The sequence below is a fragment of the Corvus cornix genome, chromosome 2 (genome assembly GCF_000738735.6).
Source record: "Corvus cornix cornix isolate S_Up_H32 chromosome 2, ASM73873v5, whole genome shotgun sequence".
Classification (NCBI taxonomy): Eukaryota; Metazoa; Chordata; class Aves; order Passeriformes; family Corvidae; genus Corvus; species Corvus cornix.
In genome coordinates this window covers 94,340,238-94,484,416 of record NC_046333.1, presented here as the reverse complement: position 1 = coordinate 94,484,416, position 144,179 = coordinate 94,340,238, and the positions used below count along the sequence as shown (strand labels likewise).

General features: G+C 39.4%; 1 long non-coding RNA gene across 1 annotated transcript; it reads right to left on the bottom strand.

Moving 5' to 3' along the window:
• Positions 1 to 69,386: 69,386 nt before the first annotated feature.
• On the bottom strand, positions 69,387 to 140,730 carry LOC109143848. Its single transcript, XR_005604490.1, has 3 exons — positions 140,566 to 140,730; positions 140,156 to 140,220; positions 69,387 to 69,455 (listed from the first exon to the last, which is right to left on the bottom strand). It is a non-coding gene; the product is annotated as an uncharacterized LOC109143848 (long non-coding RNA).
• Between the last annotated feature and the right edge of the window lie 3,449 nt (positions 140,731 to 144,179).

The window sequence follows — 144,179 nt, the reverse complement described above, 5'->3', positions numbered from 1 at the left end:
CCCCACTCACTCTTTTGCTGTGCAGTTCTACTTGCATAGTTAAAGTCAGTATGTGTAAATTGTTTCTGAAGAGCAGTCTTAGAAGCAGCCATAAACATTGAGATACTCCCAGTCTCTGAGCCCCTTCTGAGTCTCCCCTCAGGCAGCCATCACAATTAGGGCAAGCTGATATTTATTACAGTTTTCTGAGTATGCACCTAATGACCTGACAGGGTTTTCACATAAACCTGGAAATGGTCTAGACTCACTCAAAACGCAGCCCAATGAATTTATGCCTAAACTGGGGAATAACTGACAAGTTATCAGTCGTGTTGTAACACCACATCAGGAAGAGCTAGGCACAAAATATTCCCGAAAATATAAACCGGAAGTAAGCCTGAAGAATGGCCCAAACAGTCAGAGGGGTCCAGGATCTAAGGTTACACAGCACTGTGTACAAGCCCAACAACAGAAAAGCTGCATAAATTAATCTTGGTTGGACAGAACCAATAAATACAGAATCATGCTGAACCCTGTAGGAACCTACATCATTCTTTCTGCTGGCCTCTGCTCTGGGCAGGCTTCGGGAACTGTCTGAAGTTGTGATCACAGGACTAGTCCAAGAACCTCTGGTTTCATGGACATTCAAACCACATGAGTGTTTCTGGTCTTTATTATGAGAATCAGCATATTCTCTTTTTTTTATTAGTCTTTCTGAAAGCTCCTTTGTTTCATTTTTCCCCCCGCCATATACTGAGTATTTCTCTGACTCAGAGCACCTCTGCATCATAGCCTTGTTACTCATCAGTAGAGGCCTGTACCTCAAACTAAGTAAAATAAGCTGTGTGTCCCCCTCTATCTTGAAATGCTGATGTGACTTACAGATGCTGGAAATCCATCTTCAGGAGTCACACCGCATTTTCTGGTAATGAGCTGTAGGGTCTATGCACTGGGCTGCCTCTCACTGCTTGCTAAGGTGCTAACATTAAAGAATGCAGTTTGCCCTATAAAAATCACACAGCTGTAAATAGAAGACCTTTCCTATTGAGTTATCTTCATAAAAGAAGTTGCTGTAGCAAGCTTTTCCAAGAATTTGCAGTCCCACAGGCTGTAGTTAAAGTGGGATAATGATTTACAGTGTAGTGAAGTAACCTCCTAAAGTTGAACTTTTGGGATTGCACAAGGGACTGTTCATCCACATTCCAGGTTTGATTGCTCAGAGTTTATCTTAATTATAAGGGGTTCAATTAGAGTGACGTGAGAAGGACTGAGAGAGCGAGAGTGAGCAATTCTAGAGCTCTACGCGGAATGACTGACAGTGACATAATGCCATCATCTAACTAACATGTTGCAGCACAGAGTTTAAGCAAGCCCCATTCTTCAGGCAGATATGAAAGGTTTGCTTGGTTCTACTGTCTCTTTCAGGTAGCACAATGGGTAAAGGGGCAGAGGGACACTCTGCAGACACACACCTTTATTGTTGCTTGAGTAACTACAGCTATTTAAGCAACGAGCCTCCACCAAGTAGAGTGACATTACACAATAAAAGCCTGTGGTGCACTGAGAGAGGATTAGAAAAATAAAAACTCCCTTAACTATCCATCTCAAACAAGGATAAAACACATCATGCCATGTTTTCTCAAATGGGTTCAAAAAAAGCTCTAATCCCCCAAAAATGGTCTAATGATGACATGGTCCCATCCGGCCTCTCCATTCATTTACTGTCTCAATAGCTGTTTATTTTCAGATGTAAAAATATATGATTCACCCGACATTACAGACACAAAGCCCAGTTACCAAAGAGCCTACTAGCACCCTGGACATGGAACAGTGAAGTCACAGAGCAGTGGGTAGGGAACAGGAGGAAAAGGCACAGATGCAACAGTGAGATCATTCAGTTACTCACCACGGACACACATTCATGACAACAGAGGATGTTTTACAAAACATAACTGAGTGAAGCAGAAAAGCTGTTCCACGTGCTGTGATGATCTTTAAACACATTTTAAACCTTTCCTTAGTGATTTGAGCACACACCATTTATACCTCACCAACAGCATCACCTGAGCAGTGTGCACCAGCTGGCCTTCACCAGTGCCCCCAAAGTGTGTGGGACCGACTGGGAGCAGCTGGTGCCATCCTCATTATTTCCATGGCAGCTGAGGATTCTCCTGCGCTCCAAGAATCCTCAGCTGCTGCTTTTATCCTCCATACCTTTTTTTTTTTTTTGCAAGAGGGTATATATTTCCTTTGAAGAAGCAATGGGGGCTCATAAATTAGACTGACTTCTCTCTGCGACTGTTTCTCCTCCATTTTTATGCATTCATTTATTCTTGTCATATCTTTCAGTAGCAACTCATAAGAGCAGCGCTGCTGACTAGAGATGCAATTGTTCATCTACGTAAGAGGAAACCTTCCCTTCTTGCTGCTGTTCTGAAGAGAATATCACAGTGGATTCTCCATGGCCATAAATGCAGGCCAGAGCCACATTCCCAGACAGGGAATCTTGATGGGACTTTATCCTTTTGTCTTAAAACAAATATGTGCAGAAGAACATGACTACAGTGAAGAGGGGAATATAGCTTGGGACAGAGATTATCTCTTCTTCTCATACTAGCAAATAAAGCATTCAAAGCACCAAAACATGAAAAACTGTCCATAACTTTGTGGGGGAGGCTATACAATTGATTCAAGTCCCTCCAGCTAACAAAACTCAGAGGCTCACAGAGAAATTTTCTAATAAGCATCTGAAATTAAAGCTCCACTGCTGACAGCAAAATTACAATTTACAGTTTAAAGACGCATTCAATTACAGTTACCCAGAGACAAAGAAGACAAGAAAAATAAAATAAATCTGGAAAGAAAAGGAAGGACTTCAAATTTGCATCAAATCTTAATCCAATAATCTTCCTTTAATTACCCATAGCAGACTTTCTCCTAAAGTGATCAGTTTTGCCTCAGATCTCCAAATCTTTTGGCCCAAAGCCAAATGTATAAGTGCTTTATCACTTGAGACTCAGAGAGCATACGTGTCCACAGGCCCAGTGAGAACATTTATAGCTGGTATGCTTGGCTGCCATTGTGGATTTGGTTTAATCCACTGAGAGTCTTTTTACATCTCTGACTCTGTTTCATGCTTTGAACCAGTGGTAAGATTTTACTGGATTACTCCATCTCTCAGGACAGAAAGAGTATTGTTCTTTAGCCAACTTCTGAAAGTTTGCATTTTAGCCTGTCTGCATTTTTCTTCTGTTTGTGTACTCTTTGTCTGATACTGGAAAATTTGCCAGTGCAATAAAGGTAAAGGAGCAACATGCATGCCTACTTTGGGCTTTCTTACTTAAGTTTCTTAAGTTTTTTATGTCCTAGCTCTCTAATATATTTGTAACAGTTAAAAATGTAGCAGAAGAAAAGCGCTCTTAGAGGTAGTCCCTTCTTATTCTTCTGTTGTGTGGTATTAAATCAACCTGATCATATGAGAGAGCTATGCAGACTTTCCCTTTAGGGGGAGAACTTGAAAGCAGTAGCACTTCTTGGTGCCAGGAATCCTTTCAAGACAAGCTCAAGCAGCAGTCTCTTGTAAAAGCATCACTCACAAAGGTGCCAGAAACCTACTTTTATTGGATCAAGTCACACACATCTGAATGACAATTCCAACAATTTTAGTCCTGTCCTGTCTCTCTGTGTTGACACCAGCAGTTAACATTATAGGCTGCTTTCTCCTCTGATGATGGTAAATCAAAGAATTAAAAAAACTGCTGTCATCAAAAATGCAACCAGTAAACAAAACACAAAGTTAAGAATGCTCCCAGCTGTAGGATGGACTGGAGCAGAGAGACATCATTTAATAACCACTGTATTAGCATGATCAAACCCAGTTCTAACATAGACCCATTCCTATTAGAACCACCACTGGCAACAGGCAATTAATTGTGGTTGGGTAAAAAATTGGTTAGACTGGTTAGATTGGAAGAAAATCATTTGTGCTCTCTACTCTGCTACCAGTGTCTACTGCATTGCTTTTGTTCAAGAGTTTGCTTTGCAAAAAGGGGAGGGATAACACCTATTTAACACAGCTCAATGGGACAAGTCTGATTTGCACGTGTATATCTTTTTTTCTTAATATATGCTTTTCCTTTCATATAATCAATAAAGCCGTTAGTACAGACAGAAATCAGAATCAGTATTTGTGAAATACGAAGATCCCAAGTTCAGAAGATGTTATACAGAAAAATTACAGACTGTATTTACACTATGTGGATATTGTTGACAACAATCAATCATTTAATCATTCACTTTTCAAAATATTTATAAACTAACTGCACAGTTCTTAACGTTTTCAATCTACAAATCACAGAACAAGCACTAACAAAGCTACTTTGTTTCAAAAGGATCGCATCAGGTTAGCTCAGAGCAAAAATTGTCCTTTCCTAACTAGGTTCCCTCTAGAAAAGGAGATCTTCATCCTTACTTCAGCAAATATGTTGATCAAAAAAGGAGTCACTGATTGCAAACTGGCTCTTACTGCTAAATTTCCTCTCACTAACAAAGGACTTCCTAGCAGTGATCTGTGATGAAGCAGCATACACTCTATTTAAGTAAAAGCAACCCCAAGTCTTTTGATTGAACTGGCTTTTGCCTGCTGTTTTTTCTCTCCTTTGACCATCATTGTGCATCCAATATTTTCCACATCCAAAACTGAAGCACATCAACTACTGCACCCCCTGCCTATGTTGTTTCATAAAGTTTTCCAGGTATCTCCCTTCTTTTCACTTCCCTTTTCCAGTGCATCTGTGCACTACCAAATGCATTTGGCATTCAACTCCAGATATTATTGCATTTTCAAGGTTATTATTATATTTTGGGTAAGGCATATGTTCATACCCAGTGTACTGAACGTCATACCAGTACTTAAGAAGCAGCATGAGTTGGTCAGACCATGGATGAGATGCAGGAAACAGTCTGAAGAGATTAATCATCACAGAAGATATTTGAGGTGCAATTCTAGTACAAATCAGTGGTAACAACTTTCTTATTCACCAGATGCACACCAAAATAAGATCAACAGAGATGAAATCAGAATTGGATTGTGGTAATAAGCAAGCAAGTTATAGCAGAGTCTCTTAAACCTAGTGTTATTTGTCTACCAGGGTAGAGCAGATGTACTTTCTCAGTATCCTGACTTGAGGGATGTTTCTAAGAAAGGACAGGGTTATATTGTGAACACCGTAAAAAGAACTATAGTGTAAAGCACTGTAGCATGCAGAGGGTAGTACTAGAACATACTGTTATGGTTGGCTGTACCTGTAAAATTCATGAAATTATTGGCTTCTTTCAGCTGCAGTACAGTACTCTTACAGTAATTTGTCACTCTGTTTTCAGCGGGGATAATGGACCATGCCTTTTTCTAGGAGCACATTATTTGGCCACTGGCAGCTCTTTATATTTGCCATGAGATCCCCAGTAGCTACATGTTCACCCTCACTGTTCCTCTGTGGGACACTGCAAGCAATAATAGATCTGTGGGGTTAACATTTCTTTACCAGAAGCTAATGGCATCTGTGATAATTGGTGTTAATTGGCCTGGCTACATCCAATGTGTCTGTACTGTTCCTTTCAGCATGCTATTCCTCCACTTCTGCCTGCACAAAACAGCATGACAGCACCACAGCCAAAATCATCTAGAAAAATACCACAGTCATTGCTCCTCCCTATCTCACCTGACACTGCTTAATATTGCCATTTTTATATGGCCAGTATCTAGAAGCCCAGTAATAACCTTTTCTACGGCTGGAGATAAATGCCATGTAAAAATGAATGAAAAGGAAGATTGGGGAAAAAGCCCCTTCTGACCTGAGGGCTGATATTTTTCAGCTTTAAAGTCCTCTTCTACCTACACCATAACATCAGTGATGAAACTACTCTTTTCCATCTTATTTGGAAACCCTAACATGTTACTGGCATTATTTTCTGTGAAAAGGGGTTAAAGTAATTAGAATTAGGAAGGAAATTGTTTTCCTGTCTAGTGACATGTTGTGAGATTTTCAAATTTTTCTCTGTTCTGCAGTGCAGCAAATCCAAAACATTTCTCACTACTTGGGAGAAAAGGTAGGGTGATTTTTGCTCCAAAATTATTCAGAAGCTTAGCATGCTTCTAACATACAGTAACACAGACAGCAGGGACCTAACCTCTTCCTCTCATACACAGCCCCCGTTAAAGATGTATTTTCCACATGACAAAGTCTTTCACTCTCTTTTCCATCTGGGTTTTCACCACATGTGTGGTCATCCTGATGTTAAAAATGAGACAACTCTCCTCCCCCCAACCACCAAAAGGCGTTTTTCATAAAGTGTTTTAGATTTGTTAACCATCATTTTTATAACAATTCTTCTGCGAAGCATGATGCAATGCAGTGCTCCAGAGCCAGAAAGCACAGGGTTGCTCTGGAAAAGGTATCTGATTTCAAGGTCAAGTTCTTCTCTCCCAAGGTAAGTATCATTTACACACTCTCCAGAACCAGCGGAGCTAAGCACATGTTTCACAAGGACAGGGGCAAGGTTTTTTTTAAAGCAATAATGAGGCACGTGCCAAAATGGAAATAACACCTTTCTTTTAACTGCTTGATGTCTAACACAAAAAAAACTCAAATCAAAATGAAGCCAAACAAGGGTCATCATGTTTAAGCTTAGAAGGCGGAAGAACTTTCCCCATTTAAGTTTTCCAAACACTGAAGTATGCCACTGCTTTTAGATACACAGTGTCTTTCAACCTGCCCAGAGTTACTCAGATGTTTGAAGAGGAATATGCCAAGAGATAAAAGCGCCAAAGCACTTTCCTGAAGTAGGATTTTACCAGTTCAGGAAAGGGAGAAGGTTCATACCCATCAAGTAGTGAAGTTGGCAGGCTTGGTGCCATATATGGCCACAGAAGAGACACAGGCTCCCGTAGAGCTCCCAAATTCCTCTTCTGTACTGGAGGCATCTCTCTTTCCATGACTTACCCTGGGAGTTGTGGGAAAGTGGTGCCTAGTCTTGACACCTGGATTCCTCATCTAGGTTGTGTTGCACATAATCATCTTTGTCTTGTTTTACAAATACCATTTATCTGTTACTCCTTTTAATTCCAGTAAAACAGAATACACTCATGTTTTGTACCTAGTTAGGTAACTCTGCTCACATTTCTGAGAATAGTACTTGTTAACTGTTGCAGCAAAACATTAAAGAACAGAAAAAATGAATGAAAATTTTGTCTGTCTGCAAACTTTAGGATATCCAGCTTTATGTACAGAAGTTTGCATGTTCTAAAAATCATCTTTTAAGCTTAACAAAAGACAAAGTCTTCACCTGCTGAACTTGACAAATACCTTCCCATTGCCAGCAACACGCTTTTGCTATAAAAATGGCTGCTCAACACAGCCTAATCACCAGATGCACTCTCCCATCCCTTACATTGACAAGAACACATGGAAAAGAACTCCCCTTAAGGTAGTAAAATGCCAAGAAAAGCAGAAGTAACTATTTAAGATACCATGTTCACAGATATTTCTTGTATTTAGATCTTCTCATTTATCTATATTCAAGTTAAAATTTTCAAAACTTTCACTTCAAGCCCTAGATACTGGCAAAGAGGTCATTGTCTGGAGGTAAACCCATGCATTTATCTATGTCTGAGCTCCAATATTAGAGTTCAGCAAAATCCTGAGGGAATAAAGTGGTAAAATTTCTGTAAAACTTTCTGGACCAGCTTTGGAGTCACAAAGCCTGAAGGAGAGTTGTAAAGGAGCAAAGGGATAGGCTGCTTTGTGTGAAGCGTGTAAGGGTGCCTTGATAAGATACAGCCATGATGCTGCCAAACACCATTCTTTGTAGGCTGTACACTGTGAATGAGCAGTATATTTCCTCCCTTTTTCTCATTATAAATTCTATACACAAGCAAAGTTGCTCTATTTAGGCATGTTAAACTGTGTTTGCAATAAAAAAAACTGAGGCAAAGGGCACCAAATCACATAATCATATTTGCCCTGCAATGTCTGTAGTGAAGCGATACACCAAATAACCAGGAATGAGTCTTTCGGGTACCAGCTGCTGAGTAGCCATAGCAGGGAACTATGCCTAGGCATATTTTCCTGCAATTGGGCTGCACCAATAAACTGCACAAATGGCAGCAAGCTGCCAGTCAGCACTTCATTTTGTTCCACTTGCTCTCTGAATTTCTTGGTGTTCTGCTAACAGAACTATGCCATAAAATCTTGCATGTCTTATAAGTGGTCAGAGGAAAACCTTTATGCTTTGGCTTTATTTAAAATCCTTGAGTCATCCTGTGACTACATAAGAACATGGCCAAGTTGTCCTTTTAATTATTAAGTGAAAGGACAATAATGTATTTTTCAGGGTTCATAGCATTTCCACAGCAGTATTCTGCAACACTTCAGTTTCTCTACAGGCAACTTACCTTAGCATGGATATATACAAAATTTGCCTCATTCTTAAAGATGTTTCCTGTGACCTTCTCCTGCATGTGGCATGTCTCGTACCCTCCCCCCACCTAAGAGCACTACTGGTGGCCCTGCTATAAGCTGTGCAGATGTTTCTACCCCATTATTGCAGCTTTATAGTTGCAAGAGCCTTCCTCGAACAGATGTTCTTTCTGTGTGCATATACCATACTTCCCACTGCAAACACTTTTACAACATAAACAGCAGATTGTCTTGCTTCTGTCGTTCAGATCAAGAGAGAGTAAATGCCTCATTCTAATGATGTGAGTTTTCTTCCCAGAGTGCTTAATGTCTTCCATTCTCACTGGCCCTGCTCACTTCAGGTGTTTCATTTATGTTTCTTGGGCTCTTCATCACTATCTTTACTCTAAAGGGTCTCCCTAAAAATATCCTCTTCCTGAATCTCTTTTACTGCTTTCATTCTCCTTTAATCCATTTTGCAGTGTACCCTTCCTTTTGTAGAAGCTACTCTGCCTTCTTCAGCTGTGCTCAATGAGGAGCTAATTTTAAAGGAGAGTACATTTTCTGGAGTAAGAATTAATACAAATCGGTGAATATAATTCCCACAAGTTGTAGAATAGGAGACAATAATTCAACAATGAAAGAAAGTTTGTATTGGCTAGGTATTGCAAAACCAAGATTTGAACACACCAATCCCTCTGATGTTTAATTGAAAGCCCGACTTGTAAGCAGAGTAATTTGTACAGAGTCCTGTAAAATTATGAAAACTAAATTATGAAAATTAAGATCTTTGGCCTCTTTCACAGTGATTACGATTGCTTTCAGAGGACATCTTTGTTCATGACTATTTCTGATTCCTGTGTTTTTAGCTTCTCCTGTTTTCGTAAGACATTTGTCAGTAATATAGCAGCAGTAATAATATAAATTTCATAACAATTACAAAAAGTAACATTTGTCACAGACTAGTAATACATCATGAAGAAGCAAAGGTGGGGAGATTCCTTCTGCCACAGCTAGTTTGCTTTGGATACTTGAACTGGATGGTTTAGAGATACCTGAAGCATCCTAATGACAACTTGTACAGCAGAGATGTGACAGGAGGCTGAGAGCATCTTCTTTGCATCTCTTCCAGCCTCAAAGTCACGGAAGATATCACTCTTGTGCTCTGCAACCTCCTGAAACACAAACTCTGTCACAGTCCTGATACCTGTGATAAAAATCCTACCCTGTGTTTCCTTATCATAATTTGCCTTTTAAAAAATCTTCTAAAATCACCTTACATCTAGCTTTTCAATCGACCATATTGTTCCATTTTTGCTCACACTGTTTTCCTCTGCATTCTCTCTGCTATAGTTCTCTTCCACATAAACACCATTCCACTGAAAAATACTCTGTCACCTCCTTGTATTAGTTTCAGTTCTCACATTACAACTTCCCTCTTACTCCTTACACAGATGGACTAAAAGCTATTTGGGCTGCTCACTTCCAGCTTCATGGATACAATGTTAGATGGCTGGCACCTACTATGCAGGCAGACTTTGAGGGTTTTGCAGCTAAAAGCTGTACTTAGAAATGGTGGTCATACAGCTTAAAAAGTAGATTAGGTTCTACTGACAGTAAAATCAGACTATGGTCATTTTGAATACAAGAATTAAATTAGTAGAGGCTGGAGACACAGCTCAGGGTTTCATAAAAAGCTCAGTGATACCCTCTTTTGCCTTTCTTAAAGCACTGTAAAATTAATAATAAATTTCTATTTGTTTGAAAATCAGTGATTTCTCTATCTGGTAGTCTATGAAACTTCCTACATCTGCTTACAATTACTTTGGAGATGACAATCTTGACACAAATAAATTTTTCTCCTTTTCAGTCTTTTTACTTATTCACAAATGAAATCTAGCCATTCTTTAAAAGTAAAAATATACCAGTGAATTAATAATAAAGTCTAGCTGTAAAATTTTCTCTCTCAGAAATGTTTATAAACCAATTCTATTAAGTCTTATTAACACCTTACAAAAACAATCTGCATTACACCCATCTACTTTGAGATTATGACCCTGAGCTAAGCATTAGCACTAGTTAAAAATTCTTTTGAAAAATAGCTGTTGGGAATAGTGTGTGTGAAAACTGAGGAAACACAGATTTCTACTGTCATCCTCTCTGCACCATGCCCATCCACCTCACTGGCATCCACCATGGGCCTGTTCAGTTGCCTTCCAAAATGCCCTGTGCTGCCTGCTGCACTGAGGAGCAACACGCCAGTGTAGCTCTGAAATTACTGCTCAGTTTGGTCATGGCTTGAGATGGTTCTACTTATCAATATTACCAGCATTAACTGTGGATTCCCCACTGGGTAAGGCAGTTCTACTGAGCTAGAAGTGAAAATTAGTATTGTGCAAACAAGAAATACTTGCTACATCCAGGTAAATGGAAAGATATTCCATAAGATCATCATCATGTTACTGTTGGAATTTAGCTATTATTTTTGAATACTCAGTTAGACCTTACTGCTTGTTATCATGTAAGAGAAAAGGCGTAATTGTATTTAACCTTTTTCTCCCCATGAAGAAAAATAAACAAGTAAATAATCAGATGCCATGAGCCAAATAGTTTACAGTACTTGTATTTAAAGAGTAGCTATATTTTCCTTGAAAATAAAGGAAGACTCAACTTACTCAAAGATAACCTGGAGTTGCTAAGAAGTCAGTGATGTCACCAACATTACCAATGTTTCTATCACTTCTTCAGGAAATAATGCTCTAATGGAAATATGAGAGGGAAAGTGCACTCACATATTTTCTCACAAATCTCACATTTTCTTAGTCAGTGTTTCTTCTCAGCCATCCTCATCTACAATCTCAGTTCTGTCAAATCAGAAGAGAATGAGCCTCATCTTTTCTGTATAGTGCTTCCTCTCCTGCCCCAGATTTTCCAGCTCCAATTTCAATATGAGATGGGTGTTCTCATATTTTTCAGGAGGACAGTAGATCAAGCTACATTTTCTGTCTGCTACACCCACAGAAAACTGGAGAAAATAATTTATGAATGAAACTTTATTTACCCAATTAAGTAAAAAATGAAACAAAACCCCCCAAAAACTAAGAGTGGGACCTACTAAATATCAAGAGCTTCAGTTTGCTGAAATACTGTAATGGATTGATGAACTGGAAATATTTCTTCAGTATGGGCTGCACGTAGGGCACCAGCATTAAGAAATTAAAGTCCTGAATTGACACCATGAGCCATTTGAAATCACATATACTACCTGAAGACTATAAATATGTTGAAATATCAGTGCATAAAGTGCATTGTATTTACAGTGCCAGTGTGCTTAATTTGCTTACTAATTTAGGAGAATTTAGACTTCAGCAATAGAATTGGCATGGAACTACCCAGTTTAGGAAACTGTTTTATCTGAATAAAGTGGGGAGTTTGAGTCTTTTCTTTTCCTTTTTTTTTTTTTCTTTTAAGTGAGGAGGAATGGGAGCAGCTGCCTAAAGCAGAAATTCTACAAAACTCATTAGCCATAGTAAAATTAAATTAGTGTTCTCCAGATAATCCCAAGTTATTATCCATGAATCTTTGTACAACAGTGCCCTGCATCTCTTTTCCTCTCACACATATCTGCCTTTGGATTGCTGTTTGGTGCCTTTTAGAAAGTCCATGGTTTAGCCATTGGATGAGTACGATCCCTGCAATAAAAAATTGGGGTGATTTTTATTCCACATCTCATCACAGCTGCATGAAATGCTTCTTCTGTAGCCCTCTGCTAAAACAGGAGACCAAATTCTCCAATATCTCCTATTCCATTTAGTTGTTTAGATCTGCATGAAAAGTCTCTAGTCCCTGCCTACAGTCAGGGAATTCAGAGCACAGCTAAAGAAAGCCCTAAGGCACCTTTTTGAGCAATGCAGTTATATTGGATGTTAATTATAGGGGTCCAAATGTCCCACAGAGCGGAAATCAAAACTACAGCTCAACAGAGCACTGGCACATCTTGTTCCTGCTCCCTTTTCCCAGCATCAGAAACTGGGTGAAATTCAAGGGTGTTTTTAGGAGGCCAGACCAATGAGATAATTCTCCTCATGCTCTCCAGTTCTCTGAGAGGTCTGGCATCTCCACTGCTCTCCATGCTGCAGAACTGAAGCTTCAAGGACTTTCCCCAGCAAATTACAGGAGGATCCTTGCATTCTCCTTGATACATGGGAGAACTGTGAGAAGGTTTTGGAGGATTTCAATAATTTCATGGTTTGACTTCATTCTTTCCTGCAACACGGGTTGACTACAACACCACATGAAGACAACATCTGAGCCCTAGCTTATAGCCAACATTGAGGCAGCTTGCTCAGTTAGAAGCTCTGCTACACTTCCAAGCTAGACACTTTGTAGGTGATTGGGAGACAATTGGAAACAACACTTGAGTTAGAGCTTGCAATTAACTCTGCGGTACAGATGCACTCCCAAATTCTTTGACTCACTTTCACTTGCAAAGGCAGCCAATAGATATTTTCTCAATCAAAGTGGTTTATTTTAATCTGAAAAGGCTTTTTGTAAAAAAAGTCCTTTGGATTCCTTTTCTACTGCTTGAATAAAAAGTTAAAGGAAAAATTTGGTTTTCAAGAAGCTGAGTTAGGAAATCCAATCCTGTTCCAGACTAGCAACAGTTGAGTGCCTAAAGGCAGTCTCACAACACACCATCTGATTAACTTAGAGCAAATCTGGACAGCTTTCAGAGAATACACAACTCACTATTCTCAGCCATGGGAACAGAAAAGTAAAAGGAGAGGATGCTTTCAAGGAAGATAATAAGTGAAAAAATTAATTGAAGAATCATCTACCAAAAAAAATTTCCCTTTGTAAAATGATGATTAATCAAAGCAAGAAACAGTCTGTGAAGGGGAGAAATGTTAATTCTGACAAATCTCAGCAATTATCACATTAAAATATTATAAAAATTTATTTATTTATTTTTATTTTAGCTGGAATCAGGTCAGGAAAAACTTCCAAAAATCTTACTTTTCATTTCCAGATCAGGGCTGTATGACACTGAGAAAAATGCAGCAAGAATAACGACATAAATATGTAAGTTTCTCTGAAAGCCAATTTTTACATCTCTTTCACTGATCTTCTCTGTGTCATTGTGAGGAGTAAAATACCCTCCTGATATCAAACATCTACATTAAATGATGGGTAGAGAACACCTGCATCCCCAAAATTGTATGAAATTAAGTAATCACCACACAAGGTTCTAGGCACCTTCTGCTCAACCATGTACCACTCACCACTGTTCCCAACCATATCACAGGTTAGACGAATGCCTCCAAGAAGCAGAGACATCAGCACAAATATCTGAGAGAAGTTTTTCCTGAAGGTATCCTTGTGGTAGCTCTTGCAGAGATGTTTTTTGAAGTCTTTCTGCAAAAATGAAGGAAGACATTGGCCCATCTCTGTTTCTTGTTGAGAACCATTACTTCCAAAGCAGTGCTAAACCATCCTGTTCTAGGTACCATCTGGAATTTACCATCATAATGCTAAAGCACATATTTTAGTCCAGACTGCACCAAACCAAGATGGCAGATTGTTTTTTTCATTACCCAGTGAAATAGCCTCTGTTTCTTTCCCACTTTCAGTCTGCAAAAGCTATGTCATAATATCAATAAAACTGGTACATCACTAGAAAGGCACAGTTCCCAATCCTTGCTTCATGTGCAGCATGTTGCCCACAAGACTTTCTGATATTGCCTCTTGATACAGTAAATTAAAAACTTAAAACCAAGGCCAACAGAGAGCAAACCTGTCCACAAAATGCAAGTTGCTCAGTATTGCTCCTCCTGGGATCACTGTTCTAGAGTAATGTGCAAATATTCTCAACAAATCACAGCTTAAATATCAGTTTGTTTGCCAAGTGATTCTCCCAACTCCCTGCTTACAGCCATGAGAAAGCATTTTATTTATTAATTATTATTTGTAATTTGGGAAAACAAATGGCTGTATTCCCAGTCAGTCAACTCTCCTATCCACATATGCACATTCCAGGAGCACAAGCTTTACCTCTGGCTTAGAGAGGTATTTGTTTCCCTGGGATCCTTCATTAAAACATTAGCAGCACATTACTGCTTAGCAGGTGCACAGACCCCATAGCCAAATGTTACTTGTTAACTGTGGTGCAACATTATATGGTCATAAATGTCTAGGTATTAATCACATGTTTTGATTTGTATCCAAAATTTGATTTATGCACCGGATTTCTAAGACTGTATGCTAAACTAACATGGAAGAGTGAAGGAAATCAATTCAGTCAGGCAGCAGAATCACTCTCTGCCATGAAGTGGATGTACCTGTGAGCAGGCAGGTCAGTTCTGGAAGAGCAACTGAAATCAACCACATCAGCAATGGGGGAGGGAAGGGAAACAGAAGCCATCTTTGACAAATTCAACTAACTTCTTTTCTCTGCTAAGGAAAAGAAAATAAGAACAGTTCACACCAGGGTTCAGAGGATAAGGAAAAATACAAGCAAACAACCTTCCCAAATCCAATTTCCTTTCAAATAAAAGAACAGAGCTGTTCCCACTAGAAGTGGAGGTCTCCCACTATTCAAAGCAGGATTTTACAACAATATAGTAGTCTGTTGGTACTTATATGCTAATTTATATATGATTCCGAGAGGGAACAAAGCCTTGACTGGCAGAAGGTCTGCAGACCAGTTTCACTAAGTCTCTCTGCAGTGCTATTTATTCCACTAAAAACACCCTGTGCTGCCATGAGGGTCAACAGTAGAAATTCTGTTGTCACTGCTTATACCATCTGATAAAGTGGTGACCCCTTGACACTCCTGCGTTGCTTTGTTGTGTCAATGAAAACACAGTACAGATCATGCTTCAGGCACAGCACCTCACATGGGACATGGATGCATCAAGAAGAGCGCTAAGCAAAGCTGCAGTAAAGTCGAAGACAAAAGCCTATAGAAGGATGCTTCTTTCCAAGCAACTGTGGCTTGATGGTTTTCTCTAATTTTAGAAGAAATTCCCATATGATTTGGCCTGTACCAAAGCTTAGGAATAGATGAGGATACTCAGTTGGATTTTTGCAAAATCCTCCTTTCATTCTTCTTTTGAATTTCCTAATTCCTACTTTGGCCTAAGGATTGTATTGAAAAGGTCATTCATGAAAACAGGTGAAAGCAGTACTTGCATCCCACCTGCACATGCAACACGGTAAGTAACTGGCAAGTGAACTCCAAATTAAGAGAGGAAAAAAGCATAAGATTCCACCCCAAGAGCAATATCTGAAACAATGTACTTCAAAACACCTGAAACAGGATAACTGTACCCAGTTTCTCACAGAGATCCAAGGACTGACTGAACTGCATCTCACTACGTAAAGACCCTTAACTTTCCAAAGGATTCACTGTCACACTATACTCCTCATCTTTCATTCAGAATCCTATTTCCTGGCACTGATTTTACCTTCACCCACATTTTCAGTGATTTGCTGTGCTTTCTGTTATAAGGGAGGAACCCTGTTGCTGGCCTGAGACAGTACCCAGGATAAGGCATAACGTACACAAGACATGGTATATCCTTCAGCCTTGACTTCCACCTTCCCCACGCTGACGTTCATTTTCTTCCATAATTTCCAAGTCCCGTTAAGCAAATCACAATAATCAATTACGTTCAATGAAAATTTTTATCTATGACCTCCCTTTTGTGTGTGTGTTGCTTCCTATTAGCTAATGCCACACAATAAATTTCTTCTTGATATTCTTTTTGTACTCAACAAGTAGTCATAGTTTTGGCCAACCCATCTTTTCAATGTAAACCTTGCTCTAACATGGGAATGAAATCACTAGAGATCTATTATTTCTCGGAACAGGATATTTCATTTGCATAAAATATTCTGCACTTGACACAGTGCCAGGAAGAAACACCTAATGTCCATTCTTCATTGCACTCTTGCTGTGGCCTTAGGAACAGAAAGAATCACCATGTTAGACTTGTGCCTATTACTCCCGAGTTCCCCACTTCTTAGTCCCATCTCTGATTTATACTCCCATGACTCTCTGAGAGCCCTGTCAAGTCAGTGACCAAGATAATGGACAAAAAGGAATTTCTTACATGATGTAATTTCACATTAAACAGGATGGTTCACAGGTTGTAATAGAAGGTCAATAGCAGATATTATAACCCCTAAATTGGCTGGAAAAAAATGGTTATTTGAATCAAAACCTAAATAAAGTTCTGTACAAGTCAAGATAGCTGAAGGGAAGTGTCTCCATGCATGTCAGTGATACGCCTGGTCTAATAACCTCAAAGGAAGGCAGATCCCTACCTTGCTCATTTGCATAGCAGCAGGACTTACTGGCAGGGAATGGCATTAGCACTGTCTTCATATGTACAATGTCTCTTTTAACTTTTAAGTTGGATGGCTATATTCCAAAGTAAAAAAATTATCTAAATGTCATTAGTCCAATGGGAATGCAGAAAATGTACATTTTGGAGACAGATCAACTCGTTAAGCAAGAAAAGGAGACCAAGAAGAAATTAATTAATTGAATGGATTCATGAGTCCCTCATTTGTTATTAATAAAGCACTGAGGAATAAAATGTTGATGAGACACAGTCATTCACCTTGGATCAGTGTGCAAAAGGAAAATTCAGTGCACTGTAGATAGTTATCAAGGCCATATGCACAGCTTTTTGTACTGAGTTATGGATGCTATAATAAATGGTAGACTCAACATTGCATACGTATACTTTGCCTAGGGATGAATTTCACCCTAAAAAAAACCCGATGAGGCAAATTTTAGAGAAGAAGAGAGCTGATTTAATACAATGTATAGCATGTAGTCACTAATGGACTTTTAGTTATTCCCAAAGATAACTCACCCCATAAAGGGTTTCAAGTAATTCTTAACATTATTTTCATACACTTCAAAGACAATCAGTCTCTTAAAACTATTTCTATATTTCTCCATATTACAGAGCTATATGCATCTTAGAATATTACACGACTACCTATACACACTACTTTTCTGCTTTCATGGCCAAAAGTGTCCTGTGGTAATGACAACCACAGTATTGAACTTTCCTATTTCAGAAGTCTAATGTATTTTGCCTCAGCTCTTAGGTCTTCTTTTTTGGTTACTTATGTTTTTTTTTATATATATATATATATCCTGTTATTTATAGCAGTCTGGCTGCTGGTTTTTGTCTCTTATCAAATACTACCAAAATGAATATGATTTTAATGACTACACCATTGTTTGGTGTAGTCAAGGCCTGCTCTTACACAATGGTGTCCATCTCCAAGATCTGCTGCAGCCCATTCTCTGAAGAAAGCAGAATTTATAATTTATTGATATGCTAGAACTTACTTAAGTTACTTGAAACAGCCAAGGAGTGAAATCCACCCTTTAATACGAGGCCAGGGACAAGGCCTAAGAAGTGTTTAAGCTCATTTTGAGGATATGAAAGTGATTGGAGTGGTTATACAGGACTGGTGCAAGTGTTTCACACAGGTGAGGAGCTGACCATGTGTGAGCACTTCAGGAAATCACACCAGGTTCTGATTTTCCCCCAAATTTCAGCAACTACACTAATAATTCTACCAGGCCCTCACAGCCATGCTACAACTCAGGACTGTTTCATTTTGTCTAAGTAATCACGGAGAGATAAAACCACTCTAGGTCATGGTAGAAGCTCAAGTCATTAGAAATACCTCCTCACATCTTTAGTGCTATGATTGTTCCAAAGGAAAAAAAAGCCTCAAGGCAATTTTAGAAAAAGGAAAGAAGGGATAGATTAATCTAATCCACTTCTACTACAGATTTAAAGAGTACTCTGCTTTTTGCCTTTACTTGAAACCAGATCTCCCACATATCCCTGAAAGTATGCCATGTACTGTACCTGGTTAGGACCAAGCCTGCTAGTCTAGAAAAGTACTGGTTTTGTTCACTAAGTAAGCCCAGACAGTATTGAGTTACAAATGATAGAAGAAGAAAGGGGGAAGAGGTTTTTTTACAGCACAGAAAAAACTCAAGCTTCATTGCATCTGTTTACTGCTTTATTTCTGAATTTCTAAATCATTGGCAAATTTAAAGAAGGGCCAGCTAGTATTGGAAGAGATCCTGAATAGTCAGCAGTAGTTTAGTGAGATCAGTCAGGCCACAAAGCCATGCCAGAGTTGCTCCTCCCTCAGAAATGTTTGAGTCTATATTTAAACATCCTTGATCTGGCCACAAGAGATGTGATAGGGCTGACAGCAAGGGAAAAGGGGCAAAGAGGAAATTAGGGTTTCCAACAGAAGGGGGGGTGGGACAGCACTTCTAGAAAATCTGGGCTCTTTGGACATAATTGTCTGGCAATGTGTAGGTATTACTAAAACCCAGGACTATTTCCAGCACTACATCATCATATCCACTACTACTGTCTGCCAGTGTATTAGTAGTAAATCTGAAGAGCCAGGAAAATAACTGAAGCCTGTCTGCCTGCAATGAGGGTCTGGCCTCTGTGCTGCAGCAGTCAATGCCTTTCTCAGATTATTAAATAATCTGCTAAATATCTAAAATATTCCTGAGACAATAAATGTGCTTTGCTAAATTTCTGGGGGTGGAAGGAGGGAGAAGTCTGGAATTTGAAGACAAGAACAGCTACATGTATCAATGGAAAGTAGAGCACTCCTGGAAGTGAAAGGCCTCGTTGGCATCACTACACCAGCTTCACCAGCAGCCAGGCCCAACCTCGCAAAGGTGCACACTTTGTGCTTTCCTTTGTCCTCTGGCATAATAAAACTGCTGTAAGATTTGGGAGAAACTCTTAATACTTGATTCTCTCTAAGGTTGTCACACATCAAGTCAAGACCTTAAGGGTGTGAAAACCAGTGCATCTCAGCCAACCCTAAAAAGAATTGCCTGTAGGAAGGATGCTTAAGAAGAGGATGAAGTGACAGACATCAAATCTGGTGGATTTTGGGTAAAGGAAGGAAAGCAAAGCTCAGACTAAAGGCAATCCCATAGGCTTGTGAGTTCAAACAACAGATACACCAGTTTCTGAAGTGTAGTTGTGAAGCAAAAAATTTTTTAATTTTTAACAAGGAGCATTTTGCTATCCAATCAGACCTTTCTTGTGTAGTAGCAGCATCACTGGAAGAGAGATTGGAGCAAACCTAACCCAAAGTTAGCCTACTCTTGTCTCTGTTTAGCCTGTTCTTGTCGCAGTTTCAGAGACAGATAAGCGACAAGACACACTGGGTTCATGCACAACAGCCAACTTTTATGGAGTCCTCCTTTACTTATATAGATCTGAAGGTCCGCGCGGTCGATCCCTATGGGCTGAACCAGTTTTCACCCAGCCAACCAGCCAACAGCTGCTCGCGTCCCCACGGGCCTGGGCCTGCTCTCCAACAGTCCACACTGGTTGGATTACATAACCCACCAGTCAGGGTACTTATGTAATTTCAGTTATGTCTTCATTATTTCAGTTATAAAACAGGGAGTTCTAAAATGTGATTAATTGCTATTGTGAGGCCTTCAGGCCAGCTGCTGACCACCACAATAATTCCCCCTTTTTGTTTTCAAATAGAAAAGCAGCAGCTGTCACCCTGTCTCCAGGGCCCTTGGCTCAACAGGCCCAACAGGCCCAACACGCCGAGGCCCTTTCAGCCAGAGATGTATCCCGTTGTATCATTGGCAATGTAGCAATCATATCCAAATGCTGTAAAATGGAATTACCAGTGATACAAACTCTCAAAGTGGCATGCGGCAGGCTTATTAACTTAAAAGGTCCAACTTAACAACTTAGCTCTATGAACAGGAAACTTTAGAACCATGGGAAACTTAGAGCTCGAACACCTTGATGGAAGAAGGCGTGCGAGGCTTTTGCCTGTGCAGGTGTGTCTGGTTGTGGTGCTGTCCAGGCAGGGCTACCAGCAGTGTAGCAATGGTGATGATATCGCAGTGCTCCGAAGGGGGACGATGGCTCTGGGTCTCTCTTCTGGTCTCTCTTGCATCCTTTGTTGGTATAATCCTGGAGACAGCTCCAGCTCCAGTAATAGTGGCTTCTGCTGCTGTGGCAGCGGCGACATTAGGACTTCCTGGCCCACCGCTATTTCCAGGCATGACGCTTAAGCAGAGATTGGGTGCCTCTGATAGCATGTCTGTCTCGGGTAAATGGGGCCTTACTGTGTCATCAGTTTTAATCACAACTTTCCATCGATCTCAGTGGGAAATTTTGGTTTAAAATAAATGTAATTCCATTGCCTTTGCACAGTGCAGTTGAAAGTGTTACAGTACTGAACTGGACACCAGCTGTCATGGTAGGAACCACCTGAAACTCTATAACATACCAGTACTAGGTGCTGGTAACTGCAGGTGTCATTTCAAGTTCATTCAGGTATCATTCCAGTTCAAGTCGTTACCTTCCTGGAACCTAGATAATATGAGAGGCCTGTCTTTTGAAACCATCCATCCATAATGTACTGGTTTTTTCTGGGATAGAGATGATTTTTTTCATACTAGCTGGCATAGTGCTTCTTTTGGACTTACGATGAGAAAAAATTGCTAACACAGTAACACCAACATGCGTTAGCTATGGCTGAGAAGTGCTTACACAGTGTCAAGGCCTTTTCTGCTTTTCATGTCACCTCACCAAACAATAGGCTGCCGGGAGTGCACAAGGAGTTGAGAGCCAGCTCCCCAGCTGACCAAAGGGACACCCCATGTCTTGTGCTCAGCTGTAAAAGCTGGGGGAGAAGTTTTCCAGGCCTGCAATTTCTTGGGAACTGCCTGGGCATCAGTCAGCTGGCAGAGAACAATTGTGGGTGGGTTTCCATCCCTTGTTTTTCTTGTTTTTTCAGTTTGCTTCTTCTTCTTTTTTTTCTCCTTTTTTTTTAACTTAAACTGTCAACTCAACTCACACATTTTTGCACTTGTACTCTTCTGTTCCCAATCCCCCTCCCACCAGGGATGGTGGTGATGTGAATAAGCAGCTGTGTGGGGCTGAGTTGCCCACCAGGGTTAACCCACAACACGTGTCTAGGTCTGTCACTGGGCTCACTGGAGCATTCCCAAGGGAGCCCCTTAAGGCAAGGACAAGCCCCCTCATTCTAACAGGCTTACTCTAACTGTACAGCACTGTTCCCAGCACTCAGAGTAGAATGGTTTTTCACAAGCCCAGGACTTCTTCCTTTTCATCTGTTTGTACACTGATATCATCCTTCAACTGAAATAGCTTATCTTCCACATTGGTGTTTGTCCTTCTTCACTCAGGAAATAATTTAGTTTCTTGATCTCTCTGTGAATGCCAAGCAAACCAAGCTCTTCTACCTTCCTCTCATTTCACATGCTTTTCATGCTCCCAACCATCCCAGTAGCCATCCTTTGAACTCTATATTCACATTCCTTAAACATGGGACACCACAACTGCATGCAAGACTGTATGAAGTTATCTACCTGAATACTCTTATGAAAGTTAATAAAATTATATGTGCAGGGATTTTTACTGCAGTAAAAATCATAGCCATAAAAAGCAGTTCTTTCACATCTTTTCTTAGTGTGGCTGATATTTAATATGTGAATGATGGCAGACAGATGAAAAAAAAAGTAGGTGACTGAAACCTGGAACTACGAGGAAGGTTTTTAATAAGTATTTTTCTTGGTATAATTGTAGTGGATATTAACTAATAGTTATACTTCCTCACAGAAAAAAAAAAAATTCAAATAAGCCTAAAATAGAACTTTTCACCGAGAATATGTTAGTCACAGAACAGAGCAGGGTTCTTAGTAATTTTGTATGCCATCAGTGAAGAGACTTGCAGGAAAAGTATGAGATAAATGGTTTGTGGAGAACCACAGTTCCACGCCAGTTCCATGCAATTAAAGCCTAATAAAGCCCTTTTGAGAGGCCTCTATCAACACACCGGAAGATAAGTCCCATTTTCAGGGAAAAACACTAACACATCTCATACATGTGTGAACACTTTGTTCAGTCCCTTAACACACTACATTACCACTTACTAGTAAGTAACCATAAGAACTGAATAGGAAAATTTCCACCTCATACAAAAACTCTAAAGTTTTTCTTTAAAAATACAAAAAAACATAAAAAGCAAAAACCAAACCCCACACAAACCACCAAAAAAACCTAACCACAGCACAACAAAATAAAAAAAGACCTCTTACCACCTCCATGCTCCCCAGTTGCAGCATGCAGCCAAGAAGTGGCTGTGCTCACTCCAGCCTGTAGTCTCCCTTGCCATACAGCAGGCTCAATGCAATGCTGCCTACCTTCTCCAAGGAAGTCTCACAGCAAATTCTCAGCAACCACTTCCCGCTGGAGCTGAGCATTGAAGCCTGTCAATGAGGTTTCCTATTGAGGCTATCCTCAGAGTCAGAGAAGGTGATTATACCCTGATTTCATTCTGTGAGATCAGGGGCTTAATCAATGTTTCTCACTTCACTGGTGTAGCCTATGAACAGCAATCATGGGGCTCATGGGGGCGTTGGGCTTCTCTAAAATGAAGTTCTGGAGCCAGGAAACTTTTCCTAACAAAATCTTCTTGAATTGACTATACTTTCTGTCTCCAAAGTGTGTTTTCAGTGAAATGACATGTTTCAATGAAAGTATTTTTATTGAAAGGACTTGCTGGTACGCTTTGACGAGCATGTTGAACCATGGATTGTGCACCCATACAGAAGAAGCTAAAGGACCCAACATATTTTGTGCATACAAGCTGAAAGGAAGTTTCCAGCCACATCTTACCCTACTCTCAGGAACTCTCATTCCTTGCTGACATTCTCCAACAGATTTATACAAACATTGGCTTTAGCAGAAGCCAAGGAAATTTTTGGAGTTCTGTGTGAGATTTCACTACCTTAAGCTGACTGACCCTTTGCTCTAGACAAGGTCCTTTTCTTTTTACAGGGTTTTCTCCCTCTGCTACTCCTCTTCATGTAGGACAGCCCTGGATCTTCTCCAGCTGGGCAGTTTTCCTGTCTGGTTTGTGCAAGAGGAGAGACTATGGCCTTGCCTTCTCCTTTACACATCTGAAACTGCTTTCTTCACAAGAACAATTCTGCTTGGCTCCCTCATGAGCTATATAAGGTTGCAGTTGCTCTGAGAAGCCCTGGCCACCACGACTGTATTGATTTTCTGTTTATGGTATTTGTTGCAGATGTTATTCCTAAGTCCTCATTTCTTTCTGTAGCCCAGAAACTTGATGATAGCACAAGCCCTGCCATTCTTTCCAGTTAAATACATTTTCAGCCTGAACAGTTTGTCTGTAGAAAGAGAGACTCTCACAACCTTTTGAGGATGCACTCGATGCCTACTACTAATGCTTAGGGGTTAAGACTTTGTGGCAAACACCTGCCAACTCAGCTCCCAGTGCTACTTACATAAATATGCTTTTGTTCTTAGAATACGTTACACCAGGTTTCATAAAAGCACCCGTGTATGGCTATAAAAGATTTAAAAGATATAAATAATAACCTAGGAGTAATTTAAAGTTAGGATCAGCAAATTTCAAGGAAGGGATCAACCAACTTTGGTAATTTAACAACTGTTTAAAATACATTAGCAATATCTGGTTTAATCTTATGGTAATTTATAAGCTATGAGGTTTTGTAAGAAAAAAGTCACAGCAATATAGGAACATGGTAAATTAAGTACAAACCTACAAGTGAGTTTTTTGAAGAGAAAGTCTATCATTCCAAAGGATTGCTAAAGACACATGAGCATGAATATAAACAAAAAAATGAGCATACAAAAATATGTATATAAGCATTTCAAATAGCTGTTTAGGGCTGGTTTGGAAAGGAGCAGGTATATTTGATTTGTCCCTTCCATTTCTATTGAGTGCCACAGTATTAATGAAGAGCGGGTATGGAGAATTACCACACAAGCATTTTTCATGCTTGAAAAAGAACACAGTAAGCCCACAGTACCCCCTCTCAAGGAAGACATGTAAGGAACTAGGTATGCATACCTAGTGTCTTGTTGCATATGTACCTCACTATGTTGTGTCTGGGGGTTCAGCACTTTTTTTCAGCTTTTCTTACATGCTTTATTGCCACTAAGGCAAGGAGCCGAAGTGAGAGCTGTTCACCCTCCTATCTGAACTTGGGCAGAACCAGTTGTTAAGTGAGGTCAAAACTGTTAAGCATAGAAAATACAGTATAAGGAATCTTTGAAAGCATAGCAGGGTGGGCATACACCAGGTGCTTCTCACTGAGGTTGTTTTTCAACACCCCTGTTGTTACTTTGAAGCCAAAGACCTCATCAGGAAAGCGAATCAAGACATGTCTGTCTGCACAAGGGGAGCCGAGCTGGCCTTCTGCTCTAGCAAGAACTGGACGCTGGGCTGGTACCTGAGAGGAAGCCTCAGGCAGTTGTAACAGTGCCATGCTTTCATGTGCTGCCAGGCAGCATAGGGCCAGGTGTGCCCCACAAGACCTGGGCAAGCCCCTGTGCCCGGGGTCTGCTACACAGCACAGAATTTCTTGGCACCCTGGTGCCAGTGGCAGCCAACATGGCACAGACCAGCGAGCATGGCTTCTGCTTTAAACGGTGGTTTCATACATGGACATGCATTTTCATGGTTGCCCTTCAAAAGTTTCCACTTAAAACCATAAAACAGACACTTTTCACTGGACCCAAACTAGGACTAAGGACAATTGTCATGCTTTGGAGGGGTTTAATTAGTGACTTTGTCTTGCTTCTTCCCCTTTCCCATAAGAATAAAACTTACTGAAATCACACAAAACTTATTGAATCTTACATAAAGGGTCATGGAAGAAATCATGCTCTTCAGTTTTAAATTCTGTCTTAAAAGCCCTTTCCATTTTTGCAGGGCTTTATTTTACAAATAATGCTGAAGCTAAATTTATTCTTTCAGTATAACTGGTGTTAATGATTTAAGTAATCAAACAGGATCCTTAGCATCAGGAACCATGAAATCTAGACCTACTTTGACCTACTTCTGTTGTGTGACATTGCCTAAACCACCAAAGGGTAAAATAGGGAAGGTTCTCAAAGAGTAAAAAAAATATATTTATTCAAAGTTCTTTGAAGCAGAGAGACTTTCTGCACCCCATTGTCCCAGTCTTGGCTACATTTGCCAAGTCCTTCCACAACACAAGAGGTTAATTTGTATTCTGTGGATAATAAAAACAGCAAGCAAGGTAATACAAAACTGGCATTATACAAACGGACTTGGGGCTGCACAAGAAGAATATCAATATTATTAAAGGAAGGACTTGCCTTGTACTATATGTTTCCCATTAAAAAAATTCCTTCATAGAATTCTGCTGAGCTCAAGTGCTCTGGCAATATAAAATATGTTTTCTTCACTTTCAAAAAAAGTCAGAGGCAACAGCAAGACTATGTTATTAACAAAGTCATATGTCAATAAGAAGACAGTAAAGAAAGTAATAATATAAGTGCAAAACTCATAGTGCACATTTCATTGCTTTTAAACACACAGATTTGCAAGGAAATATAATATTCCTGAAAAGAGGATAGTCATAAGTTTATCTTTTGTGGGACTTAGACTGCTGAGAACATCTCAGGTTTGGACCCCAGAGTTCAGGAAGACATAGAAGAAGTTGCCTGACACATCTCTGCCAGCCGACTTCCTGACCTAGAAAAACCCCTGCAGGTTTTGTTCTGACTCTCTCTGGAGAAGAGTCTGCCAATTGTACCAGACTGCAAGGTGGTTTAATGATGTGGACAAACGGGCCTTTTATTTCTCCTGTGCTTGTCTGGGAAAATTTGGAAACCATACATTGTAGTACCTTTCAATGTTCCCGCAAACTGAATAGGGAGCTTTCAAAGGTGTACAGTAAGTTGCCAGAGGTTCAGCAACAAGACAAAACCTTGCAGCCTGTTATTGATAGTTTGCCTGCAAAAAAAAAAAAAAAAGGTCCTTTATAAACACATTTGAAAATGCAGGAAAATTGTTTTTCTTGCTGATATTTAGAATATGATTATAGAAGTACAATTTTCACCAGATGTATTCATAGCCTAAAAAGACTAAAAAATGCAAGAACGAACGTAAATTATTTCAAAGATATTAAAGTATCCCAGGCAGAATGCAGAGATGTTTTAAAAAGAGACTGATCTCCATTCTCCCTCTCCCACATCCACTGTTTTCTACATTTGCCCATGTATCACTTGTTCGCCCTTATCATCCCCAGAGAATACAAAATATCCTTTTCCAAATTTATTAGTATAAGTTAGACAAGAAACAGAGAAAGGAAGAACCCAAAGGAACTCCTGTAACTTTTATAAATATTCTTTTACAAAAGATAAAAGTTTATGAACTGAAAAGATGATACTGTCTATTTTTGAGCAGTTTTCTGGTCAATACCATTTTACATGTCATCTTCTCATAATGGATAGTCCTCCAACCACAGAATTGTTCCAAATATTGCTTTTACAGTTTGCAAATTACTTTGTGAAATTTTCTCTCTGTTGTAATGGGAGCTGTGCCTAATCCTCTTTGTAGTCGATAATCACATTTCCCATTAAAGTAATCTTCTCTCATACCCATAGGACAAGCTGGAGAGGAAGATTTCACAAGGGCATGTAGTGGTAGGACAAGGGGTAATGGCTTTAAACTGAAAGAGAGTAGGTTAAGATTAGATTTTAGGAAGAAAATCTTTACTATAAGGGTGGTAAAGCACTGGCACATGTTGCCCAGAGAGGCTGTGGATGCTCCAACTCTGAAAGTGTTCAAGGCCAGGCTGAATTGAGCTTTGAACAACCTGGTCTATTGCAGATGTCCCTGCCCATGGCAGGAGTTTGGAACTTGAGGAACTTTAAGGTCCCTTCCAACCCAAAACATTCTGTGATTTTATGATTCTAAGACAAACAAGCATGAGGTGGTTCAGGTCTATTCTCACAGCCTGTAGGATCCTTGCTGTTCAAAACAGTCAGAATTTTCTCACTGGAAGTCCTCTCATACACTCTTGCCATTCAACAGCCACTTAGACAGGACACAGGAAAGGGAACTCAGCTCATTCAAACTTCAAGTATTCTATTCCTTTAAGCCATAGTTCTTAAAGTTTAATGTTAAGTTAGTGGATTTTTATGAATGGTAACTAGGAATGACATAGCTGTCCTTGTCCTTCTATTCTCTATTCTGTCTCTCCCTCCACATGGAATTGTACTAGGGAATATACTGTCCCAGAAGGAAGATGGATCCAGAGATTCAATAACCTTTTCCAAATCATATCCTGTCCGAGTTCATAGCTCCCTGTACACATGCGCATTCTGGGTCCCTGTTTTTGCTCCATTTTCCCTCCTCTCTATACCATAGTTCCTCATCACTGGAGCACCAAAATTTTTGTTTCATTGAGAATCTTTGATTGGCCTCTGTAAGAAAACACCTGTTTTGCAAATAAAGGGTGCAAAACTGATTTTGCCATTGGTTCTGTTGCTTTCTTTGAGGCCATCACTACACAAGATAGGGATTCACATATGATAATGCTGACATTCAAATCTACAACTGAACTGTCTAAAGACAATCTCCAAACACTACCCCAGTGATTAATCAACTGTACATTCACATAGAAATATTTGATGTACTGCTCTATTCACCAGAGTCTTTTACTGTACAGTCAAAGGTTATTTGGAATTTATCCATTGCCACCAGGCTGGAGATCACTACTATTAAGCAAAATTCGACCTGGAGGACAGTGAAACTGTAAAAGGAATATGGAGTGTTTTGATTCATAAAAAATACTGAAAAGTAGGTTTGGGACCTAGGTTTAGGGAAGATTGTATCAGTCTTTTAAATTAGTCCCCCACAGTCACAAGCATCCAGTACGTGTGTAGTCCAGAGGGGTCACAAGAATATTTTTTCCTACTGTCTCTATACACCACATATCCTAATGTCTTATAAAACATCTGAGAAGGCCAGAAGTTACAGCTATAAATTACCATGGAAATGTTGCCATTATGATGGATCCCTATAATAGCACAAAATTTTCCTTTCTACTCATCTTTCTTCAGATGGACAGTTGCTTTAAAACTTGAGCATACATCTTGAGATCATGGAAAGGAAAGAAATGAAAGACAGACAAATACTAGGATTATACTGCGAAGATAGACTCAAAAAAAGCCATAAAATTCACACTAAAACTGAGAATCTCTACTCTCTCTTTTACTGTGGAAGAATCCCAGTATCTTTTCCTAGTATTTGTTATATATAACAGGGAAAAAAGTTCACTCTTAATGCCTTGCAGGAAAAAAAATGCACTCAACGAAAAATGTAAATTTCCAAAATAAAATAATTAACTCCTCTTTTTGATGTGTGAAAGGAAGTTATAAATTCATCTGGTCTTATAATTATAAACTACACATCTCAAAAGATTTCTGAATTTCCATGAAGCACAAGGACAGTATACTCACTGAAGAGCAGGAGTATTTCAGAGTCCCAGCCCCCCAGTGCCCAGAGATTACACTGCACTCCAGCTCTTACCATGCTCACACACCTGTGTTTCTTTTCCAAAGTAGCAGGAAACTGCATACCTGGTACCAGAAGTGTGCTCCTGTGTTGAATGTATTGTCCTGCAGATTGCATACAGACAAGAAGTCTTACATGGAAATCAATAAAAATGTTGATTTTTGAAGACCCAGAGAGTGACTGAAGCTACTTGTGTATAGCTTTTCACCTCTTTCAGCTTGCACAACTTTTCAAGCTGCAGCTGCACAAGACAAAGCATTTGATGAGACAAGAGAATGTCACTGCCATAAAATTAGAGCCTTTAAGATCACTGGTTTTCATTCTTGCCCTAAAGGAGACTAGAAATTGGTAGGAAAACAATGTTTCCACTGAGACCACCCTGGAGCCACACTTTGACCTGATGAATCTGCCTATTACTATCAATATAATTCCTTGTTACTGGAAGAATCAAAAAAATCACTACCTGGGCTCCTGATCCCTCTCCCAATTGTTCCAGGGCCCCAAAGTCTCTTTTGGTTAACCTCAGCCTTCTCTTTGTTATTTCTTCCCTTCCAGTTGGAACAACCAATTGCAGATAGTAATCAGACCTCATTGCAGTCTACAACTTTCTCGTGAGCGGAAGAGGAGAGGCAGACACTGATCTCTTCTCTGTGACAGGACCAGTGACAGGACCTGAGGCAATGGCCTGAAGTTGTGTCATGAGAGGTTTAGGTTGGATATTAGAAAAAGATTCTTCACCCACAGGGTGGTCAGGCACTGACCACAGGCTCCCCAGGGAAGTGGTCACAGCACAAAGCCTGACAGTTCAAGAAGCTTTTGGACAATGCTCAGACACATGGTGTGACTCTTGGGGATGGTCCTTTGCAGGGCCTGGAGCTGGACTTGATGATCCTTGTGGGTCCCTTACAACTCTTCTTAGTCTGTGATTCTGTGTTTCAGTGACTGCATAGATAACTGGTTTCCTAAATGGTGAATCTTACCCTGTCTTGAACAATCCTGCAGTGACCACCAGTCTTCTTTGGTTTCCACAACCTCGATACTGAAATCAAGTCCAAGGCAGATAATTTGGGAACTCCAAGAAATTAATCTTCGAGCCACCAGTTCAAACCATGATGGGCTGAAAAACACTATATGAAATGAGGTACTGGTCTTACTAATTTTCTTATTTGTGAAGTATTTTACATCAGAAAATCATTAGGGAAATCTGTATTAAGTTACCATACTTTTATTATACTCTCAGAATAAATGCTTAAGACCTAAGGAATCTTTACTGTCTGCAAAGAACCTCAAGAAAACGGGGAGAAAAAAATCACAGAATCACAGAACATGCTGAGTTGGAGGGGACCCACAAGGATCATTGCGTCCAACTCCTTGACCTGCACAAGACCATTTCTGTACTGAATATATTTCAAGCTTAAGAGCTAGAAAGAGTTGCTAGTGAAACACACTGTGCCTATCTGTGTCTCCTTCTGCAAAATGTACTTTTCCTGAAATGAAAGAAAAGTTTTGTTTTTATGGAATTTGAATTCATGTGGTCTAGTGATTTGCCATCAGGAAATATGTGCCTCTACCCTAACACTTAATGTGATAATTCTAAGGTGAATAGACTATTATTTTAGCAATAACAATTTTGCAATGTTTTATTTGAGTTTAAAAAATTCACTATGCTCAGTTTTGAAATGCCAGAGTTGTTTGAATAGCTTGCCTCGAAGTTCTTTCAGTCTCTCTTCCATATAGATTGCTCATCCACACATTCCCAAGCCTTAAAAAATAATTCAGAAAATATATATAGGGCTGTAGAACCAAGACAGGTCAACTCTGTTTGGTTAGCAGCCATTTCACTTTCACCACAGGGAGAACTATAGTACTAAAAGCTAATAACACAGAGGTTATTTACATGGACAACTTGCTGGGACCAGGAAAATTGCACTTACATGAAATTTTATTTTTCCTAAGGTCTAACATTAAAGCTCAGTTCGTCTTTATTTTCTTTTTTTTTTTCCCCCATTTCCTCAAACCTTGGTGGAAAACAGGCACTTACTGTGAAAGTAATCCAACCAGATCTTCAAAATCTTAATAGGCAAAGTGGATTGACCTCAGTTCATCTTCATGGAGCTTGGGACAAATTGATCAATTTACTTCCTAAATAATTATCATTTGAATATTGATTTTACCTTCCTAAGATTAGTACATTAAAAAGCCTGTATTCAGGAATGCTAATGTAATGCAGTTCTGCATGCACACATGGACTCACAAAAAACACAATATATTCTTTATATAGACAAGCCTCAACTGATACTGGGTAATGAGGATTTACTTATTCTTTTGTTGAAGAATGAAAAAAACCCAACAGAAATAAAAAAGAGAAATGGATATAGTTAGAGCTCTGGAGGGAAAGACTTTATTTAGCATTTAGATTTTTGAGGTTAGGCATTAAGATTATATGGATGCAACAACTGCAATCCAAAGTTTATCTTTTTAAAATAAGCCCATGGAAGAAAGGCAAGAAATTATTTATGTTCAAAAGGAGGGATCTAAAATGGGAAAATTAAAACACCATATAATTATTTCATAAATGTTTTAAGTTGCTAGTAAGATTCCAATGGAATACATTGATTGAACAATAGCTTTTGAAGTTTATTTGCAATAAATGGCACTTTTTTTATTCTCCAAAGGAGTCATATATTGATGCAGGGTGTACACTTGGGTGTATATCTGTCCATTTCAGTGAAGGTTGGAGTAACTTAACTGACATGGTTACAATTTCCAGGTGGATGAAGACTCATCCGTCCAGACTCTTAACCATACCCAGGTAGGCTCCATTCCCATAATCAACCTCCCTGACAGTCATTTTCTTTGTTGAGAAAAGCTTTCTCTGGTGCAGCAGATGCTGACAGATCTCCCTCAGCTTCTTAAAAGAAGAGGAGCAGAAGAATTTACTCTGGTTTGGCATCAGCTAGAGCATCTGACCCTCTGAATGTGCAACAAATGAAGAAAGTTAAAAAATGTGTATCTCAATGAGGAAATTCTTTTTTTTCTCTTCTGTATCCCTCTCTCAATTTCTCCCACTTCTTTTTGTATCAAAAGTTTTACATTTTTGCTTGCAACATTTTGCATTCTGATTCCTCTCTATGAAGGTTGCTAATATTTCTCCATTTGTCATCTCTTGGCATTTGTCTCTCCTGGAAATTCTCCATGACAGCTTTAGTATAAGTTGCTTTTTCTGCACTGTTTCTCATAAGAAAGTTGAAGTCTTTCTGTGCTTCTTTTTATAAGTTTTTGACTTCTGATTCCAATACCCCAGGAGCCTGTTTTTCCCACCTCTGGAACAAATATAAGCTCTGAGGGGACCCTAAAAATCCATCCAACCTGAAGATTTCTGTTTAGAGCCTGTCTCTGCAAGATGGGGTCTTGTCTTTTATCCTGTCCTTTATGTTGACTTTTTTAGAGTTCCCAGAGATAGATCACAAAGACGATGGCCGGGCTTGTTATAAAACTCATTAATTAGCTTATAACCCTGATAAGGGTCACTTAGGTTACTTACCTTCTCTGGTTTATAAAGAAAAGCTTAAAAAATATTGTTAATAATCATAATTTTTTTGTTGTTGTTAATGAGAAATGGAACTGTCTACCCTCAGGCTCTGGATCAATTCAAGCTCATAGCAGTAGTGTCTAAGTTGCCAGCAGTTTAATGGCATGAATTAAGTCAGTTTTTGGGGTCAGTCTTGGCTTTGGGAGATAAATGCCCATGTTAAAAAAGCCACCAAATACAACATTAATGGATGTTCAATCAGATTAAAGTTTGGACAGATGTGGAGTTTGAACCAGGCTGTAAAGTTATCCTGCCTGGTTAGAAAAATAAGGCCGTGGCGTGAAAAAGCTGTGGTGGTTATCAGCCTTTCTAAAGCTATTGGCTGCATTAGAGGACTTTAAAGCACTTCACACCTTGGTGCTCTTGTTATGACTGTCGCATTCTGTGCAAATGTACATATATGGTGTGTAAGTGGTTTTGGTCTTTTGTTTTCAATAGCATCTTCCTGGTCTGGATTCCCCTCTCCTTTTTATGTTTTCAGTACTGTTAGTATTTTATTATAATGCAATTAACTTTTTATTAGTTGAAAATTACCATAATGCATTAAAAGTAAAGAAATGTACACAGGTTAGTATTAAATAATTACACATACTCTGGACCTATCAGTTAAACAAAATGACTTGTACCTGGAAGAACTCATAGACAATATAGAGAAAAGTGATGAGGCAAAGTTTAAATTTTATTATTTATGTGCTTAATTAAAATATGGAAGAAGTATAATTGTAAGTTGGATTAGTACAATATATGTATTGCAACTGTAATGGCTTAAAAAAATATTTTCTTGTTGTCCATCGTGAAATTTCAAAGTTACTGTCCAAAATAGCTAAGTTTGGCACAAGATTCAGTTCAACTGGCACACTTCAGTCTAACACCTCAGGGAGTGTGATCCGGGGCTCTTAATGCCCCATCACAGAGTTACTCTCATCACCAAGTGAACCATCTACAACGTGATTACAACCTTAATCATTCTTCAACACAGGTTTCTCTGAGGATGACGAGGGAACAGAAACACTGATTCAAGTAACAGACATATTTCCACCAGTTGGTGTTTGGCAATGGTGCTGAGAACACCTCACTTTTTCTGTCTTTGGTCACTGGCATGATTGTACTTGCTAACACAGCATTGCCATTGTATAGCAGTGATACTGCCAGACACAAAATGATGCAACAAGCAGCTGAACACATCAGGTGAGTTCATTTTAATCTTGCTTCCTTTTCACTATCCCAACATCCTATCAGACCTGTTCTCATATAGCCAAACATGCCACGTGTAGAAAATGTGTGAAATTTGGAGCAGACAGGTTGGTCTTAGTCCTAAGAAGTAACACACTGAGTGAAAAATGCTGAGAGCCATTTATTTAGGCAAATAGACTCCAAAGTGACATTTGTATTTTGCTATCATTACTATAAACAGTTTTTCTGTTTTAGGGAAAGCTTTTCCTGGATGTTATTCTGAGAGGATCAGTCACAGTGCTTTTGACCTCTTACTGTACACTACTCCATTAACATCCTGTGGAGAAATTCTCTTTATATATGTAATTGATGCATTTTATGAGACACAAATCAAAATAGATAGTCAAAAAATAGATAGTATGGAGCTCAGGAAGAGCTGCCTGCTTGAGTACTTCGTTGGCATATTGCCTATAGTTGATAGTGTCAACTCAACATATGGCCCTTCAAATGCACTGATGAATCCTCTTATGGGAATAAAGTCAGACTTGTCTGTGAAATGTTTAAAGTTTCAAAGTCCAACAAATAAAGCAAGTTGTAACTCTAGCAAGGAGGAGACCTTACAGGCTTGTATGCAAACAGTAGCTTTCCACCACCAATATTTTTTAATAATTTCCACAGGCCAGTGTGAACAGCCTTGCACGTGACCTGAGCAATTGTTAAAATAGTTGCTACTTGAACACAGCCAAACTGTGCTACAAGCTGATTTAGTTGGACGAGTACTGAACTTCAAAAAAGACAGTTGTTAAGCTTGTTCTGAAGCCATAGATGTATCCTCAAATTAGGGAGAACTTGAAACAGTACAGAAAAGAAAGGATGGCAGAATTATGCAATTATAATTCTCATCTAACCTCCTGAACAAGATCCAACAACCACAGAGTGTCTGAAATTATATATTCAGTGTTCATATGTGGCAGTGATAGAGTAAAAGAATTTGTACTAGTTTGGCTTTTCACATCGATGTGCAAAACAAACACAGTCTTCATGCCAAGAAGTACAAGGGTATATGGCAGAGGACTGGGAACAGAAAGGCAGTCCTATTGCCTGCTCATCTGAATGAGGTAAAGTGATGGGCACGTGACCCAAAGGGCATATAAATGACTGAAACAATGACCCTCTTAAATAACAACTCTTTTTAGTGTTGCTATTGTTAAAATGAAACAAACACTGCTGCCAAAGGATTTTCTTTCCAGTATTTTTTGCCACTCCTTCTAGCGGCCCTCTCAGGCTATGAATAAAACTTGAAGAAGGGCAGTCTGGTGCACAAATGCTCTCGTTACCTTAAAGGGGTCAATGGTCAAAGGTGAAAAAAATTCATAGAGTAGTTATGATTAAAGGTAGGTTTTTATCCGCATTTGATAAAGACTTGTAAAACAGCCAAAAGAGATCCTGCAATTTTAATGTTAAGTGGCTTTTGTATTGGAAAAATGCCCAAGGGCCATGTCTAGCACGGTCACTTACAAATGACTGATGGGAGATCAATACAGACAGAGTGGGGATGCAGCTTTGTCACTGGGAGATGTAGTTAGTGTGTGATTAGCCTTAAGTAGCATTGATGTGGATGTAGATGGGCAGTAAAGTGCTTAGTATCCAGTGAGCATGATAGCTGTTTGTACACAAAAGTTAATGAAAGAGGAAAACCACATTATCATTAAACACTCAAAGGGGCTTCCCACACCCATTCGGGGATTTTAGGAGCAGATCAGTCTGACAATGAGCTGTTTAGAGCTGCCAGTCCCACAGCATTAACTCTGAATTTGGTTTTCTTCTATGAGGAGCAATCCCTCAGGACTTGGTAAACCACCTAGTTAAGTTCTGTGTGCAACCTGATTATAGGGGAACAAGTAAGCCCCTTTGCCTTTCTGAGGGACAGAAAATCCTGTAAAGTAAGTACAAATTGAAATTTAAGAGTGGAGAGAGGAAGCAAGAAGATACCTTGAGGAAGGTAAGATCGTCTGGCACTGATAATAAATTGCACTAAATCTTCTCTGTTCCTTAGTGTGGGGATCATTATGCTTAATCATATCCAGAATTTCTCACTAGGCATTTCACTTTTGTCCCCCTTTTGTTCAGATGCATTACTGGTAAACAGGGATTTTAAAATGCATTGGATTGTATTTTTGATAAAGCATTTTTACCCAGGGATGTGGTAGAGTTCCTATGACTGGAGGTTTTCAAGATGCAATTGGAAAGGGTACTAGATGATCTCCTCAGCTCTCTTTCCCATGAGAGTTTGGACCAGACAATCTTATGAGCTTCCCTCCAACCTGAGTTGTTCTATATTTCTGTGATGTTTCTAAGAAAGAAACTTCCTTAACTCACAAGCACACATACACATATTTGCACTCTATTTTCAAAACACAGATTTAGAGGAGGACCCATAGTTTTTAACTCACGCATGTTAGATTTGCCTCAATTTGTCTTTCTGGAGGGTTTCGGGTTTCTTTTTTCCTACAGGAAACTCTGTATTGTACCTCTGTTAAACAGCAAAATAACTTAAATAAGATACGAATCCCACTTGATATCAAATTTCAAACTCCCTCATTTGTTGCACAAAAGAGGAGACAATTACACTACTGAAGAAAGCGACTATGAAACAACAAAAAAGAATTTTGTAATTGCAAGTGTTCTGATTAACATTTACTCTTTTTTTTTTTTCTTTTTTGCTACAGAGAAAAGAATTAATCACACTCTGAAAAAGCATCATCTATGCTATCTTCTCTGACCTCCTACCCCGCTACTCAAGAGTATTAAAAGGTTTGCCTCAATTTTACTCACACGGTGTAAACTGGAATTATTTTATGGCTAACCTGATATTTCCAGGGCCATGGTAAAGCCAGAAATCTGTGGCCTAGGGTCATCACATGCCTTTCTAATGGACCCTCAGTACACAGTTAATTACAGGGACAATTGGGTATCCTGCTGTCAAAAGCCACTGCAGCACAGCACCAGTCAGAAAAGTTCCTCGCTCAGCATCTCTGCTGCATTCAAACCTGGACACCCTTTCAGGATTCCCACTAGAAGTGGAGATGACCCAGAAGAGACCAGAAGGCTTAATGTTGGACAGTGCACATGTAAAATTTGGGGGCTTTATAGCAACATCCATCGAAAATCATTATACCCCTTATTAGCAAAAGATAGTGCACACATCATCAGCTAATTAAAATTGGGCCAAACTACTAATGGAGCCACAACCCAGGTCATTGATTCCCAAAGCATTTCTAAGCTAAAAGAGAAGCTCTGTAGTTCAAATAAGGCAAAATCCCTGCTATACTTAGTCCATCCTTTTTAACTGCCTGAACTCGCTGTTGACTAGAACTCTTCCGACAGCATTGAACTGAGTTAGTAGCTCAGGCTTTCCAGTCATGGTTATTTCTTGCCTGTTTGATTGCTCCTAAGTGAAATGTAAAAAACATTATTTATTAATATTTACAAGAAGGAGACATCGTTTGTTCTGTGAAGAATCTATGTAAGCATACTCAGAAGACTAAACAATCTATTTTTCAAATTACTTTGTTCAATTTATCAAAACTGAATAGTTTGCCCAGGCAAGATTTGGCCAGTTGTCAGAAGAAGCATGGTTGTCCAGTCATTTTCCAATAGAAGCAATAACATATTGGTGTCCTTTGGAGTGTTTTGTTAAATGTGCAGTCAGCTAACACTCAGGAGTAAATATACAGCCCACAGCTGAGGCCTTCAACTCCACATTTCCAGGTTCACAAGTCCCAGACCTGTCACACATTTCCTTTTTGACCCTGGACAAGATATTTAATCTCCCAGTCCTCCATCTGTATAACAGCTAATATATTACTTGCCTTTATTGCTATAGACTGCAGAACAAGAACAGTGTCCAATTACAAATATGTTCAGTGCTGGATATGGTGGAGATGTGTTGATAGTTGAGGCCTCAGAAAGCTGCTCTAACAAAAAGCAATCAGAAATTACAAATTATGATTTTGTCATGTAGTTTCCTGACTGTATTTCTGTAGTCTACTTACCCAGATTCTCCTTACATGTGAAATTTGCTAGCTCCTGCAAGGCCACAAGGGCAGGTGAAGCTCGACCCAAGGTCTGTTTTCTTCTCCAGAGATCTCCGGATGTATTGGAGAACCATGCTGAAAAGGCCGCCCAGAAATTCGTAGTCTTTGGAATAGTCCTGAATCTTTATACCTTTGACACAATGAAGGAGAATTATTATTTGGTCCTCAACTTGCATGAAAAGTATTCAATTTGTTTGCATGGTCATATATTTACTCCACCGACTTTGTCTCCTAGAAATACAATGCTTGCCAGTGAGTTGTTTCTCATGACCTGAGAAGCTAAGCGATGTCTAATATTGATCAGTGGTTCATACATTAATGGAAATAGCTAAATTGAAAAAGATCCTTTTTATACACTGTGGCAAATTGTATCTGTTTGACTGGAGAGGGCAACCTTTTATTGAACTGCATGGTGGTTTGCTTTTAGTTGAGTTTATTCCTTTCTGCAAAGGATTTTCCCCTCTCTGAATTGTTCCACAAAAGAAGAGTTTTTTTATGTTTCTGCTGAACGTATTGTGTCTGTCTTAACAGCAACTCTCAATTTACCTTCAATCATCCCTGTGACGTAGGAAAAGCCAGATTGAGTTTCCTACTGAAGTGCAGTGCAATAGGGGACTAACTTATTACTACCCACAATGGGCAGGACTTTACTACACCTTTTCCTAGCCTTTTTTCAGGGATGAGGAAACAGCAGGTTTATCTACACCTCTTTTTATCAGGTGATACCCACTTCTGAAGTAGTGCTGCCTTCCACAGGCCTGGGAGATGTTGCCTTCTGCTGTGCCGTAATTATCCCTCCTCTGGAAGAGTTGTACAAATTTGAAATTTTTGCACCAGAGTCTCAGCTGTTTTTTCCCAAGTCCACATCTATTATCTGTGTCTCACTATTTTACTTCAGCATGCCTATATCACCTATGTCCTCGCTCCACCTCCTTCCACTATACTCTCGTGGTTTAACCCCACCTGTCAGCTCAGCATCACACAATCACTCAGTCACTCCCTGCAGTGTGATGAGAGAAAGAACCAGGAGGGTAAAACTGAGAAAGCTCATGGGTTGAGATAAAGACAGTTTAATAGGTAAAGCAAAAGCTACAGGCACAAGCAAAGCAAACCAAGAAATTCATTCCCATGGGCAGGCAGATGTTCAGCCATCCCCAGAAAAGCTGAGCTCCATCACATGTCCCAGTGACTTGGGAAGGCAAATGCCATCACTTCAAACATCCCCACTTCCTTCTTCTTCCCCCAGCTTCATATACTGAATGTGATGTCATATGGTACGATGTATGCCTTGAGTCAGTTTTGGTCAGCTGTCCTCGCCGTGTCCCTTCCCAACACTTTATGCACCCCCAGCCCACTCACAGGTGGGGTGGCATGAAGAGCAGAAAAGGTCTTAACACTTTATTAGCTCAGGTCAGCAGCAATGAAAGCATCCCTGTGATTATCAATGCTGTTTCCAGCAGAAATCCAAAATATAACCCATAGTAGCTGTGAATAAAATTAACTCTATCCCAGCCAAAGCTAGCACATACACTAACCAGCATCAGTAAGCTGGTTGACAGGAAGACAAAAAGCAAGCTTCATGGGACAGGGCAAAGGATAGCCCTTTATTCAGGCTGGATGAGAAGGAGCCAGGTGAGCCTGACATTACACAATAGACATAGGAGATTTTTCAGTTTAACAGCTTTGCTTATGAAGAGACAGAACAAATGGAGTTTGTGCAAATCAAGCTTAAGGTGAGCTGATAGAGCAGTTTTGTTTCTCAGGAAATGAGTGCACTCCGCTTGGCATCAGTCATTGCCTCCTGATCCCATCTTTGAAAGATCCCAACATTTTATATTTATTTACCAACACAAATTACATTGGCAGCCAGTCACTTCAAGCAATCTGCCTGGTCTGGTACAGCCAAGCATACAGGGTTTTAACAAAGAAAAATAAAAGATCTGTTCTTCCTATTCTGAGAGAGACAAATATAACCTACCCCAACCTCTTGGTCAGCCAGCTGGCACTGAATTACATCACACTTTAAAAAAACACCCAACTTCTTCTTTAATTAATACTTTCAATGTGACTAACTATTACAGAAGACAATTATTGGCAGTGCAGTGTCTTTACTTCAGCTAGATTGAATCTCTTTCTGTCTCTAACACATTTTTTGACACAGCACTGAAATGTGATGACCTCAAATGAAGATATATCTCAGCTGTGGTCAAGCTGTGTTCTCATTTTGTTTTGATTATAAATAAAAGAAGCAGCAGAGAAAAGGTCCTATGGTGGATCTGAGCAAGAATGAAGCATCACAAGCAAGTAGAAAGATGTTCTTTGTTCTATAGGGCCTCTTATTTCCATAAATTTTTCATTTGCTGTATTTGGTGAATTCCCATCAGCATTCACTTTCTCTGTTCCACACAGAATTACTGCCTAGTCATCCTGCAGAATAAATAAGTAAGAAACAATAATCACAATTCATAACAGAGGGGTATCTAAGAAAAGGATACCCCTTTTCAAGGATTTTCAAGGAGATGTGATTTGTAAAGAAGAAAAAGTGTCCCAGGGGCAGCATGGTGCAAGAGGTGAAGTTAAGGGAAGAACACAGTAATCAAGTTATTTAAAATGTTAGTTTTCAATTTCCCTATCAGTAAAAGTGTTACTGATAAGTGTTACTAAGTGAATGCTGTGAAGGTTAGTCAAGGAGTCAGCTTCTTGCCTTCGCACTTCCTCTGTGGCCCTGTGGACATCAGGTGAATTTTTCTCTGTACCAGAGAGGTTTGACTCAACATACACATAGTGGCTCAAATCCACAGAGCACTAAGCTTCATGCAGATCAAAGTGACAGCCACTTCTTAGCATGAGATGTGAGGTTTGTTGTACGTTGTCAAGCAAGACTCATCTCACAGTCACATCTCATTACTCCCATAGCCTCTTTCTCAAAGCACTTCATCTTCTCCTGCTAGAAGGTACTGGCTCTGTTCAAAAGGTTAAACTGTTGTTTCCAAAGGATCCAGAAGTACAAGTCTTGACAAGGAAGAGAGCTGCAACTCCCTGATAAATCATGCACTGCAGTCAGTCACAGGGCTTGCGAAGTACAAAATTAAATTGTGTTCACATTGGGCTGTGCTGACTCATAGAAATGCAATATGCATTGTTTTAATCAAGTCACATGTGTTAGGTCTTTTTATAAAATAAAAATTAGAGTGGGTTACACAGACTACGAATAAATACTAAGGAAAAGAGAGAGATCTGTGGAAATCAATCTCTCCTTTATATACTCCCAAATTATACTCATAAAGAAGAGGCCTCCAGCAGCTCTGTCAGTCACGATAAAGCTATCATTCTCAGATTTATTACAGGTTCTCTCCTCGTGTTTTCAATGGAAAACATCCTACAGGTGTGTTTGCATTACTACCAGAGCTGTATGAAGATTAATTATGTGTCTAGGAGATGAAATTCATTGACATATTTTCAAAGATCTAACTTGTAATCAAAGTCATGCCTTAAAAAGAAAAAGGGGGGAACTAGCTGAAAAAGCCAGAATGAGAAAAATATACCTCCAAGGATCAAAGAGTAATCACCATTTAACTCTTAGACTCAGTAATGTAGTCTGAGCTTTCTCCCTGGTGCATTAAGGAAGCTCTGCTTTGTGTTTGAGCTCTTTTGAAAAAATCCAAATTCTATTTTTTTCACTATGGCTCCCACTAAAAAGACATGTATGTGTACCAAAAGCGTCATTTCCTGTTTCCTAAAGTCCTTGAGGTCCTCACCTGGGACAGCTATTTTCATTCTATTCAGTCTAAACAGAGTGGCAAAATCAGGCTTTTAGGCAAAATAAGTTAATCACAGCTGTCAATCTACAGTGTTGATTAGATTATTTTCCTCTGTGAGGAAACAGTGCATGCTGCTTAATTTCCTGGAATGGGAAACATTGTTATTTTGTATGTCCTGCTCTTTCTCTCTCTCTCTGTCTCTCACTGATCCCTCAAGAGCAGGTAGAAACTGGACTTCTCTACACTGGGCAAAGGCTAGCAGACACAAGATCTCTCTTTTTCTGCACATCTGAGTTGTTTCCAGGAACACAGAGACTGTCCCTGAATTGTGGAGTAAACTTGCTTGGAAAGGGGAAATGTTTAAGTTCCATTCTGCCATGGGGTTAGACACATAAAATAGTAATCAGATTTGCTGTAAAATAGCTGTTATGTGTTTTAAAGCCACCGTCTTGACAAACATCATCTAAATAAGTTGCAGCAGTCCAAATGTATTGGGCTTGTCATGAGAACTGAAGGTAGACCAAGAAAGTATTTTGATTTACTGCTTTTCAAGGTCTTAGATGAACAAATAGAGAGTGGTGCTTTTTATTTATATTCTTGCAATTGATGCTAAAGTAGCACTTAGGCAACGAAGTATATAGGTTGCAATTGAAATCGAAAAAACTTAATCCCTAAACATTGTATATCTTTGTCCAAGTAAGGAAATGAAAAATCTAACCAATAAAATCCAAAGTGTCTGGACCTTATTCAGCAGAAAACCAAACTTTCTGAGAGCTGATTCAGTGGTATGGTGGGGTTGGCAATGCCCTGGTGAGAAAAAAAACAAGGCCCACTGCAAAAACAGACATGTACTTGTCTCACCACCTCCCTTCCCCTGCCTCATTAATCCTCCTGAATCTTCTTACCCACTAAGCCCTCTCAAAATTGCACAATTAAACACAGTCTGTCTCAATTCAATTCAAATAATCAGTAAATAATCAGTAAATAATAAGTTAGGAAAGACACAGAGTAAGTCAAAGAGACAAGAATGAAAGACTGCAAGACAAGTGGTTCGTTATGAAGGATATTTTAACACTGCCCAAAAGATATAAAATATGTGTGCAACAGGAAATCTTAACAAAGTCGTTCTAGCTGAGAGCTAGCAAGTTTTCAGCTCCAATATTAATTTATTTTTTTAATCTCAATCATCTTCAAAACAGCAAGATTTCAAGATTCATTTCCAAGGATAATTGACCCTTACATGAAAAGCCAATGGTAGGTTTTTCCAGAGTATCAGCAGAAGACATTTTAAAATAGGACTACGTAAGACAGAAAATATACGAGTGAAACTTACTGCTATTACCTCTACCTCCAGCCTTTACTAGTCTAGGAGTTATCTGTAGGCAATTGTAGTGGCAAAATTTTTATGTGGGAGACTGATGGGTCTCCTTTAATGAAGAAAGTTAGAAGTCTTTAGTAAAACTGACTAAAGGCAGCAGGTAAGCAGAAAGGCGTATTCTGCCACCAGCCAGCCCAACAGTTTTCAAATAATGTTTCCAAAGCCACATCTATTAGGACAAAAATTGAACATGAAAGTTGCTGCTCAAAACTTATTGTCATGGAACTGCTGTCAGTATTGACAAAACTCAAAACCAAAACAGGCACACAACAGCTTTGCAAGGGAAGGTGACAGTCATCTGGCAGCTAATCCATGAAGTCAGCAGGTAAATCCAACAGGCTAAATCTCATCATCCATCTGCGGGCTAAAATGATACAGGAAAAAATGTGACCTCTTACTGAATACAAGGGGTACATTTTGATCCTTCATAATGGATTATAAAAAAATTCAAATATATCAGCCCTCTCTGTCAGTAAATCACAAGTGCACATTTTAATATCGAAAGCTAACTTTGCAAGTGGGATACTTTCTCAACTCCAATCAGCAGGTGCAAGCTTTTCCATTAGTATTTTCTGCAATATTCCAAAAGTTACCAAAGGACTACACTGGCCACAGAACACAATGGATTCTTCTATCTCCAGTGCCTAGAGTTGCTTTCCAGCCAACTCTATAAAATTTGCTGTGCTCCTGTACAGACCTTTGGCAGGTACAGCCAACTTAAACAAAAAAGGATGATACATCCATGTCAAACATATTTATCAATTATCCTTATTTAAACAAAACCCCATAATTATATATGTAGTAACTAAAAAATTTAAAGTAAGAGAGAAAAATATTGTTTGATGTAGTGTTGCATGATTTTTGTCAGTATTGCATGCAGCTTCACTGTTTTGCCCATGTAGTGAAATGTTTTGTGGGTGTGGTTCTTTCACACAGCAGAACGGAAGAAAAATGTTTGTCATATTGAAAAATCTGATTTTAAAAACTAAACACTATCAGAGCTGCTCCAGGACAGATTGGGGATTCAGTATGGACAAACATATATGTTTATAAATCAAGACACTGGCTTAAAACCAGATTATTTTAAAAGCAATGTTGTGTTCCTTTTCTTGCTGTGTGGGATTTAAACTTTTATGTGTCATGTCATCAAGCTTTTTCACCATTATGGGATTTAGAAGCATCACATTTTGTAATGAAAACCAAGCTTTTCAGGTAATTTGGTTAAAACAATTAGGCCTTTGAGAAAAAAATAATTTATCACAAAATGGGCAATAATGTCCAAGTATGGAAAAATCTGACACCACATTAAAATAGTTCTTTAATAATTTGTACCTCAAGCTGAAATTGGAAGTTTCTTTAATATAGTAAAGAGTACCTGGGTTAATAGTAATTTATTAATTTCTCTACTGGCAAGGTAAGACTACACTATATTTCTACACTTTTAAAATCTCTTTGATCAGGGCAATAAAGCATAATCTAAAAATATACAATAATGTATTACTGTCTACAGAAGATTGTAACTCAGAAAATTTGGGTCTTTTTCTAACTTTTTTTTTTAATTAAAAAATAAGCTCAGTAAAGAGAGAAGCTGGACATGAGGAATGAATTGTGAATTCTGATTAAGATCACAGGAGTTCTACCAGAGAGAGATTTGCAAGTATCCAAGAAGTCACAGCAAACTCAGTGCAACCTACTTGTTCACAAAACAAAATCATATTAACCAAAGAGATGAAAATTACTAAATTTCAAAATAATTTCAAATTTTGCAGGGGAGTCAGTTTTATTGTTGCGTGAAATGTGTCTATGACTTACTTTATCTGTAATCAAAATTGTCCCTTTCTCTGAAAGTTTAAAAATATGTGATGGAAAGTTCACCTCTGGACAGTTTGGAGCACTCTCAGTAAGTTCAGAGATGACACCAAGCTGGGCAGGAGTGTTGATCTGCTGGAGGGCAGGAAGGCTCAGCAGAGGGATCTGGACAGGCTGGATCAGTGGGCTGAGGCCAACTGTGTGAGGTTCAACAAGGTCAAGTGCTGGGTCCTGTCCTTGGGTCACAACAACCCCAGGCAGCCCTACAGGCTGGGGGCAGAGTGCCTGGAAAGCTGCCAGTGGAAAAGGACCTGGGGTGCTGACTGGCAGTGGCTGAACATGAGCTGGAGAGTGCCCAGGTGGCCAAGGAGGCCAATGGCATCCTGGCCTGTAGCAGGAACAGTGTGGCCAGCAGGAGCAGGGTAGGGATTGTCCCACTGTACTTGGCACTGTTGAGGCAGCACCTTGAATCCTGTGTTCAGTGTTGGGCCCCTCAGGACAAGAAGGACATTGAGGCACTGGAGTGTGTCCAGGGAAGGGCAAGGGAGCTGGTGAAGCATCTGGAGCACAAGTCTTATGGAGTTGTTTAGTCTGGAGGAAAGGATGCTCAAGAGAGACTTTATTGCTCTCTATGAGTACCTGAAAGGACATTGCAGCCAGGTGGGGGTCAGCCTTTTTTCCCAATTAATAAGTGGTAGGACAAGAAAAAATGGCCTCAAGCTTCACTGGGGGAGGTTTAGGTCATATATTAGGGACAATTTCTTTACTGAAAGGGTTGTCAGGCACTGGAACAGGCTGCCCAGGGAAGTGATGGAGTTACCATCCCTGGAGGTATTTACAAGATGTGTAGATGTGGCCCTCAGGGACATGGTTTAATAATGAATGTGGCAGTGCTGGTTTAATGGTTGGACTTAATAATCTTTAAGGTTTTTTCCAACCTGAACAATCCTATGATTCTATGAAAAATCTCATGTTTTAGTAATTATAAAGGACATTATATCACAAACATGTCTAATTGATAAACTAAGCAAAAAATGAGGTTAAATTCAATTTTGTTGGAAGAAGAGCAGTGGCAATAACAGAAAAAACTCTAACTCTTTGGAAGGTAATCCAAGAATTCCAGATGCACCTAACACACCATATCAAAAGACATAAAAATACTTCTGGTCAAGAGTCAAAACTCGACATTTTCTGATAACAGAATCTTACTCCCTGGCAAGGTAAAGACAGTTGTCTTTGCTTCCTAGTGATATTCAAATTAAAAACTGACTTGATCTCCCACACCTTCATCAGACAATGCTTCCTCTAAATTTTTCATTTCAGTGGAAGTTTTGCTGAATAAAAATTGCAGCATCAAACCAATAGATAGAAAACACTCATCCTGTCTATTTCTTGTAGCAAACAGTTGGCATCTTGTCTAATGTATAATTTGTAACCCTTGAGGAGAAAGTCTGTGACTCTGTTACATGTTTATAAACTGCCTCCCATAGTATAATTCAGACCCTGTGATGCTACCACAATAGTGACATTTTTAAAATATATGTATATTTTCTGTTCCAATCCAGGGAAGTGCAAACTGCAAATAAAAATCCATATCAAATTCACATTCATTTGAATTCAAAGTGGACTTTACATTCCATTTAGCCCATTTTGCATAAACGAAACACAGAAGTAAAAAAGGTAAGGGATATGTAAAGCAAATCTGAGATAATTTCTTTCCCCTAAAATTCCACTTCTTCACTTGGGAGTCGATATTGCTTGGAAGAAAAGAAACACAAACAATTGATCATCCTAATAGTTGAATTGCAATCTAGAGGTCAGGATAATATTTGGAGATATTCATTGAACAAGCATGGTCTCTTCTTAATCTCAGTTATTTCTTGACTGTATATATCAAGCACAAAGCACAAAAGCCCTAGTAGTATAGATGTTCTAGAACTATTTTGTATACATAGGGGTCTGCCTTCCTTTGTTAAAGGATTTTAGTGTAATCACAAATTACACTATGATTTTTTGGTCTTTTATTTACACTGTTATTTTTTTGTTTTCCTTTCAAAAAGATTAGTATCAATTTCATAATATTTCTTCCCCTCTTGAGTCTGAGATAGTAGAAAAAATCTCCAGGGTCCATGATGTCATTTAATTAAACATATAGAAACTTTTTGCAAGGAGGCAATTGTGAAAACTTGTACACAGCAGGACATACCATGGCCGGGCTATATTATTGAGTCATTGACAATTGTTTCTTTCAAGCACTTGGAAACTGTTGTTGCATATAGCAGTATCACTGGCTTTAACATCACAGAAAGATGAAATATCAAAATAAATTTTAAATTTCTCTCCCTGAAGATATTGTATTACTAAGGCTGCATTGGTAGCTGCTGAATCAAGCATGGTGGATGATAGTTGCAGGTAGCAAAGGGTTCCTATGCCTATACTGGTGAACTGTTAGAACAATTCTTGATCACAGTGTTGCCTCTCCCAAGTAGCCAGAATCTCCCTTAGCCTTTTCCAAGTATTGTTTTCTCTCCAAGGACCTTGTGCCCTAATTCATTGCAAGTTCACTAATAGGCAGTTCACTAACAGTCACTGAGGTTGTGAGACCCCGCCTCTGTGCCAAAGAGTATTCCTAAATGTGTCAAATTTTCCAGACTAGATCTAACTAATTATTTCTAGACCAGAAGGTAATTTTGTTTCAGTAATATTTCTAATGCCAACCTGAACCTAGCAGTTTTGGATGTGATGGGCATAAGCCCAGCCCATAATTTTTGCACACACCCATGGGCAAATCCATGTCCATGAGGACAAGGTGCAGTAGCCTCTTTGTAGAAAACTGAAAGAAAAAGTGCCATGACAGTTGTTCCTCTCTCACACTTTCTTGGTCTAGTTATTTCTGGCCATTGCAAGTATTTGGGACAGCTCAAATGTCCAATTACACAGGACCAAAGCAGATCAAAGACTGGAACATTTCACAGCATTTAGCATGTTTTGTACCTGGTTGCAGAATTACTGTAGTAACTGTGGATCAATTCCAACCTCAGAGAGACTTTCAGTTTCCAAGTCATGAATTCTGCATCAAGGTAATCTATCAAAAAAAAAAAAAAAAAAAAGAAAGAAGTAATAACAATAATTAAAAATTGATTGACATGAAAATGATAGTACTTCTATGTATCTTCACACAACAGGGTTGGCACTAGTACAGCATGACTAAAACTTTGACATATATACCAACACTCTTCAAATCAGGGATGCAGGACAAACTCATGTTATCTGAGCATTTTAATATTTTCATTCAGATCTCATATGTTTTCATGTTAAGCACTGACAATCATTTAGCTGCAAATCTAGACTTGCCCATGGAGGTCTGAAGGAGGAGGGTTTCTGAACCTTGTGTTAGTCAAGACTTCAATGGGGTGACATCACTTTATATCAGGTGAGGATCTTGACTAAGAGTTTAAAAGGATGGTATAAAATAAGAAAGAGGAGAAAGCAAAATGATAGTCAAGGTTATGTGAACTCTTGCTACTATTCTTCTGTTAATGAATGTAGAGAATTCTTTTCTTAGTGATGAGGTAACTTATGACTAGCCTGGATCTTGCAGATGAAATCAGTATTACTCCTGGTAAGCAATAAAAAAACTTGCTGATAGTAGTAGTATTAAAGGAGAAGCAGCAGGAAAGCAAAAGAAATTGCGTAATTTGTGGGGATTCAAAACATACATCAGGGTTTAATATCTGAAACTGCAGAACAGATGCAGATGCAGCATTTAAAATTTAAACAAATACTTCAGAGGCTTCTAGATATGTTACAGTCTGTAGTTATTTTGCACACATTCCTACATACCTTCAAAGAGTAAAAAAAAGTTATTAAAAAAAAATCAAAACTTCACATAAACAGAACCCAACTGCTTCATCACTCATCTCTGCAGCAGTGGTATATTTCCCTTGAGTGTTTCAAAGCCGTACGAACAAGCTAACTCCACAAGGCAGTGTATTTTATTGGTCAGCTTTGAGGAGTTCATATCTACACATTCTGCTTCACAGAGATGCTGGCAGTGACCAGCCTCTAGCTCTGTCACAAGGAAGGAGAGAGACACTCATTTTATGCCCTCTTCTGATGCAAGGTACAAAATGGCCATGCTGTTCAATGTGATAACTATGATTAAATTTTTTTTTTTTTTAATTATTGTAACCGAGTCAGGGAATCAGAAATTGCTGTGATGGGAGTATTTAGAAGACTGATAAACCAACTTTAAAATAAAATTTTAGTAGACTGACATTCATTAATGACAGATCTGCCAATGGTTAGCTGTTACAAATTATCACCACATAGCTTTACACACACAAATCCACTAGTCCACTATATCCTGAATTAGAGGTGGGGATGTAATACTAAGGAGATGATGCACCAATGGATGCAGTGCTGGTGGTTGATAATTGAGGAGGTCAAGGTGATCAGGCTTGAGACACCTTTTATAGGTAAAGCTCCTCTGGAGGCCTGATACTTCATGCAGCTTGCCTCTCTCCTGAAAAGGGATCCCCTCTGCTCCCAATGCTGCTTATCTTTGTTTTGGCTTTGCCAGTTACCCTGATCCTTGTGCATTCAGTAGGATGCCCCACCTGTTTGCTGTTGCTTGTGCTTATCTTGTTCTTTTGTTCTTTGCCTTGCAAATTCCATTACTTCAGTTGTTGATTATATGTTTTCCCACATTTCCCACCTGCCTGCAACTACACAAGGTTCTGTTTACTCTTGGGTGGACACATTGTTCATATACTTAAATGCAATACTTGCTGCACATTGTTTTGCTGTGCAAACGTGTTGAACACACACACACACATATATATATATCTGTGTTGTTGGCTACACTATTTTAGTATGCTTCTTGTTGGGTTCAAGGCAAGCAAATAGGAATTCTATTCTAACTAATCCTATACTATAATGTGCATCCTGACTCTTAAGTACGGCAATAATTCATAGATGTCATAGCCTCTGGTTTGGCTGTAATGCCTAGAGTTGGCACTTGAAGTGACCTCAGGTAAAACCATTCTCTCTGGCAAAAATAAGGAAGTAAAAAGCTGTCTATTAGACAGCCAGAAGAATAGAATAATGAGCACACTTCAGTAGTGTGCTTTAAAATAGAATTACTGTACTTGTAACACCACTTTCTTTAGTCAGTACAGTGTCACTGTAGTGGTGGTCTGCACATTTACTGAAATAAAATCTATTTCAGAGCAGCAAAACAGACATTATGTGAAGACGACATCACACAAGGATTCACTATTCATAAAATGAATCTATTCTCTCTTGTGCTGCAGAAGCTGTTAAATTAAAGAACACAGTAGTTAGTATCTTTGATGTAGAAAAGAAGGCAAGTGAGAAGAGAAGGATAAGTGTTATCATCAGGCTGTCGAAGGGAGAAGCAGAAATAACAGATACAGGAATAGACTAATTTTGACTTAAATAAACCACTTTTTTCAGCCTTAATGAAATGATTTTTTAGCCCTAATGTGCAGTGGAGCTAGCAGCAGAGGCTCTCTGCTTTGATACAGATGAACAAGTGAGAAATGACATGCAAGTATGTTTAGGAAACCTGACATGACAGCTGGTTACCTAGTCTCTCTACTCCACAGATGTACTATTGCACTGGGGAAGAAAAGGCATCAGTCATACTCTTCAGCCAGAAGGCAGAGGAGGATCATTTCAGGAGAAGTTTTCACAGCTTCTCTGAAAAAAAAATGGAAGCCGTGCCAAGAAAAACTGTATTCTGGGAAAAGCCTTTTCTGCGAACAAAGTTCACAGCCAGGGTTTGCTATGGTGCCTGGGCAGGAGCCGTGCCGGGGAGCCAGGGCTACCCCAGCCCATGGGCTGAGTGAGCCAGGTCACCCAGAGCGCCCTTCAGCGAGGGCAGGCAATCAGCGGTGCTCAGTAATCTCATTATCATTCCTCTCTCCTCCGGTTAAACAAACTCTCCGCAATCAGCGGCACAGACCGAAGACGTATCAGTAGCAGGAAGCCAGGTGGGGTGAGGGGGTGTGCAGAGCACAGCAGGGCAGCTGGAGCCTCCCACCTGCCTCACGCACGGCCGTGGCAGCGAGTCTCCAACACCTCTGTGCCCCAAACCCTTGCTGCTGCAGGGCTTGCAGTGCCCACCACCCCATGAAGGTCCAGGGTTCCTATTACCCACAAGCAGGAAAAGGAGCAAAGGAGAATTTGTCCCCGGTACCGGCACCGGTCAAAGGATGAATGAGCACGGCATGTGTCATTGGGCTGCCTTAAAAGGCTGCCACTGACAGTGGTAGGAATTACTGACCTACCTCCAGTATAAACTTGGAGGGAGGGATGTGTAATGCATGCCTTCTGACTGCTCTTTTGGTGATCTCAGTCCTGACCCAATGGGTCTAGTCTGAAATTAGTGGGCTTCTAATTGCTTTTTAATTTAAAGCAATTACAAAAGGGGACACTACCAAACGTCATTTGTACTTGTGGGATCACACATGGCACTTAACTGGGAAAATATCATGTTAGGCAATTTTTTTCATTAGAAATCTTATTCTAACCACAGCAAATGCTGTAATACCTGAAATTCAGAATTTATATGGCAAGTTGTACAGGCATTTTTATCAACAGACATTTATATTGTTCAGAATATTGAAAGGAAAACCAGACTAAACTACTTAGACTGGCCTGAAACTTATGATTCATACTCTCAGCTTTGAGACATTGTTTTTTATTGTTTTAGCCACTTAAGAAAAGACCACTGTTAAAGGTTAACTGAGCCAAAGAGGCATCTAGAAAGAAAATAAATTCCTGGTAGTCCTTTATCTTCCTTCAGAATCTACAGCAGTGTGGAACATGACCTTGAGAAGCCACACTAACTGACACAATGATGACCACGAGCTTGCTGTCATTGCAGACAGAGATAAGTTGTGTCCTGCAACAACTTCTGAGTCAGTTCTCACTAGAGTAAGGTATTTCTGTGATTGAGAAAACACTTTGCTCCTGCCTAGGCACAGTGTAGTCACGGTCATCATTGCATTCGTTAACATGAGTTCTCAAGGACATGTTTTAACTTGTCATGCTGTTACAGTGATGTCAAGCCCACTGAGATGGGCATCAAGAGGGTATTTGTGAAGTACGAGGTCAGCTCCATCAAAAAGGACAGATTCTTCTGCAGCAGTTCATAACAGAGAAGTGACTTCTCTGGATTGCCACTTCAACCCACAGTGCTATCTAAAGTGACATCTTCATGTTGCAGCGTGAAGCCTGTCGCGTTATGTGGAGTGACATCTCCACAGAACTTACTGAAGCCCATGCTAATTGCAGCTCAATCTTGAGAAAAGAGTTTTGCAAAAACATTACTGGAAACCCTCTGAGGAGAGCACCAGCTAGCAGTGCTGAGCTCCAAGTACCAGAAAGCAGTTACTCCTATTAAACAAAAAATAATGTGGCATCTTCCCCCCGAATTAAAAGAACAGATTACCTTTGATCATAAGAATTCAGTGTACTATTTATCTGAAAGGAGAAAAGTCACTTCATTTTTCCTCTTGCAAATATGTCAGGGAGAAAGTAAATCTCTTCCCTACACTTACAACTGCTCAGCTTTATCCAAGCAAAAGCAAACACGTGGCTTTCTTCCCTGAAGAAAATGTGGAGTCTTACCTGATTTCTACCAGTTTGAGGCTGTGCCTCTATGACTGTGCCTTTAAGCAAGTGACCTTAAGCTCCTGCTGGTCCCGGAATCAAGGCTCACAGATTCATGTCTATCCTTTACAGCTGAGTAGTTCTTTTTCTTTGAAGGTCTCACCAGGGCTGCCTCTCTAATTCTGGCTTTGATGTCATTATCCCAACATGCCTACCTCCTTCCCAACAAAAGAGCCCAGCAGCCTGCAAACAGCCAGAATCCAAAAAAGTGCTGGAACAGAGGTTAAGGCTTACGAGAGACATGAACCAGTGTGTGTGTGTATGTGCGTGTTTGGGGGTGGAGTAAGTGATAATGTAACAGTATGCTTCCTTCACCCTGGCTTCCAGCCTTCGGAAGAGAAAGGGTGAAGAGGAGATACTCCTTCTCAGAACTTGAATGCTGTTACTTTATATATTCATAGATCATTACGAGATGCTCAGGAATCTGGTTTTGAGCACTGGCCAGTATTCTCAGATGGCCACATTTTAAATGCTTGACTCAAATTTTACTTTAGTTAATGACCCTTATACTGAAGTCACCATTTTTTGCTGGTTTAAGGCGCTTCAGAAGTAAAGAATGAATTACCTATGTAGACATTGACCAAATCAGATCTCAGCCCCTAATAATTTGTTTTCAGACACATTTTCAACCTTGAAGTGATTTGATTTTTATCACACATTGGTCCAACTAAGCTCTTTACTCACAGGTTTTGTTTTTCAGGTGTGTACTTTTAATTATTCCAAGTACAGGGAAAGGAAAGGTTTTCTCCTCTCCGAAATTCTCTTTTTGAGGATATTTTACAGACCCTTACGTGCTTTCTTTGCTATACTAGTGGAAACTTTCTCTCCAACTGGGGATATTAAAAGTTGTTATATTTACCATGAACCCACGGTTTGTTTTTCATATATGGGTCTGGTTTAAATTGGCAGTGACAGAAAAGTTACCTAATATGAAGTACAGGGGAATTCAAACTTGCTGCACCAGTTACTCTCAGCATTGACCTGATGCAATTTAAGGTGCAAGGTGAATACCCATCAGTAGGAAAATGTCATTACTCACCACAAATAAACAGAATTACCTGTTCTTAAACAGTAAGGTCATCTGTTTCACATTCTATCCACCTTGGGCTGATTGAAGCAAATTAGGTCCTGTGCTAATCAGCTCAAGACCCGTGCTGAAAATGTAGAAATCCGCTATCTGATTTTCTTCCAGTAATTATCAGAGAGTTTGTATGCCCAGTGAAGAATGCAGAAGTATTTAACCTTGGTAGGGCCTGATCCCACAAGGTTTTGGGACTTAGGCTGAGTGGTCTCAACAGGTTAAACAGGACCCCTCACACAAGTGAACACTGCATAATGGGCATGGTGGGAAGGTGGTTTTACAGCCTGCCAACAGCATCTTTTTAGCTCCTTCTACCAGTACCTTACTTACTTCTTAACAGTGCTTACTGTAACTTATCTACCCTAATTTTGCAGAATCTAAAAATTAGTAGGTTTAGCTGCATCTTTCCACTCCCATCAGGAATGAAGTGACAAGACCAACACTGGACAATTATCACTTCATATTAGAATGAGACTTCATTTAGACATGAAAGGTCAGGGGACAGTTAAGTCACTCCTTTTTTAATTTAAATTTCATTAGTTTTGCACATTACATTTGTCATGACTATACTAAAATAAGTCCTAATTCAGGTCATCAATGAAGAATGTAGGAATGAGAGTCTAAGTAGATTGTTTCTATTCTTTGCTTTACTGTTTCTTCCCATATGAGCTTGGGCAAATCATATAAACTTCTTCTTTTCCAGCTGCTAAATGAAAAAAAAGGTAAAATGTCCTCTGTGAGTTTTACTTTACTCATAGAATTAAAATGCATTCAGAGTCTCACATATACTCAATAAATATATATATACCCCAAATAAATGTATTTATTAACAGTATTTTTTCATTTGTTATATCATCATTTCAATATATTTCTATGTTGCACTACCTCAGGACTTTAATGATTAATCCTCCAAGAGATGTACATCTCTGCTTCATAGGTGACTGCCTTAAAATCAATTCACATTCTAAAAAATCATATTCCTACAATCTGCTTTTTATCCAAAGTTTGTGGATATTGTAATAAGGTCCATTCGGGCCTGAAAGGCAAAGTGACAAAGCAAAGATTGAACAAGTTTGGAGGTCAGAAGTAAAAATTCTTCATGGACACAGACATTTTAGTTTGTGTCTAGCACCATATTGGTAACATTATCCTTATTTAAAATTTCAAATTAGCAATGTCATTCTATTACCTCTGCTTCATCTGAGGTGTGGGGAGTTCCCCCCATTACATTTATTTGCACAGTTCTGAATACAACATCTGTTGGCTGATTTGTGCAACGGTGTCTGGTCGATAGCCTGGAAATAGTAAGAGACTTTTTAGTTTAAGGTAAAGATGCTGTAGGTTTGTGCAACTGAGGATTTCCTTCATTACAGGTGAATTCAGGGCCACGCTGAGGGTCAGCGCCAGGAGACCAGACACTACGTAAATTCCCAAAATGGGAATGAAAAAGAATTAGTGGCTCTATGACTTGTTACTGGATGAATTTCCCTGTAAACGGGAACTGCTTCATTAGCACATACCCTCTCCTTATCGCAGGACTAAAACCAAATAAATCAAACCCTGGCTAGACTTAACCAATATTTTTTGTCATCATAATGTCTCCTTTTCAAAAGAGTTACATGATTCAAGTTCATTTTAATAGCAAGCAATGAAGAAATTACAGTTGTTTCCATTCACACATAGCTCTAATGGGAAAAGCTTGACAGTAACTGCCGTTTCAAGAAATTCTTAACTTTTTCAGGAAAGGCACTAGTGTTCCTACATAGGTAATTACATCATGATTCTGAGGTTTTCCAGAAAAAAAATGAGACAATACCTTTTGTCCCCTAAATTGGAGAGGACTAACTGGGGAAAAAAATATCTCTTCAGGTTAAAACGTAAGTGATTGTGATGGAAAGACTCAATTGCATCATTCATTTCCATAGAAACAAAACTTGTAAAAGAAAAATTATGTTAGCAGAAGTTATTTGAAACAGCTTCCTTGTGAGTTGATACAAAACTCCAGTGAAAAGATGAGATAGATAAACAGAAAGATTTGCTCCTTCTGTTGAGGGCCAATCTGCTATTTGTACTCCTTCTAGATCTTTTCCTTTTAATATTTTGAACTTCTTTGGAACAAAGAGATACTCCTTTGACTCTTAGATAGCATAAAAGCAATTTTCTATTTTTAATTCATTCTTCCTTGGCCTCTCTACTTCCCCCCTGCTTTTCTGCTTTCCTATTTTGTTTGTTTTCAGCTACCTTAATCATTTTCCCTATCCAAAAATTATTCTTAACAGACTCAACAAAAAAAATATGTAACATTGGAATGAAAACAAGAGGGTAAATCCCAGAATAAAAATCACAAAACACCAAAACTCTGATGGCTGAGGAAATGTCACTGACAACCTGTATCAGCAAGGATTCCTTCACTTTTGCTTTTCCTCTGAAATATTACCATATTCTTCTCTAACAAAAGCTCAGTTTAAATGTTTAGGAAGACCGAGAGGAAAATGCTTATCTATTGAAATCAGAGGTTTCTTGAATCTTCTGCTGTGCCAAAGCCTCTCTTTACCCACGATAAATAGAAATATGTTCTGTAAGTAAATTCTGTAGGTTTTGCTGTGACTACTTTCCAAGTAAATTGCTAGGCAATAGTAAAAAGGCTACTAGGTTAAAACTAGTTGGGAAGTGCTGCACTGAAATAACTCCTAGAAATGTTAAGAACTTTCCTTTACAGCCAATGACTTTTTTTGCAAGAAATGTGGAAAACATTAGCTAAAATTGTGTTGGTCTGTACAATTTTATTCTGTTAAAGACAGGTTTTATGATACATTTAGCCTTTTAAATGACACTAATAGTCTCTGGAGACACACGGTCTTTCCTGCAGTTCAACAATTAAGTCTATTTCAATGTTATTTGGATAAGTTGAAACAATTCAGTTACTGTATGTCTGCTCAGTGGCATGTACGGTAAGGCTAATGGAAACCACCTAGAGTTAACTTAATAATAAGGCTTTAGCCAGCCTTAGACATCCACCTAACTTTTGGAGGGAAAGCTGAAAAGTGAGAGGGTGGAAGGGTCATTTTATTGGCAGAGAAACTAGTGTATTTTTCATCTCTCATTCCACACATATGCACCCCTCCTCCCATCCACCACCACACACACACTTCAAAAAAAGTGCCCTAAAATTCACACAGGTCATAAGTCTGAGTTGATAATGAGCATGATTAATCACAATTGTGTTTCTGTTTCTCCTCTCTCTCCTTTTGAAATGTGTTACTTGCTAAATTGTACTAGCAAGGTTTCTAGATGTGTATGTAAATATACACACATCATGCACTCCTTGCACATATATATATTTACACACACACACTCTCTCATATATATATACATATATATATATATATATGGCATGTTCTGAATTGCTCACACTTTTGTGTAGTAAGTGTATGTTTATATAAATTGTCTTATGTTGCTATGGCTAGACTGCTTCCGCTACCAAACTAGCTCTTTTAGACCTATCTTAAATATCTCTACAGTGAGTTACCAAGTAGAAATTTATATAATCAGATTTTTACCACATTATAAAAAAAAAAAAAAAAGTGAGGGGAAGTAATTAAGAGGGCTCCAGATATAAAATCCTGGCTTTATTTCAAATCTCAAGCCTTGAACTAATCAGACATCAGAAGGATAAAATGTACAGAGGGAGCTAAATTAATCACTGGTTGGTTAAACTGGCTAATAGGTCTCTATCAACCTGTACTGGGACTGGGAAGAAGTGGAAAGGTGCTGATAGAAGGCAACTTCCTACAAACCTCAATTTTCCCAAAAATTTTGGGTCTTCAGAATCAAACTGAAAATCTTCTGTTAGGGTTGATTTAATGTCCAGTATGTCTTTGGGCTCAGTTAAATCTGTGTTAAAACTGTGAGGCTGCTGAAGCACATAATGAACATTGGTGTGACACAGGATAAACCACAGGCCTGACCTGTACATGAACTATGTGAGGAGGCTTCTTCTGATCATGACATACCACTGGAGATACAGATGAGAGAATAATAGCAATCCCATGGATGAAAATTACACACAACATGTGGCCATTCAGGACCAGAAAACCTAAGAAAAGTTTAAAAAAAAAAACCAACGTAGGAAACAAATGTGTTTTTCAAAATTTTTTGTGCTGCCAAAAGCTTGACTTTACACGCATATGCAAAACCAAGATGCTGGTGAAGACTATTCCAATATTACTGAAATTACTCAGTCAAAATACTCAACAGCTATGGGTGCAAGGTGAGGCAATCTACCCTCCAAAACTGAAGTTTGCCTAGGAAACCATCTTATTCATCAGGAACAATGGGTGGAGAATTTTTGGGGTAGCAATTTTGTCAAAGGACAGCTCCAGCAGATTCTTCAATATTAATTGTCAAGGATGGACTTAAAAGTCATTTTCTTCCAAACAAGAATCCATGCAGGTGTTTGAGTGGCTGTACTTACTGATGTCCCCACATTAATGTCAGATCCATGGCGACATCCAGATCCACCAACAGAAACAATTGCAAATGCACCAGGCTCCAGAAGTGATGTGTCTCATACATCCAGAAAGCCAGCAGAGCCTGCCCAAAGCAGCGAAGTAGTAGCACACAGATAAAAGGGATGATTGTCATAGGTTAGCAAGCATAGTCTCGGAAGGGATGTCCTCGCTAAGGGGTGCTTACAGCTTCCTCTGGGTAGAACCTATCAGTGGCCAGTTTGAATATGGACAATTCTCTAAGTCACTTAAAGTTGTGACCGCCTCTGTGATCCACACTTAAGAACAGACAAACTCCCCCCAGCTCTCTCTCTCTCGTTTCCGGCGCTGGCACAGGTGGCTGCGGGCCCCGTGTGGGGGCCAGTGGGCCCAGCCAGGCCCTCCTTGGGCCAGGCCGGGCCGGGCCACGGCCATCCTGGAGTCGATGGACCTGTTCCAGCCATGGAACCCCCCCCACTGCCTTGCCGTGGGCAGCCGGAGCGGCTCGGCTCCCCCCCCTCTCCACTGCGATAAGAAAAATTCCAGCCGCAAGGCCGAGGTGAGATTAACCCTTTTATTGCTGTGAAGAGCTGAAAACCTGAGGGAAGAGAAAGAGGAGATGCTTAAAGCTGAAATTCTGTTGTGAAGCTATGATATATCAGAGTATCCCGTTGTAATTTCATGAAGATATGGGGGGTGGAGTGTTCAACTCGTAAGCAAAAGCACCTGCGCTGAGATAGGCAGATGCTGACGCAGCTGTAATTTCATGAGAAGTTTGGACAGGGAGAGATGGACCAGATGAGGACTTTTGCTCCACACAGGAAAGGAGAAAACCTCAGTTCCTAGAGATGCTCCCAGAGATAGTCCTAGAGATGAAGATGAGGAGGACCCTTTGCTCCCAGGGAAGGCGGAGGGCCTCTGTTCTTAGACATGAAATGCTCCCAGAGATGGGTGAAGAGAACTCTTGTTTCTGAACAGCTCAACCTTAAAGGAAACAGCACAAACTTCAAGAGTGGACCCTCGAAAGCAGTTGTGGGAAAAGCTGCAAGTCGGGGGAAGGGACTCACATCGTGAGCAGAGACCCCTCTTCCTAAATGGACTGAACAATATTTGGAAGTGGGCGGCTGTCTCGTTGTGATACTGTTTTCATAGCACGAGCAAGAAGAGACTTCTCTTTCTAAATGGACTGAACAAGGTTATTATGGCAGTGGTAAACAGACTGAACATCTTAAGGGTTGTCTTTTTACATTGTCAGTGGGAGAAGGGAGGAAGGTGGGGGGAGGAGGAGAGTTCTGAAGGTGGTATAATTTTTTTTCTTCTTTTAGGTCTGTTAATAAACTTCTTTATATTCATTCAAGTTTGGTGCCTGTTTTGCGTTTCTCCTAATTCTTATCTCACAGAAGATAAACAGTAATGAGTATTTTGGGCCAAATCACTACAATGATCTAACTCCAAATCCAGTAGGACCAGAAGGTCTACAGTGCCCTTCTCAAGGGGTTTCCTTTTCTGTAGTGATGACCCTCCGGTGAATTGTTGCAGCAGGAAGGCTTCCTCAGAAATCTTCTGACAAAGTATTTACAGGCAAAGCCATTAACTGTACTCACTGCTGAATTTTGGTGGTATTCAACACTGAATTTGACCTGGAAATTATTAGAATACAGCATTGCAAACAATTAGCTCCTTTGTCCGAAAGGTGTCTTTTTGCTAAAGCATGGTAGGTTTTGAAGGCTGGGCTCATCCTTCTGCATTTATTTAAGAATTTTCAAGGGACAACAGGAATACAAAATAAGGTCTGTGGAAGAGCTTTTCTTTGATCTATTACAAACAGACTACTATTCTGCAAGCTGCAAAAGTACATTTTAATTACCACAGTGAAAGCAGATGTAAAATCAATAAGGTGTTTTATTTCTCTCATTGATGTGTATAAATACTTACTTTACAGCAAGGTTAAGCTGAGTTTTCTGTCATTAAATGTAAGGATTGATGCAGACCATTCAAACCAGGTTAGAGCACCAGAGAACAGAGTACCCCCCTATGTCACACCATAATCTGAAAATATTCATCCAGTGCTTTAAAAACTATTTTCTGGGATATTCAGAAATTTCTCACTTCACCCATTTGGGATTGAAGGCTATAATGGACAAAACTTTATTCCAAATAACTGGGTCAGTGATTCCAGTGTTTATACAACTGTGCTTGCTTGTCTTAATTTATGAAGTAGTTCAATTACTATAGAATTTCTTGGGGATGTCTCATTTAATCGAATCATTAATTCTATGCTCAGAGGATGTATAGAAATTGATGGTCAGTTCCTGTTCTTCATTTTAAGCAGAGATGGATTCAATTCAGAGCCTCCCACTGAAACTGTCTTAAACTTTGAGGAAAATTCAGGCTGTATTCACAGGTACCAAAGGCCTAGCTTTTTTTTTTCTTTTTCTCTTTTTTGTTTTCTCTTTTTTTTTCTTTTGCTTATTTATTAGGTGAAAGAATCAAAGTCTCCTACTACCCTTGACTGACTTCAAGCACATTGTCTCTCACCTCGTGGTTCTCATTTATCTAGGAGAAATCAGAGGACCACTTTAATCCCTAAAGTCTCTCTGTCAAAAATACCAATGATCATTGCTACAAACCATCTTTTACTTCACTTTGAATGGAACTAAGCTTTGAAAAACTCCATGGAGGAAAGGCTGGCCCAGCCAGAGCAGGACCAAAATGGTCTATGCCTCTACTACAAATGCATCTGAGACACTAGACAGAACAACAAACTCAAAATATCAGAAGGCTTAAAATATTTAAGCATGGACTACCAAAGCACTGAAATTGAATGCAAAGTTTTGCATTTTAAATCTTCATAGATTTTATACCTCAGTTTTCTTTTTTAGAAGTCATTTCCCTTCCTGACAGTGGTGCTGGGAATATGCCTTCAATTCAAGAAGCACACAAGTATGTTGCTAGTAGGTACTATAGAAGCACTACTGATTCAAAGCCAATTCCACATTATTCATATAATTTTAGGTCTTCATTTAGAAGTTGGTTTAAATGAATATACCACTATTTACAAGGCTTTTCAACCACACCATTATGCACATAGTGCCCAGATGACAGTCCAATCTGCTCTACCAAAATCTGTAATTTTTCATCTGCTTTTTAAGAAGTACTTCCTGTATTTTTAAATTTCATTTTAGCTTAGTTTATGACTTGTTTTCACACATTCCTCATGTATTCCATTGTGAGGCTTCTTGGAGAAATCTACAGGAAAGAGGTACTTGCAGTGTCTGTTCAATGATGTGCAGAGGGACCCAAACTACAAAACATCTGGTTATACTGTACAGACAGGGGAACCATGGAGGCAAGTTTGCCAGTAGCAGAATTTTAGTCTTGAATAAATTAGAAGGAAGAGATCATTCACAGGCTCTTTTCTAGCAACATTATATGAATATCAGATTAACATGGGACAAGAGCCCAGTGAGAATAGAGCCCTTATGATACAAAATGCAGAAATATCAGAGGAAATATGTCACAGAAATAAGAAACAGCAAGCATAAGGATGTTATGAATCTGGGTTTTTCCCCTTTTTTACTGCAGTCACATAAGACAAAATGCCTTATCAAGGCATGTGCTTTAAGGGGCCAATTTTGCATCTAATGAAGTAAATGGAAAAAAACATTGAGTTGAATGATGCAACTTAATGTCCTTAATGAAAAAAGTAATCTCATGTTAAGACCCACTTTTGAACCCATTTAGCTTGATGGAAATCTTTCTTTTGATTTCAAAAGCATCAGATTTAAATACCAACTATTCAAGAAGGAAGACATCTAAAAGCTCTCTTTACATGGAGTGCACCTCATCTATTCAAAGTTTGAATTAAGTCATGGAGAGACCAGTTCATGATCCTACAGATATGGTCAACTACCCATGTGTTTAAAATGACCCTGGGCTCATACACTTCAGGACAATAATACCTGAATATCTTTATGTTTAACTCTTTCTGCCAATAAAATTCTCTCTGACATTTATGGACCCTGCCATTTTGACTTACTGTGTGCTTATGCTAAAATTCCAAGGAAAAGGCATAATTTTTTTTCTCTCCCCATATAGTCTACCTTAATAAGGAACAATTCATTTTACTTAGACTTTTTTAATATCACTGTAGCCCTGAGACCAGGCAGAGAAAATATCAACTGGAATGTTTAAGGCAGGAGATGCTGGTGGTGGGGGGAGGACACAGAGGGAAGAATATTATGAAAGGAAACTGCTGTGGCTGGTCCATTTTTAAGAAAGAGCAATGGCCTGGAACATGACTCTCCTCAGTCTGAATTTGGAAAGCCCAAATTTGGGGAATAAAGGGATCAGTACTTCAGCTGCTGGGGTAAAGTTTACCTCAGAACAAAAAAAAATTTAAAACCCCGGAAGTTCTGGTGGATCCAAGAGTTAGGCAAAGCTTGTTTTGCTCCTGAGATAAACAAACCTTTAAATTATAAAAGGCAAAATCTCACTGTCAGGCATGAATTTTTTCCAAACAAATAAGAATAACACAGCACAGGAGAGAAAGCAAATAAACTCAACTTTTTTTTCTGTATTGGTCTGGCACGGCCTGGTTTTAGGTAGCAGGGGGCCACAGAGATGGCTCCTGTGAGGAAGCTGCTGGAAGCTTCCCACCATGTCCAGCAGAGCCAATGGCCGATGGCTCTGAAGATGGACATGCTGCTGGCCAAAACTGGCCAATGAGAGAGGTTGGTAACGCTTCTGTGATGACATATTTAAGAAGAAAATCAAAACAAAGTAACAAGATTTTGGGATTCTGGTCAGAGAAGAGGAGGAGGTGAGAACATGTGAGGGAAAACAACATGGTGACACCGAGGTCAGTGAAGGAGGGGGAGGAGGTGCTCCAGGGGCTGGAGCCGAGGTTCCTCTGCAAGCCGTGGTACAGACCATGGTGAAGCAGCTGTGCCCCTGCAGCCCATGGGGTTCCACGGGGGATGCAGAGGTCCACCCACAGCCCGTGGGGGACGTGCCCGTGCTGGAGCGGGTGGATGCCTGGAGGGGGCTGTGATCCAGTGGAAGACCTGGTGGAGAAAGAGGGCCTTGCTTCCAGGCTGGAGCAGCCTGTCCTTGGAGGTCTGCACCCTGTGGAGAGAGAGACCCACGGTGCAGCAGTTTTGGGAGGGCTGTGTGCCCGTGGCAGGGGCTCACGCTGCAGCAGGGGCGGTGGGGCTGCTGCTTGTGGGAGTGGACCCACGCCGGGGAAGTTCTGTCTCCCCGGAGGGAGGGACCCCATGGGAGGGACCCCACGGTCTCACAGGGGAAGACTCCTCTCCCAGAACAGCAGGAGGAAATCTCGGTGATGAACTGACCAAACCCCCATGCCCTGTCCCCTGCACTGTTGGTGGAAAGGAAGGAGGAGCTGGGGGGTGGAAGGTGTTCTAAGGGCTTATTTTACTTCTCATTATCCTCCTCTGATTCTGTTAGCAAAAAATTCACTTCACAACTTAAGTTGAGCCTGTTTCACCCTTGAAGTGTTTCTCCCAGTCCTTACCTCACTCATGAAGCCTTCGTTAATTTTTTTTCCCTTTTCCCTCCTCTGCCCAGCTGTGGCAGGGGAGGGTGAGTGAGAGGCTCTCGTGGGTGCCTGGCATTGGGCCAGTGTCAAACCATGACATTTTCATATTGATAAGACCTTCTACTCAGTGTGCAATAGGAAGGTCATCTCTGCAGGGCCACCAAGGCTGGACCTCCACAATGATACGGTACTGGTGCACATTCATCCCAACATTGGTAGGGAACATGATGGCATTGGCATTTATTAGGGCAAACCTGTAACTTAGAGGGGTTTCAGTACTTCCTCCTCCCTGGTACTAACCATAACGTAATTCTCTTTTAATCATCTAACTACTAAGAAGACTCAGATTATTTAATAACACGCCCAAAGCTTAGAAGAAATGAGGTTTCTTTCATTGCTAGAAAGGAGAGCAACAGAAATTCTGTTGAAGAAGACAGCAGAAAGAGGAAGAGAAGCACTACTTCCATACAGCCCAAGCTGCTGACACTGAAATCAGAACAAGGAACCTGAATTTTAATTGCAAGACTTGGTTTCCTAGATTAATAAGGAGCAGAGACCTCCTAGTGGCAATCAGGTCCTTCAGCAGGAAAAGCACAGCATCCATGGGTATGACTTAACCTGGCCTGCTCCACTTAAAGCCTTGAGCTACCTGAAACACATGTACAGTCATCTGTGCTTTTCATTTTAAATAGGAAATTTGGGGGCAGGGACTATCTTCTTCCATGTATTTGTACAGCTAGACAGCACTAAAGAGACCTATTTAACATTAGGGCAGAGTATTCATCCTTTGATGCATATTTAATGTCAGTTATACATCACTGTTAGATCAGTGTATAAACACACATATGCTCTTGGACAAAAGCATCCATGCATCAAAACTCTGCATCCATACTTTAATGTATTTAATTGAGTAAGCCATTATCACTAATTATGGTTTATATTTTCATAATACTGTTTTATGGTTATTACCTATTCCTTTCTATCTATCCATCTATAAGCCTTACATGCTATGTAAGAGCTATCTGACGAGCTCTTTGTTTCACACAAAGACAGAAATCATCACCCAGGCTGATCTCAAAGCTTTGACACCACCCATTCTGTGATATCTAGGCTGCACACTGACTTATTCAATTTCACATACAAATTTCACAGTTTGTGAAATGTTCACACGTGCATGAGCACACTCCCCAGGGAGCTTTCCCAGTGCTATGGTGCCCTCCAAAACAGCAAACGCTACAGGGAGAGGAAAGGTGGTGCAAAGATGGAACCAACATTTCAAGCATTTTATTAATTCCTTCTAAGAACATGAAAACAATGCACCAATATAGGCAGAACAGCTCAAAAGAGAGAAGTCATACAAACTGGATACTTACAGAGAAAAATATCAAAAAAAGGACGTTTTGAAATGAAAGCTAAATTTTGAAGAACATTGATTTGAGAACTTTTTGTATCCTCTGAAATCTTTTCGTTCTAAGGACTGTCACTGGGTCTTTTTAAATGGAGCAAAAAGACTTCGCCTCCAGTGGTGTCATCATGCTACTGACTGGCACAGCCTTCCTTCTTCTGAGGGGTTACTCCAAAGGCGCAGCTCATTTGGCAGTGTGAGGATACAACAGCTCATGGTTTCCCATCACAGAGCAGTAACAGGACACACCACAGGCAGTGGTAAGAGAGCTACCAGTGTGCAAGCATGTGATAGGAGAAGTAAGTACCATGTCAGCCCAGCAATTAAGAGTTTCTTTGAGAGAGTACTTTATTTAATTGTAAATATTTGTATTAATTTAAAAGTCTGATTCTTCTGAGCACTGCTGGTGATGCAGAGGCTACAGCCATGGCTTGGAGCAGCACAGGTTCCTTGGGCGTGTAAGAAGCGAAGCTGCCTCCACGAAGATCTGTGAGGTCTCCTGGATTTTTGACATATGATACACAACTTTACCTGGGGTGGTCACTCCACAAAATACATTGTTTTTCCCAGTCCATACCGCTGCCTTTCGTTTTTCACTGCTTGCATCTGACATCAGGCACAGAAGAAACAGGGTAGTGTGTCTCAGTTGTCAGTACAGTGCTGCAGAAACATCACAGCAAAAAAAACCCAGAAAGTAGGACTATAAAATTGGTTTTGGTTTACTAGGATTTGAAGCCCCGACTTTTTATAAAAAATTCTCAGCAGGAATCACTGGAAGTTTTTTAAGCACTCCAACCAATCCATGCAGACTACAGCAACAATGGGAAAAATAATTTAGAAATATTAAAACAGGTCAAATAAAACTCAGTTCTCAGAAATAATAATGGCAATTTTTGAGCCACAAATAAAGTAATGCATGTTAACATATGTAAGAAAGTAGGCAGCAAAAGATCCACATGTAATTCAAGTCATCCTATTCTAACGTTGTAATGAGCACAGAGGTAAATTTAACTTGTTACACTGCAGCTCAGTCTGACCCATGCTCAGCCTGACCCACTCATCTTATCGCTGATTAAATAAATATTATATGAAAAAATTCAAGGGAATAAAAAAGAAAATTAAGGGAAAAAAAAAAGAAAAGGGTAGACAAAGAGACTAAGAAAGAAAAGAAGAACTATTGAAAGCCTGTGCAGACAAGTATGAATCAACTATTCTAAAAAGCAGATGCAAAATGAAGCTGCTTAAACATATAAGGCACTTCTACATTGTATTCAAATAATGCTGAAATTATAGAGCTGTCATTTGCAGACCTGTCGAGGGTGCCTTTCTTACCACATTATGATTTAGCATTTCTCTTAGCAGGTTGTAGCAATTTTGACATTAGAGTCATTGGACAGAAAAACCACAAAATGTACGCAGAGCATCACCTCTCTTTTTTGTAGTCTTAAAAAGAGCTCTGAGATTTTTGCTACTAAAAAAAATTTTAGAAAACCCTGAAATTATTTTTAAAAGTGCAGAAATGCTAATCTCAAGAGAGAGAGTACACACATCTGTAGAACAAATGTAACTGTGAAGATTTAAATCATTTGATGGCATGTAACCTAATCTGACATGGCAGGAGGTTATTTTACAAACTGTGAAGGGCTCTGCCCACTGGTGTCATTAAAGCTTCCTTGAGAGGCAACTCAAAGATATGGATTTTTCCGGAGGCAAACACCCAGGTGGTAAAAATGGAGGTTGAGGGAGCAAAGTAACTGAACTGGCTCTGGACATGAACAAATATATGGATATATACATACTACCAAAAGATATGAACTGCAAATACTGATGAACTGTGCAATATATTTAAGGGGTATTTTTAATCACTTTCTCAGATTGTTATAATTTGATGAGATAATCCTGACCATTTAGCTCTAATAAACTCACAGATCATGAACAATGGCTGCATTAAATCTATTGTCACTAGCCGTAACATGAGGAGCAAAGGCTCAATGGCTCTTCTCACAGCATTTGATTTTATTCACTCAGTCTCTGATTCCACATCAGCTGCCATCTGGACAAAATTCAGAAACCATGACACCTGCTTGAAGAATAAGATGCTGATCAGATGGAATGGGCTGGGACTTTATCTTGAGAACAGAAATGTGAATTGTTGGTAACACAATCGCTTAAAAGGTTTGTAAATTATGTGCCTTCAGCTCAACATATGGCTCATGTGAAATATGCACTTGTGAACTTTTCTCAAAACTTGAGCTTGGATGATATAGTGTGGTTGTTTCATAAACACAAGGTATAAGTAAGTAAAATTTTACATGTAGACAAACAAGAGTGAGTCAAAGGAAACCTGCAGCCTTCTGGTTATCCTGTCCTGGTGTGGAAACCAGCCCCTGCTGCCATTCTGCCCAGGCAAGGAGTAGACGTGTATGTCCTCCTTCGGCTGGGTGGAGTATGGCCCTTCAACATCTCTACCCCAGCAGAACTGTAATTTCTGCAAGGAGAGGTAAGACCAGCACAAAGAATAATCTACCTGGGAGAGGTGATTCTGTCTCTGGAGGCTCTGGAGTCACCAGAGAAACCCACACGAGCAACCCCAACTTCTGCAGACAAGTGACCAGAGAAACTCCTGATATCTACTCACTAATGAGTTTGTAGAAGCATAAATACCAGTTTGCACACACAAGTGTGGTAAATGCAAGTGTTTCAAGGCCTGTTTTGTTGATTTCCTGGGATATATATCTGTGTGGGTTTTTCATATGTCGTGAGGGGATTTCTGGGTACTGATAGTCAAGAAGGGAATCTGAAGAAACATGGCTTCTTATTACCCTTAGTGGCATCAGCCAGTGCTGCTGAGACATTAACGAATTTCTTTCCATTTCTTTCTCAATTTTGCAGAAAAAAAAAACCCTAACTGTTCAGAACTTTTTCAGGAGGATGATACAGATTTTAAAAAATTAGTCCCCCACTCTAATGCCAAGTTATGGTGCTTTATAGCAGCCAGCTTTGCAGCGCTAAATGGTCTTCTGTAGCCTCATCTTTCTGCCTGCCTACAAGAAATAGTGACAAATTATGGTGGGGGGGGGGGAGACTGAAGAAAGAAATATTCCATTTTTAATTGCCTTTTCATTTTCTTTTTATAGCCATGCTTAAACTGTGAGTTATCAGAAGCTGTTCGAAGTCTTTCTTTTACCATTTTAAAATATATTCCTCCTAAAGCCAGATGAAAAATACGGTTAATGGGGTTTTGTGACTCCCACAAAGTCCTCTACAAATTAAGGGACTTAGAAAAAATGTCAGCTGCCCAGTTCCCAAGAAAGAAAAATTAAACAATAAAGGCTTATCGACTTGTTCCTGAGAAGATAAAGCACTTATGAATGAGACCCTCTCATACTCTCTGGTTTGTGATCAGAGCAATTTCCAAGATTCACAGAAAATATTCTGATTAGCCAAGAAAATGCTCTGATGAAATGAGGTTTAAGATTTTATAACTGAATCTCATCCTCTCTTCAACCTGTTTTCATACAATGTGCTATCTCGTTCAGTCATGCTGCTATCACTACCAATTATAACCAGTGCCATAAAAACATCACATTCATGCAGATCAGCTGATTGTGCCAAGTTCAAGAAAGGACAGCAGGATAGAGATGACAGCAGCTTCTGCTGGCTCTGCCCCAAAGTCCCTTCAGGCCTGTTGTTTTTCTCTTTTGCAGACCCCCAGGATTTCACTGTCTCGGAAAAATTAATGCCAGGCCTCTCTCTAAGAGGACCTGACTCCCAGTCTACTGACACCATTGAGGGTATTTCTATTGACTTCCACTTGTCATCTACAGAGCTCTTCATCTTTCATGTCTTCCTCTTTCACACTATTTTTGATCTCCCTACCACGTGTCAGCCTGAGCAAAAGCCTTAAACTGCAAACTCCAGTCCCTCATCACATACTCAATACATACACACCACATACAGATAAAAGTAGGATTACGGATGCCACCTTTGCTCTTCATATGGCTTCTAGATGGTCTAAAAGACCTTAGAGCAGAGAGGGGGGGGAAAAACAACCTGTGGAAGGCTTCCAATTTTAAATGTTCTCCCTTGTGGAGTCCTGTCCTATGCCAACTAGTGAAAGGGCAATAACACAAAAGGAAAAGGAGTGCTCATAATATGTTTTTATTGTCCAAGCACAGCAAACCAGGCATCCTTCTAGTATTTTGCTAGACTACTATTGAAAGCCCACATGGATTTCGAAATTAATTTCTGTGGAAAGTGAAAACTGCTTCACCTGGAAAACTATAACCGTAGCTAGCTAGCTATATTAGTGAGAATTGAAAATTGGTCTAAAATGTTCTACTTTAGCTAATGCCATTAGCAAGAGAAAGCTAAAGAAGCCACGTCTTCTTACAATGCAAAAAGGAAAATGAGATTTTAAAAACATCTTTCTTACTCTCTTTTTCTCTGTTACTTCATTTTCCTGACATCAGAAATGTGAGGGCAGTTTCATCAGCAACAAGACAGTGGTCACCTGCAAAAAGGAAGATCATTCACATAAGCAGCAGCAAAACCTGGCCTATAATGTTCACTGCAGATTTTTTTTTTTAAATCCCACATAATAATTAAAGATAAATAAGTCATTTCTATCTTATTCTAATCTTTAAAAATAAAAAAATCTATCAAGACAGTTGAGCACAATGATGAACTATGCTTTGGGCTCCCAACCTGCCCAGAGTTGCATATTTTTAGCATTCAGCTGATTTGACTAAGTAAGCAGGGACAGCATTAATTGCTGCAGGAGGCTGATGTGGAAGAAGAGTCACATTCTTCCCTTAACAAGGCATAGTCTGCCATGACTCTGCAGAGTGACACAGTGAACTCAGAATAGCAACTGAACCAAGTGAGTCTTCCTAATGCCAGACAGGAATAATAGAAAATGATGGAGTGTCTCTGAATTAAAAACAAGAAGCAGAAACTATGCAAAGTCAGTAAAAGTAGCTCATGCCAAAGGAATATTTGCTTTGATTTAATTGATGATAAAAGAAAACCACGGAGAAAGGTGAGTTTGGATGACATTCAAGTGTGTGTCCTGTGTTAGGAGGAGGGTAGAGATACCATCTGCTTACATTATCCTTCATTGCTAGAACCACAATGGTACATTGTACATATGTACAACTATGAAAAGAGCCTTTGCTACATAAGAAGAGGCCATGGCCAACAAAGTCAAAGATTTGCTGTTTAATCAACTGCTGGCCTCTGCTAAGGCATCTCCTCTGGAACGGCTGGTGGAAGGCAGAACTAACAGCTGTGAGGTGCAGCAGGAAGGAGCTACCTGGTCCTTTTGGAGTGAATTTTCCCTGTACTCATTCTCTTCCACATAAGAGAGAAATACTGAAGCGATGCAGTTATGTTTCACTTGCTCCAACTAAAGTGACTCTGGACTCTTTGCTCTCTTAGTTATGTGTTGAAATTGACGCATCCAAATTCCAAAAATGAAGGCATGTGTTTGACAAAGGTGATAGAAATAAATGAGGAAGCAGAGAAGACATTTTCTAACCTCCAGGAACAGCAAATCCTTTGTCTCTTCAAACAAAACCAGATTCAAAAAAGAGTCAGGCTTTCTGTATCTCGTAAGCCACCTGATGACCACATCTCTTTCTCACCAGTAAGAGATGCAGGAGGTATACAATCACTTTTCTGGTCAAATGCTGAAGAGGCATTGTATATAAAATGCACAGACAAGCAGAATAGGTTTACATAATGTTAATACAGACAAATGACATGTACAACATATCTAGCTGCAATTTAATTAGATTAATTAGATCAATATAATTAGCAGTGGTATATTATGCTTTCAAGACTTAGCCTTGCAAAGAACGCCTCTAAAAATGGTTTACAGTCTTAAAGCATTGTAACAGCGTATGCAGTATCCATGCTATCACGCATCAGTATCACCACTAACACACTATTAATACTGGGAGTTTATAGGACACTCAGGAGACACATAAAACACTACCCTTGCAAGAGGAAAATTCTGATAATGGAGCCTGTAAAATTATTTCAACAGTTGAAAAGAGCTCATGGAACTTAATTCCAAACAACAGCGTGGTCGTGATTATATAGCAAGTTAATTTAACCCATCGAGGCAGGAAAAGACATAATGAACAAAACAGATTGAGGTAGTATGACTTACCAATGAACACTTTGCTGAGAGTTCTCCCAAAGTTTTGTACACATAATAAATCACAAGTGGCTGCTTAACTATTGCATCATCTACTTGGACGTAGACTAGATGTCACACTTGGTGAAATCTTATACAATTCTTACTGTTATCAATAGTGATTTTGCACTAAACAGGTCTGTGGGATTGGGCTTGGACATCTAAACCTCCATAGTGGTAAAAAAATGTTAATTTACATCTGCTAGCACTGTCAGTACACTTGGGCTCAAAACTTACCAGAAAAACTATGTATGTGTAGTGTCTCAAACCAACTACTGTGACTTTCTATATGCAAAAATCACAGCCCTTGCAAGGAGGAAAGAACAAAAACCCAGCACTTCCAGCTTGTTGAAAATAGCAATAGCCAATAAAATTCAGCTACACAAAGTGATAAATTCATAAATTTATGTTTATTGTTTCTCCAACTAAGAAGAGAAGTTCATCATAACAAGGCAATCTGCATTTTTAATCTGAAGTTTGTGCAAAAGTCTGCTAAGAAATAAAATCTGGCACACAGACTACTCAGCTAGAAAACGTTTTTTTTCTCTCTGCATTTGGACACATGTAAGAATACACCTGTTCATGGAAGAGATAAAGTAAGTGCCTTGAAGCTGCATTGCAGAAGATACACAGACAAGGTAAAAATACCCAAATGCATATTTCCATTTTTTTTGCCTTTACCAGTGATAAATGGCTCAAACTGTATTTCCATTTGACCATGGAGTACTGAGGAAATAAAATCAACCCATTTCATGAAGACCACCTCACAGTTCAGCTGCTACCACATTCACCTCCCTAAAAGACTGAAGAATCTAAGGCAAAATGGCCATATTTCAGTGCATGTATCTTGACTGCCCACAAGAATTAGGTTCCAGCCATCCTCAAGTATATTAAAAGCACAAAGACAGAAAGTTTAGATGTGGTTCAGATTTTCTTTAGAACAGATACGATTAACATGTTTATATCTCCCTACAACTGTCAAAGGAACTCATCCCCTTCTCCACAGTTTTTCAGGGTTATACTGCTCATTATTATTGATACATTAAGGTTTACACTAGTGCTACTCCAGGTCATCTGTCCTTGGTCATACATTTTATGGATTTTACTTTTTATTACTTTCAAGAAAAAGTTATATGCACAGCGAATAGTTCCCCTGCCTGTTTGTTGGGAATATACATCAATGCTTTACTGAAAAAAACCATCATCATTTTGGCCTTATCTGTCCTCAGTATTGTGTTGCATATGCACTACCTAACTCTGACTTTGGTTAGTTCTGCATCCTTATTACCTAAAATCTACAATCTGGTCTTCACTAGATTTACACTACCAGATAAATAGAATAAAACACAAAGGACTGAAATAGAGTGCCTTGTGTCTGGAAATAATCACCTATATTATGGAATTTGTGAAAGCTGAAAACAAACACTATAGCTTTCCAGGTTTTTTTAATGTGCTGATTATCTTAGTTTCTCTGATAGAAAACTTTGCTGGCTAACTTTCTGTGTGATATATTCAGAAGAATGTAGTACTATTTTCATGTGTGTGTGCAATTAGTAAAAAAGGGGTAGGTAGTCCAGCTGATATTAAATTAAAACTTGGGAGCAGAAGCCATTTGTGTCAATTTTCCATTTTGTCACTCTCCTTTCAAATAGCTAATTTAGGGTACTCTGTCACACACTAGTGTTTTAAGGTATGTATATTTTATGACAGCTAAATGACAAATTTGTCTGAAACAAAGCTATTCTTTGATGAGTTAATTATAACCTGTGTAATATATCAAAGAAAATCAATATATATTTGGAATGAGTCACTATTGAGCCTTATTCCAAACAGAGCAAACCTATTCTAAAAATTAAAGCTCCATTTTTAACTCAGATTTTGCTAAAATAATCTAATTTCAGAGTTAAGTAGTAGAAAAGAAATAATTTGGCAATATATCTGTGCAACAATCCCTTTCTAATATAACATTATGTAGTCTGCTTGTATGATATACAGCTGAAAAATTCACATTTAATGTTGTTTGACAGCAAAACAATGGGCCAGACTGATCTAATTGCTGAACACCTTGACATATGTGGTATTTGGACTTTGGAAAGCATCACCAAATTTTGGGTATCTGTTCCAATCTTTCAAGCTCTTTTAGACAGAGATCTAAGAATTCACTCTGAGAGTTTCTCAAGGAGTAAATTAAAAAAAAAAACCACATTACAATTTTTCAGTCATCTTCACAACTAGGGTTTTTGTTCTCAGGTAACTACCAGTAATTTCAGCATATAGGTTTTTTCATTACAATTTCTTTCTATGTGTAACACTTCCTACAGCAATAATACCTCAGTTCTGCAGCTACAGCCATCCAAAGCATAATGAACCAAAATTTTAATATGAAAAACCTCAAAATGTTTTGAAGTTGACTCACCTTTTTCTAACAGTGATTACCACACTTAAGAAACTGCCTTCAAATATATCATTTGTACAAACTATAAGTACAGTAGTAACAGAGAAAGATCCTGAAACAGAGAAACAAAAACCCAAGATTTATCATATTAATTGGTTTTATAGTTCCAAAGGAGGTTGAAGAAAATGAAGAGCATATGTAGAGCCGTTCCCACTCCTCTCAAGGAAGAGAGGTCATTAGTTATATGTTGATGGTAGCTTCACATATAATTATCTCTAGGTATCTAGCATTATCCTGTCTCACCTGGTCAGACTTTGGTCAGGTAGATTCTGCAACTGCACATTCGTTTTAAGGAAGCAGTTTTTATCACTGCAGCTGCAAAGAAGGCAGTGGTAATGGAAAACCAATCCACTGTTTGCAAGATTATGGGCAGATTATGACCAGGATTACAGGAGCAAATCAATATGCCATCTGCATACAATGAACCAAAATTTATGGAGTTTCCAATTTTCATTCCTTGAAGCAATTCCTCGTTGCTGAAAAATCAGGCTAAATGTTCCATTACAATTGCAAAAAGAAAAGAGGATAATGGACAGCCTTGTCTAGCTCCCTGGTGTCATTTTAAAAAGGGCGAGTTTAAATTGCTAGTATGTACAGACCTGGTCAGGATATTACAGAATATTTTTAATCCAATTTTTATGAAGGTCTTTCTACAGTGAGGAGTGTGAGGGTTTGGAGGGTTTTTTTGTTTCATTTTCGTGTATTATTTTTAAGAACAGCTACCAAGTATTTTCATTTTAATGAGTCCAAAGACTTACCCAGTCAGTCGAGTGGACAAATCTATATTATCCAAGCTCTTGTTTGGTATGCAAACACAAAACACCCGAATCAGCTCCAGTGAAGAACAATGGAAATAAACCAGACTGACCTATGTGGAAATCATTTGCAATGAGCTGAAGAAGTATCTCAAATATTTGAGTACCTGTATGTGCCCTTTGCATGCAGGTGTGTATTTCAGGAATCATAAACAAATTTTGTCCAGCATTTAAGACCAATATTCAGTGATGCAGCTAGGTAGGCAAACCAGTTCACTGGGATTGTCTAGTTGTGTAATAACAGCCTTTTTGATTCAAATGTTCAGTTAAACACTTCCAGTAACAGTTGTGTATCTACGATTTCTCACTGTGTGTTTACTGGCAGTTCATCTAAGCATGCATCTTTCCCCACTGTTAGACTTTAACAGCATTTATTATTTCTTATTAAGTCTAAGGTTACACTTTGATCTGTTGAAAGTTTCAGTGAAGTGCTTTTGTTTACAAACTTTATCTCCTGTTTAAAGCAACTTGGAAGATTAGAGTGTCTGACATTGCTCTTTGAAAGTGCTATTTATGATTTCTAGATCATATGTCAAAGTTTGAGCCTTTAGTTTTAATAATTGACACGGTTTGGGATACTTCATCTTATGCTTTACACAAAACATGTGCCAGCAGTTTCTCATTTGTATTCTTGCTGGTTTACTTTATACAAAAGCTTTTCTGCAGCCATGGCGTGATGCCGTTTGTTCACTTTTTGTCAGCTAATTCAGTTGAGGTTTTTTTACTACACATATTAGTATTCATTGATTTTTGTCATTTTAAAACTATTATTCAAAATTACTATTGTTGTATCTCTCCTTTTTGAGGTCTGCATCATTGTTAATTGTGGTTTTTAATGATTCACATCTTGGATTTTATAGCATATTATTACCATCACAGAATCAAGTTTCAAATTAATATTTTGGTCTGAAGAAAAGCACTCCTTTTTTCAATAAATGCTTGATGCTGTTCATGCCATTTTTTGCTTGTGACAATTGTAAATTTATTTTTTTTCTGCTACTTCTAGAGTGGAAAAATTACCCCAAATATATTACTTTAGTCTTAAAGTCTGTGAGACAGGGATGAAACAGATTTCCTCAGTCTTTGGGAATGAAAATTTTCTGTGGAAAAGAATCCAAGTCCATCTCCAAGATACATACTCTTAAGGTCAATCATCCACAGAATCCTCAGCACAGTGGGCACAGGACTATCTTTCAAATGCTGCAAATGCCAGATTGGTTTGGAAGAATGAAGTCCCATATGAAAAGCCAAAAATGTGTGTGCAACACTTTTGTGATATTTTTACCTGGGCCTCCTTTTTCTACAAGATAGATCACAACATATTAATTGATTTTGCATGTGCTGTTCATACATGGCACAAGACAAAATGAACAGAACTGCTGTAAGATGAAGACAGTTTACAAGCAGATCACAGAAATTAGTCATCCACTGAAGGCAAATGAGCATACCCTTCTTGCTAACCCCAAAAGAAGACCTTCCTCAACATTGCCACCTATGTACTCATGACTGATGGCACTCCCAGCCGAAACTTGGGTCTGTGCATCACACTGAAAGTCCATGGGGAAGAGCCCTCAACAGAAGTTGAAGTCTTGGAAGTATTGCCTTTCCCTGCCAACCTCACATGGTCTTACTGACAAAAAGCTGGATCCTGATTCTTTTCAACCATGTAATTATTTCTCTCAGGCACTGGGACATCTGGGCAATAATGCTGACTTGCCTCTGCAAAAGCAGACAGATAGCTGTGCATGTGTGCTCCCGATGACAGATCCCACAATGTTGCAAAATATAGAGGTTTGCAAACTCCATAGCCCACAAGGGAGGGTCTTTGTCATTTGTTTAAGAGTAGCAGGCAGAGCCATCTCAGAGCTGCACATCCAGCCCAGCCAGGTCCTGTGAGTGAATCAGCTGTACCCAGGAGACTGGTGGTGTCAAAGGCTGTTGATTGATCAAGCAACAGTAACATACACACCTTCCCATATGGAGTTCACCCATCAGGACCACTGAGCTGTGCTCCAGACTGATGCCTGATTGTAAAGAGCACTGGATTTTGGCAGCTGGCGTTCTAGACGCTCTTTTCCCAGTATTTTTGCTTAGACATAAGAGTTAAGAAATCTTAGGTACTCATATTTCATAAACTTGTTAAGGTGAAGATACATGGCAGACAGAGGTCTAAGAAGCTTTAAGCACCCTAACTTTCAATCATTTCTCAGCTTAGCTTTAATATAAAAATCTATTATTTCTAACTCTAAATCTTCTGTTAGAATTTTAACTTTAAAATTAAAGGCTCCTTTCTCCTAAGAGATTTCATTTCTTTATGGATTTTTGGATTCAAATACAATCTTCTGGTTGGACTTCTCCTTTTTTTTATGATCCTTACTTAAATACAAGGTTCTTGGTCCTGTACAAGAAACAAAGAGGGAGAAAAAAGAACAAACTGTACTTGTTTGATGGTCTCACATAGAAAATATTTTCCAGTAATACAGAAAAGAAAGGAAAACAAGACAGCAGCTATATTATGCATAATAGTTACTGCTAATTGAGAGAAATGGTGATGAATTTTTTGCTACAGTGGTGACACATACACCACAGTACTATAGGAGTGATCCAAAACCCTTGTACTAAATTTCAACATATCTCATGTATTAACTGCCTACAAAACTTATATTACAACTACGCACCGAGAATGGGCAAGTAAATTTACAAACTTGAGATAGCTCATTCTGCCTGTAAAATATGAGAGAAATTGGTAGGATCATGAACACCCTTAAGGTGGTCATCATATATTGATGTCCTAAATTCACATTTTAAATCAACAGAAGTTCCCCAAAAATCTCTAATTAAATGCAAAGAAATGCTGGAGGACTGTAATTTATTTAATCCGTGCCAAGACACCACATACAGCTGATACAGCTGCAGATGCAGTGCTAAGAAAAGTACTGATATGTTGGTTACAAGTATTAGCAGGCAACCACAAGAGCACTAGGAAGAAGGTAGATATTCAATTTGCATAGGACAGAGTCTATACTTTTATTCACGTTAATATAACAAATTAAACCAGAGAGATCTTGCTAACAAATAGCTCCTGTTTGGGCAGGATATTAACTGAAGGGAAAATTATATGAAGGCTTAGGGTTAGGTTTTGATTGAAGATTTTAGGCTACTGAATCTATTTAGTAATTAGATGAGGACTAAAGGGAACATTTTATCTCAGAATGAATACGAGTTATTTGTTGGGTCAAAGAGCCAAAGTCCCAGGTGCCATGCTTTCATCTACTTACGGCAAATGGAGGAAACTTGGCTTCTCAGCAGTGGTCAGTAATCAAATGTGAAAATTCAGTCAACTTAGTATTCTCTCAATTACAAAGCTTTTTAGTGTATTGTTTTAAAATAATTGAAAATAAGCATCAGTGGGAATAAAATTCTCATTTAAAAAATGTTTCTGCAGCAGGAATGTCTAAAGAAAATACAGCAAATAGGTCCATTCTTAACAGTTTCACTCTGCCTATTGTAAGTGCTAATGCAAATTACACCAGGGTTCAGAGCTACATCATTTTCTCTACTGTATTCTTCTGTTTTCAGTCCAAGGGCAATTTCACATAGGAAGGGCAAAAAGAACCACCAGGAGGGGCCAGGATTGCACATTCATTTTCACATTACTTTTTTTCTCAGATATATCCTTAGAAACTGTTTTAAAATTTTCTATGTAAGGAGATGATTTCTCAAGGTGTAATTCTTCTAGATCAATTATAAATGTATAATTACAAAAATGTGGACATGGAAACTTTGCAGTCAGTTCTTCTTTGGTCAGTATTATTATGTTCACTATTGCAATACAACAAAAAAATAAAAAGAATGGCAGGAAGTGATACCACAAACACTATCTAAAAATGACACAGAAGCAAAAGACAATTCAGCTTTACATCTTCAGAACATGTGCATGATGGCAAAATCTACAGAAAAGGAGATGCTCTGTTCAACTGAGGGATAGCTGTGCTTTCTTAAATAACCGTAGTCTCCATTAAATTTTTTTCCAGGGTTCATGTGCTTTGATAATTTTTTTTTTCCTTTGCATTTCACTCTAAGAGAATACAGAATCTATGCAAAATTTAATTATGAATTTGAGTTCAGAATTCAAGATGTATTGATTTGCATTTTTTTATAGTAGAGCCAAATTCTGAAGGATCAAAAAGAACTGGATTTGGGGACTGTTCATAAACAAACAATGTAATTCATTTATCTTCTGTCTCTAGTTTCTTGGGATCAGTCTTTCTAGTGAAATATTGAAGAATATGATCCTTTACATTCCTTTATCTTCTGTTGATAAAAGAGGAGATATGAAGTGACATGATTTGCATATTTGCTACTAAAGCATCCATTCTACTCTTGAGGTGTGCAAGCACCAGTGCCATGGTAAAGCACAGCTTTGCCTAGGAACGTTTGGACAAAGAAGACATCCAAGATCCTTCACAGACAAGCCTCATGGGGTATAGATTAGGGATACTAAGAAGAGATTGTTCGTAATATTTCCATCTGAAATCTGGGAAGCATCAAATGGTGCTATGCAAACTCAGCCAAAATTCCTGAGACAATCATGAAAGTAAGATCAGTTCTGCCATCTGATTTTTGTCTCAAGAACCCATAATTTGAACTGAAAGTTTCCAGAACCTAGCTATGCTGAAAAATTTGGAACAAGTGGACTGCAGTTGGGCATTTAAAATGCATGCACTCAAGAAGGGGATAAGTTTTTTAAACTCTTAGGAAGGAAAAAAAAATTCCAGCCATGATATTTCTGTATGAAGGCACCCTTAGGCCAAAAAAAGAAACAAGAAAATCAAAGACAAAATTACTTCTCTCTGCATAGGAAAGAACTTTTCAGAAGGGCATGCAGAGCTTTCAGATTTTATTTTAAACATTTTAGAAATCTGTTTATTAAGAAAGTAAGATATATGTCCATGATGCACATATGCACCAAAACAGAATTATAAAATTATTTTCTACTCTTCTCTGTTTTGGATACTGAGGGATGTGACCATTAAAAACCTTCAACAAACATACAGCTAAATCAATCAATTAAAACTGTGATTAGAGAAAAACAAGCTGTTAGTGAAGTAGACAGAACAGCTAATATCAGGCAGCTGAGACAGAGAGTAGCATAAAAGATTGATCAATTTAATGACTGGCTAAAACTCAGTTCTAAAATTAGATGCAGGACAAATAGGGGTAAAAATCCTTCCTGACTACACAGTGGTTCCTTTATGATCAATTCCTTCATCTGCATTGCATAGTGTTGCACAAACTGGTTGAGATTAAAATCTCGAGGCTTGTTTTTTGGATTTGTCTCAACTGGCAGCTTATTCAAGGTTGTTAGTCAGATCTGATTTATAATTCTCAAAATGTCATGAAGAGGGCTCACATTAAAAAAAACCCCATGTATATCATGCAAACATCGTTCTGGAGATGACTCAGTCAGCTGTAGGTTGTGCCACTGCTCTGTTCCAATGTGTAGTGCTGTTTGAGTCATTGATTCTAACCAGACTTCTTCAAACCTGATTGTTCCTGGAAATCCTACAGATTCTTTTTTTCCTTTCTTCCCCTACTCAGAAGACCAAGAAGACACAAATTAATAGATTTCCCGTACTTAACTGTGACCCTGCCATAGCTTCAACACACCCCAGAAATGGAAAGGAGTAATTAATGTGGGGGGAAAAAGTCAGTGTGGAGATGCCATCTACGCTGAAGGCTTTTCCGTAATCCTGTGGGTTTGCTTCCGTACATTAAACTCGGTTCTCAGACTAAATAGGGAAGGTAGGCATGTTATGTTGAATCACTTCACTTGGAACCTCAGGACATTAAGAAACTGAGCTGTAAACTCTAGAGACTGACCTGGATAGCTGAAATATTCTACAAAGTAGAACATTATTTAAAGACCTTTTCTTGAGTTAACTACAAAAGGCTTAAATCCTGAATACAACTCATTAAAAAGTGTTTCTCCAATTAGCATTTTCCAGGAAAATTTGTTACCCTTTAGTAGTAATTCAAACAATAAAAATTTTCTTCCAAAATTCAAAACATGCTGTTATGGAAATACTCTTACGTTGCCAAAAGAAAAAGGAAATATATATATATATTTATATGTATAATTCAGACATTGTCTGCTCTCATTCTCTTCTGTTGGTCCATTTTGCAGGCAGCTTTCACCCCCAGAAAGTCATTTCAGCCCTTCCTCTAGGACAATGCAAAGGCAATGTGCTGGAAAGCATCACACAGTGTATGTCTTTGGCTTCAGCGCCCGGGTGATAAACACTGTGTATCTGGAAAGCCTGTCCCTGAAAGAGAACGGAGACAAGAAACAATATCCCCAGAACTCTCACAAAGTCTGATCTGCAAATCAAAATACTTTGTTCTTTGCCAAAACTGTTTATAAATTCCCATAGGCTTTAAAGAAAATGCTTGGTTTTTTTAATCTCCTTTGATGAAATCTGAAATCTAAAAAATAATAATCTTTCAATAAACTAACAATGCCTGATTAAAATAATTTAACTATATAGTCACCAATGTGCTTTATATTTCTACTTTAAATAACCACAGTTTTGGCTACAATAAAAATGGTTCTTACAAGCATAGGTATTTGTAGAAAAATTACTAGAGGTTCAACTAAGACTGATAAAAAAATGTTCATATGCTTCTTAAGAAAAAAATACGGAAATCACAAATGATGTTTCAGAGTTGCCTTAGATGAAAACGTCGAGACATAGTTTTATATTGTTTCATATTTCAGATGAAATTAAACTCCATAAAATATAAAATCCATCTTTTACCTGTCTATTATATAGTGTCATGAAAGGAAGGAAATAAATGTTTTATCACTGTCAACTTGAATATGCAGCTTAGGCCCTTCTTGCTCCATTTTAAGAATAGTCAAGAAGGAAAAACAATATCAAAAGTTGATTAACATGTTCCATGCTGAAAAGGTTAAAAGGCATGTTTTGGTATCTTCTGCATGAACACACCCTGGAGTTCTGCTACATAATTCTATTTTTTTTTCATGCTTAAGCTTGTAAGTAAACCAACTCCTGCTCATTTCAAAATGCCAATACAATCTTCTTGTAAGTATTTTCTAAATAGATGCAAAATGTAAAGGCTTTTAGTTCTAATTATAAGTACTTCTCTTTTTTTTTCAATTTCACAATTCTACTTAGGTTGCTTAAAAAATAACCTTGTGCCTCTCCAATTTGGGTGTATCTAACACACCGTCCACAAATTATATTGGCTTTTTTAACTAAGACATTAAATCAGTTTAATGAGATATGTTGCATCTACCCAAGGTCTTGCATGTCACCTAAGATCACCAGATTCAAAACTATTTTTCTCCACTTTGCCCGTGACTCCATACTGTTGTTATCAAAGACTACCAGAATTATTTTCTATCATGGAAACACAGACACAGTAGAGAACACAACACAAGAATGTGGAAGAAGGCTGTCACACCCTGAAGTGGGCTGCGTTGCTCTTAGGAGAGTCACTTGAGACTTTTATTCTGTTTTATTCAGCTTAACAATAGAAAGAATACACTTATATTACTACAGCTTTACCACAACAAATTCTGTACACCCCCCTAAATATATTACGTTCATTTATGCTACTATTATAGTCAATATTATTAGTACTAACACTAATGATATTGACTATAATATCATTATATTCAAAAAGGTACTTTTTTTTAAAGTGTACCTATTTTCCTGGACATGAATATGGAGACTAAGCACTCAAAAAAATGAAGAGTACTGCCAGTACAACTGGCTGGAAATAGTTATAATGGAATAATTTTTCAAAGGAAGATTCAGAAATGTCGTAAGTAAGATGCTTTGAAAACTTACATGGGGTTTTGCCAAAATTTTGTTTCAGAGAAAAATGAAGACAAAAGTTCCATGAATGAAGAAAAATGTACTGTTTGGATCTCTTCCAAATGAATCAGTTCAGGTTTTTTTTTTAATGCATTACAAATTTGTGTTTTTCAATGTAAAAGCAGCAAGAGGCAAAATGGTAGTAAAAGGATGGGATTTTGCAAAGTGACATACCTTTATTGATCAGCAATATTTTGATAGGAGCAGAAGATGGGAACTGAAATTGTTCACTGCACAGAAATTTAAATCTTGCATCTCTTACAGTTTTCTTTCCTTCACCTGCATTGCTTCAGGTAGGCAGCAGAACATTAAAATTCAGGTTAAATATGTGCCACAGGAAGTCTATTTCATAAGGTGTTTTTCCTTTGTCTGCTAGCTTCAGCACCAAAACCTTCTACAAAACAAGTTGAAGCAGTCCTTATAATGTTCAATAAACGGCCAAACAGGTACATGTGTAGTTTACCCTACAAAACTCTAAGTAGGTGTTATTTCCCAGGGATCCAATTGCAGACCATAACACATTCTGGAAAAGGTCCTGCATAGGTAAAATATCTCCACAAGGTACATAAAGCCTTTCATCCAGTAGCATTGCCAACGGCACAGAGATTTTCTCAAATGATTCTTGGTATAGTTGCAAATTGGAAAAACATTTATATACTCCAGCAAAGGAGCATTCTGGGTACAAATTCAAAAGCTTCATTTCCTCCCGTGTATAAAAAGAAACTTGCAAGTCTACATGCAAATCACTAGGAAAAAAAATAACATTAGGAATAACTCCTGCACAGATTTTTGGCTGGCATCAGTAGTTTTGTCTAAGGATATTTTCTGTCTAATGCTGGCTGCTTGCTGCTTCATAACACTTGACAAATTCTTGGTTCCTAAAATCAACTGTAAATGTTTTGAGAATTGCTTCATTTAGCAGGGAGTTTTCGGGACCTCACCGTAGTATTCAGTGTAGTTCTGTCTTCCCTCTTTAGTTTATCTCATTTTTATACATTTTCAACTCTGAAAACTTTCTTTGTCTCCCCCCTCTCTTGAACCACAGGTGAGATTTACAATCTGTAAACTGGAAGTTCCCCAGTCATGAGAATTTCTCATGGATGGTGCTCTATTTTGGGAAGGCTAGGGCATACAGAAGCAGCACTTCTAAATCTAGTGTTTAGGGGGGGAAAAAAAGAAGACAGTAGAGCAACTAGGGATTTTTTGCAAGTGCACAACAGTTGTGAATTCCTATCAAAGTAGTATAAAGGGATTACCAAAATAGCTATTATATAATCTCTCTCCAGAACTACGATAACAGATGTTTTGAATAACAACCATTCAAGAGACAAGAAATTATATACATTATAAAAAAAAAGGGAGAAGGATAGTGAAAAAAGGAATTTAGGTAGGTAACCTAGCAAAAATCACATACTGGGAATCCAGCTGAGGAAGAAAGCTAAATTGACAGACCTCTTCCAAAAACTAGCTTTCAGAAAGCAAGATATCAGCACCTTTTTTGGAATATTTTGCTGGATAAATTCTATTTGAAATGAGACAACGTACTGTAAATATAAGGTAATCTGCTCAGTGGTTGTGTCAGCACTCAGGGCTTCTGGTTCATTCCCCAAAGTACAGTGTACCAGATATTATACCAAGGCTGTACAGTACAGGTTTCCATCACTCAGAAATGCTACATTTTAAACCAGAGCTTGTAAATGAAATATTTTACTCTGTAAAACCCACCTTAGGACTAGTGTAACATAACCTTGATTCACTGCTGGCTGCAGTATTACTGAAGGTAGAAAACTTGCATTAATGAAAAAAATTATGCCTGGTTTTACTAAGAACGTAGACAGACACTTTAATAATACTTCCATGTTTCTAGCAAGATTAGCAAAGCAACTCCCAATTCAGAATGAAAAAAATAAAATCAAAGAGCTGAAGGTGCTTTTAATATTTGCTTATGAGTAGCTCTGAGTTTTCTTAGATTGTGTGCTTGAAGTCCACTTTCTGAGAATTCTACAGTAATTGCCTGTATAATATTTGTTTTGCATGCAACTAGAGATTAAGGCAAACAAGCTATTTTCTCTACTATCTTTAGTTGGTAGCCATGGTAATACCCAAAACATATTATTTTTGTAGGCTTCCCGAATTTTTGAGTTCAAAAACTGTATCAGAGGACAGCAATTCCTAAGCAGCACAAGCAGAGCAGCACAATTCAGCCACATAGGCAATATATTTGCCAGGAAATACCATGTGAATCCTTGGAGATGCTCCTAGGATCTCTTACTCATTCCTGGGACAGCCCTGGCTAGTGTTTCCTTCCTATGAAAACAAAGACAGAGATTAAGGAGAAAGAGAAGCCTCTTAGAGTTTCCCTTTGAATGTGATATAATCTATCCTCTCACAAAGCAAGAAACTGGCCTTGAAGAACAATTGCTTTATTTACATCAAGGGAACAAAGAGTTTCTTGAAATTTGGGATTTCCAGGGCACTGAAAGACAAAAACACTGATTAGGAAAAGGAACTGAATGCCATGCAATTCATGCAATTCAAGCTACTTTAATATAGCAGGATTTTGGAAGGTTGCTTGGAGGTAATGATGGCCCTTTCTTATTCTTTTGCTACACTTAATTTACCAACCATGCAGTCAATATATGGTTATCTGCTCCCAAGTCACTATTGTGCATGAAACACCATGTTGGACTGGACAATATAAAAAAAATAACAAAAATCGCAAAAAGAAAGTGTTTCCCAGGCAGCAAAATTGTGTCTGTTATTTCACCTGTGTCTCTTATATTCACTTTTCCCACATTTTGTGAATAGGTTTGGTAGAGCCAAGCCTGCCTTTTTTGGCAAATAAACTATTATCTCTCCAAATTTTATTTTCTTCCAATCATAACAAAAGAGTGCCAGCACTGAACAACCTCCAAAAGTTCTCTGAGTTTGAGTGCAATGCTTACAGAGAAAGAAAACCTCCCTGAACACTGCTGTTTTCTTTGCAGATGAAAGAAGGGTTCACACCATTTGAACTTTGATCACCCACAGACCTGTACCATTTTGTCCCATATGTTTCATTGAAATAGACTATAATATATTCCACCTTATAGCTAGCTATCTAAATGGAAGTTAACATCTTGTACATCTCTCTGTAAAAGTATTTTCTTCATTCATTGCTGCATTTTGGAAAAGCTGCTACTTTGCATTTAATTTTTTACTGATTCCAAGGTTTATTAGGAGTCTGTCCAGGAAAGGAAAAAAATCAGTAGGAAAAAATCACTAGGAAAAAATTGCAAGTACCCCTGCAGATGACCTCCCATGCAGACTTGTTCAAGATTTGACTGCTCAAGGACATCTGCTTTACCAGTCAGTGAAAACACTCTGTTACCTACAAATAAGTTAAAATAGCAAAGGAGCTTTGAGAATCAAAAACACAGCACCACAAGCATTGGCTAATGCTGGAATGCGAAGCACGGTCCTTGGAAACAGATGGTTTAATACATCACAATAAATCTCTTACCAGCCTTTGAAACATAGTACTTCAGATAAAAGTAAGTTTAAGTTACAATCTGTGGACAAAATGTTGTCCTCAGAGGCAGAAAGGAAATGCTTTTGACTTTACTGAGAGTTGCAGCTCAGAAAGAACGTAATAAATGTTTCTAAAGAAACTGATCAAAAGTTCCTTCTCAACTTATTTCGTAATTATGACATTCAACCTAAAAGACTACATAGTAACTTAACACTAAAAACCCCTTCAGCTAAATAATTTGCCATTCAGCATTTATCCTCCTCACCAAGGGCACCTGAAAGAGCAGCTCATGATACACCTGCGTCACAGACACTAGCAACGGCAGGACAATGATCACAGCAAAGTAAGGTAGTCATTTGAGCTAAAAAGTGTTCACGTTACATACAGCTGATACGTCAGAATACCTGACTGGATTTGCATAAATGAAAGAGCTACAGACCATGACTGTCACAAAGATGTCACCTCAATGGGACCGTGCTTCCTTCCCCGTTAGGTATTTATGGGGGTCAGCCCTGGGAAGGAGGAAGAACTAAGAGAAGAAAGAAGGGTTAGGTATTTTGGATGACATAGTACAGCTGCAGTCTCAGTTTTTGAGAATGTAAAGATTGTATTTTTAGAATTAAGAACTTAAAGGATGTTGGGTACAAGCTGGTAATTTCTTGATCTAAGGAACATTAACATTCATTTCTAATTCATATAAGTTGGCATGCATCTTCAATTGCATCTGCAATGTTTATTCCATCATTTGCTTCATTTCACATGAGTTCTTTCATTTAAACAATATTCTTGTATGGTAGGGGTGATGGGTCCTCAGCTCTCTCCAGTGGCATCAGCAGCTTCTTATGTCTCCCTTGGTGAAGTTAACAGCAGGCAGAGTTTGTACCGCATAATTTATCTTACTCATGAACGCAGTTCATGAACAAACTGCAGTTTTTACAAGTTCATTTTCTCTTTGAAGCTGTCCAATAAACGTTTTGGGCAAACCAATTTCAGTTTGCAAATTGCTCATAAACTGCTCACTGTGAGTAGTACTTGCAGTACTTGCTACTTGTAATTCAGCAGTCAGCCTTTCAGATTGGTCAAGCTGATCATAAGGCTTGCTTTCCTTCTTTGAGCGTTGAACTAATTCTACCAAACCCCAAGCAGATGAGAAAATGGGAGGTTGACTAGGTTATAAACCAGGACCCGTGCCCAAGGGGACTTGCAAAGATATGAAGGTCAGTAAGGATAGACTACTAATTGTTAAAAACCAGTGTCGGCTTAGATGTTAGCAGTACAAGAAAGTGCACAGCAGTTCCCAGTGAAGGGATGCAAGTAAGTTTATTCTTCTCTTTATTTAGGAGGATGGTCCACAACAAGAAGAAATTCAGGTTTGATATGAACAAAATTGCCAAGTTTCCCATGGTGAATAAAAGTATTTAATTTCATCATCATAAAAAGTTGCATTTTTCACTACTTGACATATAGCAAGTCTATGCCTTTCCTAGATTATTTATTTCAACCATCAGTTCACAGCAACTACGTAGGAAAGTAGGAAGGTTTGTGAAAGAACATAAACACTGAGTTTTCAAAAGTTTTCAAGAAAAAAAATGAGGTAATCTAAAAATATTCTTTGATCTGTGTGCAGATACTGTCCCCTACTTCAGGCTCCATTTTCTAGAAAATACAGAAATACCAAGCATGCAATATCCCCTCCCACTCCTCAAATAGTTGCCGTAGAATTGAGAGAGAAAATAAAAATGTTATTTCTCCATACTACACGTAAGTTTAATCACAGTGCATTTTTCATTCCATTTATCTCAAGGCAAAACAGAAATTTTAGAGAGGATTGAACAGTTACCAATAGATCATAGAGGTAGGTAGAAAGGCAAGAAAAGGACATAAAGGTATTATTGGCAAAGCAGAATAAGCCAAAAGTGGATTCAGTAGAAGAAATGTAGGTCAGATCTAAGGTCTTCATGTCCCTGGAGGCTTGCAAAGAAAGTCTGAAGCTACAGCAAAGTCACACAAAGTATTTTCCAAGGTGTGATTGTGCACATGACCATTGGTGCTGAAGAGGCTTCAAAGAAATTACTATCATAATAACTAATTTCTGTAGTGGGTATTGCAGTTAAATTCTAAAACACTCTAACATGTCTAGTTCCACACAGAAAACGGTACTAAACAAGGTCCAGAAGTACTTTTCTTCCAGCCCTGTAATCAATATTGGAAGAAGAAATAAACTTCAGGCAAGTGACAGGAAGTCCAAAGATCAGGCATTTGCTTCATTTCAGATGAGTGGGGGTTTATGAGATTGTGTGTGCTCACATCTTGCCAAGGCTTCAACAGCTGGCCATGTTGTTGGCTGCTTCAAACACAGCAGTGGCCCAGAGCTTCCCAAGGTAGGGAGTGCCCTTATTCACAATGCAGACCTCTAACCCAGACTCTGCCCCAGACTCAGACCTTTTAACGTGTGGTACCCTGCCAATCAGGGTCACTTAGTTACCTGCAAATGTTAGAGAGAGGAAAAAATGTGCTGAGGAGTAAAAATAACCCATGAAAATATTTTTATCTGATGGGGTGAGATTTGGAGGTATACATCATAGCTTTTCAATCACCAATGACAGAGAAAAATTCTGCTCCAGCAGAAAACTATCACAAAAAACTCGTTAGTCTGAAAAGTCAAAGCTCAGAAGTGAAGTAAATATGAAGTAGAGATAGCACTAGTCAGTGTTCCTCCATCAGTTAGTGGCAATAGCATTGAGAAGCCAAATACTCATCACATTCCATTATACAGGTGAACTGTAATTTTAAAGACTGGAAAAATGGCGTCCTTCAATTATACTTTGCTTTTGAATAGGTAGCAAAATACTGTCATCATGTGTAAACACATACCATAACTCTTTTGGTTCTTATTTTTCACAGAAGATTTCAATCTCTAGCATCTAGATAATTAAATCAGGTCATATGTAAAGTACTGTTACATGAAAACCAGCAACACCTAGATCACATCAACACAAGTAAAGATAGCATCATGCTAACAATAACAAAACCATTTGTCCAATATTGCTGGCTACACACATTTTCAGCTCCTGTGGATGGTAGTTATTGTTCAGAGACTTCTAGAATAATAACGCATTGTGCGTGTAACTCTGTTAGGAGACATAAAATAGGGACGAGACAGATGATCTTTCCAACTTTCACTCACTGGATTCTTCTCAGCACTTGGTTTCCCTAGTCCATCCATTTCATCTGGTCACTTGGGATGTCAGCAAGCAGTGATGATACAAGTACACAGTCAGGTGCAGCTATTTACCAAGCACCATGCTACACCTATTGCTTGAATAAATCTGAACAGCATCTTAAAGCAAAGGAGACACTGCTGCAGTAACATTGACAGAAGACCTAGCTATTAAGCTGTCTACAGAGTCTAGTATCAGTGAAATGTTTGACAGCCGCAGGGACAAATATGTATTAGCAACATTGCTTAATCCATGTTTCAAGGGCAGAATTGAAACCATGCCTTCACCCTATGCAGGAACAGATTGCTGGAAGGATACTGTCATAAATAACAGTGCTGGAGGCCATACCATTATGCACCTCCTCTTCTCCCTCATCCTTCCACTTAGCTCCCCTAGGCCAAGTATATCTCATAAAGCAGAAGATGCACAAGCTCCTGGAACATCACAGAGTGCAAAAGAAGTAATCACAGCATACCTGTGGTTCCTGGGTCTTCCTTTATCAGCTCAGAGTGGGGCAGTTCCTCCCAGGAAAAACTCAATTTGTCCGTATCATGGGAAGAATCTGTCCATTATGAAAGGTCTATAGGTGTCATGGGAGACCTTTTCATATGCTGGGAAGTGAGAAGTTGACTTTCGAAAAGATATGCTCTAGTTCAGACAGGAATTAATTCAGTGCAGCCTATGGCCTGTGTTAAACAGGAGGTCAGATTTGATGACTGTAGTGGTCCCTTCTGGCTTTATAATCTATAAAGACTAACTACTTTAGGGGGTGGGGAGGGAAAAAGACAAAGACAGAAACCAATACTGGTACTTTTAAACCACCAAATTCTCCACTATCCAATATGTGCTCAGATTTATTTTTCAGGAATGCATCTGGCACTGAGACATACTGAAGAATATATGTTTAATAAACCACATATAGAGCACCTCTTTCTTAAGGGAGTAATTGGAAAAGCTTAGCAAGTTATACTTGCAACATGCAGGTGACTCTTTAAATTAGCCTAATGGAGGAGACTGCAGAGGAATCTATCAGTCAAAATTCTGACAGAAGGTGAGGAAACATTTTTCCAAGTGTGGTGCTTACACTCCTATTCCCTTTTTCCTCACTTCCCAAATATTATATAAAAGATTTTGTCTGCTCTCTGCTTGAATAATTTGGCAGAAGATAAGAACTGTGCAAATCTCTGTTCTGTGAGAGCTTTTCTTGAAGATTTGATTCACCTGGGTTCATAAATCTCTGGGTTTTGCTTCGAGGTTTAAGGTCATGTGAGCTGCAAAACTGCAAACTGATCTCACATTAATAGTGTGCAAAATTACAAAGCCATAAATGGATTTACATTTGCAACTTAGGAACAATGGGCTGACTTTATTGTTTGTAACAAAAATCTATAGCCAGATACATTTCACCATATATCCCCAGCACACGTGCCCACAGATACACATGCAGACGATTTACTTGCTGGAAATTTGTGAGTGAATCCAAAGAGTGAAAGCTCATAGAAAGTAAACAATTTGTAGACTATTCTTTCTCAAAGTATCCCTTATTATAGGCTTCTGGATTATTTCACTTTTATTTTCTCCTGTAGTACTGAATGCTAAATCAAATAAAAACCATACCATGTAAAACAAGCAATCAGTCAAACTACTGAGACTATAAGGCTTGTGTTTACACTAGAATATTTAACAGAAAGTACAAATCCCAGATTTGAATGCACACCTTCAGGTAAATTCAGCAGGTATGGCAAAATGGAATAACCTCTATTTTCACTGGACTAATTTCATAACACAGGAAGTTCCTTTCCAGAATAAACCAGGAAAGAACAGTTGTACCAATACCAAAGTATATTTACATATTTTCACTAAAAGCAAACTGTAATACAAAAATGGTAAAATTATCTTCATTTGAAAAGGAATACTTTTGTAAGGATAGTTACAGTGGCCAAAAGGTTCTGTTTTGCTTTGATAAAAACAATTTTTCAGGGGATAGAGAGAATAAGGTACTTGCTTCCCATTTTCCATTCAAATTTCACCTATGAAACAAAAATGGAGGGGTCTATCTCACTTTTGACAAATTTTTGGCATGTGAGAAATTACCCGACCCAATTTCCATCATTATTCCACATTGCAGAGATGAATATGCGTTTCTCCTGCTGTTATCATTAATGCTACTGTTTTTATCTGTGTGACAAAGAGGGAAGCTTGGCTTAAGCTTCATTGTCTTAAGTGTTGATCTTTCTCCTGCTGTTGGATCCCCATAAGTGTTATCAATATGCCTCAAATGGGTAACATTCACGTTAGATGCAACTCTAAGAAACTACTAAATGGCAACAGTTAGTTATGCAAAGTTGAGGAAAGATGCAAAAACAGAGACAAACTATTTTCAAAGATATTTAGAAGCATAAGAATGCAGACAATTTTGAAAATCCCACCATTAAAGACATCTCTTTCTATGAAGTACATGTAAGTTAGGCACAAATAGCAAGATACATGATAATGCTATATATTTTTCGGGTTCCTGAGCCATGCAAAAAGTTCAGCTGAACTGCCCAGGGGCTCCTTCACCTCGTAGCATCCCATAAAGAAAGCTCTGACTATACAGATAGGTAGATGCTCCTCTCCTGAGCCGAGGTGCCAAAACAGCTAATCTTTCCCTTTAGACATTGCAGCTTGGAGGTGTGTAGTCTGTTACATTAAATCCATTACTTCCATGACTCCCCGTGTCACACACTTCACAAGGATCACATTATATCTGTCATGTGGGATTGCAACGACTTACGCTTCCTGGTGCTACGTGTAGGGGAAAATGAGAGTGTAGGTGAGATGGGGCTGCCTGATCAGAAAGCAGCAAATCCTCTTGACCAGCTCTCTGCAGAGGGTAAGAGGAAGAGTAAACTCTTCTTGCCTGCAAGTACAGCCCCATTTCCCACCTCCCAGCTGTGTGCATGCTCCCAGCACTTTAATCTCAAAGACACATGCACACAAACTCAAAACTACTAGGTCTCATAGAGCAGGTCAGGGCTATGTCTTCTCTGTCACTCTCAAGGCAATTTAATGAAAAAAGAAACTTTTTTGAGACTTCTGCTGCAGCCAGATAGCTTTATGAACACGTACCAGGTAGTTTTACAAATGCCCATCAGGAAAAACTTAGGTACTTCAGGGCAAAGAGCGTGTGTGTCAGAAACACGTGTGACTGGGAAAATTTACGACCTCCAAGTTCTGGCAACAAAGCTGCTGCAGTTCTGGGGAGGTCAGTGAGGTTTCATCAGATAGCCATGGGTATGGAAAGGTTTCTAAGGGCCAAGGCCTAGAGCCTTGGCTTCACTAGCAACACTGAGAATCCTAATGCAAAGGTAATGATCTTTCCTGTTGTCATTGTATACACTACATTATTTATTCCCACTTGGAACAGATCTAGTAAACACAGTATTTAAAAAATACTTTGTCTTCCTATATGAGAGCTCTCAGTGTTTTTGGACCTGTGAAGCAACAGAGAGAAATATCTGCCAAAAAATCTCGTCAAAGCAGGAAGCATTAGGAAAAAGTCTCAGGAAAGCCTAATCCCTCAGTATTTTCAATTCAAAAAAGTTTGGCTGAGTCTCCAAGCCCCTGGATGCTTATGTGAATTGGAATCACTGATCTTTTTAAAAATTCAGTTCTCCCTCAGAAGCATTTGAAACTCTCTCTTCTTGCAGTTCGTTTGATCTTAGGTAAAGTCAAACAAGCTTTATTTCCCCACTGCCACTGAAGGCGTGCCTACAGCAGAGATAGGCTCAGGCTGGCATTGGGTGATGGCAGAGCTCTTGGCAAGGACTTTAGATCAGGGTGTGGGATCCCACCAGGACTTTCAGGTATGTGCTCAGCTACTGAAGCCTGTACCAGTGTGCCTTCATGCCTCTTGCTAAAACTCAGCAAATTCCACAGTTTCCTGTCCAAGTAACTCAGTAAATGTGGATCACTAGCAGCAAACCTCTTTTTTTATGAGAGGCAAGGGGAACTAGGTCTTGGCAATCCATGCTCTGTTATCACCAGCCAACTTTGCTTTCCAAGGGTGGCAAAGTTCTGGCAAAAATAAATATATAAATAACTAACTGCAGCAATCAGCACAAGGGAAACAAACAGAGCAGAAAGCTTTGCCCAGCAGCAGGCTGAGAGGGGCTGATAATGAATGACTGATGATGATTACATGTAATTTTTTACTTCCTGCAAAATGATAGATGCAGGCCAAGTCAGGCCCACAGCATCAGAGTGTCATAGAGCCGAGCTGGAAAGCCAGCTCGACAGCAGACCTCTGCTTCCATGACATGTGGAGCATCCAGGAGGTGAGCTGCCCTGGGCACCCACAGGGCACCTTGCACACAGCAGCTCCTGGGCCACCACCGTGGGCAGCATGGCCCCTTGGCTGGAGCAGTCAAGGGAAAAGAATGGCAGGGGGATGCATTCAGAAGGGAAAGGAGAGGAGGAGAAACCCACATAACAAAAGTGCTCATGATTAATGAATTGGAGATGAGAGGAGAGTTTACATATGCACTTGGAGAGGAGGAAAGGATGTTCACAAGCTTCCTCCATGACAAATGCAGGCCAGAAACAGGGAGGAAAGAGCTATTAATCAGTGGTACAAAGAGATTTTCTTTCTCTCCCAGGAGAAGCCAGTCCAGGTAAACTGCTTGAAACTGCTGCTTCCAGCCTGCCCTTTACAGAGGTCTGTAAAGCCAGCCCCACCACTCTCTGCAATGAGCCGGTGCCCTTTAAGTCCAGCACCTCCTTTATCTCCTCACACAAAGTGGAAAAGAGTCCTAAAGACAGCATATGAGTAAAATCCTTCATCTTCATGTTTAAGCCACTGTTGTTATTCACAGCACACCTTACAAGCATGGCCACCTGCCAGTCAAACAAATACCACTCTGCCGAGTCCCCTAAACAGCCATCTGATCCTTTTCTAACTGTTGTTTAGAGTTGTTTAGGGGTGCCCATGGAGTGATGATTAACAGCCCCAGGCGCTGTGCAAGCACTTGGAATATGCATTTCTTTCTAGTAGGGACATTTTTTCTTTCATATTTTTATTGGTTGTGTTTTATTAGTCACATTGCTCTTCAGCCTCCCTGCAGCATTGGCAGCAATGCCATTAGCTCGAGATGAAGGTGCGTGTCCTCCCTTCATGGCTGAGGTGAGGTACCACAATAAAGGCAATATCAATAAACAGTACATTGCAGGAAATTAATAAGCAGTGTGTACAGTTGTCAGCCAATAGTGACTACAGAATAGGTAACACGTTTAATATCAAGTCATTTCTTGTTTCGGTTGCTAAGAAAGTATTTAGGAGTCTCTATAGAATGTAGTAAAACTGACTGGAGAAGGTACACAAATATTAAGGGAAGTCCACGAACATTAATTACTTAGTAAGAGCTCGTAATTATCTGACAACTGGAGCACCTTGCTTGATCTGACATATGTAGTGTTACTCCCTTGCACCAGCTGCAAGAAACATTGTGGAAATGTTGTTGTGTGATAAAATATCCTGGTCTCTTACCCCAGTATCTGAGAGATTCCCACAGCAGGGCAAAGCCTCTCAGCATCCCAGCAGTTAGCTAAGCCTTTCCATACCATTTTACAAATGGGCAAGGACAGAGGGACTCTTGGAAAGTCTTCAACTATACGCTGAGGTAAAAAAGAAAAACATCATCATGCACCAAGGTTCTCATACAGAAATAAGGATATCTGTTTTTTAATTCTTGGCTTTGTCTGGAGCCTCATTTTTCCCTACTTAAAATAAGGATGACACTACATCTCATCATGTCCACATAGCTCCCACATGATGACGATTAACATGTCATCCACCTAAAAGGTGCTTCCATGTCACCGTTATCACAGTTTAATACTAAGCCATGAACATCACTGCCTACAGGAGTGCAGACTCAGGTGCAAATTCTTCAGGGGTGAGGACATGCTTTCCCTGCACGCAGGTGCAGAACAGAGCACAGAAGGAGGCTGATTTTGCCTGATATTTTTAGGTGCTGCTGCAATCCAGCCAACAAAGAGCATGAGCACACACAGAGAATTCTCCATGTACAATGGCTGGGGCACACACATGGAGAGGACTTTATACACCACCTGCAGATTTGCAAGGACAAATAAGAGATTCTCCTACAGCTAACTCCTTTTTCTTTTTTTTTTTTCAATTTCCGGAAATTTCTGGAATGCTTTATGGCTTGCTCCTTTTATTAACTTATTTAAAGGCATGAAGGAAGAAATTATGTGAAGGAAAGAACAGAAGATTAACATATTTCCAAACATGCTATAAAAAAAAATTTAAATCACCTGATCCCTACCAGAACTTCACTGACTAAATTGTTAAAGGAGAGGGGGGGGAACCCTGTACAACATCCCATCCAGATGGTAGTTCCAGTGCTCTGTGGTCAGTCTGTTTATTAATGAACATCTGTTTTCCTTATAAAACAGGGTGGACTTTCTACTATAAATTCTCCTTTCATATATTTCTTGGAAAATGACATTAGGAGTTATTCGCTGTCACAGAGATAAGCCAAATTTATTTTTAATTTTGGAAACTGCATATTAATTATAATATTTCTGTCACTCACTAGATTATTGATGAATGTATCACTAAAACATACAGCTAGTTGAATACTGAAAAAACAAAAATATTACTTTCTCTTTGAAGATATTTGGCTCCAGTCCCTTTAGTTGTCCTTTCCTTTTAGCTTTCTGCATAACTGGATGAATGCTGCTGGTAAAGATGATAATGGACATCAGACTTCAAAGCACTATACACATAGTGTTAGAGGTCCCTAAAATAATCACCATATTTCAGCCAGTCACTGTCTGGTCATGGGTAGTTTTTGAATAGAAAAATGGCTTTATTGTAATTCAAGGTAAGTTTCTCCTTAGTTGTAACCATGTCTTATAATTTACTGAATGTTATATATTGAATTACATAAACTATTGAGATTTGGTAACCTAAAGGGCAATTAAAAATTGAAGACAGACTAGAATTATGATTACAGAACCATATGTAGGGCAATATTTTTATTACAAATGAGAAGGTGGTGGAATATTTCAGTCCTGTCTCACAATTTTGAAATGTGACATCAAAAGAAGTTGAAAGGGAATGTTTGGATGCAACCACTTGAAAAATAAGGTTTAGATTTAAATCCAAAAATATTTAATTGTCTATTAATGATATTCACCTTCTAAGGATGTGAAAATTCATCTAGAACATTTTTTTTTTCTCAATACGATGTCTCTTTTAAAACTGTGGTGATGAACAATAGTAATATTACGATATCTTTCTTTTTGTGCTCTGACATTACCTTAGGAAAGAAGCAAGCATGGAGCTGGTATATCTGCTTATGAAAAATGTTTCAAAGACAAATTTTTTTTTTTAATTGTTGTTGTGGGTTTTTTTTAAACAGGAAAATTTTGTGGCTTTGAAGTTATAAGGAATACATGTGTATGCATGGGGGGGGTGTACAAGCATGTCTTTGTTTCTATGTTCAGCCTGGTATTCAAAGTAGATGACTTATCTGCAGTTCGATGGCTATTACTATGACACATAACAGATCAAAACACTGTGAATAAATGTCATATTACTTGTGTCTTGAAAGCCACAATACTGAGGGCAGTGAAACTGTGCTACTTAGAAACCATGGCTCCTTGCTAGTTTCAAACTATGTAGCACAGTTACCATCAAACTTGGCTTTTCAGCTCTACCAGTGGTAAGCATTTCAGCTAAAAAATATGAAAAATTAGCAAAAATACCCCAAGCAATCAAATGCATCAGACAAAACCCAGACAAGAACACGTGATTAAGTCATTACATATTCTGTGTTGTCCATCCTGCAATCTGCTCTTTCAGAAAAATTTTGGACATTACCACAGAGCAAAGGAGGACAGTACTGAACTCTAGAGAGGAGCTCTTGGGAAGACATTTGGCTTTTATGAATTGAGGAGCTCCTTTTTTCTGACTGCTTCCTGTCCCAGGTAATCAGGATTGCCACAGCAGGACCTAACTAACCTCGTGCAGGCAGAGAGGGACTGGCTCATGTGTGGCTGTAGCTGGAGGGTCCAGCCAGCTCAGACGCTGAGCAAGCCCCAGACACCCCACAGCAGCAACCAGGCAGCTTCCAGCTTCCCCTTGTGTTTGCCATCCCGTCCTGCCCACTCCTCTCACTTGGGAGGACTGCACCATCCAACAACAAGCTGCTCAGCAATGGACAAGAGCTCTGCCTCTGGTGTGCAGTTGTTGCTAGAACAGTTTTGGCATCCAACCCAAAGCTTTAAATAAGCACCTAGATACCTGAATGCCCCAATCCATACCCACATGGACTTCAGGGAGCAGTTAAGCCTGGGATTGTTTTTATCTACAGACCATGAGCAAAAAAAAGAAGTTTTAAATATCTAGCCTTACATGCCACTGAAACTGCAAGTGGAAAAGCACTTAGAAAGGTCTTCCTTAAGGAAGGCTTGCGGCCGAATCATGGAGCAGAAACTGCTCTCGAGTCTGTTCCAAGTCCATTACAGATGACACAAGTCATATCATTTTTCTGTGCCTCACTGCCACCTTTGGACTACTCTGTTCAGGCAGCAAACAGTTTCCAGAAGGAATCATCTCTGGCTGTATCTGTGTTGCTCTGAGTTCAATGGAGCTCAGCTGAAGCAGTATTGTAACTATCTGTTTCTCTGCTGCAGCAGCAAATCTCTAATTATAAGCTTAATTGAATGGCCTCAAAAACAGGGCAGAGGAGCATCTCCTATGCATATACATTTAATAAAAATGGGACTGTGAGACAGAGCTTTTACAGCTTGCATCTTTTGAAGAAAAATTAAACACAATAGGATATTTCAGGATTTTCAGGGTCAGCTCATGACACCCCTGCACTGCTGTGTGTGGGAGACATGTATTTTAAGCCCCAAGGTTCTTTCAAAAATCCTAGCCTCAATAGTTAACACTGTTTTATCACCAATCAAGGGATCCTTTCTAACCCTAGGGGAAGTCAGTGTGATCTGCTGGATAACAGAGTGGCCTGGAACTGTACGGATTTGCTTCTAATCCCAGCTATGCTATTAGTTAACTGAGATGACCTTGAGTACATCATCTCACCCCGCAAAGCTTTAATTCCCCATATGAAAATGGAGAGTCTGACAGTTGCTTCATTTTTAAAGAACTTGAAGATCTACTAGTAAAGATGTCTTAGGTAACAGGCTAATATTATCATTAATAGCTCACAGTCCTTATGCAATATTCTCTGTGCCAAAGATTGAAGTAATTCAATTTGCAGAACTGCCATTAATTGCTCTCTTGCTGTTAAAAAAGTAGAATAAGACTTGAAAAACTCTTGCAATAGAAGTAGTGGGACTAAAATCAAGATTGGCTTTCGTGTGAGACTGGTGGAATTTATTTTTGCTGCAATTGCTTACAACAGAAAGAAGGTAGGTCCACTGACCTGAGGAACTTCTTCCCCATACTCTTTCAGGAGTGTCCTAAATGATCTTAAAAAATGCTCTTTTCAGGTCCTCAATCACCAAGTCTCTAATTAAGCTGAAAAATATTCTGACCCTTTGCTCAATTTCAAAATACTCAAAAATTACTCAAAATAGTATAACGCATTTTAATTAAATATAGTCTTTAAGGTGCACAGGTTTTTTCTTTCCTCACTGGTACCTTCAAGGTACCAGGAAGCTGCAAAAGAAAGTAGCCTGTTTGCAGGGGATTTTAAATGAAAAAGATTTTAAAAATGGAAACTCTTATGTGTGCAAAGAAAATGTTTGGTAGGTAAGTTGCAAGCTCTTCTCCTTATTCCGTAATTAGAAGTGAAATGTTCTTTAATGTTCAGTAATAACATTCAAGCTATGCTATTTTGCAACTAATAATCATATACAACAGCATGGGGCATGATAGCTAGCAAAGTTTTTCCAGCTAAATGTATTGGCCACATCTATCTGCCTTATTTTCCAGTGCCTTGGCTTTTCAATCCAGCCTTTATGCTGGAAATTTGTGACTGACTGGAGCAGGAGTTACTTACCTTTTTAAGGAAAGAGTTATAAAGAAAGACTGCTGAGTAGTTCAAATCATTCCCATACAGAGCAGTGTATAATAGATTTCTTTTTCTTGTTTGTTCGTGTCAAATAGAAAAGCTGGAGATGTGACTGCTTGATTCCTTTAGTCCTGAAATGCCTAAAGTTCTTTCCAAACTCTCACAATGTTATGCAAACAGGCGGAAACTGACAGAGAAAAAAAAAAAAAGCAGAGGTCATCAAGACCTAGCAATGTGCATCAATTTTGCTTGCAAATGAAGGACTAAATTTATCATTGCAAAGGCTGCATTAGTTACCATAGACTTGCACCATTTCCAAGATTTCTCCGGGGGTGAGAATACTGCTTTCCAGAGCCAGCTTCTCCATTAGGCTTTTAACCGCAATGCTTCCTTGTTTTCCCGATGAGGAGTTAGATTTAGAAGCACAGGGAGGAGAAGCAAACACACAGAAGAAACACCAACCCACTAGCTAAATTAAACTAAAACCTAGGCGAAGCCTCAGTGGGAAGCCTGCTGCACAAATTGGATCTCCAAATGCAGAAAAAATTAATTATGTGATGCACAGAAATGAAGTAAGCAACACCTTGAAGTTAACCTGGACAGAGTTATTGATTCAGCAAAAAAATAATCACTTTGCTTCACCCTCTCTGTTGTTCTAATGCTAGCTTGGACTGTTGCCTGACCATTTCCAGCTAGCATTTAGTTCATTTGCAGCTGTTCTAAATGTGCACTCTTCCCCAACAGGTCTCACAAAAAACTGATCCCATCTGAGTTGATGTGTTGATTTGGGAGAAAATACAACGCGTGTAAAAAAGAATTTGTTGTAAACATAGCAGAACAGACCTTGCCACCAGCCTGGACCTCGGAAGTGGACAAATCTTAAAATCTCTCGGAAAGCAGATAGAACTGCTCAAGGAATTTTGCCTACCACTGCTCCAACAGCACCAGTAAATCGCTAGAAAATGATGAGCCCTCTCCTACCCCGAGAAGTCACATTTTGCCCTGTCCTACACAGCTTTCTGCCGTCTCCATTTTTACATGCAGTATAAAGGGGAATCCTGTCTAAGAAAGATGATTTGGGCTGTGCATGTGAGTGATGCAGGGAGCACATAGCCGACCCAACACAGTTTATCTTTATACAGCTCTCATGCACTCTGTTATGCAGCCTGAGAGGCCTCCTGAACAGCAGTGCCTGTCTCACTGCTCAGAAACCCTTGGGGAGCCACAGCTTTGCTGACCAAAAGCATTGTGTTTCCAATCCACTGTGCTGATCACAGCCAGCATTAACTCCTGGGGCAGCTCTGCACTAAGGAGCGGTGCTGCCAGGGCCCACTGCGACACTCCGCCTGTGGTCACTCTGCCTCTCTGCTCAGCCACAGTCATGCCTCCTGCCTTCCTTTCACAGCCACCTTCCATTTAGTGGCACTGGTGTAAGTATTGACTTTGAGCTCTGAATCCCTAAATAATTTGGATCCACCTCTTCCTAGAGACCCATCCAGTGGTATTGTCTTGACCGACAGAGCCCTGAATTACCTGGGAGCAAGCTCGGCCACAAGACACTTCATGTGAGGGGTTCTTGGTTCCAGATTTTTTATTTCCCTCCTTGATTTAGCAGAGCCAAGATTTATTGACCTTCAAGCCATGCCACAGAACCTTGCTGTTTTTCTTGGCTTCTCTCAAGGAGGCTATGGAGGCAGACCAAGGCACTACGGAACTTTTTGTTGGAGTACTTTTTCAAATGTTGAGCTATTAAAGTCTCTGTACTTTATAATGATTGCTGTTGTGTCTGAAGTTTCAGTCAAGTGCCTTTATACAAACCAAAAATAATCAATCAATGTACTGTCCTTTATGGACAATGATAAAATTCCATTATTTATTTGTGACTCATCTTTTTTCCTTCAGCTTCCACTGTTTTACAGGAACACGAAGGAAATTAAGACACATTTAAAAGAAAAAAATTACCCTTTGCTTCTTACTTGGCAGATTAGTCAGGGCCAAAACACTGCACATAGGAGGTTCTAATCAAGTTTCTCTTTTCCTATCCTCTACTTTGCAAGAACGAAGACAAAGTAAAATTTTCCACTGTCTTAATTAAGAAGAAAACAACTTTGTCGCAGAATGAAAATAAGTCCCTCCCCACCAGCACTGCAGAGTCCTTTCAGCTGACTCACAAACAGGCCTGAAAGAGCATGATCTCACTTTGCAGAAAATCCTAACAGCTGACATCTTGTGGATTGAAGTGTGTCAACACTAAGGCATTATTCTTTACAGTAGGAAAACATTAGAGTCATGAGGCTGGAATGAGGGTACAGAACTCTAAGTATGGTGATGCATTATTTCACTTTAAGAAGAAGTGAAAATGTAGATTGATTCCCTGAAAACTTTTCCTAGGAGTAAAGTCTGTTAGACTGTGAAATTTTTTAGAACAGAGAGAGTCTGTAGTAGAACGGGGGAAAAGTAGTCAAAAAATCTATGAAGCCCATTGAAGATTTCTATTGTATTTATGAATTCTAGGCAAAACCCCACATGAGCTAGATTCACAAAAGGGTTAGACTTGGCACTGTAAACTTCGTCTTTGCTATTTTTGCCATTAACCTTGGCATCTATTGGAAATGCCAACTGTGGGTCAGGTGCCAGCAGACAACTACAGGTGGAATTCAAAGAAAATGGCATGGTCCACAAAAAAAAGCTTAAGACAGCTCAGGTGAATTGTGCTCATAAGCAAAAGAAGTGGCATAAGACCTGCTCCTCAGACAAATTTAGGGGCTTGACTCTATAAACTGAAACTTAGCATTTCTCTCCCCTGGAGTTTTGGGGCCATGGAACATTCCCTGGATTTCAAAGAAGCAAGTAAGAAACCTAGCCTCAAATACTTTCTTCACCAAAGCAGAGTTTGATTCTCCCACATCCTAGTTTGCCACTCTAAATAGCTTATATTAATTAAGCTAAGAGAATATTCACCTCCATATTATAATTTCTGAGCAGTATGATCTATTAAAAGAATCCCTAGCATATGAAATCCTAGTTACAGATACAGCATGTAAGTCCTACTAAGTCTTAAGTACAGGCTAAGCTCAAAGTGCTTTCACATTATCAAAACAGCTGATTTTGCATACAATATAAAAATAATAGCCAATAATCTATATAATTAATCTGAAGGCCTCTCTAGCATCAAGGAAGAGCTCTGAGGTTTAACAATTAACATATGAGAATCTACAAAGACAGATAGTCACACAGATTCTCCCCCTCCCCAAGTTAGGATGGTAGCAAAATGAAAGTATAAAATCCTGAAACAGAATTACTTTCTGGTTTGTACTTTAAACTTCCAACATTTGACCTTGGATTATCACTACTAGGAAATTTTCCATTGCTAAAAAGCTCTCTACACCCATGGGTCACCCATGACACTGTCCCTCTGAACACCAAACTATCTGACTATGTCAAACATCATGACCCTGAGCATAGTTTGAACTTCAATTTCTCCAGTTCAGCACTTTCATTTCCAAAGGGGAAGGAAACTACCATTTTCAATAAACAGCAAAGAAACCAGTTTTCCTATGCCTGAATCACTGACCAACACAGGAAACAATGGATTCTCAGAATTTTATTTGAGACCTGGAGTAAAAGAACAACACAGGGCATTAGATATTAAGTGGACTAAGAGAGTAAGAAGCATAGGACCAATGAAAACCTTGATGGTCTTAATATATGATACTACATCATTATGATTTCAGCTAGCCAGTTCAGTTAAATACAGTTAAGTGCTTAAGTGACCAAAAACCAGAAAAGTTAGTCAAAGTTGTCATTGACTTTGATGTCTATTTTTAACACACTCAGTCCCTTGATGCCATTAAGTTGTTGCAGGTTAATTAATGACTGAGTAAATGCAAAGAGCTCTACATTTCTTTTCATTTAAGGAAAGCAGACTATGTTTCAAGGAAAACAGCTCACCAATCTCAGTTATCCAAAATGATTCAGAGCAAAATATAGACATGAAGTCCATCATGAATCCAGTAGGGCAAGGGCATTGAGTATGACTTTGTTCAGAAAAGGGGGCATAACATTCCCAGGGAATAAAGTTAATCAGTTCTCTAGGCCTTTTTTTTTTTCTCCATGAGTTACCTGTTAAGTCCCAGTCACTTCAAGTTTGCTTAATGTAGCCTTTGGATTCTTCATAAACATATGGCACAAATATTAATGAGTCACTGTTGTCCCAATGTAATTGGTCATCTAACCAAATGGCTCTGTTTGCATTCCTTGATTGGATTACCTCATTTTCTTTACAGAAGTGTCTAAAAATTGATTGTAGCTTGGTTTTTCCAGAAGGTTTTTTCATTACCAACCCTATCTTCACCCAAACTACCTATCCTGACTCCCCATCCTTAAAATTATTTCTTAACCCTTGTGTTCCTATGCAACAGGATCATTCTTTTTCTCCAGTTTTAATTATCTGCCTATGACAATGAGCACTGCTATGGTAGCTTTAGCTAAAATGACTCTCATGGATGTTATTTGCACACTTGTGATTAGCACTTTTTCCTTCCTTGACTTCAGTTGCTCAGCTACATATTCACAAATAAGAGCCTACAAGAGGGTGTATATTCCAGTAAAACAAGTATATGTATTTTCTTTTCTTTTCTTTTTTTTTTTTTTTTTTTTGTATATTCATCTTGCTGGAGGCAAAAGAAACCCCTAACATCTATAAAGATCTGAACCACACATGACAACAACCATTCCTCCTAGAGTTACATGCTAATACTTTTAGATAAACAGAACTTATTTATAATAACACCATCTGTGGGATTCTGATAATGTTGGGGGAGGAGATTAATCTATCTTGCATTTTAAATAGAGATGGCCGCTGGCATAAAAATCCAGATCTAGCTTTTAGCCACCCAGTTATCAGGGAATTTCACATTCAGGGTACTGCATCCCTCACCAGAATGTCCCCATAATACGAATGGACAAGTGCTAGGAGGTAAGATAATGGTAGCCCAGGTCAGTTCATCCTTCTCCCCAAAAGCATACACCACGCCCAGACAGAGCACAATGCAGAATTCCCCCAGTAATAAAAAGGTCTAAGAGTTAGGACTGGATCTTATTTCTAGGTTTTTAAGTAACATATCATAGGACATAGGGGTCTCACCATTTTTTGTAATCAGTTGAGATTACTACTGTACTTAATTGTCTCAGGAAAACAGTATGGATCTTCACTTCTAGACTTTCAGACCCAGCAAATCCTGACTAAAAGACTACATGATACATACATCATATATTCTACTCCAAATCTGTTGCCATGCCTTTCTGTTTCCTCACTTTGTTCAGTGTCACTCATACAGCACAAATAAAGGAGGTGCGCCTAGGACAGGAAACCACATGAGCCACTGTACTCTGTTATGACTTGCTCAGTATTTCACTTGATAAATCGATAACCTTTATTATCCAAAGTACTGGCTCTTATAAACTCAATAGCTACCACAACCATAGTCAGTGAAACAAAAGTGAATGGTATGGATGAGTAGTAAAGGAAGTCCTCTGTCTTCCAACAAGTTAAGGTGACCTGGGAATTAAGTGTCCCACATAACACTGCAGAGACACCGGTTCTATGACACCCTACAGTCTTCACAGCCACAGCCTATGGGGAAAGGAAAAGGATGCTATGACTTTAGAACCTAAGTCCTGCATTCTTTGGAATACATACTTCTTTACCCACCTGAACAGTGACAGTAGATGGTGTATTTAATTAAAGAAAAGAAATCTGAAATGCCACAAAAATGCATGAAGCAGGTAAAACCAACACTAAATTCCATCTACAACAATTTTTAACTCAGAATCACAGAACATTCTGAGTTGGAAGGGACCCACAAGGATCATCAAGTCCAACTTTTACCTCTACACAGGACCATCCCCAAGAGTCACACCATGTTCCTGAGAGCATTGTCCAAATGCTTCTTGAACTCTGTCAGACTTGGTGCTGTGACCACTGCCCTGGGAAGTCTGTTCCAGTGCCCAACCACCTTCTGGGTGAAAAACCTTTTCCTGATATCCAACCTAAACCTACCCTGACACAACTCCAAGCCATTCCCTTGGGTCCTGTCACTGGTCACAGGAGAAAAGAGATCAGTGCCTGCCCTTCCACTTCCCCTAATGAGGAAGTTTTTCAATATCTTCCAGAATATTCTTCCCCATAACTTTACCAGGCACATTTATGAGGAGAGGAGAGGAGAGGAGATTCTCAAAAATCAAAATTAGTCTTCTTAAAATAAGTCAAAACAAAAGTCAGTTTATCATATACCAGCCTTTCCTTCCTATGACCTTTTAACTTACTGACTACATCCCTACCACAGCCCTTTTGATTAGAGAACTTCGATTCAGTCTATAAAGGCAGGGGGAAATGGCACATTTCAGTAATGAGTGACTGCATATGCACAAAGACATCACATGAACAGAGGTACCTACAACCACAATCCTTGAATTTTGTTAACATTTGAGTATTTAAGTAAAGTTGAAAACCAATATTCTTTTCATGTTTTTTTCACTTTGTGCCTAGAGTTTGCAGGTGTGGAAAAAAAAATGATCTATAAATAAGCCGCATAAAATTCTTTACATTCATCCCTGAGTTGGACAAGAGGGTTGCATAGGAAAAATGGCTGCTGTTCCTGCCAGACAGCACACTGTACACTAGTACATACAATGCATGCCTTGAAAACATAGCCAAGCTAATTTGTGTACTGGGAGCAACAGAAGAGTGTTAGTACCACCAGCACCATCAAGGTGAATTTGCTCCCAGGTGTCTGAACCTTGCTCAGGTACCTCCCTGCAGCTCTCCATGGAGATGCACTGCACAGACACACACACCCCTTCTGTGACATGCTGCGAGGTGCCTGAGAAGCAAAGCTGGTAAGTAGATGCAATGCTGGGAGAGATTGAAAGACAGTTGAGAAAGGCTCTGATATCTCTGAAGCAATCTCACGTACGTGTGAGCGCTATGTGTGAACCTGATACATGTCAGGCAGCATCATGTAAGTAGAAGTGGGTATGTGTGCCTAAGGATTTTTCAATAAATAGCCAAATATATCCACGTCTCCTGGCCATCCCACTCCAGATTTCAGGAACAATAGCAGTTCAGGAGGGCAGGACCTCCAATGCTGCTGCACAATAGGAGGAATGGATCTGAGAGAGCTGCAACAATCATGAGGGAAATGAGGATCGGAAGCAAGGGAAGGCACTGTATTTGTGCTTGGTTTCTAAGAGCTGTGTATGTTTGTGGCATTATGTCCCTTGAAAGCGTGGATTGGAAAGGAGTGACAGCCATTGGCTGATCCGTGCAAGAGAGGGGAGCAGGGTGCTGCAAAAGGTGGACCCACTGGAGCTCTGCACTCCCTTAGCCCAGGCAGAAATCCATGAGAGGCTACAGGGAAGTGAGAAATCACCCCGACAACACATTTCACCTGGCAGTCCGACATTGTTTATCAGCATAATAAAAAGTGCCAATACTTACCACCTGTCTAAAATACGCAGTAATAATAAACAGAGTTACAGGGCATATTATGGTCAATGATGAGATATTAATTTATAGCCCTGGAAGGAGGGAAGAAAGGCAGAAGCTACAGTGCCTTATGGGGGCAAAGCTTGCTGGGGATGAGGCCAAGGCCTTTTCTTCTCTGATGAGGATGAATGGAAGATTGCATTGAGATTTTTTTTTGGTGGCTTTTTTTGGTAGTCTTAAAATAATATCCCTGCTCAGATGATCAAGCTACAGAAATAAACAGCCAGGATATTACCTTTCCATTCCTATTGCTGCTGGTAATATCTGCATGAGAGCATGTGTTGATTTTGTACAGAATTAAAGACAAATTAATCCAGGTGTGTGTATAGAGGGGGGTCAGGTCTCCCTGGGGCCAGGACAGTGGGGGATCCCCATGGGGGTCTGTCAGAGTGGGTCCTGGCAGTCAGGACTGGCAGTCACCCTACCCCACATATAGGAGGAACTGGGAAGCCAGGGACACCAGGGCAGTCCCATCCCTGTGCGCCAGGCACCTCCCCCGAGACTAGGAAAAGGCGGGTCCAGGCCATGGGCCCATGGGCGATCCTGGCTCAGGGTCCATGGCTAGGCAGAATCAGGCTATGGGGAAGTTGAGACCCTGGTGCAGCACACTGGGACAGGGACTGACAGCCCTGGGGGTTGAGATGGGATCCTGGGCCATGGCAAGTGAGGGGGGCCCCTGGGCCTCTGGGGTAGGGCAGGGAGCGGCAGGGCTGTGGACGCTTTCAGGACCGTGGCAACCAAAACATGCAGTGCTCTCTCACCAGCCTCTGCCCCAATGACTTAGCTTTTCTCTACTACCTGCTATTCCAGCTCTGAACTAGAGCTTTTCTAGGGCGTTTTTTCTTCTCACTTTGGGCTGTTTCTCCCATGGAGAGTGAGAAGCCATCCATGAGCTGCCATTGCCACCAGCACCATATGCCCAGCAAAGGAAGGAAGGTCTCAGGATGCACAGGGTTCTCCCAGTGCTGCCTAAAGCCTGAATAAAACCTCATTATTTCTGGTGCAAATTTGGATGTGTGGACTCTCTGCCAAGCAAAAATGTATAAATTCTCTGTGCACAGAAGCATTTTTACCTAAAAAGTCCAGAGTCACCTTCTACCCATGAATGAGAGCTTTGTGAGTATCCCAGCATGACAGAAACTGCAGGTGGTTGTTATAAGTGATGCATTTAAATAGATTTATTCTATTTCTTAATTTGGAAAATCAACAACTATCTTCCAGGGCAGGGTTTCACTTTTTTATCCCTGGAGTTTATACAGAAACTTGCTGTGGTCAATCAGGCCACCCATGTAGAACATAATCTCACAAACATCACTGATTATCTGCTTAATACAAAGAACTTATGTTGTGCTTTGCCTTTCGGTTAACATCACCTATAAAAACACTATCATTTGAAAAGACCAGACTATGTTTTTCTGTATTATGGTACTGCTTAAGAACATAGATAGCTGGGAAATTTTGGGGAAAAAAAAAAGCTTGGCCACAAAATTTCAATTAGCTCAAATTTAAATTAAGGTCATGGCCATCAAAGGGGTTCACTGTTTTCAAGAACATTATATGACTTGAGCACATCTTAGGAAATAACTGTAAGTTTAACTTAAAAGAGGTGAATATCTTCCTACCATATCAACAGCTTCCTGCAGGTAGACCTTGACCTATAACTTCAGACCTGCAGTGAAACGGGGAGGTAGCCCTATACGTAGAAACATGGTTATGTACAGCAGCAACTAACTGAGTGCTCCCTTGCTTGTGTGTGGGGCCATCTAGGATCAGACTGGGGTTTCACTTCACTGGGGTTTCACCTGATTGTCTTGCAGCACAGCTGTGAGGGGACGGCAGATGCAGGAGCACACCTTCCTCTGACTTGTGCCCTCCTGTTGGAAGCTGAAGATGGACTCCAAGTGCTCATATACAGGAAGGAAAAAGAAAAAGGGAAGGCCAAGTGAAAAGCAGACCTCCTTGGGCCACATGCAGGGTGAGCAGAGATGAGAGTTATAGCATTTAAAGAAGTGGGGGGCGCCTTAAAGCCTGGCTCAAGCTCTTTGCCACATAGTCCCAGGGTTAAGTGGATTATTCATCAGGTTTCCAGCCATGTTTTGGCTAACTCCAACTCATTCATGCATAGATTTTAGCAGAACAAACAACTAGCAGTCATCTTAAATACAACTTATATTCAAATACCTGTGGCCTGATAAAAATCCTCCTGCGGTGAACAGTAATTAGGACATTATAATACAACTGCAAGTCCCAGAAGAGAGAAACATTGGGATGGTGCTATTTAAATGTAAATACAAATTTTGCTAATGGTCTTGCAGAAAGATTGGAAGCTTCATTCAGCTTTTGGGTCAGAAGTGTTTTACTACGAAGAACACAAAGGAGCAAAGATGCATGAAAACAATTTTCCTGTCTGATTATTTGGGGCAGGGATCAGACCCATTCACTGCTTCCCTGTACATTTGTTCCATCTTTCTGTAGTATAATATGTGGTGTCACTCTTGGAAATGAAATAAAGTCTCACATATTGGTGAATTTGAGAGCAAACGAGTTCTAGAAATCCCACTTGGAAATTTTCTTGGCATGCCATGTGAAGTCAAATGCAAGATTTCCACATCACTCCCCCATGCCCTTTAGTTCTCTCAAAATGATTTAGAACCAGCCTCACTGCCTACCAAACATCTATGCTCTCTCTCTGTCTCCCTCTCACACATGCACACCCCCTCACACTGCCACACTGGTGTGTGCATACATCTCTCCAGCTGTGTCCTGGAGGTTCCTGGGAGCCTGAAGGGAATGCTCATGAAACATGACTTTCACAGATTCTCCGTCCATCTGGAACGCTAGGGCAGCATATGGCGGGCAGCACAGTAACTGTTTGTGGACATGTCAGACTTTTTTGCCTTGTTTATTACCTGATTAAGGTAAGACAAGACATGCTGATATAAGCCTCTTTCTCCCACATTAACCCTCTCCAATTTTATTTTTCAATTTAAAAAGAAAGTATGTTTCAGCCAGCCCTGCAGGGATAGTATCCCCTGAAAGCTACAAGAATGTTCACATAAACACATTGCTGATACAATTATACCAGCTTTGCATAGACAGAGATAAAAAAAGAAAGGTATGCAAGGGAAGAATGTTTTTTAATATAAATGGTAGGGTTATCCCTGGGGCTGGAGAAAAAAGTACAGTTAAAAAAAAAAGATTAGGAAATAATAACTAAAGCTGCATGCTTTATTACTTCAGGTAAAAATATCTTATGAATAATATAATCATTGTCTCTGGTTATTGGGTATGAAAAAGATAAGTGTAATCAGTGTACTGTGATACAGGAACATTAACACTTTCACATTGACTGGATACAGACTTAGAAATGAGTTAAGAATCACTGGGTCATCTAAGTGGAGGATTATTCTACACACAGGCCCCTAGGTCAATTTAAATTATTTAATTCATCTTGGTGACCGCAGGGGCCTAACCATCCCTGTGCCTGCATTTTTATCTTGCAGTCCTCTTAGCATCAGCTTAATTCTGGGGGACCAGAAAGGCTAGACTAACAAGACAGTGTGAGTCTATGCAGGCACTGGCTCTTGTAGGGTTAATGATAGAACCACAAAGAGAAATGACTCAAAGTATACCAAGGACGTTTTATTACCCAGCAGCCTTAATCAGTACATATATATTTTTTTACACATTATTTTACCAAGGGTCCTTTCAGTGCTCATTGGCTTGTTACAAGCATTAAAAGAAGGGACGATGCTTTGCAATTAATTCCGTGTCTTACCCTGAGTCTCGCTATTTTCTTTGAGAAGAGTTGGGAGGAATCAGACAGATGCAGCTGAAAGCTGTCCAAAAAATACTGGACAAGAAGGTGAGTAAGTTCACTGGCATGCCACATTTTCACTCATTTGTTTCACAGACAATTAAGATCAGTAGTCACTTACCCTCAGACCATATTTAGTGCCAGGGCACGCAGGGTTTTTGTAACCCAACCTCACCACTTGTGAACACCAGGCTGGTTTCACCAGGCTGGGTCAGTATGTGGAACACTCACACTGATGTGTTTTGGAGCTGTGAAAATCTAGCACTTTGGCTCTTTCTCATCAGGTGAAAGATATTTTAAGATAACTAGTAGTTAGTAGAATTTCTCTGAAAGTTTCAGCTCTAGTGGCTTTGTAGAAGAGAGAAAGAAAAGAGTGCAGTAGGGTCAAAAGAAAGACACCAAAGCACTGATGGTACAAATCGGGAAAGAGTTAGTGGCTACAGTCTGTACTGAATTATTAACAAATGCTTCAATTTGATTTTAAATGTCGGCTACACAATCAACTGTAAGATCATGTTGATCCCAGAGAAAAAAAAAAAGATGAAAAGCCTGCTCTCAAGTAAGATGCAACTCTGTTGAAGAAAACAAATCAATGATTCTATGGGCCGATACAATATGCAGCCAAGCTGTGAAATTTCCAAAGGCCTTGTGCTTATTTTCTGTGAAGCTAGAAAATGTGTGTTATCCATTTAGTCATACTTTACAATGGATCAATAGGTTTAAGCTTTGCACTGGTTTCACTTGTGATGTGAAGCTGATATTCTCAGAGACATTAAAGTATTTTCCTTTGCATGGTGCTCTTTGAGCAAGAAGATGGTAGGAAGCTACCAGGTCTCTGCTGTCCCCCTCAGCTGTGAAAAGCTTTCTGAAGTAATCACAGTTTAGTGAACAAAACCCAATTTTTAGAAAAGGAGAAATTACCTGCACTGAATATCTTCCTGGTATGAAATTTAAGGATAAAACAAGTAATGAAGTATTGACAGCTACCTGAGCTCCTTATGTGAAGGTTATACTGCAAGTTTGGACTGCAGCAGCAGCTAAGCAAGCACCATCCAAGGCAGTGTTACACATGCTGTTGAACATTGCCTATCAGGTAGGATTCAAAACTTGATACACATTGCTTTGTAGCTCCAAAAAGGAAACTATGCCCAAGAAAGGAAAATATGCAAGGAAAGTTGGCTCTCTTAATATTGCGCTTTTTCTTAATCCAATTTACGTTATTCAGTTCACTTTAAATTCTAAGTATAATAACATCCCAAACCTGATGGATAATTTACCAGAAACAATGAACTTTTTTTTCTGTTTGTTGCCTGCAGATCTGTACTAGCTCAAGGTTATGTGTTGAGTGACTCAGCCTTGGTTTGCTTGAAGCAGATTCACAGGTTTCCTCTTGGGAACTTTGTTTTAAGCCAAAACTGATTCATATAAAGAGTTAAACCTGGTAGTTTGTTTGGTTTGGGGTTTTTTTCTCCAAAAGTAGAACAGAAATCTTGGGCAATTCTGCAGTACCAAAGAAATTCGGATCTGGATAAAGCCTGCACAATTTTAAATCACAGTAAGGTTTCAGAACTCGTTACAAATATCTGCTGCAGAAAAAAGCAACAAAATCACTTGGTTCTAGAATAAGAACAGAAAGGGTTGTTTTGTTTTTCTGGGGGTTTGGGGGCATTTTTTATAATTAACTGCTGAGAAATCAGCCTTGACACTATTCCCAGAGCTAGTGTTCCCCCCTCTCGCAGATTAGCCTGAGTTGCTCTTGGTGGTTGCATACAGCTTGCTCTTTTTAGCAAGCCAACCTTTTCCACCAGTGTCAGACGAGGACCATTCTAGTCTCCCTGCAAAAACCTGTTTATATGTAGATTTATGCAGTCTATAGGTAATGTTTCAAGGGAAACTCAAGGTGGAAATTGTTGACTCTATATACACTGTTCAATGTGCACCTGAAATGATGGTTGATCAATGCTATTCAATGCAAGTTGATAAGAGCTATTTATTTAGTACTTATTCTTTCCTTTTAGTCGTAGAGTCACAGCAGTAATGATATTTTAAAATAAAACCAGTTTCATTTCAAAAGATTACTTTTCCAGAATTTATTCAAATTTACATGCTATAAGAACAAACTGCTACATTTTAGTCAATCCACTAGAAGAAAACGTTTCCTGAAATTAAATCACACTGCTAGACACCATGAAAAAGAAACAAACAAAAAACTAGAGAAATCTGGAGAAGACAGTAGTTTAAGTAGAGAATTGTGGAAGTCTTGAAACAAAATGCTTAGGCCAGCTGCAGAGCATGTTGGCTGGAAAACTTTAGAGCACCTATTGAAATTATTTTGAAAGCATTGGTAGGTCAAATATTCATCTACTGCTTCTCTATGACGCTAAAAAGAATCAAATTTTTTTTATTTGCTATCTTCTTTGAATTGGCCAACAGGCCTAGATGCCCATAAGTGTAAAACTGCCTCTTCCAAAACATTACAGAGGAAGCGTTGGTTATTACCCAAATGCCACAAAGCTCCTTGTTGCAATCAGTATTTTCCTTTTATTGAAAAAATTCTTTGTTTTCCATTGCTGAATAAGTAGAATGCCTCTCCAGTGAAGCTTCAACTTTAGTCCTCTTATCCCTCAAATTAATGGAGGAAAGTGAAGTTTATTAATACACTGGAGCTTGTAACATTAGAAACACTTGCCTGTGTTTGCAGCTCCCCAAATGCACAGCCTCATTTGCTGTCCAATCAAACTCAGTAGTTGTAACAGTTACCTATGCAGGTCTTACTCTAGAGTTTAAAATTCCCCACCTACAATATATATAGTTAGTCTTAATAAATAAATGACTTGGACCATGCATTATATATCATTCAAATCCATGAGGACACAAATTATGTATAATACATTGGCTGTGTAATTTATTTATTAAGCAAAACGTGAATTTTCCATGGTTGTGTTTTGAGGCACAGTTTGTCACATACAGCTAAATGATGTATTCTTATTAGTCCCACTCAATTACCAAGTCATCCCTCTGTGCACTGTATATTTGTTAATGATAGTGCCACAACGCTGCATCTACAATACCTGTGATTTTAGTGATTCATAACCACTCACTAAAACTGTGAAAATGATAAATTGACTGCTGTTGATTAAATGCCGCCAACAGTGTGTTTCGTATGTGTTTGTTGCAGTTAGGAGTTAAAGAAACAGCATTGCTCCAATCATTTAAATATCTAATTAAGCAGAACCCTGTCTAGATAGAAAGAGCTTGTTGGAATGAAATATCATTAAAAGAAAAAAGAAAAAATAGTATTGCGCTGATTTTTTTCATGTATGTACATAAAGACTTTTCATCTCAATCCCACTGGTCATAAATATGTCATGAACAAAACAAGACCGAAAGATAAAAATTAAAAAGGCTGAAGAACTTGGAGTGGAGTCCGCTAGACTCACTGCACAGCTGCACATGGTTGATTTGATGGCTTTAGCTGATACCCAAGATTAGCTTGAAACAACAGTGGACTCCAGTAACATTAAGGCAGCCCTTAATGACAGCCCTTAAGACTGGGGCAAACAGAGAGTGGAGAGGAGAGGATGGCAAGAAACTATATTCCAGTAAAGCAAATAGCACCTCTCCACCTCCCACTGTAGGGAAAAATGTTTGCACATTTGTAGCAAAGGAATGGCAGAAGGGGGGGAAAATATCTCTTTCAAACTTAGATTAATTATTTTTATTGCTTTGCTTAATGCTTTTTTTTCCTGCCTTTAGATTAGTCCTGTATAGAGTCCTCAAGCTGGAAGAAGAGTGGAACAAGACCAAGAAAAGTGGATGTTTCTGTGCCAACAATTTGACTTCTAGCTGAGGATGTTGGAGTAGACAGAGTAATAAAAATAAAGACTTGCCAACTTGTGTCATCTTATTAAGATGAATTGGAAGGGGCTTTTTTCCCCTCCCTCATTTTGAATTTGGAGGCAAGTAGATAGAGACCACAGTAGATTAGAGATTCGTCTTTATTCCTAACCATTCTCCACACAAGCAATGCTTCCATATTTCTGTACCTAAATAGTGAATTTCAAGTTCAAATCACTTTGCACACTCTGTGGCCAGAAAACTGCCTTCTAATAGGAAAAGCAGGGGTGGGGGAAATATCTGGTGCAAAGTCTTCATCTTCCTTTGTCCATCGTATATATTCTCTTAAAAAGAAGAACCATGCCATGTCCAAAAATGCTTCACATTTTAAATCTGCAAAGAACACATATATCTATTTTATTACAATTCAGGAGTGAAGGTCTAAGCCAATCCTGCCTAAACTTTGTGTCCTCAAGGATAGTAAATATTTTAGACATGATGCTTACGCCACAAAATCAAGTCTTGCAGCAGTGTCTTACTGTTATGGCAAGTACTGGTTTTTTCATTTTGTTTTCAATAGGTATTCTCTTTCTACAGAAAATGTGTCCATCCACATGGCTTCCTGCTCCTATACCACTGGACTCCCAGTCAGAGTTTTGTAGAAGTCAGTATATTAGGAGCAAAGCAAAGGTATTTGTCTTTCCTAGCAACTGATTTCCACAAGGTGAACAAATATTGTGATAAAGAAATCAGCTCCAGGCAATGCAGAGCTGACAGGGAGAAAACAGTTGTTGAGGTGGTTAACACTATGGTTAAAGTGACATGCCTAAATTAACAAAGAAAATAGGAGTAAAAACTGTAAAATGCATCGAGTAGAGTACCTCTGAAATTTAGACTAACTCCCTATGTTCAGATCAACAAACCATCCAATCCTCTTGTTAATCAAAGGGACTGTTAAAAATACTTTGCCCTTAAAACATTTTTTTTTAGCTGTAGAATTGAAAGTCTGTATTCCTCTCTAGCCTGTACACTTATATGCCACAAAGACTAGAATAGTAAATACTGTTCTCTTACAGAAATCTCAAGCTTTCCCCTCCAGTCCACTAAAGAGTGATATTGGATAAATCACTTACCTGAACCAGAGAAGTCAGAAATGAGACTTATCTATGCAGACTCCACCCTTACACTTCCATGGGGTAGCAGTGGTTTTATCCCAACATAGAAGAGTGGAATTTGTTGTTCCATGCTAAATTTCACATAGCAGCAAAGAACTTAAACAGTATAAACTAGCTACAAAGTGCAGCAAAGCAGCAAGGCCCTCATTCCTTGGGATCTGTGCAACTCACCTGCCTAAAACAAGTAGTCCTAAAGCTGACAGTGGTTTAGAAGAGCCAAAGGACCAGTCTGGTTTTTAAGTTTATGGTTTGACTACATGCGGGAATGCAGGCAGAGAGCACTGACCTTAGCACAGATTAATTTACTCTCTCAAGGAAAAAGAAGCCTCTGACAGAATCCCTTGGTTTTTTAAGAAGAGGCTCTGTTTGTGAGTAAACATCAAAAAAAAAACCCCACTAGAATAAAAAATAGCTAAAAGACTTGAAAATTGTTGAAGGAAAGAAGGAAAACCCTTTTAGTCCATGCTAAGTGTAGTCAGAGGCTTTTCTCAGCACATTTCCACTACAACCTCCACCTGACATTCTGATCAGTTTGCAAAATCTTTATTAATAATTTCTTGGGCAGCACTGAATTCCTCCAGTACTCCAGAGGAGAAGTCATCCCTGAGGACAGGCATGGAAAGTACCAATGAGGAGCTGGCTACTCACTGCAGACTTTCAGAAGCCTTTGGAAAAGACCATGTCATATCAAAAGGGCAACCAACAAAACCAAGAACTCAAGACTTAACTCACAACTGCCAAAGAACCCCACTGCTAACTTATTCAGTGACCTGCTACAAACAGAGAGGAACTGGACAGAAAGCACAGCAGTAGAAAGAAAAAAAAAAAAAAAGCAAATAAATATCCAAGAAAACCCCAGACATTTCCGGGCTAGGACAAGCTAGGGAGAATGTGCTTGTGGGGACAGGTGGGTGGCAGTTCAAGTACACTGGTAGGTACATGCACATCAGCCAATTGCCCACGGAGAGGCAGGGAGAAGAGAAAGCTCAAGGGTGCTGGAAAAGCTCCTGCTAGGTGCTAGGGTTAATTTATTCTTCCAAGTGTGTTTTGCACAAGGAAGTATCCAAAGCACATCCCCCAACTTTACTGCAGCAGTAACTATCAAGGAGATATAGGAAGAAAAGGCAAAATTTTCCCCAGGCCAGAGACTGGAAAGATAGGGAATTAATGTCTTTTCACTGCTTTTCCCCCATGTTTACCCTAACCAGACCCTAAATGCAAACCCTGAGTCTTGCCACAATAAAAATAATAAATCTATTATGCAACAATGGAAAGGAGAGCTGGAAGCATGGTTGCAAGTCTAAACTGGCAAGAAAGCAGTGCATAATATAAGTCTCCTGATTTTTCATGACAGATTCACCATCCCAGCAATTAAATACTTTAAAAAGGCCAAATCTCATGTTATTTTGCATCTGAAAGCCTGCAGGAAAAGAATAAATAAAAGCATTGCATAGAAGTGCCACACATTAATACTTCAAACACAAAATTCTACACTATAACAGGATCCTATTGAAACTTACCTTTCAGACAAAGTGCCTAAACAGATCCTAACTATAAGTAATTGGGGGAGAAGGGAGTAAAACAACAATTTTGACTAAATAAAAACCCAAAGTATTAGGTGTCATAGAAAATGCACATGTCATTCTTCCATAAATAAAGTTGCTAAGCAGATTTACTATGAAACAATTTTCGCTGTGTTATGTAAATGGAAAAATTCTTAAGCCTGCTTGGTTGTAAAGAACAAACCTGTGAAAAGAACACATTTTTACCATCAGTCACACCATACATTTAGCAGGTGTCTATTTTACCCACAAGCCTTGAAAATATGCAAATAAATACATAAATTGCCAAATGTTTTAGCTATTGTAATAAAGTTTTTCTGCTCATTATTTTCTAAACGAAATTAACAATTGCTTTATTAGACCTGGATGAATGTCCCTTTCCAATTTCTTTGTAATCAAACAGAAACTTGGCAGTGAACCAAAGCATTTACTCTTCAGAGAATGCAATGTTTCAGCTACTACGTAGCTACTTCTTCTGTAAAACACTCTTGTCAAGGACTCTATCATATCATGAAGTGTACTCATTATAGAGAATAAACTTCTCAGCTGGCCTTTTGCTTATCCACTGCACAAGCAACACTGAAAGGCATGTCAGAGAAGCACAGATATTGCTGGTTAGAACCCTGCTTTTGTTTGTGGGTATGAAAGCAGTAAGAAGTGTTAAATGAACAGGGTGCCTACAAGTTTACTCCTTGCATGGCATGTCTGTGAGTCACATTATAGCTTTCAATATCTATGATTAGCCATTACTGCTAAATATGTGCTTCCCTACATTTTCCAATATTAGCTCTTCTTCCTTCATCAAAAGGGAAAATCTGAAAATTTTCCATCCCCCCAAGTTTCAAATAGTTATAACACAAAGATCAATCCACCTTTCAGTTCATTCCTGCTTCAGGCCCAGTATTTATTTTCTGTGCACATCCACAGGAACAGAAATATCAAGTGTTCAAATGCCTCTGAAAAGGGTGACTGCAGTCATAACTCCACTGGTTTGAAGCCAATGCAAGCATAAGAAATTATTCTTCCATACGTGCTTCATCTATATGGTGGTGCCCAAAAAAAAGGATGGATTGAAGGTAGGCAGAAGATGCATGGCTGACACAATGAGAAATAAAAGGCCAACAGTTCAACTGGTCATGCTGCCATCACACATCTTTGATATTATTATTTGAATTCAAACCCAGCACATATTCTTCTACCTACCCAGACCATGCAAATGAAGAAACAAGGCAGCACAGAGACACAGACATAAGATGTTCCTCTGATTCCCCATCAACATCTGACTGGGACACACCCACAGAGGCACCGGGTTTGCACCTGCAAATCAGTGTACCTGCTAAGCAAAGACAAATAGCATCCAAACAGTAAAAGCAATCTACTCTGGTTTTGCTTTGAAGTTTCAAGACTAAAAAAGCCAGAAGAGATTTCTTTCCACTGAGTGTGTTTGTCTTCCGTTCTCATGGCTGTCCTCTATCATTCTCTAATGCTGCTCAGCCTCTGTGATCTGACCTCTGAATGAAGTTTCCCCTCACAAAACTGTAGCAAATGATTACACAAGGTACTGTTATAAATTCAGTCTTTCAATCAAGACATTGCACGGCTGCTAGAGCTAGATCGTTTATTTAAGAGCGTTAGGTTTTTTAAGTTAAGCAGTTCCTGAAACTTTTATGGATGTTACATTTCTAATCCTTTTCATTATTTTTCACTGATCACTAGGAGTGATTGGCTGGCAGACTGTCTCAATCAGACTGAGCAAGGATTTGCACAGTACTGTATTTCCAAAAAAAGTGCAGTGAATATTTAAGGCTCTATCCTCACTGGATGCCCTAATTAGTCTGTCTGATTGGATCTTGTCTTCCATTTTCAAGCTGTTCACTAGCAGCAAAGGTGTCACTCAGTTTCAGACTGCCTTCAAGTAAAAGAAAAACTTCAACATGTATGAGAAAGAACAGTACCAACAGAAAGTGGGACATAAAAATTAATAAAGATGTCAATTATTAATAAATAAATATCAGATTCCTGTTTTGTTTCTGACTTATGTTTGCCCCTATTTACTGTCTACATGGAAGTAAAATTACTGTCTCAATTTTTCCAACAATAATTCATTTGTGTTTTTGGAGATGTTGTGTCAACTCAGCCCAACACAGCTGATCACCCACTTCACCCTGGTGGGATGGGAGAGAGCATTGGAAGTGTAAAAGTGAGAAAACTAGGTAAAGCAAATGCCATGCATGCAAGCAAACCAACACAAGGAATTCATTCACCCACTTCCCATGGGCAGGCAGGTGTTCAGCCATGTCCAGAAAAGCAGGACTCCATCACCCATAATGGTGACTTGGGAAGACAAATGCCAGCACTCCGAACATCCCTCCCTTCCTCCTTCTTCCCTTCGATCTATGCTGAGCACCACACCATTGGTATGGAATGTCCCTTTGGTCAGTTGGGGTCAGCTGTCCCAGCTGTGTCCCCTCTCAACTCCTTGTGCACTCCCGGTTTCCTCTTTGGTGGGGTGGGGTGAGGAGCAGAAAAGGCCGTGACTCTTTGTAAGTTCTGCTCAATAATAATGAACACATCCCTTAGTCATCAACACCATTTTCAGCTCAAATCCAAACCACAGCCCCATCCCAGCTACTGTGACAAAAATTTACTCTACCCCAAACCAGCGCAGGAGCCAAAAGGCTCCATTATCAAATTCTAAACTACAACACAAACTAAAACTTACTGTCATTATTGCAGAAGAGGTATGAACAAATGTTATAAAGGAAGAGAGCTGTGAAGTGGAAACCATTTGAGAAGAATCAATACATCTTAGAAACTGATTTACCCCTCAAAATTTTGTCGAGCTGCTTGGGTGCTGGATGGGTGGTATCACTTTCATCTTTACAATTAAAATGTATTTAAGGGTATTTTCAGTTAACATGGCATGCCTACTTAAACAATGTGTTCACTTATTGTATTGCAAAGTATTTGTTGTAGTTTCTCTATATTTATATAAAATGTTGTTTGCATTCAGTGCTTGAACCTACATAAATTTCTAATGGAAACAAAGAAGAACCTTCTATTGATGTTAATGCCTTTAAGGAATTCCTGGTAACAGAGATACTAACTTTCCTATTTACTGATACCTTCAGGTTTCATTAGAATTTTTTTCAGAAAAAAAGCTTGAAATCATTACATAGGTATTTAGCTTTCCAATTTTCTCAGTCTAAAGTACAGGTAATACCTCATTAAAAACAAAAACATAAACCTAAACAAACAAAATCCCATACATTTCTGGTGCAGCTGCTTCCAACACATGCAAAGTTATAAAAGGAGTCTGTCATTTATAAAAAGGAGTAGGCTTCACTTCTAATGCAAGAAGTAAACTTCGATTTCAGGGGAAATTTACCCTGAGACAACTGTATTAGTCAATACATAAAATAATGACAGTTCCTAGGGAGTAAGGGAATTAGAGATTAGTGATGTATCACAGGCTGCCAGAATTAGAAACACAGGGGCTAGGAGAAATTTTATTCTAAGCAATAAGTTCAACTAACCTGGAAATTCTCTTTCTCTCCCTCAAAGACAAAAAATTAAAAGTTGACTGGAGCCATATGGAGCAGACTTAGCCAAATAAGGACACAAAAGAACTAGAGAAACCTCAGGACTATTCACTGCAAGCCTCCATTAAATTAAAAAAGCGTAAAGAATAACTAGTACTTTGTTTCCTTTTCACAGTGGTTTTAGAGAGATTATGCTTTTTTCCTGGTTTCCAAGCCCTTACAATTCACTTTTTGATCATTCCTTCTCAGTGCAAGAGCTAAAATGCTTTTCTTCAAAATCCAAAAGCTGAGAGGGTCACCCATAATCTGATTCCAGAAGTTGTAGATTTAAGGGTCACAGAAAGGTCGCTACTTTTCAGAAGACTACAAAACCCCAAATACTGAGGACTCCATAAGTCCCATGACGTGGTCATTCCACACCCAAACAGATGCAGGAGTTAAACAGTACAGCAGCTGTTATACATTCACATAACTTTCTGGAATCCCAAACGAACAAAAGGTACTGGGACACAAAAACTCTATCATTCTCCAATATACGTTGAACCTGAGTAATAACAAGGCTCTCTGAGAATCTCAAATCACAGCTACATTTCAGTACTTTTGTTCTTATTTTTCCACATTTCTAAGTATGTAAGTTCTTACCATGCTGCCAGAATAGACCTATGACTTAACGTACTATAAAGCTATGCTTTGAATCTATTTTTGGCACTCTTCCATGCACTTCTTGTTCTGTTTCTTTAATAAGAAGCACATTAATTACTAGGATGCATTCCAAGCAAACACACTATTTTGAGTACTGCTGCCTTCTTGATAGCAGATTTCAGTCCACATTTCAGTTGCAATCTACAGAAATCCACCACAAATGTGAAATTTCAGAAAATCCAAAGTCTACCAAATCCAATTTCAGGTACATGGGACATGAAAACAAAGTATTTCCACTATGCAAGCTATTATAGATTTCTGTCCTTGTAGGTGAAATCAGGATCTGGACCACTGAATTTATTTTCCCCATTTGTCTCTTGTGAAAACCAGTTCTGTGTAGGTGTCCACAGCAGAGACTAATCTGTTCAGATTCAGTTGTTTGAGCTACTTTGCATCAGTTTAGGTAAATAGGAGCATGCCTTCCATTTTTATTTTGTCAGACATTTTCTTTCTTCTTAGAGAAAGCTTTAAAAAAAAAAAAGTGCTTTCTTCGTGAATCTTCGGCCTTACGTAGTGGCCTGTCCTCCCAGTGTCCTTCCCCAGGCCCCGAGTCATGCATCACTCATCTTGTCACATTGAACTCCAGATGCTCCTACCCTAGAGAATGCTCTGACTCTGGCAATTTTTCTTCATTCTCACTAACAATTTGGTAATGAAATATTGATTTTTAGTTAGATTCATATTGATGCTATTAGGTTTGCATTGATAAATCATGCTGGCCTCCTGTCTGAGAGGCTAGAAAGCGCTACACTGAACCCTGGAGATTACAATCAACTCATTGATGTGTTAATTTGATGGATTTTTTCGTTCTCTTAGAAGAAGTAGGAGGGGTAGGGGAAGATTTTTCAGTACTGCTGTTGTAAAGTTTTCACAGCGAAATCAGGGACAGTAATTGTGGGTTTTTCTATGTGCATTTGCTTTAAAAGTATCTTTCTCCCTGTTTGTCCAGAACATAAAAAGAAAGGGGGGGAGAAGGACTCTGGGGTTGAGAGGATATGACACACCTTGTAAACAGAGCTCCAGACTCCCACATGGAGTGGAAAAAATAGGAACAGTTAAATCCCAATTAAACCCTTCAGAGGTCATGCTCAAAAAACATTTCCTTCTGCTAAACAGGTCTTCATGTAGAGCTAAATCCCAGGTGAAGTGAAAATATTGTGGACATGGGAACCCCCTCTGCTGGCCCTGTTCTACCATGAGCTGCAGCGGTGGGATAGTTTCCCCCTCCACTCTCCAGTGAAGTGCCACTTAGCAAACGTCCACATGCATCTGCAGCCTATTTAAAACAGCCCCTAGCTTTGATTTATGGTACTGTGCAAATGTAATGCCTGTCATTAAGGGACAATACGTGCCAAACCAAAGGATTACATTGTGATTTCCTTCAAAGGCGCAGGGTTTCAAGGGGGTGCAGCAGCCACTAGAGCACAGGAGGAAAGGCTTTTAGAGAACACTTAAGTCCAATTTAGCTGTATCATTCCTTTGTAAAACAAAACCATTTCTCTTTCAGTGATTCTTTACTTATTTTCCCCAAAAGGTTATCATCCCCTCTTATCTGTGTCCCCCACCATGACCCACATCACCAAGGGACAGTAGAAAAGCCTGTTCAACAAGGGACAAATCCTGTAAGCTTCATTAATGAAAACATCTCCCCCAAAAAAATAACTTCTCAAGTCCTTAAGCCAGATGCATTTTATTATATTTTTTTAAAGCATTCTCACCCTGTCTTTTCCTGTCCTTTTAAGAACACCAGTGATCAGCATGCCAGGTCAATGACATCTTAACCAAGTTTGAACCTTGTACAGCCTATGGTTGACCAAGAGAGTTACCAAAAGAGCCTCAGTGAAAGACACTGCAGCTATCTTTGTTTAATAATTATTGTATGGAGCTGGGAGGAGCAGAGAGTGTGTGAAAGAATCTCCATTATCTACTCTTCCTGCCCTTCCAAGAGGCTTCTCTGCTCCATTCAAGGTTGAACTACAGAAAATAATAATGCCACTTCATGTAGGACAGTTTATTATTACCGTAGCTGCTCTGTTTTGGTGCCAGTTGAAAGAAAGAAGGGAAAAATTGACAAAAATAAAAAATAAAGCTTTTTATGCCATATGGAAATGGGAACCTTTTTTCTGGAACTTGCTTAAATAAACCACTTATGTACTAAGACATTTTCTAATTAGCTCCATTTCAAGGCTCTCTCCCCACCTCCCTCTCCTTCTTCTCCTTCTTCGCCATCCCAGATGAAAGCATACAAAGAGTCCTGTCCTAAAGAAATATGTCCTAGTACATAAGGAGGCAATCATCTGTACCTTCAAAAGATGATGTCAATGATGAAACTGTTAGTTAAATTCTGTTGTACTATTGACATCTTAATGCCACAAACCCAGCTGGTATGAGATCAGTAACATAAACAGTCGAGTTCAAATTAATCTCTTTGAACCTCACTGCTGAGCTGAAACCTCTGTTTGACAGTCTAAACTGCCAACTTCATCTTCTTCTCCCAGTTACACAGTAGGCTAAACATGAAAAAAGTGCCCTGTTAATGCGAAAAGGTCTTGCATGTAGTAAGGAAATTTAAGCTCTGGCAACCATTTCAAGTACAGCTCTTACTCTTTGCACACATGTAGTATTTTGCATTACCACATATGCTGTTAAACAATTTACTCATTTATTTAGATTTTTACAGCACTTATCCCATGCTCCAAGTGCTTTTAGAATTATTGAAACATTCAGTGCAACACTTAACATTTAAATTTACAATTCAGTTAAGAATACTTAGGTTATGGTAGAACAACCAAATTTAAAACTAATTTACTCTACCGGAGCACCCTCACAGAAAACCCACAGGGAGTTAAAGCTATCATCCCAGCTCCATCCCACATGTCTGCCTGAAAAAAAAACTGAGGAAGAAAGGAATGGCAAGCAAGCCTCTGTGCTGCTGTAGCTCAAACCAATACAGACTCTGAAAGGGGAAAGGAACTATATTCCAGAATCAGAAACCCATTAAGAAAGTGCCCTGCCAGCTACTCTGTTCCTTTAAAAGCCAATTCCAGCTATTCCATCAATGACTTACCACATCCCAAACTACTTCATTGTGAGTTATAAATCTGTGTCTGCTGAAGTTCACGTCAGCTCTCTCCTGTGAGCACAAGGCCGCTCAGGGTTTATGCCCACAGTCCAGCTACCATGGCTAAGCAAGTTACCAGAGACCAGTTGAACCCAGATAACTCTCTCTGAGTGCCCTTATAGCCCATCATAAATATGAGGTAATTCAATTTAGCCTGCAATGAAAATAGATTAAGCTAAGTCAAATCACCTTACATTTGTCAAAGGCAAGGAGGACACAGGCGACTGTTTCTGCAGCTTAGCTGATGCATGGTAACCCGTTAAACTGCAGTAACTCAATTGCAGGCCTGAGCCCTAACCTGCAGTCACTCAGAGGGGCTGAACTGCTTGACATGAAGCATGTCACTTTTCAGTAGATTTTTTTCACTAACCTTAGCAATTCCAAGTGCCCATAGCATGAGCACAAGTCCTGCCCCGTGGTTTCACTGAAGTCTGAATTAACCAGGCATGGAAACGCCTGCACCAGATTGCATATTTGAATTAAACTTGAAGTTTTTAAGTCTTCTCCCCTTATGACTGAAATGCTCCCACTGCCAATTTAAGAAACTTCCATGGTCTGCAGGATTCAAAGAACTAAATGCAAAACTTCTGAGAGAGTACGGAATTTATTTGAAGTTGAGCTGCAATTGCACTATTACAAGGACAAGAATTACAGAAATAGTGGGAAGAAAGGGGGGAATAAGATTAAGGGCTAAGATCTAGAAATTGCATTTTTCTGACTGATTATGTACTATTTGTTGATATTTTCATTGACTGGATGACTAGGAAGAGCATAAGTATCTTGAGATCTGTATGTTCTACATGATAAAGAGCAGCAGGTATATAAATATACACACATACCTACATCCTTACAAGGAGTAAATGATTTTCTGATTATTATTTGTTTTTGTTATACTTCCATATCAGATTTCCTCAAAATTTCTTAAATACTCTTGATCCAATTTACGGAGTTTTTTTATGTCAGCCCTAATGCTCTAATAGGGGATATCTTCCATACAGTTTGGAGATAAAATAGATAAAATCCGTCATAAAACAGCCCATAGAAATCTTGGGACATTTCACACTTGATCTTCACAATTTCCATACTTTGGACCCTCTGCACAGATGTCTTCCTCTTTGATCATCTGTTATTTTCACCTTGCAAAGCTTCAGCTAAGCTTGCTTTCCATTTTTGCTTTTAGGTGAGGTCATTACATCCCACACACAAGACCCTGGCCACCAGAAGAGCTCCAGACTTCTTGTACAGATGTCAGCCATGTCCATGGTGGCTTTTCAGTACATGCAGAAGTTCACTTTGCTCAGGAATGGAAATCTCACAAACTGTGGCAAATCTTGGCAGTACTGTAGGACACGGTGATAGGACAAGCAAGAAGGGCTTTAAACTGAAAAAAGTGTAGGTTTAGATTAGATACTAGGAATGAATTCTTTACTGTGAGGGTGGTGAGGCACTGGAACAGGTTTCCCAGAGAAGTTGTGGATGGCCCATCCCTGCCAGTTTTCAAGGCTAAGTTGGATGGGGCTCTGAGGAACCTGGTCCAGTGGCAGGTATCCCTATATATGGCAGGGGTGTTGGAACAGGATGGTCTTTAAGGTTCTTGTAGCCCAAACCATTCTATGATTCTGTGTGTGTTTAGTTAACAAAGTCTGAGGGACCCTTTCGGGAGATAAAGGAAATTAAACCATCTGTACCAGTAAGCTTTTAGCGAGTTTAGCCTGAACAGAGGATAAGATCCAAGGCCCCCTTCCAGAGACTGCAGCAGGGAGCAATGTTTTTCCACCAGCTCAGCTCCCCCCTCCTTCCACGAGGCCATCCTGTCTCCAAGGGGAGAGCAGGGACCAAAGGTGCCCAATGGATCCACTAGGATCAGCTCTTTCCAGAAGATGTCTTGCTGCAGAGGCTCATGTGGCTGGCCTTCCCCTGACCCTTCCCCTCCCCGACCATGCTCCACAATTAGATTTCATTAAAAGACAAAACCTCTCTTCCTCCTTCTCACCATAGGGGTCCTGAAGGGGGGGAAGGGATAGAAACATCATCTACATGGAAAATAATTTCCTGCTTGCCAGCATATCTGAAATTGATGCAGCCAACAGCATTCCTTGTGAATGTTAAATTAATTTGGAAAGTCTTCATGTATTGTTCCTTACCATGAAAAGCACTCATCGCTTCTCACTGGCTCTCTGCCCTGCCTAGGAACAGGGAGGGAAGTTTAACAGGCCACAGCAAAAAATGTTCATGAGGCTGCAGCATGTGGCTTGGTATGAGAGCTGGGAAATTCCTATCCCCCAAAATATTGGGCAGCAATGACAGCTTGTCTCAAATGCAGAGAATTCAGAATTTATTAATGCTGCTTCACCAGCTGTGAAAGGGAGACGGAATTGTCCTTAAAGGAAAATAAAGGTAAATAATTACGTTCTTTTGGCTTCACACTTACTTAAAGCCTGATTAGAGGTTCGGTACCTAAAAGCCCTCTGGACTAAAAACTGTATAGGTATGGAAAACAATATTATCAAAATGTCAAGAGAATCTAGAAATATTTAAAATACCTAATAAATCTTCTGATTAGTTTGAACTGTGCATGGGAAATTGTACCGGGTTTGCTTAAATGCTGTAAGGAAGCAAGAAGGATTCAAATTAAATTCTGGAGAGCAGGTTTGTTTCTTTGTTCTTTTAAAAACCACTATATAGTCAAAATTTGATTCTATATTATATTTAATTTTCCATTGCTGCTTTACCTCACTCTAGATGCCTCCAAGTGTAGCCAGTTTCTCTTTCAGTGCCTCTCAACTATTAGCTCTATTTATATTTTTTGTTATTGAACTTGCCGCTTTCCACCTGCCTTATATTTCAGAGGATGAGGTTCCATATTAAACCATTCTGTCTTTTACCTGTCTAGTAATTTTGACTTTTTTTTTCTTTCCTCTCAGAATGGATTTTCTTGTTATTAAATCCACGTTCTGCATCAGCCTGCTAAGTTGAAGATTGACCTTTAATTTCATTTTGCTTTTAGGCTTCCATTTCCTTCCCTAAAAACTATTTATGGTATTTCATTTCTAATTAGAAGTAAGTCTTAGTAGCAAAAAATCTCTAACCTTTCTAACCTCCTGAGCATTTGAATCCAGAGGTTTGGGCAGCCACAGCCAGGCTGACCAGCTGTGGAAGCTGGATCTGGACACAGGCTGTGATTTCGGTTGCCTGAAGGTCACTACTTTAGGAACCAGCATTTCCATGAAAGTCATTATTTAGAGAGGGCTCAGCTATTTTATTTCAAAGAGCTTATAGTATACTAACAGGAGGAGCACAAGTCTGGTTTTCCCAGCAATTACTCAATTCCCATGCAAGAGAGAAAGGTCTCCTAGTTCACCCACTTAGGAACTAGAGTATTGCCTCATAAAACAGACCAGAACTCCCCTGTTATTGCTCAACTCATTCGCTAAAGTTTAATTATGAGATATCATGAAAAAAAGCTTTTTAAAAGCCCATTTTTTAACACTGCCCTCAATAGGACCCATAAGAGACCAGATTAGAGACAAAACAAAATGGCTGAAACAGAGTTATCTCCTTTATTCCACAGAATGTGCAATTCTCCTTCTAGGTGAGGGACTGTGTTAGAAAGCCAGAGGACTGGCAGAGCTGCACTAACCTTCACCTCCAGACAATGCGTGCTCCCTAATAAATTCTAAAGCACTAGAACAGTTAGAGTAGGAGGTGGCTTCTCCTTTCTGACCTCAAAATTTCCTCCACATCTGCTGAAATGCTACAGCACATATTAAAAGGTACATGTTTAATATGTTCAACATCCTAAATAATCATTCTCACTCTTCCCTCCCCCACTTTTTACCCCCATATGCATGTGCCTGCTCCAGAGGCACTAGTGGACTTGATGACTTTTCCAACCTGTGTTTCAGATGTGGGTAGCTGTTTTTCTGAACAGGGGGTTTTCAATTCCTGCTTTGCAAACAGAGCTTGTGCCCATCGCAGACCAAGGAACAAAGCCAGAGCAATTGCTCTTCAGTCATTCCATTTGAGACTTTTTAAGACTAATTTTGCCTCACAGCTCTACCTGAATATCAACTCCTCTTTTGCCAGAGACAGTGAAAAGTAACTCATACTCCAAATGGTTCCCTGGCAGGCTGGGTAGACTAAAGTAAAGTCTGGAGTAAAGTAGTATCTCCATTTGATAGTGAGAAGAAAGACACAGAACGATTAAATGGCTTGCCTAGGGGAGGGCCAAGAAATAAACCACTTCCTCAAAGGTCCCGCTTTTAAGGTGAAGCTTTATTATCTGTATTTGCCAACAAAAGCACGGCAGAACTGGCATTTAAGTGGGGAGGTAGGGGGAGGGGAAGGCCTAACCTGAATAATCCAGTCCTAAAGACAAATTAGTAATGGTAGATAAAAAGGAAGCATGCTCCCCTGCTTTTCTTTCCCAGCTCCACAATAAGAATGTCCAAACTGGCTTTACTCATTCCAGGTGACCAGGAAAGCCAGAAAACGGGGATTTTAATAGCACACACTATCAGGTATATAGATCAATCACAGGGACATAGAGAGACATATTGATGGCTCTGTAGATTAATAAACTGAAGGTTACTTGCCATTAGAGATGAGGGAAAGGCTACTTAGGCGGCCTTCCTAAGCAAAGACACTTTAGCAGCCATATTGATTTCCTGCAAACACCTCAGCGGCAGCAACAATTTTGCTTCACCAGGGAGGGCCTGACCTTCAGCCCGAGGTTTGCCTTCCCAGAGAATCCTGTATAACCCCAAATGATGATACATGAGAACAGAAAGAAACAAGAAAGCTCTTAACAGGCCCCAAGTGCCCAGAGGGTTTCAGAAAAGGGCTTCTCACACGTACGTTACCAGCTTCTGCTTAAAACCAACAATTCAATGTACTGCATTGGCCTCAACATGCAAACGTCCAGGTAAAACTCAGAGAAGTTAACCATTCTCAGGGCTCTGGAATGTCACTCAAATCTCTGGAAAAATCAGTACAGCAAGCACTGAATGTCTCTATCCTCCCTTTCATTGTTAAATTACAAGAAAAATATGGGAAGGGTTTGCACAAAATCATTAGTTAAAGGGGAAAAGCATTTTCCATTTTCTGCGTCAATAGAGAACTAATCCTGGTGGTTGTTGTTGTTGTTTTTGTTGTTGTTATTAATGCGCCATCTTTTTTCAGCTTGCCCTTTGTTGTTTGACTGTCCCAGAAATTTTATTCCTTACCAACTTCTGGAATAAACTTTAGCTAATGAGCTTTTTTTGGGGTGTATCACATGTTAGATGAAAGACTAGAGAGATGAATGTATCAGGTATGTCTGATCAAGTTAAAGACTACAGCAAGGGGGTACCTGTGACTATCACATGCAAAATCCACATCCAATCACTCCTTCCCATTGGTATCCCTGGTCATGGACAAACCATGCTCACAGATAAACAGAGAAGATATTTGACATCATAGCTAGCAGCTGAATGAAAAAAAGTGCAAACTAACCAGAAATCCGTAAAATTCTGTCTAGCAGGTCTATTCCACAAAGGTGAGGTGGATATTTTTAAAGGATTATATTTTAAGCATTTTCAAAGAGAAAAATCGACCACTGTCATTTATATTTTCCATCCATGTTGGCCTTGTATTGGATCATCTGTCCCAGGTAGATTTTTTAAGCAGAGTTTGCTGCAGAGGTAAGGTAGAGATTGAGAGGTTTCTTTGTACCAAGTCACAGCCCTTTAAATGAGATTTCAGCATGGCCTCCTGGACATGTAATGCCTATGTGTTTCCTTTGTGTGGGAATCAGGTAGAGGTCCATAAGCCATATCAACTGGATTGCAATTTTCTAGTAATTACCTATAGGCAGCCTGTTCCTTTGTGCATACCTGCTGGGAAAAATAGTATTTATCACTATAACCTCTATTCCACATTTTAAAATCTTGCTACTTATTCAGATTAGATCTTACTGTCATTGTTTCTAGAAGCTATCAGGCCTTGTTGGGAAGAAGTTATCTTGATTTTCCAGTCTCTTCTCTGTGCTACAGATAGGGCTTTGTGGAGTTGCAAATGAGAATTTAAAAAAAAAATTCATCAGTCCATCAGAATATTATGAAACCAGCTAATAGGTGACACAAATAAGATGTATTGCTTTAGCAAATGAATAGAAAACAAACAAAGGAAATGCTTATCTTCCTGTTTTAATATGTTAGTTCACTTTTTTCTAATATTTAAAATCTGACCACCTGCAAAAGATTATGAAGAGCCTCTGTGGATTTTCAGGAATGCTTGCAGTACTTGGAACAAATTAGATACTCTCACTAGCACACACTACTCCCTGTCATTCAGCATGCTAACAGCGAGAGACAGGGCCATCAGCAAAGCAATTGTTATTATTTGGTAAAGGCTGGTGGTGACTTATGAGTTTCAGAATGCAGCTTCCTCATTTGTTTAACGTCGAGAGATTACAGTCTCCATTTACTATGGTTTTATAACATGCAGGTGGGAAAAATCTCTTTTCCGAAAGCCTGTCAGTAACTGGTGCCAATGCTGAAATATTCCTGCTTGATTCTTGCAAATGAATCTGTGTCGTGTTTGGGTAGAGCACAAGATCCAGATCCCGTAACCAGTGCCTGCTGCCAGCTGCTGCCATAGGCTCAGAGTCGTTGCCCATGGACAGGGCGCACTGGCCACAGACAGTGGGACAGGAGCCAGGCTGAGATCAGCCTCTGGGGGCTGCTGGGGTGCAGCCGGAGCTGAGTGGAGGTGCCTGGGTGAGCAGTAGGACTGCTGCACTCTCACAGCCCTCCAGCATGACTCCTGGCTCTGGTATCTTCCTGTCTTGGCTTCCCCACCACTGAGCAGGATAAATAGAGTATTTCCGGATATTAGAGGGGTCTTGCACTGAGGAACTCCCATGTCCTGGAGAAGAGATCCGTCTGTACACTTTTAAAAGGCTGGGGAGGATTTTATGGACATCGAAACGGTGGGTCTGAATTGCAAGGTACTCAAGGCATCTTTCCCCTGGATAACCCCAGACTGATGACAGCATGGATGGCTTCACATGAGTGTCTCTGTTCCACTCACTCATGTGGTGCCAGCCTCATCCTCCAGGCTGCCAAAACCACGGCTTTGTTTTGGGGGTTCAGGCTGAGCTGTGTCTTCATGCTTCAGCTCTACATTGCTTCAGAACAAACCCAGGGTGTTGAGCAGGTTGGCAATGCTCCTTGCCTACCTCCACTCCTTTTACTATCTCAAGAAGCAGAGCTGGCAGCACAGTAGTGTCTGTGCTGCAGCATGGAAGTGGGAAACAGGATGGGCCACTAACAGGATTTCTATTAACGGACAGTAAACATGGAAAGTTAGTAGGGCAGGACAAATTTCAGGCACAAAAAAGCCCACAGTTCTTCACTGAGGGAGCTCCTTTCCTTCTCCTGGGAAGAGAGAAATAGGACACTCCCACCAACAGTAAAAACTCAGCACAGGCATGGTTCATTCCCATGCTGAATGGGTCCCCACAAACATTTGCAGAGTGTAGGTAGACACAGCTAAAGACACTTAACACAGGTGCTGGCAAGTCATGTGACAAGGACAAGTAGGGGACTTGCAGTCTAACCCTGCCCTGCAGATTGATGTGTGAAAATGGACTTAGTGCTGAACAGGCCCTAGCCAAGGGATCACTGGTTGTGTTTGAATTGTTACCATGAACCAACAACAGGATATAGAAAGGGTGAGTTTGGGGTTAAATTCAAACATTTTCAAAATAATTGTTCAAGTTGAATTCTCACTCAGGAAAAAGAAAACTGAGGTGGGTGAGTTGATAGCAGGGTTGTATGCTTGGTGCCCCCATCCTTTTCCTCATTCCTATTTGCTGTTAATAATAATGGTACCAATGTGAAATATAGGCTCTTAGCACTGCTTTGAGATAGTGACTGCTGTGAGTTCCTGATTTACCAGGAATGTAAGTATGTAGGCATAAGCATGTCTTGTTTAGGGAACTTTCTTCTTTTGAGATGTGTTTGTGTCGTCCAGCTTTGCATCATTACATCTGCCACAGCATGAAATCAGAGTGACAGAGGGGCCAGCCTGAAAGACTCTGGGTCAGCTTAGCAAAAAAGTCTCCCTGCTAGAGTAGGGGTCCCAAGTCAAAGCAGTCCCCTAAGCCCTGAACTCCAGTGAAACTGTGATCCAGGTGTTGCAGCTGTAGATGATCCCAATTTAAAACATCAGTTGAGGTTAATCTTAATCACATTAGCATTAAGATCCTAAATATAGGCTTTCATTTGTCCCTCCTCATCAGAGTCCAAAGGTGCAGTGTATTTAGTGTGGTTTTCCTCAGCTCTGTAGACAAGGGAAATGCTATTTCATCCCTTTCTTCCAAGCAGGGAGTTGGTGCATGCTTCCATAGAGAATTTATCCAGTGTAACACAGGTAGTTTGTAATAGGACAAGGAGCTCTCCTGATTTTTATATTTATTTACTAGACCGTTTCTCCCCCTGTAGGTATGAGAAGGGTCAAAAGCCATATTCAGATTTTGCACCCTTGGCTCAGTCCCAAACAAGCCTGCAGAACACAGTAGGTTCACCCAACAATAACTTCCATTTTTGCCTTTACTTTTAATAATCAATCGTCTTTCCCACTGCTGTTTGTAAAGGCTGCAGTGCTGATCTAACCGGCAGGTGAAAGATGAAAGCAAAGTTAAGAGGGTGGTGAGGAATTTAGTGCTCTACCTCCCAGACCTTGTCAGCAGGTGTCAGTCTGGGCTTTTGGACACAGGTGATGACCTTCATTTAGTCATGAATTACATGTTTGGGGAAAGTGGAATCTATCATAGTTCGCCCTGAGATAGGAAGGACAACAAAACCATTTTATTTGCAATCCAGATCAGGAGATCTCCCTATTAATTTTAAGATCTGCTGAGGTGGGGATAGTTTACTTGTCCCTTAGAAAAATAGTGGGGTTTGTTTGAAAAAACACAAAGGAAGAAAGAAAGCATGGCTTAACATACTTCCTTTATAAGTTAGGTTGAAACAGACAGGTTATCTGTCCCTTCCACCATAAACAGAATTCTGCACTGTGTGTTTAATTATATCTCACATTTACTTCAGACTTTGTGCCCAATGGTATCCTAAGTTAAAGCAGAAAAATTACTTCACCCATCACTGAAATTCAGTCACCTCTGGGATGAAGAATGGCAGTCAAGGGGACAGCTAGAACACAGTGACCTTGGCCGAAAACTCATGTGCAGAAATCTGCTACCACCGAAAGTGCCATGGGACATAGCTTTGAAAGATTTTCCCACAGTAAATTAAATGAAAGTGTATTTATCTGCTTCAGCAAAATGAAATGTTGAGTTGACTCAGCCAAGCCTCAATCTCTCATTTTAGAGGCTCTGAACATTTTAAGCATAATGCAGAAAAGACCGTGCTCTTGCACTTACAGCTTATAGCAATAATATTAAAAAGTTGCAACAAAACAGTGACTAAGTAGGACTTTGAATTTCTCAAGAACTTAAGCTCTCCAAAACCACAAGGTAATTGCAAATTCAGAGCTTAGATTCTCCCTATTAATTTTGTTCATCCACACCCTATCAACAGCTAAAAAAAAAAAAGATTACTTTCATCGTCACTGGGACAGAGATTCACATTTATCTGGGACAAGATACCAATACACATAGCAAACATGCTAATTCAATGCTATTGCAGTGCAGTGTTATTCACCACACCAAATGATCCATTTGCAAAGTTACTTAAGCACTTATATGCATGTAAGATTCTTCTCAACAAAAGGTTCTCTTGTTTCAATAAGTTTGTGATGGAGAAGAAACATGACACTGTTCTTTCGAGCATATTTAGCAGAAGTACAGATAATGGGCAGTGTGACATTACTGGGTTTTGTTACAAACACCAGATTTTTTTCCTTCCATTTTTTAGGCCTTGGAAAGACAAAGTTTCATTGGAAAAGCAGATTTAATAAGTGATTAGAGGGTAATCACTATTCCCTCATAATATGCAAAGGGCAATTTTGGGTTGTGAGGTAGTCCGTGGGTCATATGAATTTAATTGTTATATATCCAGAGACTTATGTCACATAAAGTGTATCCCTAGTGAAACAGCAGAGTTGTAAATCTGTGAGATATATACATATATATATATGCACACTATTTTTTAACAGAGCTATGGGAATAGTCCATTACCTATAAAATAAAGAAACAACGTTAAATATGCCAAATCAATTTCCTTATGAAATCAGCAACAAATACTTAGCTAGTTACTACAAGAGACTCCAATGTCCAGGTCAGGTTCCACACACAGTCTCCATTTACACCATTCTAGCTTGTGCTTGCAATGCCTATATAGAAAGTGTCAGGTTAAACAAATCATCCTGGAAGACGTGAGGATAAAATTGTCTGTTAAGCTTTTTCCTGTATTTCTTTGAATAAAAATCTTTTCCATAAGAGAAGTTAAACAAGCTGAGAGGGACCACAAGACTGCCTGTACACAAAATCCACATTGACCATTTTGTTTGGGAACTTCTGGATCTGAAGCTGAAATTTTTACCCACATGAAGTCAACAGCGATTCTGCTCTAGGTCTAAATGGAACCCAAGATTATTCTGAATCCTCTGCAGCCTGCATCTTGCCGCTTCTGCTCTACACCCAGTATTGACTTTCCACTCCCACTACTGAAATCAAACAAGTTCCCTATTTACCAGCAACCCACAGCTCAGCTATCTCCCTGAAAACTTCTTTTTTTTCTCTGCTGCCTTCTGTAACTCTTAAATGATCTCTTTCCTTTTTGAATTATGGATTAAGTAGAAGGAGTAAAACTAGATAACATAAAGAAGCATTTTACAGATACAACGGCACACCAGTTTGTCACTTCAGATACCATGGCACACCAGTTTGTCAACACATATCCCAAGATAGGAATCTTAAAGGTCTTTTAGTGGGCATCGTTGAAAAGATATTTGCCATTTCATGGTGATTACATTACTGTGATATCACCTCTTCCACCTACAGAAAGGTATTGGTTACCACAGGTATCTGAAGCAATGTTTGAGAAATGTTTGCTGTAATGAAAAAGAGTAAAAAAAGTGATTGAAGAGAAGGGTGCAGTAAAGAAAAAAGGCCATAGTGGAATCTGAAATCTAGTATTCCACTGCAGGCTTAATGCAAATTTTTTTGCATTATTGTTATCATTTTGGCATATGGCCTTGTGCTGAGACCAGAGCTGCAGCCAGGATTTTCAGTCTTAACACTGAGTTTCCTGGCTTTTCTGAGTCTAATGTCAACTTTTAATGTTGGCTCAAATAGAGCCCTGCGTAGCTGAATAGATTTAACAGTGTGCTATAGCTAAATGGAGAATCTCCACAGCAGTAACTTCAAGAGGCTCAGAAGCTCACCTCCCCTCACAGAACTCCAAGGCACCCTTTCAAATGTGCCTCCTAATAATGTGCTTATTCCTGGACTTTCATAGAAGGCCTATGCTGAGTATTATTCTTATAATAGCAAAATTACTGCCCTGGTTGTTGTTTTACACAAACTGAAAGTTATTTGGGACCCAGTGTTTTGCACAAGAGGACAGCAACCTCTGCTTCACATTTTTCATCCATTTGGTTGTTAATGAGCAGACCCAATGTTTCCAAGCTGAAGCTACTTCAAAAGTAACACCAGATTACCAAAACTGCATGTCTGGACATGGGGTGATCTCACAGCACTGAATGAAGAACCAGGTTCTATACATTGCACAGGATGTGGTGAGTACTTTACAGACATGCAGCTTTAGGTAAAGGGGATATTTCTATTTGGAATCTTCCATGCTCAAAACCCCTTAATTATTGTAGAGGTTGACCTACATCAAGGTTTTCTTTCTTGTTTTAAGGTACATTCTGCAGGCAGAGAGAACTGTTAAAAAAAGGCTCCACAGTACAGAAGTGGATTGAACTATGGGGCTACATATATTAAGTACTAAAAATTAACAGCTGGCTACGTTTTTCTTTTGACAAACCTCTTGTTTCTTTTTCTACTGGATTTTTGTTCTAGCCTCTAGTTATGTATTTTGTGAGTGTAAAGTAATCTTGCATGCTGTAAGGCCAAGTGTGTTTAAAACACAAATCATGATTCAGTGTGGAGATTTGAAGATGTTTTTGAAGCTGATAATTATTGGCTTTGGCTGCTCACCGCTTATACCTGAAAGCATAAGCCTCACTTAAAAAGGGAAGGTTGGCCCTTTTTAGGGAAACAAAACAACTAATTCAGAAGTGGCCTAATGCTTTAACTGAGCTGAAGGTACTCTACATGGCATGGACACATGAACAGAGCACATGTGATCAAATGGGAGCACTTCTAGGACTGTTCACCTGGTTAGCTGCATTCCGTAGGAGAGTCCTGCTCTGCTGTGGAGTCCCAGGATAGAAAGGCTTGGTTGCTTTTGTAAGTAATGAAAAAGGAGGAGGGAGGGGACTCTCCAGGAAGATGGAAGGAATAGCACGTATTCTTGCAAAATGTTACAGATGTTGCATTTAAATAGAAAAGTCTCAAATTGCGGAGCTGGTCCATGTAATAGAAGGATCAGTAATTTTAAAAGAGTGCCAGAAATGAGCCAATTTCACAAGCTATTTGAAGGATATTTTCATGTAACTTTTAGCCAAAGCAATGTTCCAAAAAGTCTGAAAATTGAATCCTAATTAGTTGCAAGTATCCCTCTGGCTCAAGTTGACTATTATATTGTGCTCCATGCTCCCGAAGCAGATGAGAGCCATCACACCTTGCCAACATATGACAAGGAGAAAGGTAAACTCACCATGCCATTGCTTTCAGAAGAGTTTAAATCAAGAAAAGAGAGAAAATTACACAAATCTTGAAGGAGAATTGCCATTCTTTCCACATAATAACAGTCATCTGGGATAATACGCCTGTATTTCACTTGTCAAAGCATGCTGTTTACTATTTGGTCTTTTAATAGTGAATTTAGTGAACATTAAGAGACATTAAGGCAAAGCAGGAATTTTGATGTTATATCAGCTCATTCCCCTGCCCCTCAATACACAGGTCTCTACATTTCTTTGCATTTTCTGAAGAGATCTTGTACATACTTTCATTTAGGTTTAGCTGACACTGCAGAAATGAACCTGACTATTTTAAATCTTTATTAAAAATATAAATGTATCAAATACTAAAACTGCCTATTTATAAAGCAAGGACTTTTGTTCTTGCACATGATGAATAAGTTTGGGGGTTGCTCTGGGGATAAGAACATTCTTTGAGTTTTTGGTTAGTGTTCCCCCTGCACCCACCGGCTCCTTGTGAATTTTCTCTTGTTGTTCTACAAGCAGTGAAATGCTAATCTCAGCTCCACCTCTATTGGGTCACCTCCAGGTCAGCATATTAGAGAAATCAGCAAAAGAATGAAGACAGTCTACTCCAACTGCAGGGCAGGATGACCCAGTTATTAATCAATCTGATGGCAGCATTTGAACAATGACAGTCATCTGTCAGAAAGCAGGAGGTGGCTCCTCATTAACACACTACTCACCTGCCCTGAGCTACAACTCTTTTATAATAATATCTATCATTCACCTCCAAGGTGTTGCTTCTTTCTCTGGCTACATGAAATATCAGGCACGATTTTCTGCCCCCTTGCCAGTACTTCATTTTCTTGGAGATACTCAACCAACATTGCCTTACAAAAAAAGAAAAAAAAAAAAAGGGAAAGAAAAAAGAAAAGAAAAGAAAATCCTGAACTAGCACAGAGAGACCAAATGACTTTAACTAATTTTCTAAGACCTTCAAATGTTCAGATAAAAATAAAAGTAAATTGAGTTATTTAACACAGTAACATACCACAGTTATAAATTGGCCTCTTTCTTCCAAGTAACAGGTCAGCCCTTATTTTTGCCAATCTGATTTCACCATGACTGTCCCAGCAGGTTACCTCACACCATCTTTATATTGTCATATACCTTTTAAAATTACTCTGGTTTGCTCTGACAGTTTCCAATCCACATGCAGATATTAAGCCAGAATAATATATTAAGCAAATTATTCTTTCATAAAATGCTGCTTATCAACACACATTTTTGTTATTAGATGCACACATGCATGGAGGTCAGATACAGGGCTGATGACTAAGAACAGGCAGACCTGGTTATGCCATTATCTATGCCCAGGAAGGGGCTCACAACAATTTTCCTCATGCTCCCCAAAAATCTGACCACAAGACGTATCATTAAAGAGACGTTAATATACAGTTGTACAGTTGCATTCAATATTATAGACTGGACCAAAAAGCTGCAAGGCACCTACGGATGTATTTCTTGCTCCCCTGCCTTTGATCCCAGTGCTTCAGTTACTGCACACTCTTTAAAATCTCCTCAAACGAAAAAATGGGAACCTATGTGGCCTTTCATTAAAGAAAATCCCCATGGCATTTGATAAAAACACAGTGGGTGCTATTATTTTACCCAAAGGTCCTATCCTGCTTTCAGCTCCCCATATCTGCTGCTGCTTTTCAGCAGCTCCCCCTGGCCCCTCAACCCATGATCTTCTCCCCCTTATTCCCATACCCACCCTGTTGTTGATTTTGTACAGTTTATATGACAAGTTTACACAGGGCAGGAGTCCAAAGGGTATTATCTGCGGTGGATGCTGTAGCACCCCTTTCAAACCTAGAACTGGTGTGAAGCAGCTCCTGAAGTGACACCAAGCCCCACAGCGGTCAAGGGTGGGGTTTCAAGTTTCTGAGGCTTATTAAACTATTACTGATCATATAAAGTACAGCAGTGCCTGAGCACCAGCCAAAATGAGAAGTCTCGGTGCTGGGAATAAGCTGGCTGGGGCGGACTCTGCCTCCTGAAAATTTTGAAAAGAAAACGGACACGAGAAACAAAATGATGGAGGGAACTTCCAAGCACAGCAAGCAACGCATTTGCTGCCAACATTACATGAGAGCCACAGTGTCCTTTTGCAGGATGTGCTCATAAAAGAGAGATCTATCCCCAGCTATTTGGGGTCTCCTATACCAAACCCAGGTGTGGACAAGACACCTTCCTCACGTGAGCCAGCCCTTGGTGAACAGACCAAGAAGTAAAAGGCAGCAGCTGCTTAGCAGCCATTAGTAACAGGTAGTACTTCCTGCACGTGTTTCTGGAGGAGCTCTGCAATATGGCAGCTGGAGAGGAGGGGGTAATCACTGACTTCGAGTGCCCCAAAAAACACTGAGCCAAACCCCATTACAACGATGTCTGTCTGCTCAAATGGACTGGAAATTTAGCAGAGATACAGAAGGCTTTCCACTCCAGCAGAAAGAACAACATCTCTCAGGCAGTCTGAGCCACTTCCAGTTCCAGCTGGGCATTACTAGCACATGCTAAAATGGGGGGAAAGACACCACCATAAATGCTTTCAGTACCCAAAATAAGAGATTCATTTCAAATTTGGGAGTCCAGATCATTTTTGTTTCTCACTTTCTTGTTAGCAGGCATGCACTGTAATTTTACTAAAAGGTGCAGTTTCATATTGTAATTTTAGCAATAAATCAAGGAAGCATTTTCTGCATTATGCTATTTATTAGCATTAGACACAGCAAAAAACCACAGAAAAACCCAACCCAAAACTTACAAAAAAATATGCAACGAAACAGAGAAAAAACCAACAACCAACCAACCAACAAAACCCCCAAATACAACCACGTGTTAGGAACACTAGAATCACAGCTTTTCTGTCTAAACTCTGTTTGTTTAGGCAATTACAGTGCCTGCTACTTACCCATAATGTTCTCCTTTTAGTTAGAGTGCTCTGCAGATGATTTGATGCTGATAATGTCTGGTTTTCTGGGGGCAGAGATGAGAAAGGAAACGTTACTCCCGAACTCTGACCTCCGTGGATGGCTTTCTGGGGAATGCACTCCGCTAATTGTCTTCTTTTGGAGCTGCAGTGGATGTAATTGCATATATAAGGCCTGTGTTTTGCTTGCGTTACTCTTTTAAGGTACAGGACTGTGTCCACAATGGTGCATTAAAGTAATAATAATGAAAATAGTATCCATCAAGTAATTCCAATGCTGTTACCACCCTGGGATGGAACTATCCTGCAAATCCTGCGTGGTCACACCCAGGCTCCGTCCACCCCCATGCCATTAGCCCTCTGTTCTGGATGGCAGGGCAGGCAGTACCCACCTTGCAATTCTCAAGCTTGCAGCTTTCTTTCCATCTAAAAGAGTATTTGGCAGTGTAGTTAGCCCTCCCTCCTCGGCTGTAAGCACATGTGCGTTTTGGTGTGTGCACATCTTCAGCACAGTTGGAGAAGGAGCTGTCAGGGAGAAGCTCATAAGCCCTCAGCTTCACCCTCCTATGAGGGAGAAAATATTATCATGTTACAGGTGAACAAACAGACACATTTAAGCAATACACCAAGCACTAGCATGTGAATTAGTTTAAAATTAATGAAGGTGGCCACACTGTTATTGAATCTTCCTCTCACTCTGCAGATGTGCCTGCAAACCCTCCGAGGCTGGCTGTTTGTGCAGAAGGGCCCCGGGGCACACACTGGGGCGGAATTCTCCCCTCAGAGCTTTTTCCTTCAAATAATGCCTTTTCCCCAGAGGAAAAAAACAAAACCAAAACCAAACAAACAAAAAAAATCCCCACCCCATATACCATCAACAACAACAAAAAACCCAGCTTCATTTTATTCTTCCTTTTACTCTCATTTCCTCCTTCTCTTGAACAGGGTTACTGTTAACACTACTTCCAGGCTAAAGTGACGTGTCTCATATTTCGTTGGGATTTTTTTCCCTCTGTGGAAAACCCTAGAAATAAAATATTCATAGGAGACCATCCACGTATTTTTCCAATATTGTATTCTTCACTAAAGTTTTGTCTGTACTTGAGCAAGAAATTTGTATTAAAACTCCTGTTTTCCCTTATTAATTTTGTCGAAGTTCATATGTTAATTTCAGTACAAGTGTGCATATAGTTTTGTACCGAGCATCCCTTTTATATTGCATATGTAAAGGTCTAGTCTCCCTCTACATACAAATAGTATACCAGTACATCTCCCTCTCATGTTCTTTGTGTTTACAGGCATATATATACACATGTATGCGTGTTTATATACATACCTTTATGTGTGTGTGTGTTCCCCTGTGTGTATATATGTGTATATATATATGGATAATACATACATAATTGCCCTGGCTTTACAAACGGATGCCAGCAAGCGAATACCTGTCTATTGCTCTGTCAAATGTGACTCGCTGGGAAAGCTATTGGGTTTATAGAAGAGACAAACATTTCAGGCACGCCATTCTGGGGTAATGAAGCATGGCAACAAAATATACCTGTGCAACATTTGATAAAGATGAGCTGACACACCAGTCCAAATAGGTTCTTTTGTGTGTCTGCACGTGTCTACCATCATTGCTTTCATCTTAAAACAGGAAGGTAGCAATAGCAGCAGCAGCTGGCAGGAACCACAAGAGGAAGAGCAGCTCACACAATTAAACGTCGTTTACCTCTGGCCTTTATTTCACTCCTCTCTCCCCCTAATTTATTATGTGTTTTCTCCATCTCTATGCAAAAAACACGGGCTCAATTTTTCTTTCTTTCTCCTGCTATCTAGCTCTTTTTACAGAGGGACTAAACAAGACAATAGGCAAAATCCCATGGTATTTAGCTTTGGATCTTAACTTGAAATGCTTCTTAGTGGGGTTTTTATGGCCTTTATTGTTCTTTGATTAATGTAAAGTAAAATTAAACCCTACAGTTACACATTAGAACATCAACTAGAGAGAAGGCAAAACTGCACTGTGTACCTCGCTTTACAGAAAACATCTTTTGTTGTGTCTAATCTTCAGAGCAATGGAAGGGAAAAGCCTCACCTGCTGTGGGGACTGGGAAGGGAAGGGAAGGGAAGGGAAGGGAAGGGAAGGGAAGGGAAGGGAAGGGAAGGGAAGGGAAGGGAAGGGAAGGGAAGGGAAGGGAAGGGAAGGGAAGGAAGGGAAGGGAAGGGAAGGGAAGGGAAGGGAAGGGAAGGGAAGGGAGTCACAGACTTCAGCTGTGGTGCCAAGCACTGCAAGTGACCCAAGTTACAGCACTCTCCTCATTAGGGGCTGAGCAATAGCCCTAATTTAGACACAGCTTCCATTAAAGTCAACAGGAATTGTCCTGGTATATGGAGCCAAATAGAGAGGTGTCTCAGGCTCTGCCTGACTGCCAAAGATCTTGCTTTCAAGAGGGGCGGTATCTAGACATAATCAAACATTATGATGATTTTTATGTGGTTCTACACCAGTTTTTACCAACGAGAGATGCCTGCATAAATCTTTCTTCCAGGGTAAATTTAAAACTAGATTTTCATTGCCTAGGGATATATATGTGTATGCTTGCAAATATTTGTATTCAACTCAAATGAAAACTTAATTACTTATAGTATTCTGGTTAACATCTTCCACTGAACAGGCTGAGGTCTTTCTTCTATATATACTGTATATGGCACACTATTCTTCTATGTATATTGTATGTGGTTTCATTCCTTTTTCTCTTCTTTTTGTTTAAATAAATATGCCCTGCTCTCATCTCTTCTCCTTGCACAAAATCTCCTTGGTATGTGTGATTTTCACTTTGCCAGCTTCTAAATTCATTTCTACTCCATGTTTCCAGTGGTTCTTTTCTTCTTCTTTTTCCACAGATGTTTCTAGGTAGAATGCATAACAGTCCAGCTGAAGTAAAATATTCAGCATTATGGTTTTTGAATGGGGTTGGAATAGGGGAGCGAGACAGAACGAGTTTGGCCCCTCATAATATCTATACTGAAGCAACACAGAACTGAAATGGATCTTTTTTCTTTCCCCAGCTAGTAAAACTCCTGCTAAATCTTAAAGAGGGTTCACAGGTTTGCATTGCATATTCCTCAAAGCAGCAATATTTTCATTATTTACTACTAGTCAATGTGTCTGGTTATAAATGCCTCTTAACATGCTTATTCTTTTCAATTTTCATCAGTAGTCAGAGCATGGGAACTTCAATTTCAACCTCTGGTTGTCCCCCACCTTGCACCCATTTCATGAAATCTATTGTATCTGTAGCCAAGTTCACAAGTTAAATGACACATATGTTGCCTTTCTGTTCATTTTATCTGACTCTAAGACAATTCAATTGATGCTCAGCATAAAAAAAATTCCCCAAAATTACAGAGCATCTCTGCCAAAGGTAAGAATAGGTCAAGAGCCAAAGGAATTTAAGCAAACTGTCTTTTATACACAGGAAGCAGTTAACATATGGAATAAAAGAAGAGGGATAGCAATTGATGAAACATTTGGGAGAAACTTAGATAAACAATCATAAAAAAGATTTAGACAAGTGCTTGGAGTAGCCAAAAAAATAAATAAAATTGGTATAGAGTGTGCAAGTCACTTCATCGTCCTTCCAGTCTGAAATAGCTGAAATAAAATAGCAATGAGCAGATAAACTGCAAAATATCATTATGATTTAGTAGCCATTTCTTTCCATCAGAGCTACTGTTTTAATTTTCATTCTTCCAAATTACAAAGTAACAATAAAATATCCTTTTCGATTTATGGCAACGAGATCCTTTTAATTGAATTTCAGAAATGAGTTGATTTGACTGATGGGTAGGTAATGGGAATATACTATTTACAGTTGGAAATGCATTTCCAGTGGAAGGATTTGAAAAAGCACAACAAAATAGATATTTATAAGCAGGATTTTGGATGGCTTACATACACACAAAAATATATATGTTGACCTTGAGGCACAACAAACAATATTTC